We start from the raw sequence: 144,179 nt of genomic DNA, 5'->3' as shown, positions 1-144,179 counted from the left end.
AGGTTATTCCCTCTTAATTTTACTCGCCATAACGACATTAATTTAAAGTCTCGACGTAAATGTTTCCGGCTTTTCCCGAAAAAAAAATTTGGTCGACATTATCTAAGTCGACAAATCAACATAATTTGTGGCGTCGTGCTCTTGTAAAAATGACTCGCCATCATATTTTAAGTCGACACGATGAGTAATGTTTTACGCCATAACCCCTTTTTTTATATCATGTCGTCATCGACTTACTGTGAAATAACATGGCTTGTCGTCATAGTTTTGTTGGTTTTTCCCTCTTAAGTTTACTCGCCATAACGACATTAAGTTAAAATCTGGACGATAATGTTTCCGGCTTTTCCCGAAATAATATTTGGTCGACTTGATCTATGTCGTTAAATCAACATAATTTTTGCGTTATGCTCTTCTGAAAATGACTTGCCATCATAGTTTTAGTCGACACGATGAGTTATTTTGTACGCCATGACACCTTTTTCATATCATGCCGTCATAGAATATTGACATCATCACAGCATCAGGGTGTACCATATACGCTTCCATAGGAAACGTATATGGTACACCCCGTTAATATGGTCATGCCGGATTAGTTAATATCAACTTACGGTGAAATAACAGGGTATGTCGTCATAGTTTTGTAGATTTTCATATTTAATTTTACTCGAAATAACGACATTAAGTTAAAGTCACGACATAAATGTTGGCTTTTCCTGAAAACATATTTGGTCGACACAATCTTGGTAATCTCATCAATATAATGTTGACGATATATATCGTCACATTACGGAAGCGTATATGGTAAACCGCAATAATATGGTCATGTAACGCTCAACTATAGTTCTTTAGGTTTTAATGAAATTAGTTGTTTATTATACAAGAATCCTATTATTTTATCATCTGAAATAATTGTTTCATTAAAATACAGAAGGCCAGTCCACTAATGACCTGATCCTATTTGCGCATTAGTGCCCTGTTTAACAACACCAGTGTTTTATCAACTTCAATATTTTATTACAGGTGTTTATCAAAAGGTTAACAGGGGCAATTTGGTTTTAATGATGTATGTCAATGAAACATGTACCTGTAAAAAAGGCAATAGTTTTTATGGTAATATCACACATTTAAAATGTCTATTGCAAATCTATAAGATTGGCCATGCATGTTTGTAAACTGTGTTATTTATGTATTTTATTGTACATGCCATGGATTAGACAATAAACTTTGAAACTCCATAATGACATCAAGTTCAAGTCTCGACGTAAATGTTTCCAGCTTTTCCGGAAACACTATTTGGTCGACATGATCTAAATCGACAAATCAACGAAATGTTTGGCATCATGCTTTTGTGAAAATGACTTGCCATTATAGTTTTAGTCGACACAAAGAGTTATTTTTTACGCCATGACAGCTTTGTCATATCATGCCGTCATATAATGTTGACATCATCACAGCATCAGGGTGTACCATATACGCATATATAAATTTAAATCAACATATAATCCATATGTTATATCCATGTCATCATGAGTCATGTCGACGCCCAGTGATCCACGCAGATATATGGAAGCGTATATGGTACACCCTGATGCTGTGATGATTTCAACATTCTATGACGGCATGATATGAAAAAGGTGTCATGGCGTAAAAAGTAACTCATCGTGTCGTCTAAAACTACGATGGCAAGTCATTTTCACAAGAGCATGACGCCAAAATTTATGTTGATTTGTCGACTTAGATCATGTCGACCAAATATTTTTTCAGGAAAAGCCGGAAACATTACGTTACTGGTAACTCATCAAGATATATGTCGTCATACAGTAAACTATGGAAGTGTATATGATACACCCTGATGATACCAACATTCTTTGACAGCATGAAAAATGTGTCATGGCGTAAAAAATAATTCATCGTGTCAATTAAAACTATGTTGGCAAGTCATTTTCACAAGGGCATGACGCCAAAAATTATGTTGATTTGTCGACTTAGGTCATGTCGACCAAATATTGTTTCGGGAAAAGCCGGAAACATTTACGTCGAGACTTTAACCCAATGTCGTTATGGCGAGTAAAATTAAGAGTGAAAAACCTAGAAAACTATGACGACATACCATGTTATTTTACAGTAAGTCGATATAAACTAATCCGGCATGACCATATTATTGGGGTGTACCATATACGCTTCCGCAGCAAACAACGCCGAAATAGTTAAATATATAGGACGGCTAAAGGATAAAATATCGTCGGAGATTTAGGCTGTTATGCCAACATGCGGGTTCTTTAAGTCTTGAAATCTTATCCCAGGTCGACAAATCAACATAAATGTTGGCGTCATGCTCTTGTGAAATTAACTGTCCATCGTTGTTTTAGTCGACACATTGAGTTATATTTTACGTCATGACACGTTTTTGATATCATTCCCTCATAGAATTTTGACATCATCAAAACATCAGGGTGTAACATCAGGGTGTAACATCAGGGTGTAACATCAGGGTGTAACATATACGTTTCCATAAAATACAGCTTCAGCTTACAAGTCTGATTTAACCCTTTGCATGCTGGGTAATTTGTCTTCTGCTAAAATGTCGTCTGCTGAATTTCTAAAATAAGCATTTTCTTCATTTTTATTCAAAGAATACTATCAGAATAGCAAACAGTTTGGATCCAGATGAGACGCCACGTTCTGTGGCGTCTCATCTGGATCCAAACTGTTTGCAAAGGCCTTTAAAATTCGGCTCCAGCGCTTTAAGGGTTAAAAACGTTATCTACATGTAGTTTATATGCATAAAATAACTTCTTTACATCTTATACTAGAAGTAATATTCATATTTTATTGTATTGACTTAGTTGAAACATCAAAATATTTAGTGGATATTTTGTATATACAATAACAATTTTAATCTGACGTCATTGACAATTTTAATGAATACATGAATGTAAATATAAATAATACACAAATAAAAACAATGCATAACAACAAACTGTATGCGTACAGCTTTAACGTGTACGAGCGGTAAAATATGTTCAAAGTAATGTAATCTGGTACGTGGGCAGTCTTGTGTTCAACACAACATGTAAACGATTCGCAACACAGGGACAAAATGCAAAACACACCGAAATGTAATAGAAAAAAAGAACACTTAAGTGTAAACTTATACATTCTAAGTAAGTTTTGATTGCATCTGTACATTTTTCGTTTACGAACCACCTTGCACGCTTCAAAATATATCGAAACTATTCACATTATATATACACTGAATAGGAAAGCGAAAACGATACAGATTGGTGTGAATACACTATCAATCTAGATCGCGATATGACCCTTGTGTGGCCAGTTTTTCAACCGAATGGGAATGTATTGAGGTATTTCTCTTCTGGATGAAATCCACGTCTGTGATCAAAGTCGTTCATTCTGAAACATATATCATATCATTATTTAGTACTTATAACAGCTTGTCATAACTTGCGTAATTACACAATAAAATATGAGCAACATTCGTTGACACCCTTTGTGTTAATATGTAGGCTCATCCATTCAAAGCGGGTTTCATACATATAATTGATATAATGTATATTAACTCGTTCATTTTGCTTTCTCTTTTATCAATGATTTGAGAATACAATTCGCTTGTATCTTTAATGACGTGCCATTTTTGCTACTGAAACTAAGAGCTGAATGTTTGCGTTTACAAAACATGTATTCACCATTTATCGCGAAATCGTTGTTAAATAGAACTGTCAGTTGAATGTGAAAAGGAACATCATTAATACGATAATAAAGTTATAATTAACAGTTTCATGACAAAACATATTGTTTACATAGTATTTTTTTACGGAACATATTTTAAACAAGTCACTTAATATAACCATGAACGCTCACATGATGAAGTTTATAGCAGTGGCGTAATACTCAAGACCTCCCAGTTCCTTTTGACGACTCGGGCTTAATGTTAACATATGTTGCTATGCTGATCTATGTAAAACATTTTGCACCACCAAACATGTGTTTCAATTTCGACCCCAGATCGATCATTGTTTAATTTTAGTATAGGATCAGCATAACATGTATCATAACAAATATTACACAGATGGACATTTTCGTGCTAGATAACACATTACTTGAACTACGTTTCTGTATTAAAATAAGGCATTACGGGCGTGGCCAACTTTGACCTCATAAGCATAATTGGAAGAATCTATGTGGAGGATCACTGTCTGATGTTACATACTAAATATTAAATCTCTGTTACATATATTTACAAGTTATTTTGCAGTATTTCCATATCGAAAATGAAGACCGGGGTAGGGAATATTTGGATCCAGGGAGCATAATTTGAAAAAAAATGTAGATGAGTTCTAGATGATATTATATTAAAAAAAAACACATAAAAGCCATGGATTTGTATTTTCATACAATATGATTTAAAGTTGCTCTAATACAATATGAAGAAGTGAAACTCCAGCTGCTGAAGCAGTATTGAATTTTCATTAAAAACAATTAGTTGGTCCTTTATTTAAGGCAAGTGACCGATTGCCCAAACAGTACAAAACAGCAGTCTTAGTTAAACTAATTGCCCATGGTGCAACATTTGACAAGATTTGAACAAACTTCGTACAGATTTTACTCATGATGCTTAATGCCAAATATAAATGCCTTTTACTGAGCGGTTTCAGACAAGATTTGTATAGATTTTTCGTTTAAACGTTTATGTTAGTCTATGCTACACTTCATATCAATACCTAGTTCTTTGTAACGAAAAACAAGTCACAACAGCATTTTAAAAGTTGTTCCTTAATAGGTCTATGTTAAATGTGTAAGCTCCGGGCCAGTGTTCACTACACGCATGATTTGAACAAATATGTAGATGACCATAATACGATTATACATACAAAGTACTAAATCTCTGAGCTATGAGGAGTTGCAGGAGAATATTCTTAGGTGTTAGCCTATTGGGTAATTTATTACCCTCTGACCAAATTAATCAATGACACAGAATTATTTGAACAAATTTCACAGAGGACAACCCAGAAAACATTTCTGTAAAGTTTGGTATATTCTGCCCGGTTCAGGAGGAGTTGTCCTTTGAAGAAACCTTTTACGGACACAATGACCATAGCAATTATAAACATTCGTGTAACACACTCGCTGTTGCTATGTTTAATGGTGGAAAGAAAATGGAACATGCTTATTTATACTCGACATATATAATGACTCGATATGTGATATACGACTAATATATATATATATATATATATATATATATATATATATATATATATATATATATATATATATATATATATATATATATATAACTTACAATTCGAGGATACATATGGTCCCATGAAAAGTTTGAAGGCTGTTCCGAACGATATAACTGATCTGTAAAAACAACAATGATCTTGTTTTAAATATATCAAATACGTTTACATAACGTCTAATTTATTGCGATTGTGTCAGGACCAATAGACAGTGTTTGAAACGTTAGTTTGTGACGTACAGTCAATGTTAAGGCATTTTTATTTCATTTTATAATTAACATCTGTGAATATTGTATTAACACTTAGTTATACTACTCATAAGCAGGCATCCTTTCTCGTTTATATTAAATTAATCTGACATGTTATATGCCTAAACAGTGTGTTGAACATGTGGACCCTGAAATGGTTATATATCTATATATAGGCGCCAGCTGTTCAAACACTTGCTTGTTGATTACTGTGAACATAAGTCTAATTTCTAACGGATAAAGATTGATCACCATCCAAAAATTAATATTTGAAAACAAAAGTCCCGCAGAATAAAGCATGCTTGCATAGCGAGATTTGAGCTAATAATTAGAAAAAACATGTCTCAAAGCGTTTAATCATTGTTGATTCATTAAACAGCTACACATTGGGTTCTCATGTATACACTTTACTCACCCTCGAATCCTATTGAAACTTCTACATCAGACGGAGCGTTATTTCTTCCTATTTCAGACATATTGTCCCACCCATGTTCGTTGCTATATATTGGGCCAGGACGACCCATCGGATTGTACCGGGTCGGAATGATAGCCGGTAGGTATGGTCCCATAACGGGTCTGCAATGAATGTAGACAAATATACTTATTCATCTCCCCTACTTTTGGCACACATAATATTTTGAACTGCGTGCCTATTTTTGATTCACGGGTATGTTTAGTTACCAAGTGTCCATGGTTACAAATAAAGGTAAACAAGTTACGCCACAACACTACCAAAAAGTCAATATGTTAACATATTAAATTTTAAGTTAAAAAAAGAAATAACAAAAACGCGTCTAATATTAATGATAATAAGGTGCACTGGATTTGAATATTTGTTGTAAATAATAATTGTTTCTGATTGTCCATCAATATTCGTTCAACTTTCACGACGTTTTACAATTATTGTACATACGCGGTCAGTTTACATAGTTTTCCAATGTGGAAAAATCAGGGTTTGTCCGATGTATAGTCCTTGCTATGTTCTTTTTGTCAAATATGCATATTATCAAATAGAATTATAGTCAACAAAACATGAATACAGTAACCGTACTTGTAAGTGCTATATGAGCTAACTGTATCGTCATCCTCCACCATCTTTCTTCTATTTCTGCACATCCGGTACGTGAGAAGACCCAATACAAGGGCGGCGATGAGAAACAAAGGGATTCCAACACCGAGGCCAACCAACAGGGCGAAGTCGTCTGCATAATCATTTAACAAATTATAAGAATGGTACATAGTATACAGTACTGGATAGCTTATATAAATCATGTAATACGTGCAAGTATGTTAATGCATTTCTATTTTATTATAACTGCAGAGATGCCAAATGTTATTGAATAAAAAGGTGTTTTTTTAAACCGCTAGTGGTTTTTTTCGTTAACATATCGCTATAACTGGCTATCACTGGACGTAACATTTAAAAATCGATACGCTTAGTTTCATCAATAGGACAGAGTTATCTGCGAAATCATGCGTGATGTTATACAACTCGGGCTTCGTTAGCAGTAGGAAAACCAATGATATATTATCATCATTATATCATTTTTGATATCTTGGATAAAACATACACTACTTTCAGTTTAATGTTGTCAACAAATGACAGCTCACATATCATGTACACTCTACGAAAATCTTATAAGATTTGATAAAACTCATTTCAGCATTAAGGACTAACATACCATATGCATCATGCGTTGCCTTGTATGTCGGGTTACTTTATGTATTTCAAGACGATAAAACAGAAGACAAAAAGCATAAGGTCCTATATTTTCAAACGAAAGCTTTTGAACCCTTCAACTCAATCAACGAGCGGTAAATCGTTGTGTTAGATATGAAACTCTTCATCGAGATGTTTGAAATTCCATTGTAAAATATGCAATTGGTCTAAATTGTTCGTTTTTAATTTCATAACTTATCCCGAGCTCATAAATTGTTAATTGTTAATTATATCTTACCTTGTTTTGTCAAAGGTCTGAAATGGAAAGCAAATTTGCTATTTAATAAATAATTACCAGAATTGTCAACTTTGATAAATCTTTTACAAACGTTATCAAACAGAACACTGAAAGCAATTATGTTTTTAGTACAACCGTTTCTGTAAATAAGTACGCAAGTGGTTATCTTGATAATGATTAGGCATGACTTAAGCATGCCTTGGCATGATACACTTTTTTCGCAATTTTAATAAAAAGCTTAAAGTGAAGAGGGGATATAAGAAAGACATTTGAATAAATGTTCAGAAATGGACGTTGAAGCGCGACCTTAACATTAACGACACTTGTTTATATGTCTGCAAATGGTATCAAAACATAACGCATTGAGTAAAATTTCATTTAAAACTTTATGAAACAATAGGCCACATGCAGCAGTCACGAAATGAAAAGTCCAATTGTCGATCTTCACGAAGACCGATGACTTTGAGTCGAGGCGACTGACGCGTGCATGCAAAACATTCGAACCGAGTTTAATGCAGTGCTGCAAATGGCATATGAATATGGAGCGCACACGAAAATGCAGGTTCAGTTGTTTTGCCTTTGGGTATGACAATTACATTGAGTCGACGTGTTTGACTCATGCCTGCTTTCTGTGAATTGCATCAATTAACCAAACACTTTAGCCACGCTTGATAGTTTGAAGAATATGGGAGAACCACAGTATTAAGCAGTCACGAACATGGTTGCTAAAACATTAGACCTTCAATTGTGACTTTAACCGCCGTGACTTACTCATGCATTTCACACATTAACTCAATGACCATAAAGGGATCTTTTCACGGTTTGGTAAATTGACAAAATTGAAAAAAGATGTTTTAGATTCGCAAATTTTCGGTTTAGTAGTGATATTTGTGAGGAAACAGTATTACTGAACATTTATTTTGCCATGGTCAAATATAGCCATTATATGCATATTTTGACGATTTAAAAACCTAAAATTTTTAAAGCGTTGCAACGCGAAACGATTGAATAATTTGGAGAGTTCTGTTGTTGTCGGTTAAATTTGTGAAACTACGAAGATAGCTTATATAAGGTATAAAATACACATCTTATGTATGCTTGGCAGGATAGCTCATTTGGCTAATGCGTTTTTACTTCAGGATTCCGGGGGTCACTGGTTCGAGCCCTGCTGCGGGCTACTTTTTTCCCTTTTTAAAATTTTATATTTGATTTTTTACTGGAACTTTTAAAATGTTATGTTTACATTTATCAATATAAAGCATTTAATGACAAACTTCAAAATCTGTAAAAAGGCCCTTTTAATGATTGAGTGGAGCTTCATAAAACTCCATTAAAATGTATAGGAAATATCGAGAGGGTTAACAAATGATACCGACCGAAGGACAGAATGAATACAATTTATCTTATGTTAGAATCCTCTATTTTGATTCCAGGCTACTTTGTATTCACAAATAGTGTTTAAACAGTCACGTACGCATTTCTGTTTTTGCAGAACAGTTCGCGTTATCTACTTGTGTTATACAGTCGTCGGCGTAACAGCTTATAGTTTATAATCGCTAGGGCATAGTACTTACTCACAAACCGGTTTCTCATCTACATATTTGCACTTTGTCTGAGTGGGACATAACCCTTGGATTGACTCGTAAATGGCGCAAGACATCTCCGCCTCTGTTTGGTTTAAACTGACTGCAAAACAGAAAAGTAAGTTAATCATAACTTATATACTAATCGTGTCGCGATGCATTAACTATCGCAAACTTAAATCTTTAAACAAATATTTTGAAAATGAAATTCCATGTGGTATGTGATACTTAGTCAGATGAAACTATAACATATTGAGCTCATAACTGTCAAGTTAATTTCATAAGTATTTTATGTTAAGTGACCTTAACCTGTTTATGCTATTTGTTAGGAACATTTTAATCATCATTTTAATAAAGACAAGTCATGAAAAGCCATATTATATAAATGTCACAATATTTAAATATTTTAAGTGTAACATTAAATAATTTAATGCCGTCGTTTCAATAAAATAAGAAGTGATTCATCATGCTGCAATGTCATGGAAATGTATAACATCAGTGCAAAACAGCACATAAAACAAAGCATTATACAATTGAAACTGTACCGCCTGTTTAACTTGATGAAATATAACTGAAACTTTTAACGTTTAACTGTCCACACGTGTCTCTAACGAAGTCATGTGTACTGTATAGTAATTAACGCTGTGTCACTTAACACATGCACTGACCTTGTTGTCCAGACTCCAGTGTGGCTGCTTTAACCCTGGTTTTGTTGTTCAGCACGGTGATTGGTTCGCCCTTGATTAGAGCCGCCATGGAACTCGCAAATGATGCTGTGGCCGCGTCCGTGTTTCCGATGTAAAACGAGATGTTTGCCACTCCGTTGGAGCTACATGCATATTCATATAATTTGAACTTTTGGGTTGATTTTGATTCTGACAACTTTACATTCGTGTATAGTATTTTTTATAATTTAGTATATGCATTCAGTCAAGTGTCTCCAAAGCTCGGCTAAAATGTATTACAAATAACAACAAAATCAATATTGTTGTGGTATTTTTCTTGTAAACATTAATTACATTTGAAAACTTTAAATTCATGTAAATATTTTCATTAACATGTAACCTAATGAAATTAAAGTTTATAACAGAAATCTAATCATGAATACGATAAACGCAATTTGCCGGACGACAGGAAAGAGTCAATGAAAGTAAAACATCAATGTTTTGTTAAACAAAAGGAATTGTTTCCGTGTCAGAAATAATTCAAGAAAAGAAAACAAATACTTACAAAATGCGTTTTAGGGTAGCAGTTTTATGTGACTTTCGTTAACTTACTAAGTAAATTTATTTATACATTATTTTAAAATACGTTACCTGATGGAATGTACTGTAACTGACTCGTAATAAGATCCCATCTCAGTTTTGAAATGGTCATCGAGCTAAAAAGCAACATATAACATTTAAATACTTAAACAATTGTGTGCCCCCTATTTTAAGATAGACTATATGGAGTGTGTATTGCTCATGTAGACGTTAAAAATACTTGCAACTTAAATCTGTCTTAAAGCGAGACTATACGATTTGTATATGTGTTAAATTGTAATACATGTATATTGATAAAAAATAAAATATGTTACAATAACACAAAATAGGCAAGACAAATTATACATTGAAGACGAATTTTATAAAATGCAGCAAAGACAAATTAGCGCCCCGAGCCGATTGTGACGAAGATATTTCGTACATATTTTCCTACAATAACCGAAGCATTCGTCTTTTTATTAGGATCGGAGATAGTGTTTGTGTGTCGTATGAATAGATATCGTGGCAGGAATTAAAAATGAACCGTTAAACTTAATTTAGATGCACATCGTACATGCATGATATACATGCTGGCCAATTCGACTGTACAGACATTGTCGATTTCAGAATTAAATGTCTGGCTTATTTCGCATTTTTCGACACATGTTCTTCTTAACTTTTATTTTTATTTTTATTGAAATATATGTATAATAAGTTGTTTACGCATTTTATATAAATTCACAAATATTTGACAAAATCATATAGTCTCGCTTTATACAACAAACAATAATTACGTATATTTACGGTTATACGAAATAAGAAAGCAAAGCTAGGATCAAATCAAGGGCTATAATTTGGAATAAAATGTAGTTAACTTTATGCAGGAGGAAGTTGAACTAACGGTGCAGTTAACAAATTTAAAGTTCGGAACGATTCTGTAAACTTATATGTAGATCTATCTTTAAAAGTATTGAGTGAGTTATGCTGCAATTATTATGTTAACTTCTTTTGGAGTAACATACTTCATAGTCTAATTTAACTTGGATACATGTACTAGGCCAAATATAATCAGAACGTAACGTATCGGAAAAAAATGAGTCACTTTTGATTGGTCAAGCGCACAATACAATACGAGATAATGAATGTCAAATTACAAAATAAAAATAATCCGTTTCTATGGAACGCCATAGCTGTCTTAGGTTGTTACATTTCTTTCTGTCTTCTCTAAGTGTCTTATTATGTCAAACCGTCGTGATATTTTGTCAATATGTGGTGTTTACTTGTCAAAATACAGTCTTATTATGTCAAACAGTCGTATTATATTGTCAAAATGTGGTGATGATTTGTCAAACCGTCATGTTGTCTTGTCCGAATGTGGCGTTGACTTGTCAAAACACAGTCTTATTATGTCAAACATTTGGACAAGATAACACGGCTGTTTGACATAATATCACTGTGTTTTGACAAGTCAACATCACATTTGGACAAGATAACACGACGGTTTGACATAATAGGACTTATTTTGACAAGTCAGCACCATATCTGGACAAGATAACACGACTGTTGGACATAATAAGACTGTATTTTGACAAGTCAACATCACATTTGGACAAGATAACACGACGGTTCGACATAATAGGACTGTATTTTGACAAGTCAGCACCATATTTCGACAAGATAACACGACGGGTTGACATAGTAGAACTGTGTTTTGACAAGTCAACATCACAATTGGACAATATTACTGTTTGACATAATAAGACTGTGTTTTGACAAGTCAACATCACATTTGGAAAAGATAACACGACGGTTTGGCATAAAAAGACTATGTTTTGGCAAGTCAAAATCACATTTGGACAAGATAACACGACGGTTTTACATAATAAGACTGTATGTAGACAAGTCAGCACCACAAGATAACAAGACGGTTTGAATAATACGACTGTTTTTTGACAAGACAACAACAAATATGGACAAAATATCACGACGGTTGGACATAATAAGACACCTTCTAAAGAAGACAGACAGAAATGTAACAACGTAAGAGAGCTACGGCGTGCCATACGTTTCGAAAGATATATTTTGCTTTTCGACGATGATGAACCGGTCAATATAAATGTTATTTGTGAGTCTGCAGAAATGAATTGCATTAAATACCTCAGCTCCTAGTGCGTCCATGAATCTTTTGAGCCCTTGTTCGTCACTAGGTGGTTTAATGAACAAAGTGATACTGGTCAACGATCCCCTTAACTGGGCTGTAAAAATAACGTATGTGTTCTAATTGTTGTAAGTGCATGTTATTGAAATCGTCAAGAACAATAACTAACATGCGATTATTATAAAACATAAAGTAAAATTAACAAATTGGATATTCAATACATAAACATCGTATACATCATTGATTAATTATCCTTATTTGATCCATAACATACAGTGGGTTAAGCAAATAAAGATATTTCTTTGTATATGTATCCGCAGATAATCGATGATTATAACGCATGTTGAATTTTAACGCAAACAAAATCTTTTTATACAACATGAGCGATGACAACCGCCTCAGCTTTCCGACAAAGTCTTACCCTTTGGTCTGCATTTAGGCCATTCGTGACTCCAACCACCTGGCACGCAAATGATGTTATATTGACCAATGAGATCGTGCGTAGAATTGCACGAAATTTGAACAGTGCATGACTGTAGTAAGCGTAAGCATGAGTGTGCAACCTTTCCGTTGGGAATGACTGCCACCTCTTCACACTCTATATTTAAAAAGAATAAATAAAATCAGAATATTACATCATCTTACACAGTGGCAAAGGCATTTAGGACAATAATGATATTTAGCGAATACGTATATCAAAACAAAGCATTTATTACGACTTATACATGTAGCTACATCTATTTATCGTGTTATATCTTGCTTACTTAATATATGATACATGTTTCGACTCTACAACAAGAATACATTTTCGTAAAGTAAAAAATATCTTACCGTAACAAAGAATTACGTGTCTGTTTTGTAGCGACTATGAACATTAGTTGAACAAAATAAATATATATCAGCTATAGATAAAAATCTACATTAAAACGACCAGATAGACTTTCAATTTTTAAAATGAACGTACGGTAGCTACAGGAGGGCAGGGGGCTCCATGATCCGGTGGCCTGGCAAGTAGACGTCGTGTTACCTTGCAGAACGTAGCTGGTATTGCAAGTGAAGGTTACGTTGGATCCCAGCGTCGTGCTAGATCCTGACCACTCTGCGTTGTCTACAAACGGCACACCACAATCTGAAGCAAACAGAGTTCATAAGATGAAAAACTTTTGTGTGATATTGTTCAGCTCATCGCGAGTTCATATAAATGTACAAAATAAAAGAAAAAAATTACACAAATAACATTGACTACGCTTGTTTCCATGGTTAAAATAAATAAAGTGTATTCCTGATCGTATTATATATTGATCTAGATTTTATTCCATATTGATTGAGCTATAAACAGTTCGCATTTTGTTAATTATGTATTACTTTGGGTATACTTGAATATTGTATTCCCATTATTGATGTATTCTCAACTTTTATGTTAAACAATATTTTTCTTATAAAGATATCCCAATTAGAATACATGTCGGGATTACCGTCCAACTACCAATACTGAAACTAGTACACTTTAAGAAAACGATTTTCTTGCTGTTAAATTAGCCTTTGTAAAGATGCATTGCAAGATTCAGCTTTACTTTATGTCCTTTATGTATAAAACTTTTTTGGAATGTCAGTTTTCCTAGTTTGCCAAATAATAGAACCAGTCCAAAATTACATATCCAAATAATCAATTGAATTGCAAAATTGATTACACGAAAAGACTGACACTGTTCGTTACCTCAATTGATGAATTAAAAAACATAAACATTTAAACATTTAAATACACTGGAAAAATGGTCCTGTATAGAAAAATTCGCAGAATCCGACTTGACTTAAATTTAATCGGTACGCAAATAACAGCACATTTTGTTGAAGATTCTATGGAAAATGAATGAGTTAGGAAAGTTATACAAATATTGGGCAATATTTGGAACAGTGTGATTAGCCTGATGACCGAACCTTTTCTGCATTTTATACCAACAAGGCAAACTAAAAAAAATATGATGAATATTTGATAAAGCGTGTAAGTTTTACTCCGGAACGACAAATTTCGCTTTGTGTGTAAGTAAAGGGAAATAACTCTAAAGAGCCTGATGCGAATTGACTGGTTATCAAACATGGCCTCCATTTCATGTAAAGAAAAGATTCCAGATTTTTTATTTGTATACGTCTTAGAAAGCGGTAAATATTGATTTGCCCATTTTATGTTATACATCATGTATGACTTATCGAGGAAGTGAAATGCTGGTAAAATGATGATATTGCGAGCTGACATTTAATAGGCATTTACGTACATAAATAAGTATATAAACATATTACTTGCCTCTAGTACAATTTGGCAAAGGCGACCATGACCCATTTCCGTGGCATACAGCGCTCGATGGACCGATTAAAGAGTAGTTCTGGTTGCACGAAAATGTAACGTTACTTCCTATAGTTATAGGACCGTTGTGTTGCCCATTCGAAAGTATAGGGGTACTGCAACCAGGCACTATTTAATAGAAAATATCATGCATTTTCAGTTTTGATTCTTTGAATACCTTTCTATGAAAACAGATAAATAATTAGCATAAAATAACAACAAAAAAGCAAATAGAGGCTGATATATTTTGTACAATACATGTATTACCATTTTCTATTATTGAAACTATTATAAGAGATTTTGAGCTTAATGTATACTCGTATATTTATTAATCCGATGCATGAACTGAAACGTGGCTTATAACCAATCTCACACAAGTATCTATAAAATAATTACCAGAAGTGGATGATGATGCAACAGCAGAAGTACTTGTCGGTTGTATCGTTGATGTTGACAAAACGCTTGAAGAGGTAGCAACAATCGTCGACGTAGGTAATGAAGTAAACGTTATTGTACTGGAGGCAGATGCAGTGAATGTCATGGTGAAAGATGTCTGTATTGAAGAAGTGGGAGATGATGTTAATATACTGGTGGCTGTACTCGTGTCTGTAGCTGTTGCTGTACTCATGTCAGGAGACGTGGCTGTGCTAGTGTCAGTGGTTGTGGCTGTACTGGTGGCGGTAAATGTTGCTGTAATGGTGTCAGTAGATATGGTTGTACTGGTGTCAGTAGATGTGGGTGTACTGGTGCCAGTAGCTGTGACTGTACTTGTGTCAGTAGATGTGGCTGTAATGGTGTCAGTAGATGTTGTTGTAATGGTGCCAGTAGCTGTGACTGAGCTGGTACCAGTAGACGTGGCTGTACTTGTGTCAGTAGATGTGGCTGTACTTGTGTCAATAGATGTGGCTGTACTGGTGTCAGTAGATGTGACTGTAATGGTGTCAGAAGATGTGGGTGTAATGCTGTCAGAAGATGTGGCCGTAATCGTGTCAGAAGATATTACTGTAATTGTGTCAGAAGATGTGGCCGTAATTGTGTCAGAAGATGAGACTGTAATTGTATCAGAAGATGTGGGTGTAATGCTGTCAGAAGATGTGGCCGTAATTGTGTCAGAAGATGTGACTGTACTTGTATCAGAAGATGTGGCCGTAATTGTGTCAGAAGATGTGACTGTAATGGTATCAGAAGATGTGGGTGTAATGCTGTCAGAAGATGTGGCCGTAATTGTGTCAGAAGATGTGACTGTATTTGTATCAGAAGATGTGGCCGTAATTGTGTCAGAAAATGTGGCCGTAATTGTGTCAGAAGATTTGACTGTAATGGTATCAGAAGATGTGGGTGTAATGCTGTCAGAAGATGTGACCGTAATTGTGTCAGAAGATGTGGCCGTAATTGTGTCAGAAGATGCGACTATAATGGTATCAGAAGATGTGGCCGTAATTGTGTCAGAAGATGTGACTGTAATGGTATCAGAAGATGTGACTGTAATGCTGTCAGAAGACGTGGCCGTAATTGTGTCAGATGATGGGACTGTAATTGTATCTGAAGATGTGGCCGTAATTGTGTCAGAAGATGTGACTGTTATGGTATCAGAAGATGTGGGTGTAATTGTGTCAGAAGATGTGGCCGTAATTGTGACAGAAGATGTGACTGTAATGGTATCAGAAGAAGCGGGAGTAATGGTATCAGAAGATGTGGCCGTAATTGTGTCAGAAGATGTGACTGTAATGGTATCAGAAGATGTCGGTGTAATGCTGTCAGAAGATGTGGCCGTAATTGTGTCAGAAGATGTGACTGTAATGGTATAAGAAGATGTGGTCGTAATTGTGTCAGAAGATGTGACTGTAATGGTATCAGAAGATGTGGGTGTAATGCTGTCAGAAGATGTTGCCGTAATTGTGTCAGAAGATGTGACTGTATTGGTATCAGAAGATGTGGCCGTAATTGTGTCAGAAGATGTGGCCGTGATTGTGTCAGAAGATGTGACTGTAATGGTATCAGAAGATGTGGGTGTGATGCTGTCAGAAGATGTGACAGTAATTGTGTCAGAAGATGTGGCCGTAATTGTGTCAGAAGATGCGACTGTAATGGTATCAGAAGATGTGGCCGTAATTGTGTCAGAAGATGTGACTGTAATGGTCTCAGAAGATGTGGATGTAATGCTGTCAGAAGATGTGGCCGTAATTGTGTCAGAAGATGTGACTGTAATTGTATCTGAAGATGTGGCCGTAATTGTGTCAGAAGATGTGACTGTTATGGTATCAGAAGATGTGGGTGTAATTGTGTCAGAAGATGTGGCCGTAATTGTGACCGAAGATGTGACTGTAATGGTATCAGAAGAAGCGGGAGTAATGGTATCAGAAGATGTGGCCGTAATTGTGTCAGAAGATGTGACTGTAATGGTATCAGAAGATGTGGGTGTAATGCTGTCAGAAGATGTGGCAGTAATTGTGTCAGAAGATGTTACTGTAATGGTATAAGAAGATATGGCCGTAATTGTGTCAGAAGATGTGACTGTAATGGTATCAGAAGATGTGGGTGTAATGCTGTCAGAAGATGTGGCCGTAATTGTGTCAGAAGATGTGACTGTATTGGTATCAGAAGATGTGGCCGTAATTGTGTCAGAAGATGTGGCCGTGATTGTGTCAGAAGATGTGGGTGTAATGGTATCAGAAGATGTAGGTGTAATGCTGTCAGAAGATATGACCGTAATTGTGTCAGAATATGTGGCCGTAATTGTGTCAGAAGATGCGACCGTAATGGTATCAGAAGATGTGGCCGTAATTGTGTCAGAAGATGCGACCGTAATGGTATCAGAAGATGTGGCCGTAATTGTGTCAGAAAATGCGACTGTAATGGTATCAGAAGATGTCGGTGTAATGCTGTCAGAAGATGTGGCCGTAATTGTGTCAGAAGATGTGAATGTAATTGTATCTGAAGATGTGGCCGTAATTGTGTCAGAAGATGTGACAGTCATGGTATCAGAAGACGTGGGAGTATTGCTGTCAGAAGATGTGGCCGTAATTGTGACAGAAGATGTGACTGTAATGGTATCAGAAGAAGCGGGAGTAATGGTATCAGAAGATGTGGCCGTAATTGTGTCAGAAGATGTGACTGTAATGGTATCAGAAGATGTCGGTGTAATGCTGTCAGAAGATGTGGCCGTAATTGTGTCAGAAGATGTGACTGTAATGGTATAAGAAGATGTGGCCGTAATTGAGTCAGAAGTTATGACTGTAATGGTATCAGAAGATGTGGGTGTAATGCTGTCAGAAGATGTGGCCGTAATTGTGTCAGAAGATGTGACTGTATTGGTATTAGAAGATGTGGCCGTAATTGTGTCAGAAGATGTGGCCGTGATTGTGTCAGAAGATGTGACTGTAATGGTATCAGAAGATGTGGGTGTAATGCTGTCAGAAGATGTGACCGTAATTGTGTCAGAAGATGTGGCCGTAATTGTGTCAGAAGATGCGAACGTAATGGTATCAGAAGATGTGGCCGTAATTGTGTCAGAAGATGCGACTGTAATGGTATCAGAAGATGTGGATGTAATGCTGTCAGAAGATGTGGCCGTAATTGTGTCAGAAGATGTGACTGTAATTGTATCTGAAGATGTGGCCGTAATTGTGTCAGAAGATGTGACTGTTATGGTATCAGAAGATGTGGGTGTAATGCTGTCAGAAGATGTGGCCGTAATTGTGACAGAAGATGTGACTGTATTGGTAACAGAAGATGTGGCCGTAATTGTGTCAGAAGATGTGGCCGAAATTGTGCCAGAAGATGTGACTGTATTGGTAACAGAAGATGTGGCCGTAATTGTGTCAGAAGATGTGACTGTAATGGTATCAGAAGATGTGGGTGTAATGCTGTCAAAAGATGTGGCCGTAATTGTATCAGAAGATGTGGCCGTAATTGTGTCAGAAGATGTGACTGTAATGCTATCAGAAGATGAGGTCGTTATTGTGTCAGAAGGTGTGACTGTAATGGTATCAGAAGAAGTGGCCGTAATTGTGTCAGACGATGTGGCCGTAATTGTGTCAGAAGATGTGACTGTAATGGTATCAGAAGATGTGGGTGTAATTGTATCAGAAGATGTGGCCGTAATTGAGTCAGAAGATGTGACCGTAATGGTATCAGAAGATGTGGCCGTAAATGGGTCAGAAGATGTGACTGTAATGGTATCAGAAGATGTGGCCGTAATTGTGTCAGAAGATGTGGCCGTAATTGTGTCAGAAGATGTGGCCGTAATTATGTCAGAGGATGTGACTGTAATTGTATCAGAAGATGTAGCCGTAATTGTGTCAGAAGATGTTACTATAATGGTATCAGAAGATATGACCGTAATTGTGTCAGAAGATGTGACTGTAATGGTATCAGAAGATGTGGCCGTAATTGTGTCAGACGATGTGACTGTTATGGTATCAGAAGATGTGGGTGTAATGCTGTCAGAAGATGTGGCCGTAATTGAGTCAGAAGATGTGACAGTAATTGTATCAAAAGATGTGTGTGTAATGCTGTCAGAAGATGTGGCCGTAATTGTGTCAGAAGATGTGACTGTATTGATATCAGAAGATGTGGCCGTAATTGTGTCAGAAGATGTGACTGTAATGGTATCAGAAGATGTAGGTGTAATGCTCTCAGAAGATAAGGCCGTTATTGTGTCAGAAGATATGGCTGTAAGGGTGTCAGAAGATGTGGCCGTAATTGTGTCAGAAGATGTGACTGTAATTGTATCAGAAGATGTGGGTGTACTGCTGTCAGAAGATGTGGCCGTAATTGTGTCAGAAGATGTGACTGTAATGGTATCAGAAGATGTGGCCGTAATTGTGTCAGAAGATGCGACTGTAATGGTATCAGAAGATGTGGCCGTAATTGTGTCAGAAGATGTAACTGTAATGGTAACAGAAGATGTGGCCGTAATTGTGTCAGAAGATATGACTGTAATGGTATCAGAAGATGTGGGTGTAATGCTGTCAGAAGATGTGGCCGTAATTGTGTCAGAAGATATGACTGTAATGGTATCAGAAGATGTGGCCGTTGTTGTGTCAGATGATGTGGCCGTAATTGTGTCAGAAGATGTGACTGTAATGGTATCAGAAGATGTGGGTGTAATGCTGTCAGAAGATGTGGCCGTAATTGTTTCAGAAGATGTGGCCGCAATTGTGTCAGAAGATGTGACTGTAATGGTATCAGAAGATGTGGCCGCAATTGTGTCAGAAGATGTGACTGTAATGGTATCAGAAGATGTGGCCGTAATTGTGTCAGAAGATGTGACTGTAATGGTATCAGAAGATGTGGGTGTAATGCTGTCAGAAGATGTGGCCGTAAATGTGTCAGAAGAGGTGATTGTAATGGTATCAGAAGATGCGAGAGGAATGCTGTCAGACGATGTGGCCGTAATTGTGTCAGAAGATGTGACTGTAATGGTATCAGAAGATGCGGGAGAAATGCTGTCAGAAGATGTGGCCGTAATTGTGTCAGAAGATGTGACTGTAATGGTATCAGAAGATGCGGGAGAAATGCTGTCAGAAGATGTGGCCGTAATTGTGTCAGAAGATGTGACTGTTATGGTATCAGAAGATGTGGCCGTAATTGTGTCAGAAGATGTGGCCGTTATGGTGTCAGAAGATGTGTCTGTAATGGTATCAGAAGATGTGGCCGTAATTGTGTCAGAAGATGTGACTGTAATGGTATCAGAAGATGTGGGTGTAATGCTGTCAGAAGATGTGGCCGTAATTGTGCCAGAAGATGTGACTGTAATGGTATCAGAAGATGTGGCCGTAATTGTGTCAGAAGATGTGACTGTAATGGTATCAGAAGATGTGGCCGTAATTGTGTCAGAAGATGTGGCCGTAATTGTGTCAGAAGATGTGACTGTAATGGTATCAGAAGATGTGGCCGTAATTGTGTCAGAAGATGTGACTGTAATGGTATCAGAAGATGTGGCCGTAATTGTGTCAGAAGATGTGACTGTAATGGTATCAGAAGATGTGGCCGTAATTGTGTCAGAAGATGTGGCCGTAATTGTGTCAGAAGATGTGACTGTAATGGTATCAGAAGATGTGGCCGTAATTGTGTCAGAAGATGTGACTGTAATGGTATCAGAAGATGTGGCCGTAATTGTGTCAGAAGATGTGACTGTAATGGTATCAGAAGATGTGGGTGTAATGCTGTCAGAAGATGTGGCCATAATTGTGTCAGAAGATGTGACTGTAATGGTATCAGAAGATGTGGCCGTAATTGTGTCAGAAGAGGTGACTGTAATGGTATCAGAAGATGTGGGTGTAATGCTGTCAGAAGATGTGGCCATAATTGTGTCAGAAGATGTGACTGTAATGGTATCAGAAGATGTAGGTGTAATGCTCTCAGAAGATAAGGCCGTTATTGTGTCAGAAGATATGGCTGTAAGGGTGTCAGAAGATGTGGCCGTAATTGTGTCAGAAGATGTGACAGTAATTGTATAAAAAGATGTGTGTGTAATGCTGTCAGAAGAAGTGGCCGAAATTGTGTCAGAAGATGTGACTGTATTGATATCAGAAGATGTGGCCGTAATTGTGTCAGAAGATGTGACTGTAATGGTATCAGAAGATGTAGGTGTAATGCTCTCAGAAGATAAGGCCGTTATTGTGTCAGAAGATATGGCTGTAAGGGTGTCAGAAGATGTGGCCGTAATTGTGTCAGAAGATGTGACTGTAATTGTATCAGAAGATGTGGGTGTACTGCTGTCAGAAGATGTGGCCGTAATTGTGTCAGAAGATGTGACTGTAATGGTATCAGAAGATGTGGCCGTAATTGTGTCAGAAGATGCGACTGTAATGGTATCAGAAGATGTGGCCGTAATTGTGTCAGAAGATGTAACTGTAATGGTAACAGAAGATGTGGCCGTAATTGTGTCAGAAGATGTGACTGTAATGGTATCAGAAGATGTTGGTGTAATGCTGTGAGAAGATGTGGCCGTAATTGTGTCAGAAGATATGACTGTAATGGTATCAGAAGATGTGGCCGTTGTTGTGTCAGATGATATGGCCGTAATTGTGTCAGAAGATGTGACTGTAATGGTATCAGAAGATGTGGGTGTAATGCTGTCAGAAGATGTGGCCGTAATTGTGTCAGAAGATGTGACTGTATTGGTACTAGAAGATGTGGCCGTAATTGTGTCAGAAGATGCGTCTGTAATGGTATCAGAAGATGTGGCCGTAATTGTGTCAGAAGATGTAACTGTAATGGTATCAGAAGATGTGGCCGTAATTGTGTCAGAAGATGTGACTGTAATGGTATCAGAAGATGTGGGTGTAATGCTGTCAGAAGATGTGGCCGTAATTGTGTCAGAAGATATGACTGTAATGGTATCAGAAGATGTGGCCGTTGTTGTGTCAGATGATGTGGCCGTAATTGTGTCAGAAGATGTGACTGTAATGGTATCAGAAGATGTGGGTGTAATGCTGTTAGAAGATGTTGCCGTAATTGTTTCAGAAGATGTGGCCGCAATTGTGTCAGAAGATGTGACTGTAATGGTATCAGAAGATGTGGCCGCAATTGTGTCAGAAGATGTGACTGTAATGGTATCAGAAGATGTGGCCGTAATTGTGTCAGAAGATGTGACTGTAATGGTATCAGAAGATGTGGGTGTAATGCTGTCAGAAGATGTGGCCGTAAATGTGTCAGAAGATGTGATTGTAATGGTATCAGAAGATGCGAGAGGAATGCTGTCAGACGATGTGGCCGTAATTGTGTCAGAAGATGTGACTGTAATGGTATCAGAAGGTGCGGGAGAAATGCTGTCAGAAGATGTGGCCGTAATTGTGTCAGAAGATGTGACTGTAATGGTATCAGAAGATGCGGGAGAAATGCTGTCAGAAGATGTGGCCGTAATTGTGTCAGAAGATGTGACTGTTATGGTATCAGAAGATGTGGCCGTAATTGTGTCAGAAGATGTGGCCGTTATGGTGTCAGAAGATGTGACTGTAATGGTATCAGAAGATGTGGCCATAATTGTGTCAGAAGATGTGACTGTAATGGTATCAGAAGATGTGGGTGTAATGCTGTCAGAAGATGTGGCCGTAATTGTGTCAGAAGATGTGACTGTAATGGTATCAGAAGATGTGGCCGTAATTGTGTCAGAAGATGTGACTGTAATGGTATCAGAAGATGTGGCCGTAATTGTGTCAGAAGATGTGGCCGTAATTGTGTCAGAAGATGTGACTGTAATGGTATCAGAAGATGTGGCCGTAATTGTGTCAGAAGATGTGACTGTAATGGTATCAGAAGATGTGGCCGTAATTGTGTCAGAAGATGTGACTGTAATGGTATCAGAAGATGTGGCCGTAATTGTGTCAGAAGATGTGGCCGTAATTCTGTCAGAAGATGTGACTGTAATGGTATCAGAAGATGTGGCCGTAATTGTGTCAGAAGATGTGACTGTCATGGTATCAGAAGATGTGGCCGTAATTGTGTCAGAAGATGTGACTGTAATGGTATCAGAAGATGTGGGTGTAATGCTGTCAGAAGATGTGGCCATAATTGTGTCAGAAGATGTGACTGTAATGGTATCAGAAGATGTGGCCGTAATTGTGTCAGAAGAGGTGACTGTAATGGTATCAGAAGATGTGGGTGTAATGCTGTCAGAAGATGTGGCCATAATTGTGTCAGAAGATGTGACTGTAATGGTATCAGAAGATGTGGCCGTAATTGTGTCAGAAGATGTGGCCGTAATTGTGTCAGAAGATGTGACTGTAATGGTATCAGAAGATGTTGCCGTAATTGTGTCAGAAGATGTGACTGTAATGGTATCAGAAGATATGGGTGTAATGCTGTCAGAAGATGTGGCCGTAATTGTGTCAGAAGATGTGACTGTATTGGTATCAGAAGATGTGGCCGTAATTGTGTCAGAAGATGTGACTGTAATGGTATCAGAAGATGTGGGTGTAATGCTGTCAGAAGATGTGGTCGTAATTGTGTCAGATGTTGTGACTGTTGTGGTATCAGAAGATGTGAGTGTAATGCTGTCAGAAGATGTGGCCGTAATTGTTTCAAAAGATGTGACTGTAATGGTATCAGAAGATGTGGCCGTAATTGTGTCAGAAGATGTAACTGTAATGGTATCAGAAGATGTGGGTGTAATGGTATCAGAAAATGTGGGTGTAATGCTGTCAGAAGATGTGGCCGTAAATGTGTCAGACGATGTGATTGTAATGGTATCAGAAGATGTGGCCGTAATTGTGTCAGATGATGTGACTGTAATGGTATCAGACGATGCGAGAGGAATGCTGTCAGACGATGTGGCCGTAATTGTGTCAGAAGATGTGACTGTAATGGTATCAGAAGATGTGGCTGTATTTGTGTCAGAAGATGTGGCCGTAATTGTGTCAGAAGATGTTACTGTAATGGTATCAGAAGATGTGGCCGTAATTGTGTCAGAAGATGTGACTGTTATGGTATCGGAAGATGTGGGTGTAATGCTGTCAGAAGATGTGGCCGTAATTGTGTCAGAAGTTGTGACTGTAATGGTATCAGAAGATGTGGCCGTAATTGTGTCAGAAGATGTCACTGTAATGGTATCAGAAGATATGGGTGTAATGCTGTCAGAAGATGTGACCGTAATTGTGCCAGAAGATGTGGAATCCGACACTGTTGTCGTGCTGATAACCTCCTTTGTTTGTGTATCTACAAGGTATACATACATTGCATTTTGATAATCGACGTCGTTGCCACACTGGAGTATGTTATTAATATTAGAATGTAGTATCAAACCTTCCAAAATTGTTTTATTTGGTGTATGACCAACTCTAATAGTGTTGACATTTAACAAATTAAAAAAAACCAGGAATTCACAATCATTAGGACATAAAATACAAAAGGATGCTGATGCTTTTTTTAATTTAAATGTTTAAACGAGTTTTACTGTATTTCAATAAATAATGAATGAATAACAACAACACGTTTCATGTCGTCAAACATGCATAAAATAACTGAATTGTTAAACCTTTATTTAGCGTATGTCGTAGATTGTCTAAATTTTAACCGAAGTCTTTCAATTATGTTTACCTAATTATACTTAATAAGCTTAAGTTAACTTAAATATTAAACTTAATAAACATTTTTAATGGATTAACGCCGTTTGCAGCTTTGTTATGCACAACAAGGAAAGCTTAAAGAATTCAATGTTAAATGTACGCCTCGGTTGCGTAATTTATTTTAAAAGAATACAAAATATATTTATATGAGCCGCGTTCTCTGCAAAAAAGCAACAACGGTTTAATGCATGTGCATAAAGTGTCGTCCCTGACTAGCCAGTGCAGTCCTCACAGGCTAATCAGGGACGACACTTTCCGCCTTAACTTTATTTGTGCAAAGAAGAGACTCTCTTGAAACGGAAAATATCATAAAAGCGGAAAGTGGGACGACACTTTACGCACATGCATTAACCCCCTTTGTCACAGAGCACGGCCCCTAAGATACAGTCATCTGAATCACCAAAGCGATACATGGGCATATCATTATGTAAAAAGTAAGTAAGGTAGTTAGTTATTCAAGTATTATTTTAATGTTGTTGTTAAGAATTTTTTTAAAGAAATATCTTAAAATGAATGTTGTAATCATTTTAAAATTGACATGTTTCATGCTTTTTGGTATGAAAATTAAAATCATATTAACTTCTTAATTACATAGTGCAGTGATGTAAAATCGACGTGCTTTCGTACGAAATAAAACATTTATGTTTATTAGAAATAATTCCTTTATCAAATTAAGATTGTAGCCTGCATAACGCAATGTTGCAAAGCGCAAACTTATACCCAAATTTCGAAACTTTATACAATTATATTATGTCAAACGAGTTTTTTTTACGTTTCGATGTATGATTGCCATTTTTAAAGCTAATTTGAGTAAAACTTTACAAAGCAGGAAAACGAATATTAATCTCTTTAGAATCTGTACAAAAATTGTAATCGATCTAAAAACAACAAACATGAGCGTTTATGAGGTAATTTAACACTTAATCGTGAATATTTATCTTCGGAATATAATCGTTTTTACAGAATAACATGAAATTGCTATTTGTTAAATGAAGTTGTTTACATATTGTCTTATTTTTTCATATTTAATAAATGTTGTTAAAAAACAACTGTTGTTTGGAATAGTTTTAAATAATTAGACTAACAATGACATACAATAAATGTGCGTGCTCATGAGAAGTAAAAGTCAGTACGCAAGTACAAAACCGTGCAGGCAATACAAAATGTAACCTAATACAAACCATTGTCAGTGATTGAAAAATTTGCTAAATTTTCTATAAACACCTGTATTTTTATTAGCATTTTTTATGATAACAAATAAACGAACACATATTTTAACATTTGCCTTAGTCAGGGGAGATAATTTTGTTTGTTTGATTATAATGCATGTATTATTTCTATATATATATATATATATTATTTTTGGAAATGTGTCACTTTGACAAACTGTGAATAAGCTTGAGTCGATACATGTAATTACTTTAATATTATCTTTGCCAGTTTCGTATGGTTTTTTAGAACGCAAAGAGGTAAATCTTTTGAATTTATATATACGTTAATATTCTTTAGTTTGGTAATCTTTGTGAAATCTTGTGATACCTTTTTTGTCAAAGGGCGAGAGAATTCAATCTCATTTAAATTATCCCCAGTTCGACGCGCTTATACTGTCCACTAAATAACAGCGACAACACGCGGAGCGAGCGTTTAATATTAATAAGATTTCATTGTAATACACTCCGAAAAGACATTCATAATATTAGCTAGTACTAAGAGCGAAACATTTTAAAGTTTTATCATGATTATATGGGATATCGGCATCCCCTTATTTGAGAAAATTGTTAACGCTTTCGAGAAGTAGGTAAATATTTGTATGCAAAGGGACAATACATACAGAGCACCTATAAAACCTATGGGGATTCATTAAACAATAATATCATTGTAAAATATCAAAGTTGTAAACCAAAATAAACATGCTAAACAAAAATTACCTGAAAACAATTTACCAACGTTTGTTAATTTCAACCTCCTCTCAATTTAAATGGACGTACAAGAAATTGCTCGTAAATCAATTATTATTTAAACTAACTGTATTAGAACTACTGTTGAACCGTATTTGTTTTTATATGATCATATAGTTACACTGAACAAGTTATGCTATACTTACATAATAAAATCGTAAGGAAAAGCAGGAGATGTCCTTTCGATCCACGAAAATTCTTGATTTTTGTCGTCATCATAAATATCATTAGCACGTCCTTCGATCAGAAATCTTGAGCGCTGATAACTGTTGACATAATGGATAAGCTATAACCGTTGTAATTAGCAATACTTGTTATTGAGCGGTCGTTTTCTGTTTGCAGGGTTACAATTTCAATATTGCCTTGTAGTACTTGTAGTATATATAGAAGTATGATATAAAAATCAATCAATATTATTTATAATTGTGCAATTGATTTTAATTTTTATTGAGATCATGTTCATACATAGTTTTGATATCAATAAATTGTTATTAATTTATTTTCATATTTCGTATTTAAAATAGTCCAATATTATGAAATACGCAATTGAAGCACCGGAAATATGTAAAGGTAGCACGGCCTTATAATAAGCATGTATGTACCTTTTGAGTTCCGATCGATAATATACAGTTGCTCACATTCACTACAATAAAATATAATGACTCTCAAATGAAAACCGCTGTAAACTTTGTAATTTACATTTATCTTGTGATACGGTAACCAAAGATTAGTTCATGTTTAATTCCAGTATTTTCTTATGAACACATTTCTGTGTCATGTAAAAAGCCATAGCTTCCAGTCCAAGCCTTAGTACCGACGAATAAAAAAACACCACAGTGCCTAATCGTGAACAGAATTAACAGCAGTTTTCATTCTGTGAGTTATAACTTTTGTTGAGTGTAAATTCTTATCATTTAAAATTAATTTCAAATGATCGCAAAGTCTTCTATAAAAAAATTACCTTGGTCACTGAAAACTTCCAATTATTTTATTTTATTTCGAAAACAACGTATGCACAACATACAGTTACATTTAATGTTGATCATTCAATTGTAATTTTCCTTCTGCGTTACATATATTAAATACAAAACGGTTTCAATTCTTGACACTCTACTTATTTCGTTAATAAACGTGTTTATTTAGCGTATGGATGGTTGGGGCCATTAGCGACGCTACAAGCTGTGGTGATTATGGGCGGTGTCCAACAGACACGCCTCAGGTGAGCGTTACCCTCTTAAAGAGGCAGTCAAGTGAAACATTTGCATCTTACTACAACTTGTTTACGTTGAGTGCATGTTTAATAAATATTTTGTTGGATATTGTGATTTTTTTATTTTATGTTTAACATGCGTTTTTGGGGCTTGTATTAATATTTATTTTAAATTTGTTTCATAATAGTTCGTCAACAATCGATCAGCAATTTATCCGAGGACAATTCTCGAAGTATTTGTGTTGGTTCAAATATTTAAAAAAAAATGCAGTTTATTAGCATTACTAGTCGAATCGTCCGTAAATGTTCGTTACGCATGCCTTTAATTGAGTTAAATTTAATTGTGTCGACTATTGATTTATCTATTGAAAATACCGCTCCCAAGCACTGTAATCTTTCACTTTAGTAAAATGCGATTTGTTTTTTTGATTTCCCATAACTGTTCTGTTTTATGTTAAAAGGTATATAAACTGCATATAACGTTATGATAACTTTATTTTCACATGCCTTTATGCTTATTATTTCATTCTATCATTCTATGTACAAGACGTAACAAGCTTCTGTTCTGTTTTAATCTCAGTTATATTTACGCGTGTTTTACGAAGTGTCTGTTTCCTCGAAGCTGTGTAAATTGTTCGGAAATCAGAGACATGACTTCTTGCTTTAATAAGTTGTCCACTTTTCTTAAATATTAAAATATCAGAGCATATTGAAATAGTGAATAAATGCACGTCCAATGTCATTGTTCTGTTAGTAAATATGCATTTTTTCATAACTGTAGCTAGTTTTGCATGCATCACGTTATATTCTTTAGACAATGCCTCATTAACATTCTAACATATAGGTATACAGTCAACAATTTATGTTTTATTTATTTAATGAATAAGTACGTGTAAGTCGCATTTATATCATTAATTATTTACAATGAGATAAGATAATTGTATAAATTATGCCCTTTAACATGTTTGAAACAAACACAAAATATATTACATTCATTTTATTATACGCATTGTGCAACGATCTGAAACAAATATTAACCATTATAACCACCGAAACATTTTCAATATGATACACCCGAGTAACCATAAGTTGAACGTAGATTTTATTTGTGACCGCACCCTAGGTAATCAAAATAAAAAACATGAATACTTTAATGAAATTACCTATTCAAATCATCATATAGAATGTTCGCCATTCATGCACAGTTTATCACCCGGCTACAACGATCTCGCTTCATTAAGTATATCAGGCAACCGAGTTTGTTCTGTTCTGTTCTGTTCAATGCCCGCAACTTAACATCATATCATTTTTCTCTCCGTTTTCATTTATGAAACATTGTTTGCGCTAGTCAAATTTGAATCCATGTCTAGAACAAACACATGGACTCAAAGGTGAAAAGAATGAAATTGGTTAACGATTTGATTTGTAATGACGATTATTTACCTATCATAATGATCGTTATAATAAACTGTCGATAAGCGAAACGTCTTTGTACTATACTACACAAAAGTGTCTGAAACGAATAAGGGTGCGGACCGTTTTCCAGTACACGTAAAATTTAAATAGATGCAATACTTGGAAATCGCGGTATACTTGGAAATCGCTGTTCTATGAATATGAAGTAAAACGGATTCATTTTCTATTTTCCATTCCGATAATAGAATATGCATTAAACTTTTAAACGATACTACGAATATATGTTAAAGATTCAATGGGAGATAATCGTTGTTTTTTTTTCTCACTTAAGTTCGTATTTCAATATCCGATATGCAAAATATACACTGATATACTTTTTCTTTTTATAATCGAAATTTACAGCTTTGATTGTATTTACTTAATTATGCATTCAGCAAACGCTACGACATGGCGAAGTAACACCAAGTGTACTAATGTGACGCGTATTCTCGGACGATGGGATTCTACGAATAGCGCATGCCTAGTGGACTCTCACATACTTCTAAATTGGATCAATTTATTTCCAAAATTAGGGATGTCTAGTATATTTATTTCTATATTTAGAATATTTCTAACAGAAATTCCTCTAAGAAAACAGCGCAGACCCTGATGAGACGCCGCATTATGCGGCGTCTCATATGGGTCTAAGCTGTTTGCCAGGGCCTTTTTTCTAGACGCTAGGCGTAAATGGGTTACGAAATCTCGGTGATCCTCGTTGCCATGTCATGGTTCTTATCGCATTTCGACTGTATATATTTATCTTCGTTTTACATAAGACCTCTCGATTTCATACTTTTTATTATGTATTATTCATTATTATTATTTACGTACGCCATTCAAATGTATACCAAACATTACACAAAGAAGATGTGTTGGATCTTGTGTTTCACATTTATTATTTATGTCACATTTAAAACTAGTATTTCTTCTTTTTCGCCCATTCTCCACATTTGGAAGTAATAGGATTGTTATATGCTGCGGAATAATATTGTTCACGTATGCAAGAATCAGAAACACTTATCGGGGGAACGTGCTTTTTTGCGCACCGGCGAACGACCACTATCCCAAATCCAGGTGCAGTTTTTGTTCAATTTCTTCTTCTAATTTATTCGGAAACAACTGTATTCGTTCACCTATTGCATGATTCGGCGCGAAAAATGTTAGCTAGAGCGAAAACAGCGCGTAACTCTTGTTTTAATTCACATTTGTACACATAGTCTATCAGCCAGATGGGTTGGGGTGTACCACTCAGGAGGGCAAAACAACACCTATCTTACTTGATTGTATACTCAATATAAAGAAACAAAATGTGTGATAACAATCTCAGTTGGGCAGCTATAAGTTATTATTGAGCTGTTTCTATGGCAACCGTCAGGCTTTGACTAAATAGCTAGTTTAGCTAGTATAATTCTCAAATATTTCTTCAAAATTGGTTCTAGATAAAAAGTTTGGTGCTAAAATGAAGATTATGATTATTACCTAGTATGATCTGCAGCTAAATATGCAAATTAGTACATTTGCATATCTATGAATATTAATGAGATTACAAGAACAGTTCCTAAAAACTAGCGAGTCTCCAAAATAGTAGGGTCAATATATGAAAAAAGATACCTTCAACCACCAAAAAAATTGCTACAAAAGGTATTTTAACTGAACCTGGTAGGGTATAAGCTTCTTTAAAACATATCAAAAGTTTACCACAATCGGACCTCCAGAAAGTTTTTTTTCAAGATGGCCGCCAAGATGGCCGCCAATACCTATTAATGATAACAATTATGTAACTATACAATCAAATTTGATGAATTTGGTGTCTATTCCTAAGTTTCAAGGGGCAATAAACACATAAAGATTATCAGACATCGTTTAAGTGTACAATAATACTCACAAATCCAACATGGCGTTCAAAATGGCCGCCAAAATGGCCGCCCAAACCTATAAATGATCATAACTATGTAAATATCCACTCAAATTTGAATATTTGTATGGCTATATATGGGTTTAAAGGGGCAAAGAACACATTTAGATCATCATACATTTTATAAGTTTATTATAATACACCCAAATCCAAAATGGCGTCCAAAATGGCCGCCAAGATATCCACCAAAACCTTTTAATGATCATAACTATGTAACTATCCACTCAACTTAAATGAATTGGGTGTCTATACATAGGTTTCAGGGGGCAAAGAACACATAAAGAGCATCAGACATTGTTTAAGTTAACAATAGTACACACAAATCCAACATGGCGTCTTAAATGGCCGCCAAGGTGGCCGCCAAAACCTATTAATGATCATAACTAAATAAATATCCACTCAAATTTGGTTATTTTGGTGGATATACATAGGTCTCAAGAGGCAAAGAACACGTTGAGATTATCAGACATTGCTTAAGTTTAATATATTACACACAAATCCAACATGGCGTCCAAAATGGCCACCAAGATGGCCACAGAAACATATTAATGATCATAACTATGTAACTATCCACTCAGATTAGATGATTTTGTTGTTTATACCGCGGTTTCGAGGGGTAAAGAACACATTTCGATTGTCAGACATAGTTTTAGTTTATTATGTTACACAGAAATCCCACATGGCGTCCAATGACACAATACGAAGGACCGCAAGTACATTACTTTTGACGTGATGCTTGTTATGTGAAACGCAATAGTTTGGACCTGCCGCAATTTCTGGATTTTGATAAGAGGATCGATATTTCAGCTTCAGGCAACACTTAATTGGCAGGGAATGATTCGTATCTTGCATCAGCAAAGCCAGTACCCTCGGCTGTTGTCAGTCAAATTTTTGCCTATGATTAATATGTACAATGGGGACAAAGCTTGCATTCTGTCAACATAAGTCTTAGTTTGCAACCTTGCCACAACATTCACACCATTGTAACGTTTGACCAACCCTTGTATTTGAAAGTGCCGAAATCATCATTGATGCGCCACAAAGTAGTTGTGTTGTTCAGAATTTGGGATGTTTCATAAACGTATTAACTTGCGGGGGGGGGGAGGAGGATCCCTCATGAGAGAAACCGCTCTCAAAATCATACTTTAGGCTGTCTATTGAGACATTGTGAAACGAAAAGCTGTCCAGAGGGCTTCACGGGACCATCTTCTTGTTGAAAAGTGCATACACAGCCAGCTTTCAGCTGAAATGACCCAGGAAGATCCTGACATTCAGATGCTGCTGGATCATGCCAAGGATTTGTACTCTTCGCTATTGAGGAGCAAAACGACGCTAGCAGATGATTTGTTATGCGATTTCGATCAAACACGAGAGGGCTACAGAAAAGTAGAAACATGAAATTGCCCAGACCTCAAAGACAATCATAGTATTGCAGAATTATTAGCTTATGATTAACAATTCAAGGGTGTTGATTAAAGCATATCGTACTGGGTGTTGGTTGATGCATTAGGCAGTGCCCAATTTGCTATCCATCTTTGGTGCTGCTGGATACAATACCTGCAATCTGCGTATTACTACATATATCTGCAGCAAATAAGCAACCTAGAAGAAACGCACCCGGACGTTTATCGAAAGTTCGGTATTGGTTTTCACGTTGTTTGTAGGAGCCATCAGTGCTGGGCTGGGCTAGGACTTGATCTTGTTATTGAGCAAACATTGATGATGTTTATATAGAGCACATGTGGTCTAACTCGCGGGAGTGGAATGACTGAGGAAATGCAAACCCCTTGGACCCTATCTGCAACATCCGAGCACAACAGTGCGATGCAGGATTTCACAGACCTGACCTATACTACAAGTACACAACACAAAGACTCAATTGAAGCGTGCATCAAAGGGGATTCTTGTGATCTAGAGAAAATGCAACACAGATTACAACCTGATCACCATACACAACTGACTCTACTTTCAGAAACATGGTCAATGGGATAGTGGCTGGGTCACATGTGAATGTTCATGCAATTGAGGCGGTTGGGAAAACGATCATAAGAGATATCATAGCAAAGTCGGTCTTAGCTCATAATTTCACGAGAAAATACAGAGCCAAATCTCTTTGGAATAGCTTGGCTGTTAAGATCGCTTCCAGCGTTTTCTGGTGGTGTCAAAATATGGAGATCCTTCCCTTGTAGTCGTATTGTCTTATGAACTGAGCTCCCATCCTGCTGCCTTCTTTGAAGCCAAGAACATACTTTGTACAGCAGATAAGCCTCAAATCGCTCAGGCAATTTTATAGTATGCTGTAGACACATCATGTGAGGCTGTGACGAACTGTATTCATGAAACAGATGCATGATGGTGGCACTTTGCTGCATCGTTAACCATTGAGAAGGGCGACTCATATAACGCAATAGCCGAGTCTTATGTAGATTCAGTGAAAGGCATTACGGACAAGCGACAGTGGGGTTCGATGGCTACGAAGACGGTGATTATAACAAAACGCACCGGAAACGTGAATCATATTGTGAGTTTCAGCAAAGAAACAGAATGCTCATGTAAAAAAGAAAGACTTTTTGTCTCGTGACAGAAACAAGGCCGGCATGATTGCTCTGATCAGCACAACTCTGACTAAAATGGGATGCTATGTTGTTCTGTATTTAGGGGATGCAGACGTTCAAATTGATCAATACAGTATAACGATTCCGTCGTAGCACCACAACGTTGGTGGGCGAGGATACAGATTTGCTCATCTTGATCCTGCATTACTCCGAAAGGGACAATAAGACCATCTACTTCCGCTTGTATGTAAATAAATAGTCAAAGGAACGCAAAGTGTATAATAATAACCTTTTGAAAGAACTCGTGCTTATTCAGGCTGTAATTAATCTTCAATGATTTTCAGCAACGGTAAAAAGTCAAGTCTACAGAAGTTAGTAAAACCTGATCCTGTCATGAAGTCATGTGCTGGTTCATTCTCTCTTCCAAATGTTGTTAATTGGATTTTATGATTATTCAACTCCTCAATTCGATTTAAGTGTTTCTTGTTTCCTAAACTATGGCATTTTACATAACAACCATAACGTTTGTGTAACAAGTTATGGACGGACTTGTGGTCCTTCGTATTGTGTTGATGGCCATTTTGGACGCCGTGTTGGATTTTTGTGTAATATAATTAGCTTACATTTTGTCTGATGATATAAACGTGATATTAATGTGTTGTTTGCTCTCTGAAACCTGTTTATATACACCAAATTCATCAAATTTGAGTGGATAGTTACATAGTTATATTTTATAATCATCTTGGCGGCCATTTTGGACACTGTGTTGGATTTGTGTGAAATAAAATAAACTTAAACAATGTCTGATGATCTTAATGTGTTCTTTGCCACCTGAAGCCTATGTATAGACACCAAAATCGTCAAATTTGAGTGGATAGTAACATAGTTATGATCATAAATAGGTTTTGGCGGCCATCTTGGCGGCCATTTTCGACGGCATGTTAAATTTGTGTGTACTTAATTAAACTTAAACAATTTCTGATGATCATTATTTGTTCTTTGCTCCTTGAAATCTAGGTATAGACACCAACTTAATCAAATTTGATTGGATAGTTACATAGTTATGATCATTAATAGGTCTTGGCGGCCATCTTGAAAAAAAAACTTACCGGAGGTCCTATTTTGGTAAACTTTTAAGATGTTTTTTAGGACCTTCTTCCCTACCAGGATCAGTCAAAATACGTTTTGTAGCAATTTGTTGGGGGTCAAAGTGTATATTGACCCTACTTCGGTTCAATTTCTCCCAAACAATTTATGAAAATTAAGCTGATTGAGGCCCAATCTTCAAGGGAGAAAAAACTACCAAAAGCTGCCAGTACCAGACTGTAATCAGCCATTTTCATATGCTACTGGCATGCATCTTCCAAGATATATAGGTGTAGTTTTGCCCCCCTTACTGGTACACCCCACCTCAATGTTGGGTACTTGGCTGAAGGACTAACAGGGTCTGTTACGTGCATCGATAACATTGTTGCGCATTAATTAAAAAGTTCACCACAGTAGCGCAGATGTTGTAGTTGACCAAATTTTTCGAGTGCTCGATGGTCATTGCACACACTTTTTACTTCGTTATAATTTTGCCTGTCTTCATCTCAACGTGAGCTAACTTGTTAAATTACTTTGTGGTGATCTTTTCTAATAACCTGATTTCTATTTAAAACATATTGACAAAACACCGTACTGTGTGATAGTTGAAGTGAAAAGTACCTGTCATAAAACACTGCTGTGTGATAGTTGAAGTGAAAAGTACCTGTCATAAAACACTGCTGTGTGATAGTTGAAGTCTAAAGTACATGTCATAAAACACTATTGTACGATAGTTGAAGTGAAAAGTACCTGTCATAAAAAACTACTGCACGATTGTTGAAGTGAAAAGTACGTGTCATAAAACACTACTGTACGATAGTTGAAGTGATAAGTACCTGTCATAAAACGCTATTGTATGATAGTTGAAGTGAAAAATACCTGTCATCAAACACTTCTGTATGAAAGTTGAAGTGAAAAGTACCTGTCATCAAACACTACTGTGAGATAGTTGAAGTGAAAAGTACCTGTCATCAAACACCACTGCATGATAGTTGAAGTGAAAAGTGCCTGTCATAAAACACTACTGTATGATAGTTGAAGTGAAAAGTACCTGTCATAAAACACTACTGTATGATAGTTGAAGTGAAAAGTACCTGTCATAAAACACTACTGTGTGATAGTTGAAGTGAAAAGTGCCTGTCATAAAAAAACTACTGTATGTTAGTTGAAGTGAAAAGTACCTGTCATAAAACCCTACTGTGTGATAGTTGAAGTAAAAAGTACCTGTCATAAAACACTACTGTGTGATTGTTGAAGTAAAAAGTACCTGCCATAAAACACTACTGTACGATAGTTGAAGTGAAAAGTACCTGTCATGAAACACTTCTGTACGATAGTTGAAGTGAAAAGTACCTGTCATAAAACACTACTGTGTGATAGTTGAAGTGAAAAGTACTTGTCCTGTGCATTGCATTGAAGTTCGATTGTACAGTTCCACATGTCAGTTTGATGTTTTACAAATCTGTTATGTTTTTTTAGAAATCAACGAAAGGCACACTTTTAAATAGGATATTGTGGAAAAAGTATAAATTTGAGTGCATGGTAATTTTGGACACTTTAAACTATGTATCTAAGACCAATATACCATTCCGTTATGCTCCTTTCAAACAGTATTGCTCATAAATCTTAACCAGGAATTTAAATGACAGTGTGCATGCCACTTCAGTCCACGAGATATTCAATTATATTTACCATTTAAACAGTAACATAAAGTGAAGGCGTTGGATACAGAGGTACATTATTTGAAGCGTGAAAAAATAAAAAGTAAACGATTTCTTTATGTAAAGAATTTTATTAATTGCATGTTTCTGTCCTACTATTTACGAGCGTGAACATCATGTAATAAACAACTAGGGAAAATTCTCAATGAATGACAATTAAAATTGCGACAAATTTGTGTCACATGCAAATCTGTGTCCAAAATTGTCAAGATAACAATTAGAAGTAAACAAGTGTAAACTGCCCGACATGTAGAATTATCAATGATAACCGGATTTTATAAAACGTTCCACTAATTATGCAGACAAATAGTAGCCTGCAGCGTATTAACCACAAACTGGAAAGTCAATGTAACATTTGCCAGGTTATTAAAACATGGCAAGTGTGTAGATTGTAGCTATCAAGTGTTCACTATTTATCTTGCTAGTTTGATTTAAGATGACACACTTGATTACTAATGAGTGGTTCGTTACCTACATGTCCTATGATTTAACATAAAGATAAAACCGACAGCTGGCAAAAGGTGTGCATGATACAGTATATTCTGAGTTTAACGTCTCGCGCCGGTAAAAAAATAATTATGGGCTGTTCATTTTACGCGCTCTATCCGTTATGTAATCGCTTTAAAATAACTCAAAATGGTATGAAAAAAAGTTGTTTTTAATTTCCGTCATACAAATATATTAATAAATGAATAATATCGCTGTGGTTTTATGTTTTATGAGTACACTGTTTGAAAAGCATTGCCCACTAATGGAATGGGCCATACTTGATATTACGAATATATTCTTCACACTTAGTCATGTGACACATAAACTCGTATTTTTCACACTTAGTCATGTGACACAAACGATCATATTCTTCAAACCTAGTCATTTGACACATGGGATCATATTCTTCACACTTAGTCATGTGACGCATACGATCATACTCTTCACACCTAGTCATGTAACCCATACGATCATATTCTTCACACTTAGTAATGTGACACATGGGATCATATTCTCACACTTAGTCATGTGACGCATACGATCATATTCTTCACACTTAGTCATGTGACGCATACGATCATATTCTCAACACTTAGTCATGTAACACATACGATCATATTTTTCACACTGAGTTATGTGACGCATACGATCATATTCTTCAAACCTAGTCATGTGACGCATACGATCATATTCTTCACACTTAGTCATGTGTCGCATACGATCATATTCTTCGCACCTAGTCATGTGTCGCATACGATCATATTCTTCGCACTTAGTCATGTGACGCATACGATCATATTCTTCACACTTAGTCATGTGACGCATACGATCATATTCTTCGCACCTAGTCATGTGACACATGGGATCATATTATCACACTTAGTCGTGTGACGCATACGATCATATTCTTCACACTTAGTCATGTGACGCATACGATCATATTCTTCACACTTAGTCATGTGACGCATACGATCATATTCTTCGCACCTAGTCATGTGTCGCATACGATCATCTTCTTCACACTTAGTCATGTGACACATGGGATCATATTATCACACTTAGTCATGTGATGCATACGATCGTATTCTTCACACTTAGTCATGTGTCGCATAAGATCATATTCTCCACACTTAGTCGTGTGACGCATGGGATCATATTCTCACACTTAGTCGTGTGACGCATACGATCATATTCTTCACACTTAGTCAGGTGACGCATACGATCATATTCTTCACACTTAGTCATGTGACGCATACGATCATATTCTTCACACTTAGTCATGTGACACATGGGATCATATTATCACACTTAGTCATGTAACACATACGATCACATTCTTCACACTTAGTCATGTGACGCATACGATCATATTCTCCACACTTAGTCGTGTGACGCATGGGATCATATTATAACACTTAGTCATGAGACGCATACGATCTTATTCTTCACACTTAGTCATGTGACGCATACGATCATAATCTCCACACCTAGTCATGTGACACATACGATCATATTCTTCACACTAGTCATATGAAACATGGGATAATATTCTTCACACTTAGTCATGTGACGCATACGATCATAATCTCCACACTTAGTCGTGTGACAAATACGATCATATTCTTCGCACTTAGTCGTGTGACGCATACGATCATATTCTTCACACTTAGTCATGTGACGCATACGATCATATTCTTCAAACCTAGTCATGTGACACATACGATCATATTCTTCACACTAAGTCATATGTAACAGGGGATCATATTCTTCACACTGAGTCATGTGACACATACGATCATATTCTTCACACTAAGTCATGTGACGCATACGATCATATTCTTCACACCGAGTCATGTGACACATACGATCATATTCTTCACACTTAGCCATGTGATATATTAGATGATATGTTTCACTCTTATTCACATGACACATAAGATCATATTCTTCACTTTGGTCAGTTGATAAATATTATCATTATCTTAACACTTAGTTATCTGGCAGATAGTGTCATATTGTTGATAGTTGTGTTTAGTATGAAAAATGCAAGATGGTACATGTAGACATCATTAAAACGTTAAATATATCGCATACATATTTGTGGGGAAACAGTTTTTACATGCATTCAAAATTTCAAATCATTCAAAAGGTTAACTACAAAAGATGTAATTTAAGATAGGAGTTATCTTAACAAGCGATGTGGAAATTCTCTAGCACGCCTTATGAACACGCCAAAATTAAATATTAAACTACTGGCTAAGGTGAAGTTGCCGCTATGCATTGTGGGATTGAACTTTATTTTGGGTAGCCTATATAAACCCATTATCAAAATACGGTGCAACGTATTTGTAAAATACAAAACGACAGGTAGAATATTGGTGTAAATTGTCAAAGCCCATGTATATGAACAATACTGTGTGGGTTGACAAAGGCGTTATAATAATAAACCAGGTATAAAAACTGTTTTTGTAAAAAGACAGCTTTTAAAAAAAATCGACTAAACATTATGCCATCATGTGTATAATAAATGAATTAAAACTCATAACGGTAGACTTCTGTGTATATCTTAATTTTACACTTTCACACAATAACGATTTTACCATTACAAAAAAATATTAATTTAAATGTCCGACTTGCGTAAACAAACAACTTAGCTGTGTACATGTACAGCTTTTGTCAGATGTATACATATCTAAATAAAGTATACAACTACTACATCCAAAATACCATTATAAATACAGAACATGCAGAGATTTTCGTTTCACATTAACTTCATATTAAGCAACAATGTGAGAATTGAAATATGTGCACTTATACAATATCCTTCCTATATCGAAACACATTTACAGCTGCAGGTGTATTTACATAAAAGCGTTACATCAAACGCAAATGTATATATTAATCTTCCTTTTAACACAAGATCTTTTATTTGCTATGTATTATGTTTTAATGATGTTGATGATATATGTGTCATAGTGTAACATTTACAGTTACAGTGTTTTTATAGTCGGTCGATCAAGGCTTAAGATCAATTTAACAAATCATCATTCCCCAGTACTAATCCCATTGTGATCAGCCTGTAACGCATGAGTGAACATACCATGACCACTATCCTTCATAACAGTTTATGAAGTTGATGAATAAAGTGATCTCCATGTGTTACAGGTTAGTTTTACTTTTTATAATTAGTTATCATATCTTTCAGAAATGTTTATTAGATATGTTGTTATATTACCATATTACAACAAGCTTTAATTTGTTTATTACCAGTAATCATGTATAAATGTATGAATAGTTGCTATGGATTATAAATAACAATATGAAACGTATAGATTTTATATATAAATAAATATATATATATATATATATATATAACACTTTATGAAGTTGATGAATAAAGTTATCTCCATGTGTTACAGTTATCCTTGATTGCCCACATACAGAACCTATACAACAAGAAGAAAAAAACCCATGACATTTGGCGCCCAACGTGGGGCGCTAAAAACACTGTAACTGTAAATGTTACACTATGACAAATATATAGTAAACATATACATAAGTATCGGGTAGAACCGCACAATGCATTCAAACCATTCAAGTCCTAGCAAGCGATGCGCGAATTCTCTTTCACGCCCCGTTCACGCGCTGACAACAACATTTTACATTGAATTCCTGACTAATGAAATTTACAGCGACTTGATCACTGATATTCGTATTATTGATATTTTTAAATACATAAGTCTACTTAAAAGTACAATGTTTTAAGTAGTCGTAATAAATAACACTTGGAAGAAAAACAGTCATACTAAAACAGCCTTTCCAGTTTTGAAAGCGAGACCCGTGGGAGAAAATGCCCACAATAAATGCGCTACCAATGCGCATGCTTTAAGTAGAGTGAACATAGTATAACCGCTTTAATCCAAATGCACGTTATTTTCCGTATTATCGAGGAAAAAAGTTTGACAAACGCTTTATTAATTTACCAATTTAAAATGATGATTGTTCATTACTGTACCAATAATTTTAACATTTTTATTAATCAGTGCGTTACTTCGCTGGTTTAGAAATAATGTATACATTAATTCATTTTCGACCCAAAGACATTTAAAAAATAATAATTTTCCCAAACTGGAACAAGTTTCTTTAATACGTTACGATATGCGTTGTGCGTGTGAACTTTATTTTGGGTATCCTATATATACCCGTTACAGATTCGCGTATTTGTAAAATACCAAACGACGGGGTAGAATATCGGTGTATATTGTTAGACGTCTGTTGCACATGAGATAAACCAGGATGTGTCGTGACTCAGACGTAATAATATTTAACAAGGTATAACAAGTGTTCTTGTTAGAAGACATAATGTGACATAATAAATAAACATTTTGAATAAAATAAATTATAAATAAAAGGTAATTTATGCATTACATAACTTACTTACAGGCCACACGAGGGCTGTTAAAACAAATTATTAAATATGCGCATATACATTCGTATAGACACACACAATTTTAAATACAATAATAATACATTATTGTAATGTGTTAATGTTAACAATAATCGTTAAAAGGTTCTAGGTTCCTATTTTTCTTAATAATTTTATTAAGATCAGTAAAATCGTTCGAGTCCAGGAATGTCCATAGGTTGGACCCGCTAATTGTTTTGTGTTAATGTATGAATTTGTAACACCTCGATTGTCTCACGTAACCACAAAAATGGTAGATTGGTTCGGGCGTAAGCCTTTTAACCACTTTTTCGAAACTGTTCGATTCTCCATTTTCTTAAATGTGTATATCGCGGTAATGTTTCCTTCCGATGCTGACAGTCTTCAAAACATAAACGGGTGAATATATAATTGTAATAATAATAATCATAAAAAAGTAAACGATCACGATTTCACAACAACGTCATGCAGTTTTTCTGGGATGATCGACCTCTTCTTTCTTAAAGGACCATTCACTTCTTTACCTACAAATAAAATAATTTGCAACTTGTTAAGCATGTTTTATTCTTCACAACGCCTTATTATTCTCCGTCATAAGCGGAGGGAAATATTTTGGGCGTTGGCCGTCACTCCGTCCTTCAATCCTTCATTTGCGGATTAATTTTGTGTTCAAAGCCATATCTCGGAACTGATTGTGCCGATTTTATTGAAACTTGGTTTAACTATTTATAATTATATATACGATGTTGATGCACGTCAAATTGCAACGCTGTCGCAAATTTTCCATTGGCAAATAATAGAGACATGGCCATTTTTTACTTGAAAACACGCACATTTAAGAAAACAGGCGGTGTAAGGATTGAAAACAGATATGCGTAAAGCTTGAAAACAGGCACGTATAAGGCTTAAAACAGACATGTGTAAGGCTTGAAAACAGACAAGTGTTAGGCTTGACAACAGACAAGTGTAAGGCATGAACACAGACAAGAGTAAGGCTTAAAAACAGACAAGTATAAGGCTTGAAAAAGAACAAGTGTAAGGCTTGAAAACAGAAAAGTGTAAGGCTTGAAAACAGACAAGTGTAAGGCTTGAAACAGATAAGTGTAAGGCTTAGAAACAGACAAGTGTGGGCTTGAAAACAAACAAGTGTAAAGTTTGTAAACAGTGAAGTGTAAGGCTAAGAACAGACAAGTGTAAGGCTTTAACACAAACAAGTGTAGGCTTGACAACAGATAAGTGTAGGCCTGAAAACCGACAAGAGTAGGCTTGAAAACAGACAAATGTAAGACTTCGAAAAGACAGGTGTAAGGCTTGAAAACAGTCAAGGGTTAGGCTTCGAAACAGGCAAGTGTAAGGCTTGAAAACATGCAAGTGTAAGGCTTGGAAGCAGACAAATGTTGGCTTGAAAACAACCAAGTGTAAGGCTTGAAAAACAGGTAAGTGTAAGGCTGGAACACAGACAAGTGTAAGGCTTTAAAACAGACAAGTGAACGGCTTGAAAACAGACAAGTGTAAGGCTTGAAAACAGACAAGTGTAAGGCTTGAAGATAGACAAGTGTAAGGCTTGAAACATAGAAATGTAAGGCTAAGAAACAGACATGTGAAAGGCTTGAAAACAGGCAAGTTTATAGTTTAAATACAGACAAGTGTAAGGCTTTTAAACAAACATGTGTAAGACTTGAAAACAGACGAGTGGAGCCTTGAAAACAGACAAGTGTAGGCTTGGAAGCAGACCAGTGTAGGCGTGAAAACAGAAAAGTCTAAGGGTTAGAACAGACAAGTGTAAGGCTTGAAACAGACAAGAGTTAGGCTTAGAAACAGGCAAGTGTAAGGTTTGAAAACAGGCAATTGTAAGGCTTAAGAAGAGATAAGTATATGCTTGAACACTGACAATTGTAAGGCTAAGAACATAAAATTGTAAGGCTTAAAAACAGACAAGAGTAAGGTACGAAAACAGACAAGTCTAAGGCTCGAAAACAGACAAGTGTACGGCTTGAAAAAGACAGGTGTAAGGCTTGAAAACAGACAAGTGTAAGGCTTGAAAACAGACAAGTGTAAGACTTGAAAACAGACAAGTGTAGGCTTGAAAACAGACAAGTCCAAAGCTAAGGCAAGTGTAAGACTTAAAACAGACACGTAAATGCTTGAACACAGACAAGTGTAAGGCTAAGATCATAAAATTGTAAGGCTTGAAAATAGGCCAGTGTAAGGCTCGAAAACAGACAAGTCTAAGGCTTAGAACAGACAAGTGTAAGGCTTGACAAAGACAAGTGTAAGGCTTGAAAACAGACTAGTGTAAGGCTTGAAAACAGATTCGTGTAAGGCTTGAAAACAGCTTAGAAAATAGACAATTAAACGGCTTAGAAACATGCAAGTCTAAGGCTTAGAACAGTCACGGTAATGCTGGAAACGGACAAGTGTAAGACACGGTAAAGCTTGAAACAGACAAGTATAAGACTTGAAAACAGACAAGTGCAGGCTTGAAAACTGACAAGTCTAAAGCTAAGAACAAAAAAGTGTAAGGCTTAGAAACAGACAAGTGTAAGGCACGTTGAATCTGGTTTTACCTTGTTATATTATGATAGCTAAGCTGCATGTTAACGTTTCGTGCGACCTTTCATATGATTTCACTTTTAAAATTAATTGCAACTTTTATACATATCCATTTGCCCATAATATCAAAGCAGGGCGATGTCAAGGCAGCGTCTGATATATAATCATACGTTTTAATGTCTAGACTGGTGTTGAACATTATGCTTTGACGGTTGTCCCGATGAATTCGAAATGAATAACTTTAGACAATTATGCAACGAATATGAATTACAACCCTTAATAATAATTTTAGATGAAGATTTCTGATAGAAAATATTAACAGGTCTACCGATACAAATATGCACGTTCACAGATTTTGTTTGCTGATAAATGATCACTTAAATATGATTCGTATACCATCAAATCGTCCATGCAGATAGATTTAACCCATTATGCCTAGTGGACTCTCCCATCCTTCTTAATTGGATCAATTTATTTTCTAAATTAAGGATGTCTAGTAAATGTAAATGTATTTCTATATTTAGAATATTTCTTACAGAAATTCCTTTAGGCAAACAGCGCAGACCAAGATGAGACGCCGCATCATGCGGCGTCTCATCTGGGTCTAAGCTGTTTGCCAAGGCTTTTTTTCTAGACGCTAGGCATAGATGGGTTAACAGAAATGCAGTGAACGTAAATAGAGAATAATAGGTTAGTGTTGATTACAGATCAGGTTTATCATGCGAGGCTTAGAAAACAAAAAGCACGAGCCTTGGCGAGTGCTTTTTCGTTTTCGTGCCGAGCATGATAAATCTGATCTATAATCAACACTAATCTATTATTCTATTTATCCCACTTGTTATTTTGTAAACCTTTTTGTTTAAACAAAATGAGTTTGACTGGATAATTTCGCTGGATTTATCACGGCATTTGGTCGAAATATTGACGTCATTTTCTGCCGTTGATTATAGATGATATTTAATCAATCGAATTCGCTGTAAAAGTGGGATAAAAGCGGTGTTCGCAGTGAAACTAGTTGAGTTATACATTCAAACATGTCAGACTTTTTCTATGATTATGCTATTTTACTACATGTATATCACGATTATTTGTTGTAACGGTATCATTTGTGATCTTAAATCAGATCTTATATTTTTGTCAGATCCTTGTTCAAATCGGGGCATTCGTTTTTCATTGCTGATTAAACCAGCATGATATAAACATAAAATCTTACGATCGTTGTGTGTTTTTCATTGAATGTCACCAAGTACAGTAAATGCACATCCATATGTTACACACTATATCAGCTGCAAAATATACCAAAAATTGCAGTCTATTTGATACGCGTTTTGAGAAAACTGGGCTTAATGCATGTGCGTAAAGTGTCGTCCCAGATTAGCCTGTGCAGTACGCACAGGCTAATCAGGGACGACACTTTCCGCCTTAACTGGATTTTCGTGTAGAAGAGACTTCATTTAAACGAAAAATGTCATAAAAGCGGAAAGTGTCGTCCCTGATTAGTCTGTGCGGACTGCACAGGCTTATCTGGGATGATACTTTACGACCATGCATTAAGCCCCATTTTCTCAGAACGCGTCTTATTTGTTAACTTATATAAATTGTATATGAAAAACACGTTCATAAATTAAACACAGAGCAGTTTAGTGTTTAATTAATTAACTTTTATTGATACAGCAGGCGCTTGAGTTGGATCTAAATTATGGTGACTGAAGGGTTCTTCTTTTACAATCGTAAACAAGTCCCTGAGTTTGTATAAAAAAATATGCAAATGTCTTTTAAAAAATATGTCAAGCAAATGTTGATCAAACGACTCGAAAAGCGAAACCCGTGGTTCTCGCACATGCATGCGAAATAAATCATATAGTCGCCAACGAAGGGCCAAGTGAAATAATTTGGATAAACAAAAAGTTAATAATTTCAGTCAAAAATGGGCGTAAACAGCGGCGTTGGGGGAAGGGGGAGGGGGCAACTGTGAGGTAGGGAAGTTTTGTTGCAGCGGTTATTTGGTTATCTCCCGTAGCGGTAAACATGTATGCTGGTTGTTGTGCTATGCTCGACAGTGCTCCAGCTAGGATTTGAAAGGGAAAGGGGGCGGGGCTATTGTGTCAATAGGTTACTTTCAACGCGCAGAATTTTGTCAAAAAGGCTCTTTCAAGCGCGGTCGTATCTGGAATGCTCATTGTTGTATATGAATGTTTATGTTTTTAATAATTTTTAGAATAAACTATTTCCATAGTTATAAATTATTATAAAACCATGCAAACAAAATGTGTACAATGAGGAAATAAGTAATAACAATTTAACATGAGATTTATAAATTATAGTATGTCTTTATAAAAAAAACACACCAAACATTTATTTTGTGCTTAGTAACATGCTATTTGTGACAGTTAAGACTTAAGCCAAAGTCTCACTATTGCCGGTAGAGCCCCGGTCCACCCCGGAACCGGGATGATTCGTCGAATTTTTTTTTAACGCGGTCAAACTATTTCCCGGTGCCGCCCCGGTTGAAACCGGTCAACAACCCGGCAGAGCCCCGGTCAACCCCGGACTAGCTACGGTTTATCCCGGTGAAGCCATGGCAGAGCCCTGGTTATCGCCGGTAATGCCCAGGTGGAGCCCCGGTGAATGCCGTTGGCGTCCCGGCAGAGCGCCAGTTTACCGATGTACCGTAGCTGTACCGGGCTCCACCCGGGCATTACCTGCGACAACCGTGGCTCTGCCGGGGCTTCACCGGGATAAACCGTAGCTAGTCCGGGCTTGGCCGGGACTTTGCCGGCTTGTTGACCGGCTTTAACCGTGGCGGCACCGGGAAAAAGTGTGACCGCGTTAAAAACAAATTACGCATCATCCCGGTTCTGGCCGGTCGACCGGCGTTAGCAAACCGGGATGGACCGGGGCTCTACCGGCAATAGTGAGACTTGGACTTAAGTCCTTGCTTATTGAACTTTCTTTCAATTGTCATATAAACACATGAGCGATATTTTCGCGCAATACCAACAAATGTCGTCAACTCATTAAATCATTCACAAATGACTTACTTAAATGAAAATAACACACACACACAAAGAAATTTCCAACTTATACCTACTGACCTTGACCTCGATAGATGATGCCGATAATTGCCCCTGTCACCGAGGCGGTCGCTATTGGATACAACGATTCATTCGTTACATTCACGTTCGTAAATGCTGTTCCGAAGTAGAGATGATCTGAACCAAACTGTACTGTACCATTATCCATATCCACAAACATGAAAAACCAATCTGGCATGACCTGTGGAAATAATTTTAATGAATTAATGCGCATCTCCAGGGTCATTCAATGTAATATTGTAGCCCAACATCACAAATAAACAATGTAATTCCCAAGCTGCATCAGGGAGTCAATATTGGCATACATATAAGATCCTTCATTTAAGGAAAGTGATCATTTACCATATGATTGACACAGGACAAGCCCCCGTGACTACCAATTACAGGGTGCAGGATCACGTGGCTTTGTTGGAGTTTTCCAATTCAACGTTATTGGATATAACAAACCGTAAGAGTTTATAACTTTTTTAAACCATTTTTTTCTTAAAGAAAGATTTTTATGCTGCTTATGGAAATGTGAAAAACATCAGAATTACTTTATTTAATGAGCGGGTTCTTGTTAAAAAATCCATGTATACTGCACGTATATGCATAACGCAAGGTGACATTTTGTGCCCGATTTCAGACGTATTCAATGATTTATTCTTATACCTTAAGATATCGGCACAAATTGTAAGAAAAACTGTATTTTATTCACTAAAGGTTTTCGCAAATGTATTTCAATAACTTGATATATTTGCAATAATAAAGTTTGTAACGGTGCGTTAACATTCTTTCTAGCCCGTGTGTAACCCCCGGATTCTTCACTCTGGAATTAGTATAAGCGGAAAAACGCCTTGAGACGGTCATAACATTCGGGGGTTAAAAACTGGTCTAAACTCGCCAAAAACTAAGCATTTGTTGCAGATAACGAGAGCGGAATGCATAACCAGAAGGGTAATCACGTGATTATCAAGATGGCGACGTCCGTGCCGAGGCAGGTTTTTTCGCCGTTTAATACCCTTTATTAATTGTATTATTTTTTTAATTCCGCTCACTTTCCAGCCATATTAGCAAGAAACATACTGGCGTTTATTTCATCGAAATATTCGCTCTATATCTCGACTTTACTCGCTGCGAAATTTCTTAGCGGGATGACCTAATTAGGGCTCCACTTAAAAAAAAATGCGGGGAGAAAAGTCGAGATATAAAACGAATTTAAAATACGAAATTAACGCTTATCACCTTTTTTACTGATATGGCTGAAAGAGAGCGCCATTAAACAAATAAACAAAAGTAATAAAAGGTTTAAAACGGCGAAAAATAACTGTCTCGGCAGGACGTCGCCATCTTGACTATCACGTGATAACCCCTCTGATAAGTTTTCGTTCCATTCTCTCACATACAATCTCTGCCATCACAAGAAAATCCTACCAGAATTGGTAAAATGTTTTGTTTTTATAGTATATTATGGCAAGTAATATCATTTTCTTTTACATTTGGAAAATAGTGTATATGCTTAGGTGCCTAATTAAAAATAAGTAAGTTTATACAAAAAGAGTCAAAATAACAACGGTAAAGTTATTCTACGACGTCGCTAGGTTATCATCACGTGGTTGGTTATGAAGGCAGGGATTTGATCCAGCTATGCTAGTTCCAGTCAAATCTCTGCATGGAGTTTGTTGACGTAAGTGATTTCGTCATTTTAACTTATAAAAACGGACGTGTTCATCGGGGAGATATTTCGTAAATGCAGGCTTGTTGATAGGAAAATTAGACAGCCCTGTATGCTTGTGTTAAAATGATATCATTTTAAGAACAACAAGGGACAAACTTGTCACAAAACCAGGTTTTCAATTTGAAAAAAAAAGTATGATAAAGGGAGACAATTCAAAATGTACATTGTTACCGATTGTTCCTAGTTACCCACTTGTGTCAAATTCCATCTATTCTTAGTCGTGGCGACCTTGATTTCGACCGAATCATAATATCCCGACATTATGTGCCAGGGCACTTGGTGACAATCAATTTGTGAAAGTTTCATTGAAATCCGCTGAGAAATGAAGGAGGAGTTGCGTTCGGAAGAATTGCTCCGCCCGCCCGCCGACATTCATCAATCTAATATCCAGTTTTTTCCTTCGGGTAACCTGGTTTAAAAAAGAGTATTGATCCGTGTGTACCAAGTGTTAGTCTTTTTAAAATCTAACAATCAATGACATATTTATGGCCCGGACAAGATCATTTATAGCGATTTTTTACCTTTGAACTCAAACTGTGACCTTGGCCTTGGGTATATCGACGTAATTCTTTCGCATGACACACCGTTCAATGATTGTAAAGAAATGTACAGAGTAATTTTAAAATCTAACAATGAATGACATAGTTATGGCCCGAACAAGATCATTTATGGCCATGTTTGACCTTTAAACTCGAAGTGTAACCTTGACCTTGGAGATATCGACGTAATTCTTTCGCATGACACACTGTCCAATGATTGTGAACAAATGTACCGAGTAATTTTAAAATCTCATAATGAATGACATAGTTATGGCTCGGAAAAGATCATGTTTGGCCATTTTTTACCGTTGAACTCAAAGTGTGACCTTGACGTTGCAGATATCGACGTAATTGTTCGCATTAAACACCGTCCAATGATGGTGAACAAATGTGCCAAATGATTTTAAAATCTCACAATGAACGAAATCGTTATGGTCCGGACAAGCTCATCTAAAATTGTTCCGCCCGACCGCCCGCCCGCCGGCCCGCCCACCGACATTCACCAATCTAATAACCAGTATTTTTCTTCGGAAAGCCTGGTTAAAAATGGAACAATATTTTTTATTTCACTTAACACACTTAGAGGTTCATGTAATTATGGTATTAACTTAATACTATTAAGTTTTAAATTAGTATGGCTAGTTCATTTTATTATGCGCAAATAAATTGACAGAACAAGCAGTTTCAGTAAACGCGAAAGTTATTAAACTAGCTGTTCTTTACCTTTTTTCTATTAATCCAGAGATTAAGCAATTACAAAAAAAAAATGTTTATAAAATATTTTTGAAACAGTAAATTTTTATCGAAATAGTATTTGAAGTTTGCTTATTTGTAAAATATACACATACCAAAATGCAACAGGTGAGTTTCACCATAAAGTCCATTTTATAAATATACATGCATACGGTGAGTTTCACAATTAACTCCACTTTATAAACATGCATGCTTTAGGTGAGTTTCACCATGAATTCCATTTTAAAAGCATACATGTACATGCATTAGGTGAGTTTCACCATGAGCTCCATTTTATATTGAATTTCACTATGAACTCCATTTTATAAACAAACATCCATTAGGCGAGTTTCACCATAAACTCCATTTTAAAAACATACATGCATTAAGCGAGCTTCACCATGAACTCCATTCTATAAAACATACATGCATTAGGTGAGTTTCACCATGAACTCCATTTTATAAACATACATGCAGTATGTGAGTTTCACCATGAACTCCAATTCATAAACATACATGCATTAAGTGAGTTTCAGCTTTAACTCCATATGTTCTTAAAAACAAGGTCCGATTTACACCGCAATTCAAGGAATTAGCTACATACGCTTGTTCCAGGTAATCTTCCTACAACAGTTTGGTCCTGGTACGCTTTTCCGGTCGTGAGATCAATCGTGTACGTTCCTTTGGTTCCTTGCCACTTCCGGTCATTCGAAGCACCTTGGATGAAACATTGTGACTGCCATAATAATATATAAATTCCTTTGCAAAATATTTCTTTAACGAGCGTATTGACTCACAAAGATCTGATTATTGTCTTAATTGGTAAAAAAGTAATAGTGTTTCTGCTAAATAAAGTTTGTTAGTATGTGTGTGCATATTGCTTATATTCAGACCTGGAGTGAGTCAGTGAAGGTCAATATGATTGTTATTAAACAAGAGCAAAAAAATGGCCATAAATCGCTCAGCTTTGTTAAAGAACATACGAACTCACGGTCATGTTTTAGGAATCTTTGTAGTGAACAACACTCTGATGCCACATTCTAAATATCAAATCTGTATTGCTTGTGGTTTCAGAGTAGTTTTTAGTTCACCTGAGCTTAATGTTCTTTTCTTGGTGAGTTTTTGTTATCGCCTTATGTCCGTCAGGTTTTGTGCGTCGTGATGCGTTAACATTCTAGAGGCACATGTATAATGATTCCGGTTGGTAGAAAAACATGACCGCCAGGGGCGGAGCATCTTTCCTTATATGGCTATATTTGGCTATAGTTAAACCTTGTTAACCCTCTATAGAGGCCACATTTATTGTCCGATCGTCATTAAACTTGGTCAGAAGAATTGACCCAATGATATCTTGGACGAGTTCGAAAAATGGATTCCGGTTTGTTGAAAAACACGGCCGCCAGTGGGGCGGGGAATTTTTCCTAATATGATGATGATGATGATGATGATGATGATGATGATGATGATGATGATGATGATGATGATGATGATGATGATAATGACTGTTTACCGCCCATATAAAAATAACCGCGACAATAATTCATAATCAACTGTAACTGTACCTTGTATCACAGAATCCGGTCCAAGTCCAACACGGGCGTGTCGGCCGCGTAGTCGAACGGGGAATATGAACTCGATCACGTGCTTTCCGGTGTTGAATCCGCGGCTCCATCGGACACATTCCACTGTGCCCTTCGTGCTTAGTGTAAGCTCCACTGAGTTGTTATTAATTTGACGAAAGCCCCTGGTAGTGTCTAGAATCTTGTCGTTATAAAAATTGGCGTTAAACTGAACGACTTTCGTCCATGCTGGTCTCTCTGAAAAATCTAATAAGTTGTTGTGTTTATGTAGTTGCCAGTTATTCTGTTCAGGTTGATTTAATGAAAATATTGCAATTTATAATAACGTAAAACTTGTTCATATCGCAATGACACATACATCAATCATCAGTTGAGTCGTGCTCTGAGAAAACTGGGCAAAATGCTTGTGCGTAAATTGTCATGCAGTCCGCACGGGCTAATCAGGGACGACAATTTCCGCTTTTATGACATTTTTCGTTTAAATGAAGTCTTCTTAGCAAACATCCAATTTAGGCGGAAAGTGTCGTCCCTGATTAGCCTGTGCGGACTGCACAGGCTAATCTGGGACGACACTTTACGCACATGCATTATGTCCAGTTTTCTCAGAACGCGACTCAGTTGATGATCATCATACTTGTTCTGCTGAATATTAATGCAGAGCGTTTCAATATGCACGACACAGTCCTCATACTAATATTCCTGAATTATTATATATTCAATTCAATCAGATATTTGTTTATTTGATATGTTTACGTTCTAAGTTCTAAAACAATATTTTACTAAACGATCTTATGCAGTTCTATTTGTACTCTGCAAACCCGGGTAAATTAAATTGTCTTGGCATAGCAAATGTTTTTTATTAAATATGTTCTTAAATACAGTTTAACCAGATATGCGAAGATTTTACGTTCTATGCTTTAAAACAGTACTTGACCCTTCATCATTCTGAGTTGTATGTGTACTCTGCAGACACGAATACATTGCATTTTTGGAATAGTGTTGTTCCGTGAACAATTAAGTCCGAAAGCGCGTTCAATCAAATTGGAGAATATAAACAACCAAACTGGATGCGCAATTGTCTTTACAGCCTCGAAAGTGGTGAAATGTCAGTTGAAAATAACACACAACCACATCTCTTTTACCAGTTAACAACCCTGGGGATTTAATAATTTCTAATATAATTAGACCACTAGAAAGAAAATGCATGCGTATTTCGAAAACAAATGACCGTAAAAATACTTGTATCTTGTTTTTGTACTCTGACATCCTTCCAAACATTTTGTATTAGTAAGCATAAGTATGTTGATCGACATGAAAGGGTTTAGGGTGTCGTGTCAGTTCAGTGTTCCATTCCGCATTTTTAACCCATTCATGCCTAGTGGACTCTCCCATCCTTCTAAATTGGATCAATTTATTTCCAAAATTAGGGATGTCTAATATATTTATTTCTATATTTAAAATATTTCTTTCAGAAATTCCTTTAAGCAAACAGCGCAGACCCTAATGAGACGCCGCATCATGCGGCGTCTCATCTGGGTCTACGCTGTTTGCCAAGGCCTTTTTTCTAGACGCTAGACATAAATGGGTTAAGGTACGCATACGTATTTCTGTTCACTTGAATTATGTGGGAACACAGCAAAAATATAGACGCTTCTACAACGGTCAGTTAATATATGTAAATGAGTATGCAATATTATCCAATCGTCACACTTGTATGTCACGGGAATTAGCGGTTGAACTAATTCGAACAGAAGATCACATGCATAAATTTTGTAATATTAACCCATTTATACCCAGCATCTAGAAAAAAAAGCCTTGGCAAACAGCGTAAACCCAGATGAGACGCCGCTTGAGGCGGCGTTTCATCTGGGTCTGCGCTGTTTGGCTAAAGGGATTTCTGTAAGAAATATTCTAAATATTAAAATAAATTTACTAGACATCCCTAATTTAGGAAATATATTGATCCAATTTAGAAGGATGGGAGAGCCCACTAGGCACAAAATGGGTTAAGAGTCCGGAACTGTCTTACGTCACTCATTATAAATATTATAGAGACTGTATTCTCATTTTCATCTGTGTGAAACAAACATAATTCAAAAACTTTGTTTGCTAGAACAGAGATATAAGAATTAATCTCACTATCACACTGTATTCGTGTCTATTTAAACACATTTATACATTTAAAATAATCACTGAAACATTTTTATACAAAGAAGTCTTCATTTAATGCCTGCGACTTAAGACCTGCCGCAAGGAGGGACAATATAAAGATTACAAAAATGCCCGATTAAAGGCAGTGCTGCAATCCACAATATTTTGATTTCGGTTTTTTATATCGATCGATCATAGTTTCAACCCCTGCAGGACTAATTTAGTCCCTGTTCATAAATTGTTGAAATTTTAGGACATTAAAAGGTATATACAATACTTTTCTGTTTTATCTTACACGCGTACATTTCTTTGGCAACGTTGCCAGACTTTTGTCTCGATAAAGATCAACATGGCAAGCACAGAATACATAAAGCAAATTATTTTACGAGTATATAAGATAGTAGACGTTCCCCACGGACAACCGGACATAATACTTGTGCGTAAAGTATCTGCCCATGTTAGCCTGTGCAGTTCGCACAGGCTAATCTGGGACGACACTGTTCACCTAGACTGAATTGTTGTTACGAAGAAACTACCGTTTAACAAACAAATATATGAATGCAGAGAGTGTCGTCAATAATTAGCCTGTACGGACTGCACCGGCACAAAAAAATGACGATTACTTATGCAGTCCATGTTTAACAGAAAAACTGCTGCATCAGTCTTCCCTAAAATGTGAAACAGTCAATTTAAAACAATACCTTCAATGACGGAAGCCGAGGTCCCCATGAACAATTCCCATACTTTATTTACAATCCATTGCTAGACTCGGTTCTAAATCCGCGTCCATGAATACGCGAACATGGCTCCTTCTTGTTCAAATAGAAGTATGATATGAAACACTCTGTTCAGTTTCAAACAAGGTATAATTTTACGAAGTTAGATTATCAAAATATTTACATTACCTTTCCGGTTTAAGAAATCGATACTGCTCTACCGATCGCGACCTAAAATGTATAGGTCGGTGTTCAATAGATAATAATAGCTTGAATGTTATTGCCCTTCGTTGGAACCAGTGTGTTTTATCTATAAATTCTTTCAACAGGCGGTGTTAATTGTGCAATATTTGGCTTGCTCAATTTACAATTGACATCTTAGATGACAGTTTCGTCGCCTTGCGATAGTAGTTATAGTTGTGTTGGTAATATTAGTTGTAGTGGTGGTAGAAGTAATGGTGGTGGTAGTAGTAATAGTGATGCTGGTGATGGTAGTAGTAGTAGGAATAGTAGAAGTAGAGGTAGTTAACGAAGTAGTAGTAGTAGTAGAAGTAGTAGTAGCAGTAGTAGTAGTAGTAGTAGTAGTAGTAGTAGTAGTAGTAGTAGTAGTAGTAGTAGTAGTAGTAGTAGTAGTAGTAGCAGTAGTAGTAGTAGTAGTAGTAGTAGTAGAAGTAGTAGTAGTAGTAATAGTAGTAGTAATAGTAGTAGTCGTAGTAGTAGTAGTAGTAGTAGTAGTAGTAGTAGTAGTAGTAGTAGTAGTAGTAGTAGTAGTAGTAGTAGTAGTAGTAGTAGTAGACAGACGGACGGACGGACGGACGGACGGACGGACGGACGGACGGACGGACGGACGGACGGACGGACAGACAGACAGACAGACAGACAGACAGACAGACAGACAGACAGACAGACAGACAGACAGACAGACAGACAGACAGACAGACAGACAGACAGACAGAAAGACAGACAGACAGACAGACAGACAGACAGACAGACAGACAGACAGACAGACAGACAGACAGACAGACAGACAGACAGACAGACAGACAGACAGACAGACAGACAGACAGACAGACAGACAGACAGACAGACAGACAGACAGACAGACAGACAGACAGACAGACAGACCGACCGACCGACCGACCGACCCAAAACCCACCCACCCACCCACCCACCCACCCACCGACCGACCGACCGACCGACCGACCGACCCAAAACCCACCCACCCACCCACCCACCCACCCACCCACCGACCCACCGATCAACCGACCGACCGCCCGACCGCCCGACCGCCCGCCCGCCCGCCCGCCCGACCGACCGACCGACGGATAGATAGATAAATGTTTATGCTAGTTATGCTCGATTGGCCATTGTTGGCTCGGGTACTACTTAAATGTACCCCGGGTACATTTAAGTATACTTAAATGTTCCCCGGGTACGGAAAATCGTTGTCGGCTTTTTTCAAATTATTTGAGTTTATATTTTTGTCAATATTCAGTATAATGCCTTCTATATTATCGAAACCCCTATTTAAAAAAGCATTTAGGCGGGAATAAAACTCGGTATACAGTCTTGATTGGCCGGGTACGTGTTCGTATTTTTTTCCGTAGCCGATGTACATTTTAGTATACTTTAGAGTACCCGGGGTACATGTCAGTAGTACCCGAGCCGACAAAGACCAATCCAGCGCTTGTTATTAATATACTTTTTTTCAGCGCATATTGTTTAAATATGGATCGCTAAATTTATCACACAAAAAAATGTACGAAATAATAACGATACCTAATTTATCTTTTTTTTATGGTAATTCGTATAAAATACAAGATAAAAAATCGTGGAATGGAAACAATACGCATTTAAACAAAAGAACTTAATTGATAAACCACGTCCATAAAAAGATGACATTATACTTCGTTTTAAATAATTAAATAAATGAGCAGATTTTCTGTATGTAAGTATGTTTGTTGAATCAATCTACTTTTTATTTTAAATATAGTTTGCATTTCTTTTATTTATCATTATATATTTAGAAAAGTGGTTTTTCATTTCAAAGATCTATAAATACAAATTAATTGCGTTTATTCTAAGATATTCAATCGCAATGAAAAGTTGAATTTTATAGAGGGGAGGTAACAGTCAAGAGTTACTCATCAATGTTCGGCGTCAAATATGCGGTGCAAGAATTCGGGTGCGCACGCAGTAACACCTGCGCAATTTTGAGCTTCCGGCATATTGACCTACATTCAAACGTCGGTGTTGTTCTAAGTTCAAAATTTTAGTAATTTCGATATTGCGGAAACAAAATTAACGCAAATATGCCTCCCAAATTGTGTGGAAAATGTGATAAGACAGTTTATCCGACGGAAGAACTTAAATGTTTGGATAAGGTGAGCCATATTAAATCTGAAACGATAAGAAGTTTTGAAGTTCATATATCCGAAACGTATGCAAGTTTCGAAATAAGACTTGCCATATATGGAAATGGCTATAAATACAATGAAGCATCGATAACAACAGATAATCAAATAAATTGATTTGTCATTGATTCAGTTGCAATAATTTTTCATTTAACAATACTGTTACGATCGTCAAAATAGTTGTTTTGGATTTGGAAATGGGCGGGGTTCTAGCTGCTTCAAGTTCATCGTTCCGTTTCACACATCAATATTTAGTTCTGGCTACCATAACTTTAAATGTCGCTTTTTATGATTTTTGACTGGCGCGCCTTTATAGTTATGGACCAACCCCATTAGGAAAGTTAACCAGAAATTCCCAAAAAGTTGACAGTTAATAAGGGTGCTGGAGGTTTCGGTAAATGACAAGTTCGGTAAATTGATTTATATAGTAAAAGCCGTGGAGGTTTCGGTAAATTGATTTTATAGAGGAGGTATACCTGCAACGAGGTGTTAATGACACCTATTATCGGCTTACAATAACATTAGCGGCATTTATTTGCAAACTGTGGATTAATTTTGAGTTGAGTAATTAATGCTATGCCTAAGGTAAAGAATTAAGGGAAATGAATGAGCTACCTCTGAAAAACGAATTCTGTTAGGAAATTTTTGGTTAATTTTACGATTTAAATAACGCAATACTGTTGTTTGTTTTTTAAATTGGTGCTTTTATTTAAATAACATAATAGTAACATAATAGTAATAAGAAATAATGATTTATGGCGGAATCAATGTAAGCTCTTCAATTAAGTTTAATGCTATTTTAAAAAGTTTCTTGTAAAATATGATTTAATAAAAATGAGTTCATGTTGAATTTTATATTTATTTATATGTTTTACTTTTTCTTTCTGGTTGAGAAAAACACAAGAAAAAACAATATATAAAATTTAATACGTGTACGTAATTAATAAAAAGTAATATAATGATACGCGGTATGTTTTATAATTATGTTAAGTGCGCGTGCCATTGAACGTTGAGTTAAGCGAAGAGATACACATAATTGAAAACTTATAAAAATGACATCTAACACAACGCCAGCCGAGTGAATACACTGTGTAAAAGCAAGCTGCTGTGATGATCATTATCTTATCAAATTAATACACAGGCACCCGGCTACTGTATTGGAACAATGGATTTTACGGTCAAAATAACTGATATCATTTTTTGCCTAAACAAATCGGTTCAATAAGAAAATAATAACTGATTTACTTTGTAATCCGTTTTGTTTACCATATATTATAAATAAGCAACAACTAAACCTTGGATACAATATATATATTTTAATATTTCATGTCATTTAAAAAAAAATGAGGGAGTAATCACATATTAATTAGATACATTTTGCCACGTGGAGGCCACCTCTTGTAAGAGCCACATTATTATATTTTTTTTAACTGATACGCTTTAATTAAGGTTTTTATCAACTAATTGTTTAAAAACATATATAAAATACAAAACGAATCGTCGATCATGACCTTAATATATAATTTACCTCTATCGATTAGAATATTAATAGGTTGCAAGCCTGGATAATTAATAATAACACTTTGCAAACATCTCTAATTTGATAAAATCAAGTCCGTACATTTAAACAGATAATTTAATTAGTGCCAAACAACTCAATTAATGTACATCAAAATTAATTCACAGTTTGCAAATAAATGCCCCTAATGTTATTGTAAGCCGATAATAGGTGTCATTAACACCTCGTTGTAGGTATACCTCCTCTATAAAATCAATTTACCGAAACCTCCACGGCTTTAACTATATAAATCAATTTACCGAACTTGTCATTTACCGAAACCTCCATAACCCGTTAATAATACCGGTCCAAAACAGCTTTTAAATGCAGTTATTGTTCCAAATCAACCACTTGATCGGAAAGATTGACATTTTTTACATTTAACTGATATAATCTTTCACAAAATACTATCTTAAACATTTAAAATTTATCTATTCTGCTTTTACATATCGAGAAAAACAGCGATGTGTCAGACTTACTTGAAATGCGAATCTCCCAAGATTTCACGGTCATATGACGTTATTTCTATTTTAAGTAACATACCATGTGCTCAAGTGTTTTCAAATTCAGAATGACATTTCCCGGTATTTAAGATTATTCTCGCTTGTTTGTAAACAAATTGTAGTGTAAATACAAACTCAAAGTAAATATTATTTAAAACTACCGGATTCACACTGAAATCAGTCTTATAATCCACCAGACGTAAGTTGTTTATCACAAATAATAGATTTCAGAAAACGAAAGTAATGTTTACAATTTCAGCAAATAATGTCAAGGTCGATCTGAAAGTATCGAAATGAAAACTTGTCACGTGACAAAGCGACAATGGCGTCAAAATTGTGAATTTCAGACTGATGAGAGTTATTTTCGTATATTGTAAGATGCATTTGAAACATTTGAACCTTAAAATAATCCCCGATGCAGTATTTTATATTCATTCACCAATATATGTAGAAATGTATCCAAGAAAATGAGCTTTCTTTGATTTATAGCGTGACATAAATATGTTATGACTCTGGTTGACTTTCGATACGGGGTTAGCTTCAGCGTACAGGTCTGTCAATACTATGTAAACTGTACGCTGAAGCTTCTTTAGCTAATCAATATTATGACAAATGAAATTTCAAATCAACAGCTGTGTGAAAGGACACAACATTTATAGCTAATTGTGGATTGATTAACAACCAAGAGCATATCCAGTTTTTTTTCACCATTTTGGGAATGGGGCAAGGTCCCTTTTAATTGGGAACGATTGCAACTTTTTGACTAACTTTAAGAAATGTTGTTCTTGTTTTGCTAATGTTTTTTTTTTTCAAATTGAGGATAAAAGTGTTTTCACTGTTATATATCCTAAGGTTCAAATTATAGAGCTGATGTGGGCTGAAATAAACGTTAAGATCTACAAAAATATATTCGAATATAAACTTCGATTTAAAATTTCTAGGTTCCATAAGGTGGAAAAAATATTTTTTTGAGCTTAGTATTAAGAATAAGGCAGTTTACTGCCTTGAATACCAAAAAAAATGATATCCTGAACTCCTACCTAATTAACTGACACATTTTCATTCAAAATGTTGTTTCCGTGATTATTAAAACCAAGGACATATAGTCCAAGAGGACCAAGGACCCAGTATAATTAAATGAAAACTCAATCTTGCCAAGTGAAAATACAGTTCATTGCAAAAGCACATTCCCATAATTTCTGTTAATGTTCAATCGTGCCTGGGGAATTGCTAAATATTCCACTATCTTAAACAGTTTACTTATTTCTTGAAAACATGTATTTCCTTTGATTAGTAATGCTAATATTGCTATTTTCTTATTTTAGGTATGGCACAAGGGCTGCTTCAAATGTGAGATCTGCAATATGACATTGAATATGAAAAACTACAAAGGCTACGACAAACTTCCTTATTGCACTGCGTAGGTTTCAGTAATGTTCGCTTTTCTGTTAGGGTGCGCTATGATCAGAAAAGATTCTTTTTATGCCCCCCTTCGAAGAAGAGGGGGTATATTGCTTTGCTCATGTCGGTCTGTCTGTCGGTCTATCTGTCGGTCCGTCCACCAGGTGGTTGTCAGACGATAACTCAAGAACGCTTGGGCCTAGGATCATGAAACTTCATAGGTACATTGATCATGACTCGCAGATGACCCCTAACGATTTTGAGGTCACTAGGTCAAAGGTCAAGGTCACGGTGACCCGAAATAGTAAAATGGTTTTTGGATGATAACTCAAGAACGCTTATGCCTAGAATCATGAAACTTGAAAGGTAGATTGATCATGACTAGCAGATGACCTCTATTGATTTTCAGGTCACTAGGTCAAAGGTCAAGGTCACGGTGACCCCAAATAGTAAAATGGTTTCCGGATGATAATTCAAGAACGCTTATGGCTAGGATCATGAAACTTGATAGGTAGATTGATCATGACTAGCAGATGACCCCTATTGATTTTCAGGTCACTAGGTCAAAGGTCAAGGTCACGGTGACCCGAAATAGTAAAATGGTTTCCGGATGATAACTCAAGAACGCTTATGCCTAGGATCATGAAACTTGATAGGTACATTGATCATGACTGGCAGATGACCCCTATTGATTTTCAGGTCACTAGGTCAAAGGTCAAGGTCACAGTGACCCGAAATAGTAAAATGGTTTCCTGATGATAACTCAAGAAAGCTTATGGCTAGGATCATGAAACTTCATAGGTACATTGATCATGACTCGCAGATGACCCCTATTGATTTTCAGGTCACTAAGTCAAAGGTCAAGGTCACAGTGACAAAAAACATATTTACAAAATGGCTGTCACTATAACTGAGAGCACATATGGGGGGCATGCATGTTTTACAAACAGCCCTTGTTTTATCTTAGTTGATGTCTGGTGATTAGATGAATTTTCAACACATGTATACTTTTTTTAAATTAAAATTATTTAGTTAGTAATAGTGTTACATTCTACAGGGGGTTTTCTAGCCATTTTGGGAAAAGGAGTCTGGTCAAATTGGGATTTTTTTAATCGATTAAAGAGGTAAATTCGGGACTTGTTTATCAACAAAAAGGAATTAATTAATGTTATATATTTTGTAGAAGGTTTTTTAAAATATAGTTGAGATACAGAGTCTAATAATCATAAGTCATAAGAGACTTCTTTCTTAAATTAAAAAAAAAAGGATTTTATAAATATAATTTTGGTATGGGATTGGGTCCGTTTTACAGCTTTTTTACATAGCAGAAAAAACCCTATACTACGGTTCCAGTATAGACTTGTGCCATAAATAATAAGCATGAACATCATATAGACGTATAATGGACACAACTTTACGCTGTAACCTATAGGTCATTTACCAGAGATAAAAATCTGCCGTTGATAACATGAAACAGATAAAATCAAATATGTATATTTATGAATGAATGGCATATGTACGTGTGCCCAATGTACTTGTTGCACAAATGTACAGTAAGTTACTAAGTATTGTACTTTTTGCATTGTTTTGCCTTTTTGCTTTTTTAGGACTGATTTGCTCATACAGAAATGTTTCTTGTGGAATGCCAGATTGGATTTATGATATTGTGTGAAATATGTGATTTTCAGGCACTACCCGACGACAAAGCATACAGCAGTGGCAGATACACCAGAAATTAGAAGAATACAAGAAAATACAAAAATACAGAGTAATGTGAGTACAAGCAAATGTGACTGCTAGAAAAGCAAATAATGTAAAATTAATATATGGGTCTTCAATGTTTTTTCTATTAGTTATGAAAATGCCAATCCATTCATGTTTTCATTTTATCAGTGCTTTCCACAGGATTTTTTCCAGACATTAGAAGTAGGTTTGAGAGAGCAGCCCCCTCAATAGGTTTATGTTTTTATGCCCCCAGATAGATAGATCGGGGGTATATTTTTTTTGTCCTGTTTGTCAGTCTGTCTGTCATTCTGTCCAAAACTTTAACCTTGGTTAAAGTTTGATAACTTTTGCAATATTGAACATACCAACTTGATATGCACCATGCATGTGTATCTCATGGAGCTGCTAATTTTGAGTGGTGAAAAGTCAAGGTCAAGGTCATCCTTCAAAGTCAAAGATCAAATATCATTGTATTTTTATTTCCTAAAACTTAAACCTTAGTTAAAGTTTTATCATATCTTGTTTAATATTGAACACAGCAACTTCATATTTGGCATGCATGTGTACATGTATCTTGTGGAGCTGCACATTTGGAGTGGTGAACATTCAAGGTCAAGGTCATCCTTCAAGGTCAAAGGTTAAAAAAAAATAAATTCATTTCTCCATTCAATCTCTTACTCACTTCTAGTGGAACTGCACATTTTGAGTGGTGAAAGGTCAAGGTTGACCTTCAAGGTCAAAGGTCAAAATATAAAAAACATAAATTTTCATAACCTTTTTAACATTGAACACAGCAGCTTCATATTTGGCGTGCATGTGTATCTCGTGGAGCTGCACATTTTGAGTGGTGACAGGTCAAGGTCATCCTTCAAGGTCAAAAGTCAAAAATAAAAAAAATCTTTTCATTTCTCCATTCAATCTCTTACTTCTTGTGGAGCTGCACATTTTGAGTGGTGAAAGGTCAAGGTCAACCTTCAAGGTCAAAGGTAAAAAAAATCATAACTTTTTATGTCCCCGGATCAAATGATCAGGGGCATATTGTTTTTGGCCTGTCTGTCTGTCATTCCGTCATTCTGTCCCAAAACTTTAACCTCACAGTAAAGTTTTGCAATAACTTTGAAATATTGAACATAGCAACTTGATATTTGGCATCCATGTGTATCTCATGGACCTGCACATTTTTAGTGGTGAAAGGCAGGGTTCCACACTAAGGCACGTCCGACAGACATTGTCTAGTAAGATCGGTGGTCGGGCTAGTAAAACTAAGGGCTAGCTTGTCCGACTTGTCGTACACAAAAAAATCTATACTGATTCATATAACTATAAATAACTGCTGTGAAAACTTTTTTTCTTAATGTGTAAAACTCCCATATTCGTTTCTTACATCAAAACAAAACTAGCGTATATAAATAAACGCGAAGCATTCACATGATTCATCCCTATTTTTAGACGCGAAGGAGAGCTTCCCGCGAAAATTGCTTGTTTCCATTGGTCATGTTGCCATGAATATTAATGATTTTTTGCAGTGTCGTAAAGCTTTACAGCATGTTTTTATGACTTCTATAGAAAATCGATATCGTCAGTGTAAACATTTTTGTGTAGCAGACAAGAGAATGTAATTCAAAGAATGGCTTTGTTCAAGTTCGGATTTTCGTCCGACAAATCAGTCAATAAAGAAGAATCCGACAGAAAAACTGACAGGAAACATAAATATGAAGAAAAACGAAAACATCAATTTTATCCTAAATGGAAAATCGAGTCAGTTCCCATGGCTTAAATTTGATGCTGAAAAGCAAAAAAATAGTTTTATTCTATTGTTTTACTCTATCAAAATAACTTTCTCAGGGGGTTTTCAGCACTGTCTCGCCTGCGGAAAACGGAGGCACTCCCAAAGCAAACAGACCTGATCCCAAACCGAAATTATAAAAAAATCCCAATTCCCCCCCCCCCCCCAAAAAAAAAAAAATTTTTTTTTTTTTTTTTTAAGAATGAAGTGTCTTATAACTTGTGTGACTAACCAGTGTTTGTTTTGGTCAAAAATATCTGCTATAAGGTTTTGACTGTTCAGTTCTTATCTCAGAGTGTAACTGTAACTGAAAAACAAAACTGCAGTACTTGAATAAACGTTGAACATGCCCAATATTGCATCTGTTTATATAAAGAAGACAAAATAACAAATAAAAACTAATTTATTTGTTAAACCACTGAATTATTTAAGCATGATAAATTCACAATTTTTTCCCAAATGAGCCGTTTTTATCGAAGCAAAAATTCCCAAAATGGCCTATTTTGTTGATGAAAAATTCCCAATTTGGTCAGACTCCTTTTCCCAAAATAGTCAGAAAAACCCCTGTTTCTGGTGTTCACTGATTATTTACTGATAAATCCTGACTAAACAGTTACATGACACAATTGTGTTTATTTGCTATGTCATTAATGGTCTAGTAGACCTCAGATTCGGGCTAGTACATTTTAAGAGGAGCTGGTCCGATGGTCTTGCTGTAAAAAAGTTAATGTCGAACCCTGAAAGGTCAGGGTCAAAGGTAAAAAAAGCGGCGCATAATGGGGCATTGTGTTTCTGACAAACGCATCCCTTGTTTTACCATATTTTTTGCATTATTTGGTGCATTTGGACTTTTAAATTCAAGAAAAAATAACAGCAATAAAGTCATTCATACTGACTTTTTATGCCCCCGGATCAAAAGATCGGAGGTATATTGTTTTTGGCCTGTCTGTCATTGTATGTGTCTGTGTGTGTGTGTGTCCCAAAACTTAAACCTTCTTCTTCTTCTTTTGCAATATTGAACATAGAAACTTGATAAGGTAAAAAGGTAAAAAAGAAATTCATTTCTCCATTCAATCTCTTACTCACTTCTCGTGGAACTGCACATTTTGAGTGGTGAAAGGTCAAGGTCGACCTTCAAGGTCAAAGGTCAAAATATAAAAAACATAAATTTTCATAACCTTTTTAACATTGAACACAGCAGCTTCATATTTGGCATGCATGTGTATCTCATGGAGCTGCACATTTTGAGTGGTGAAAGGTCAAGGTCATCCTTAAAGGTCATTTTTTTCTCAAAAACTTTAACCAAAACTTTTAACCTTCTTCATAACTTTTGAAATATTGAACGTAGCAACTTGATATTTGGCATGAATGTGTAATGGAGCAGCACATTTTGAGTGGTGAAAGGTAAAGGTCATCCTTCAAGGTCAAAGGTAAAAAAAAATCATCAAAGCGGCGCATTAGGGGCATTGTGTTTCTGACCAACACATCTCTTGTTGTTTTATAATTATTCAGGGGTGTCAACTTTCCTGATTATTATGAAAATCTGGATTTCAGCCAGGTCCCTATGGCCTTGCTACACTTTGGGGGATTGGGGCCGGGGCCCTTAGAGGGGTGAATTTCGCATCGTTTTGGGAGAAAAGGGGAATATTAGAAGATTTTTCACCAACCATTCAACACTTTCTATATTTAATGAAATTTAAATAAATATACATTTAATGATAAAAATCAAAGGTTTATAGCATGATACCAGCTGGCAACATTGGTATAAATAAAGAAAAAAACATTTTTTTATAGCTGAAATAGTGAAAAAAGTATACTGTTTTCATGGGGGAAGCTGCCAATATTCGACGGTAAAAAGTGCAAATCGAGGGCCCTGTCAGCCGACATGGGTTGATTTTGAGATCAATGAAAATCCGATTAGATATTTTTGTTGACGAGGGGGAAGGTAGGGGAAATTCGTTTGAATGCGCGATGCATTGAAATTTAAGTCCCCCAGCTTTGTCAATTTTCGATAAATCTTTGATTTTTGTTTTTAACTAAAGTTTTAACAAACTTGTGGGAACAGCTGAATTAGATGCTGTTTATGTTTTGTGGAAAAGAGAGTTGTTATTTGTTGTACAAAGATTGTTTGTTAAGCCGATATAAGCATCCTTCTGTCTGATGACAAGGTTTCATTTTTTGGCGCATTTACTTTTGCTCTTTACATCAAAAACAATGATCAGGTTATAAATGAAGAACTAAAACCCATGGAAAAATCACAGAAAACAGATCCCAATTAATCAAGTGCAAGGTTACATACAACTGATATATTAATTTGAACATGACAAGCAAACTTTCCTATGTTTTCTGAAATTATTTAGGAAAGTACTGTTCACCTGTTATTAATAAAGAATTTAAAAAGAATTTAAAAACAATGCTGCATTTGTTCTCAATTTATATGTAATTGTAAGCAAACAATTTACACAAATTTCACAATTTTTTGTTAAAACAACACGTCTTTTTCCGAATCCAAAGGAATCCAACCATATTCCCAAAATGGAGAAAAAACACACACTTCAAGTGTAAAAACTTAACAAATGTACATGCCGAACATTCATTTTTCCCTTCATGGGCATTTTTTCTCTTAATAAAATGACTATAAAAAATTTTTGGTGTTTTTTTCCACACAGATTCAATATCATGCTGAGTTCGAGAAACAGAAGGGCAAGAAGACGGATATTGCGGAAGATCCTGAGATGATGCGTGTCAAAAAGAACATGGAGGTGATCAGCAATGTTAGTTACCATGGGGATAAGGAGCGTAGGGAACAGATGGAGCAGGCTAGACCAGCTGAACAATTGGAAGGTATGTGAACTGTAATGAAACTTGAGACACCCTCCTTTTTTGTTCAATGATTTGTTAATTAAATTGGGAAGCACTGCTTTCTGTGAATTCAGTGAAAGGATTGGACTGGTACCCATACAGTTTGGGATTTTGCTTTGATTAATATTGCTGAACAGTGTAAAGGTTTGAGTGAAAGAGCCTTGTGTTACTGCATTATATATAATTATATATATATTTTTTTTGTCTGATTGGAAAAACACAGAAGAGAAAGAGCTTATAACCCTGGATTTTAGATAATTCACTCAGTGAAATCTCCAAATTTGCAATTGTTTGCCTTGTAAATGACTTGGTCCTTAATTGCATAAAGCCATTTAAATTTTATTTCACACACGCCTTTTTTGTGAACGGTTCAGTATCATGGCTCTTAACTTTATAAGGAACTTACTCTTTCAATTCAAGATATGTAAATTTTCGATAAACTGAGAGGATTAATGATACATTTCTGAGGCCTTGTTTCACACAGGTCGTCAAAAAGTATATATTTTTTTAAATTAACTGCCTAAAATTACCAATAAAAGGCTTCCATAGTTATTTTGTGTTTAAATAAAATACAACATTTAGTTATGAACTATTTGTTTGAAAGAAGTACAATGCCTCAATTTTCCGATTTAAGTCAACGCATCAGTATTTTTGTATGCCCCCAGTAGGGTGGCATATAGCAGTTGAACTGTCAGTCAGTCAGTCTGTTCGTCTGAAAACTTTAACATTGCCCATACCTTTTGCAATTTATTGAAGATAGCAACTTGATATTTGGCATGCATGTGTGTCTCATCGAGCTGCACATTTTGAGTGGTGAAAGGTCAAAGTCATCCTTCAAGGTCATCGGTCAAATGTATGGCTTCAAAGCGGCGCAGTAGGGGGCATTGTGTTTCTGACAAACACGTCTCTTGTTTCAGGGCTGACTTTGCCATTCGCCAAATTAGCCAAATGGCTACAAATTGATCTATTTGGCTAAAGAAAATTCTATTTGGCTACAACTTTTTCTTCATTAAAACTTGAAAATAGCAAAAAATAGAAGAATTTTGCCAAAACAAGGTGAATTCGACTAAATACATTTTTGAGCTAGGGGAAGCCCTGTTGTTACGTTCAAATTTGGGTTCGGCAGGGGGACCCATTCCCAATGAAAGAGAGTATATTGTTCCCTAAGGGGACTTGGAAATTCCCAATTGAAAGTTTCTCCCATTATTATTTTTTTTTAACGTGTCAATTATCTTCAAATCCAGCTCTATATGTTGATCTTAGAAAATATAATATTGAAATTGCTTAAATATTATCAAGTGAAGTATTTGTAAGCAGAAAATCAACAACATTAATTTCTCGATTTTAGTCAAAAGGGCACGATATTTCCCGATCCATAATGGACCCAGGCCCATTCCCAAAATAGGAAATTTTAGGTCCCATTTGGGAAAAATATATACTTTTTATACGCCCGTTTTAAAAAAACAGGACGTATTATAGTTTCACCTTGTCGGCAGGTGGGCCTGGCGGGCGGCGTCCGCAGCAGTTTCCGCTGTCTAATTCAAATAGTTTTCATCCGATCTTCACCAAACTTGGTCAGAAGTTTTATCTAGACAATATCTAAGTCAAGTTCGAATATGGGTTATGCTGGGTCAAAAACTAGGTCACAGGGTCACTTAGTGCATTTCAAGCATTTAGCATGGTTTCCGCTCACTAATTGAAGTAGTTTTAATCAGATCTTCACCAAACTTGGTCAGAAATTGTATCTGGACAATATCTAGGTCAAGTTCGAATATGGGTCATGCCGGGTCAAAAACTAGGTCACGGGGACGGGTCACTTAATGCATTTCAAGCATTTAGCATGGTGTCCGCTCTGTAATAGAAGTAGTTTTCATCCGATAATCACCATACTTGGTCAGAAGTTGTATCTAGACAATATCTAGGTCAAGTTCGAATATGGGTCATGCAGGGTCAAAAATTAGGTCACAGGGTCACTTAGTGCATTTCAAGCATTTAGCATGGTGTCTGCTCTCTAATTGAAGTAGTTTTCATTTGATCTTCACCAAATTTGGTCAGAAGTTGTGTCAAGATAATATCTAGGTCAAGTTTAAATATGGGTCATGCCGGGTCAAAAACTAGATCACAAGGTCATTTAGTGCATTTCAAGCATTTAGCATGGTGTCCGCTCTCTAATTGAAGTAGTTTTCATTTGATCTTCACCAAATTTGGTTAGAAGTTGTGTCTAGATGATATGTAGGTCAAGTTCAAATATGGGTCTTGGTAAAGTTATCAAGCTGTCCAAAACCTTCAAACGGGCGTATCTTGTGACAGTTTGGCACTCTTGTTTCCATTGGAATTGGGTCCCCCTAGCAAACCCAAACTTAATTGATTATTATTATATTATCTTTGACTCATTAATTTACTGAAACCCATTGTTTTCAAGTATTTTTTTAAACTTCTTGGACTAAATCAATGGACAATTAAAGTGGATATGTTGTCCGTTAAAACTTGTCTTCATTAGTTTATGTACTAGTATTTCATTTTACTTTACCACTAAAAGATGAAATCAGTATTGTAAGCTCTAACAAAAATTCGTGAAAGGCTTACAATGCTTAATATATAGTTAATCTTGCATAATGTGATGAATTCTGGATGAATGCATGTTCCAACTCAAGTATAATCAGGATTTCTATTTTCAAAACCAAAATATGGCCAATATTGACAATAAATGTGTATGGCCAATATTGACGATAAATGTGTTAAATAATTTCATAAACACAATATTTATTTCTGCTTTTTTTAATAAGTGCATATACATATATATTGTGGGATAAGGGAATTCCAGCATCAATCAAATATCATATTTTGTAACAACAACCAATCAACCAGTGATTTAAACGTTACATTGAATTCAAGATATACCAAATTTCAGACAATTGGGTGAATAATGTGCACTCGTGGTCGTAGTCGTATTAACACCTGATTGGATCATAAGGTGCTGATATCTGGGTGGTAGAGGTAGACAGAGTTAAAAAAAATCAACATTGGCACTGCTGAGGAATGTACTGTGCACATACAGTAGCTTGTGGGCAGAGTTAATGGAACGTGAATAAACATATATATTCTGTTGAGATTTATATGGCCAGCGCATCAGAAAAGTGTAACCGCGGGTTATCAAATGTTGAAGGGGCTTCCACTAATTGTAAAACGCATTAACAAATTGAGTTTTCTGCGTTAATAACGCATGGACTTCCATTAACTGTAGTGCTGGCTATTTTTGTTTACAGTCGGCTCAGAAAGGGAGCATATAGTAATTTGGTGGTCCGTTCATTATAATACATGTATGCCCTTCAGTACAGAAAAGTCAATACATTTAAAAATATCAGAAATGCTTCTTCAGTAGTAGATAGTTATTGTTCTTTGTTAATTTTCAGTTTTCCAGAAAATAATAAAACTTGTCTGTTTTCCTGTACTTTTATAATCAGTAGGAGTTGTACACTTATTGGTCAAAACCTATACTCCAAAGGCTTTAAGCACTTAAGGTGACAGAACTTGTTATCTAATATTCTTTTTGATTCATCCACTTAAAAAAATCATCATAATTGAGTTTTAATAAGCTAGCACACATCCATTCATTTAATACATTCTTTGTGAGATCTGAATGTAACAATCTTTGCATTGTAACCTTGGGTTATTTGACATTAGGGAATTCGATGATGAATATTATATCATCATGTATGCTTACCTGGAAAAGTATGAGTAGGTTCACTGACAGCTGTGATATGACTCTGGTAAAAGGCAAACCAGGTGTTATTGCTTGCCATTTTGGGAAAAGGAGTCTGGTCAAATTGGGATTTTTTAAATCAAATACAATGGCAAATTTGGGCATTTTTTATCGACAAAGTGGACCAAATTGGGATTTATTTATCAACAAATATTGACACATCTGGCCTTTCACTGGCCATTTAAAAAAAAATCATATAAATAATAGTTATATACTTTTGAGATGAATTGAGATATAATAATCAGTAGACACTTCTTTCTAAAAAAGGAAATTAATTTCTTTAGGGGGGGAAGGGGGATTTTTTTTACAATTTCAGTTTGGGATCGGGTCCATTTTATGGTCTTTTTCAAATAACCCCCAACAAACAAACTTATAAACAAAGTATTGAATATCTATGCTGGGCTGCATGCGTTTAATTTGTGTTCACAGCGCAGCATCTTGTCCGTAATATTAAGGAGGGTAAGTATTGGGGCGTGATGATGCAGCACTGTAGATACCCTGATGTCTGTTGTCGGATATGGCAGTAGTGATTTTTCTGTTGTTGTTTTACATTAATTGGTTCTCATTTGATTTACTGCAAAGGATAGTGTTATCTTTTGGCAACTCAATGTCATTAGCTGTTAAATATTTGTGGGCTAAGAAATAAATGTTGCAAAAAACTAGTAGCTAACTTGAGCAATTTGTCTAAAAGTCACTGCCATGATGCAATGATTTCCTCTGAGGATATTAATTATCTCATTATTTAAAAAAAAGTTTGACAGCCATTTAATGCTGTAATTAAGGCCAGAGGCATTGTGCCAACAGAGGTTATTTTGTTGTATTGCAAAGTTAAAGCTTATGTTCTGTCATTAAAATTTTGAAAGAAAATTTAGACTTAAAACTGCAGAGAGCAGGGTAAAGGTATATCCTGAACCCAATTTATATGCTGCTAAAAATGAGAACCCTTGCATTAAAACAACGCTTCAATTAATTGAAATGTAAATGTTGCAACGAATGACTGCATTTTTAGAACTATTGATGTGCTTTTACAGTTCACATGTTCCGTGGTCAGGCGGCTGGTTCGTATATTTTTAGAAGTCTACTAGTTATTTTGCGGAGTCCATTTTGAGTTGCATGTGAATCTCAAGTAAATCTCAAGTAATCAGTTAACAAATACTGTAGCTTTTATAGGAATGTTTAACAGATACAGCAGTTATATACTTAACCCTTGCTATGCTGTTTTAGAGTGTATGCATTTTACAACAACTTCTTTGTCGAGGCAGGTGTGGCAATATATAAAAATGACTTACCTGTCTCAGTGTGTTTTTGATGCCCCCTTTAGAAGGAAAGGGGGTATATAGTTTTCGCACTGTCTGTCAGTCTGTCCCACTTTTCGTGTCCGCTCTCTAATTCAAATAGTTTTCATCGGATCTTTACCAATACTGATACTTTGATCAGAAGTTGTATTTAGACAATATCTAGGTCAAGTTTGAATATGGGTCATGCTGGGTCAAAAACTAGGTCACGGGGTCACTTAGTGCATTTCAAGGATTTAGTATTTAGGTTTCGAAAAATGCTCATAACTTCTATCAAAGCTTTTATAGGGGGCATATGTCATCCTATGGTGACAGCTTTTGTTTTGTTAAAAATCGGGTTCGGTATTTGGCCCATTCCCATATGGAAAAAAGTATATATTTTTCCCATAGGGATCTTATCATTCACAATTAAAAATTTCCACACGAAAAATATATTTTTTTTATATATAGAGCAACATTTTGTTCATCTCTCATTTAGATATATAAGGTCAAATAGTAAATATAATACTGACAACACTTGAATTCTCAATTTTGAAATTTCCAAATTTTTGCTATAATTCTGGGAATTTTCCCAATGCAAAGGAACCCGGCCCCAATCCCAAAATGGTTAAAAAACAACTGCTGTCTGTTTGTGTTAAACAAAACACACAGTTAATATTGATAATTGATTTGGTAACATTCTTTATTGCTGTTCTGGTCTATTATTTTCCCAATTTTTTGTGTTTGTTTCCTCACTTTCATGTATATGCTTGCAGGACACTTTGGTTATGCCCCCATTCGAAGAAGAGGGGGTATATTGTTTTGCACATGTCTGTCTGTCCGTCGGTCCATCCACCAGATGGTTTCCGGATGATAACTCAAGAACGCTTAGGCCTTGGATCATGAAACTTCATAGGTACATTGATCATGACTGGCAGATGACCCCTAGTGATTTTCAGGTCACTAGGTCAAAGGTCAAGGTAACAGTGACTCAAAATAGTAAAATGGTTTCCGGATGATAACTCAAGAATGCTTAACGCCTAGGATCATGAAACTTCATAGGTACATTGATCATGACTGGTAGATGACCCCTATTGATTTTCAGGTCACTATGTCAGAGGTCAAGGTCACAGTGACTCGAAACAGTAAAATGGTTTCCGGATGATAACTCAAGAATGCTTATGCCTAGGATCATGAAACTTCTTAGGTACATTGATCATGACTGGCATAGACCCCTATTAATTTTCAGGCCACTAGGTCAAAGGTCAAGGTCACAGTGACAAAAAAATATATTCACACAATGGCTGCTACTACAACTGACAGCCCATTATGGGGAGCATGCATGTTTTACAGGCATATGACTAAACAGATCGTATGCATCTCTGGTTTAAGCTCATTAGGTCCGGTATCGATGGCAAACTCCTGTCCGTTTTTCGCTCTTTGTATAACCAGATTAAATTAGGTGTCAAACATATGAATAGTATTTCCGATTTATTTGAATCCGACATCGGGTTATTACAGGGAGAAATATGTTCGCCAATAATGTTTTCATTATTCTTAAATGACATTGAGTTGCACTTACAAGCTGATATAAATGCGGGCATTACAATTGATCAATTATCCATTTATCTTCTATTATTCGCCGACGACGCAGTACTAATCTCAGAATCATCTGAGGGTTTACAATCATCCTTGAACAATTTGTTTGAGTATTGCACAAAGTGGAAATATAACGGTGAATGTCGAAAAAACAAAAATTGTTATTTTTCATAAAGGCAGATTAAAAAAAGGCTATAGATGGGTGTACAATAATAATCCAATTGAAATCGTGAACAATTTTAATTATCTAGGAATAGTAGTTTCAAGCAGCGGCTCGTTTATACAAGCCACAAATACTTTATCAGCCAAAGCGCTTAGAGCGGCATTATTTACTGTTACAAAATCATTGAATGTATCTGTTAAAATAATGTTAAATCTGTTTGATGCATATGTTGCCTCGATTCTAAATTATGGAAGGGAGGTATGGGGGTTTACTAAAGCCGAAAATATTGAGCGCGTCCAACGCAAATTCTGTAAATGGCTTTTAAGTGTAAAAGCTTCTACTAATTCAAATGCTTTGTATGCCGAAGTAGGGAGATACCCGATGTATATATGTCGATATTTGCGAGTAGTAGAAATATTTCTTAAAATTGTTCAACGAAAAATCTTCTAACTGTATTTTAAGTAATATTATTCGTAAACAATTTAAAGAATCATGTGATAATCCTCACTCTAAGTCATGGACATCAAACGTTTGGAAACTCTTGCAAGAGTCAGGTTTTAATGACGTATGGTTATATCCAGAATCGGTTAATGTTAACAGCTTTATTATAATCTTTCGCAATAGATTAAAAGATTTGTTTATTTCAAAATGGCGAATTGATGTAAATGACTCTCCAGCACTTTATTTGTACAAAGAATTTAAACCCATATTTGAAAGATCCATTTATCTAGACAAAATTGAAAATTCGGAATTTAGAAACATAATCGCAATATTGAGATTATCTTCCCATGTTCTATTTATAGAAACTGGTAGGCACCAAAATATTCAAAGAAATGAAAGAACATGTACATTTTGTTCAATGAATGAAATTGAAGATGAGTACCATTTTGTTCTTATATGTCCTTTATATGATAATATTAGAAATACATGTATACCTGTTTTTTACAAAAGAAGACCAAGTATGTTTAAATTTGTACAATTGTTGAATGAGACTAGAAAATCTGTATTGATACGTCTAGCTAATTTTTGTATAAAAGCATTTAAACTTAGAGCCAAAAATTTATAGTCTTATGAGAGAATAGTTTTTTCCCAAAATTGTGATTTTGTAAATAATTTATAACTGCATAATGTCTATATTTTATTTTTATATTACTATCATGGAAAGACTGACGACAATCTTACTTTTATTGGCGCCAATTGGAGAATTTTCTCTTAACAAAGTCAACTCTATTGAGACAGCTTTACTGCCTTAGCATTTTACAGAAATGTCAAGTGTTAGTTAAGTACCGGTACTCAGGATAATGAAGTCCCCTTTGTGTAACATCTGGACGTATTTAGATTGTGAAACAGATGCAGGATGCATGTGTGAATTACCTTAAATATTAAAGTCTTTAATTCCTACTGTAATAAACGCGGGCCAAAGGTGAAGGGATATAGAAAATGGCATTGTCTGTCTGTCACAAACTTTTCAGGGCTGTTTTGTAGAAACTATATAAGATATAAATATGAAACATCATGGGTCTATAGATATCAATGAGGAGAAGTGCCATGTAGAAGAACCATAATTCTACACTGAATTACCTGAAATTAAAGTTATGGCCCTTTTTTTGTATGATGTAACTTTTTAAGGCTATATCTCCGAGATACCATTGATGATTTCAACATTAAACGTCATGAGTCTGTAGAAATCAATGAGAAGAAGTGCTATGCACAAGAACCACAACCATACACTTACTTAGATAAGAGTTACTGCCCTGTGTTGTTTTCATAAGATTCTTTTTTCAAGGCCATATCTCAGGTTAGATACAAAATTTCCACAGTAAACTTCATGAGTGTACATTTATGTATATATTTTAATGAGGAAAATTGCCTAACTCTAGAATCATTACTCTAAACTATCTTAAATAAGAGTTATTGCCCTATGTTTTTTGTAGGATGTAAATTGTCAGGGCTATATCTCAGACTGTTCTCGATTTCATCATAAAATAATATGGATGTACATTTGTATAGTTATAATTTATGCAATGCATGCAAACAATTACCCTACACTTAATTCTCCTTTAGAAATTTGCTATATATCAAAAAATCAATTCAAGGAATATGTTTGTTCAATCTTACTTATTTAATCATTGGATATAATTATATGTTTCAAACTTAAATTCTTCAATTGATCTAATGAGGATATATTAGAAAATAAATGTATGGCAAATAACAATGGTTTCACAAGATTGAATGAATTCAATTATTCAGATGATGCCTGATTGTGCTGAATTGTAATTTGTATCACATTTACACTGAATTGTTCAGCACTCAGCATCCGTTATGCTATAAAAGGGAAGAAATTTGTAAGCAATCTTTTTAAATGCGGATTTGCACGTCTCAAAAACAAATACCAATTATAACAGTAGCAACATAATTTGAAGTAATTGCCTCATTCCGGAAATGTGCACTTGACTTTCCATACTGTTGAAAGGGGAATGTTGTAACTTGCATTCAAGATAATGGATTATATGCCAGTGTAAAAAGTGCATGCGCTGAATGCAAGATGTGAGCAAATGTAAATGTGTACATTTAGTTAAGAGTACAGATTTATCTATACAGGCATGGGCATCAAGATAGAGTTTACTATATATAATTATGTTGTAGTTAATTTAAGCAAGTTAGCATTTATTATATATTTTAATTGTATTCTTTCATTTAATCCAATGGAGAAGTATATATGTTTAGCCTGTCAAAAATGGATTGACATTAGTATGAAAAATGTTTTATAACCTGATGCCTTAAAATAATACTTTGAGAAAAGTGAGTTTTTACTAAATGTAAATTATAATAACTCGAACTGTGAGAAAATGTATTGTCAGATGTTTCATAAATACCCAGGAAAAATGGTATAATTTCCCTTCTGTATTTTACCAAATATTTTATAAACTTATAAACGTATTTTGACGTGTTTGTTGTCCCCTTGGAAAGTTACATTTTATTAAAGACCTTTCTGACTAGATTCAAGTTTTAAAGGCTTCATTTCCAACCCTTAGATTCTGATGAGCAGCAAACAGCATAAAACCTGAACATACTGTGAGTTACTCGCAGGCTGTTCTCAGGTTATAGGCTTATTGCACATAGCCATTTTCACTTTGCCACTGAGTGGGAAAGGGTTTAAGCTGTGGTCAATTCAACATTGAACTCCCTTTCTGCTTTTTGAAATCAGAGAATAACATTAAAAACTTTATGAATTTAATACACCAAAACTTTCCATTTCATTATTATTACTTTAAACAAACATTGATAATATCATTCTTTGATAACTTTTAAATCATGCTCAACTCCCTCTACCCCAGGTCACATAGAATTTCCACTAGGATGGGCAGTATGCTTTCATTCCTCAACAGCCTTTGAAAAGAACACAAGTTGCAACTGGCTCTGTGGAAGGCTGAATTGTTCATGGCAATCCCACATTCTTTGTTTCTGATTTATTTTCCTGAAGAAAATTACTTTCATTCCTGAAGAATTATTGCATGAGTGTTCATGTGATTCAGTGTGATAAAAGCTTTAATATAATGAGTTAACAATATAAAATCACAGGTGTGCTTACATTGTATGTTTAACTCATAATTTATACCTAGTTTTTTTTTAAAGCTTTTTAAGTGTTTACAATACATGAAGCGTTATGCATGCATTACAGTTAAGAAGTCTCAGGTGTTGCCATTATTATTGGTATGAATTTATTAATGTGTCCTTTTGGTTACAATATGCCTTTCGTCTCTTGTGTTATATGGATTTTTCCCTGTTATTTCTTTATTTAAATAACTGTGCAGATTATTCATAAAATTGTAATTATTGTAGTAATGCAATATTTAATCGTTCATTATATCAAATGTGAGGTTAAAATGATCAATGGTGCTAAATATATTTTTCAACAAGTGCTCTTAATTAATTTGGCCTAAAGCTTGAGGACATTATAAATGAAAGAACTTATACACTTCAACTAACAATTTAATTGATTTTCCAAATTCTATTTTTACAATAATTGCTCTTGCTACATTTGTACACCAAAAGGGGTGTGCTCAAATATTAGTGAGTTAACAAATTATCACGGTGATTATCAGAGTATTTGCACAGTCAGGACAATTACTGTTTTGTTTAAAGCGTAGTGTGACCTTGTTCATATCAGCCTTAAGCTATGTGTGCATACCTACTTGGCTTGTTAACAATCATTGGAATGTAGTTTATCTGCCTCAGGTCAATGTCTTGGTATATAAATACTATCTCTGTTTGTGGTCTTGTTTTATACCTGTTACAGAGCCCTGTAACCTACTACATTGATTTTGTGTCAATGACTGTGACTCAGCCATTACCGTAAAACGCTGTGTATAACGCGCATTTATGTATAACGCGCATCTACTTTTTTAAGCTAAAAAATTGGGAAAAAATGTTTGTGAAGCAAAAAATTGGGGGAAAAATTCCGTATTGCAGGCTTACTGAAAATCGTTATATATACATTGCCCATCTTACGTGTTTTATTGCTTCAATTTTTAATTATTTTATAGATGATAACGATACAACTTAAGTTTGTGTGTTTTTTTTAAATCATATTATGCGTAAAAATAAATGTTTGGATTTAAATGAATAATGCATGAAATGCACACTTTCCACAAGGATACCATCAAGGTTTTCAGCATATGTCTCCGAAGTAACTGTCCACGATTTTATCGTGGAGGAGAACACATGACAGATGGATTAGTTATAGCTAAGAAACTGACATTATTGATTGGTATTATCACGTGGTTATTCATGCATGACTAATTCACAACCGCGCGTTTTATTTACATTGCCGATATCATGCGTTCTTTTGGAGTGTCTATACTTGACAGGAGACTTTAACGACTCAAACTTCTCAACACCATTACGACATTACCAGCTATAAACAAACAATGGAGGTGTGAAGCCGTTTGCCGGTTCGCATGTTTTGATAATAGCCAAGCTACACAAAACTTGACAGGTGACGCAAATTGCTCGATAATCACATCCTAAATCTGACAAGAGTATGAAAACGTGTAAACAAACACAACATCAATTTTATTAACACATTTGAAAAGCAAGAAAAATAATAATAAATATATCGGGAAAGACCTTGCCGACATACTATTGCAAATCGACAAGTGCCCCCAAATAAATTTTGTAACCCTAGTACAGTAGGGTATAATACAACAGTGCTCCAGCTAGAATTTGAAAAGGGCAGGGTGGCTTTTTTGTCAAAAGGGCACTTTCGACGCGCAGTATTTTGGGAAAAGGGCACGTTCGAGCGCGCGGCTGTTTCTGGAATGCTTTCTATTGCATGTTCATTTATATGTTATAAATAATTGTATTATTCCCAATATTATTAAACCATTCACATATAATGTCTACAATGAGAATTAAACTAATTACAATGTAATAAGAGATTTATGAATTATCATATGTTAAAAAAAAAAAAAAAAAAAAAAAAAATTTTAAATTTTTTTTTTAAGGGGGGGGGGGCAGGGCGGAGGTTCGGGAGGGCAGGGCGGGGCGCCCTTCGATTTAGGCCTAGCTGGAGCACTGTACAAACATTATTGTGGGAAAACAATAACATTTAAATAAAAATGGCTTCCTTGTTTTTCATTCTCTTCTTCAAATTTATTTGAATTAATGCTCTGTACGTACCTGAAAAAGATAGAAAATATTAATGTTAACTTTATAATGTTTGTCCATCTTATTCAGATCGTAAATAAAACAATATTATTAACATAGTTACAGTTAAAACACCGGGGAACAGAATGATGCAAATTTCCGCAACTGGGTAACTGACAGGGAAAAAATGTCTTGGCATGGCTGTACATGTAGTTGTGCATAACGCGCATCATGTTTTAAAATGAAATTTTGTGGTAAAAAAGTGTGGCCTTATACACAACTTTTTACGGTAATGCCCCCTCAACACATGTTTGGAAACCTACACATTTGCTATGTAACCCTTTACCACTTAGATGCCTATTTTCATGTATTTGTAGTCCTTTAGAAACTTAATGACCTTTCTTACTAAAGTCAAGTTTTAAAGGCTTCATTTCCAACCCTTAGATAATGATGAGCAGCAAACAGCATAGAACCTGAACAGATTGTGAGTTACACGCAGGCTGTTCTGGTTTAATGCTGTTTGCACATAGCCATTTTCACTTTGCTTCTGAGTGGGAAAGGATTAATTATATGCATTGTCTCTTCTTGATTAGGGTTACTTAAAGTATATTTTATCATTTTGGACAAAGGAAGTTTAGATTCACACATCTTCTTATTACAAAACAATATCATTGTTTGTGTGTTTGTCAGGGGTGTGAATTTTCCTCCTTTTAGCTGATTTCCTCCCTTTCAATGTCAAACTTATTTTACACATATTTATTAAATTTGCTGGAAATCTATATGAAAATGAAGAGTTTTACTAAATCCTATAAGCGGTTGGTCATTTTCCTTTCCTTAATTCACACCCCTGTTTGTCTTCATGAATAATAATTTTCTGTCAGCCTTTTTTTGAACCTAATTTATATCCAGTTGTTTGGTGAAGTTCTAAACAGATGCCAGGACCTGCAGATATAAAAATAATTTGTTTGGACTACATTGTTTGCAGACATATCCTTTCTGTACCTTTCTGTATCTCATAGAAATAAACATGCTCTATATCAATGTATGCATCTGCAGCATTCTGAATAAAATACTAGGAGACATTCCACAAGTTTATTGATTTTTGTTAAAGATTCTAAACGGAAAATGCCAGATTACCCCTTAAAAGTTAATTTCCCTTGTCACATTAAGGTTTTCGGGGTTATAATTATTTTTCTATGAGAAAAATGTTTATTGTAGGAAGGACCTTGAACAATAGTTGAAAACAAGTGTATTGAAAATATATTTATTGTCCTTTACCGGTTTCACCGAAGGGGACTTATGGTTTGCGCTCTGTCTGTCAGTCAGTCAGTCACATATTTCTGGATCCTGCGATAACATTTAAAGTTCTTAATATTTTTTCATGAAACTTAAAACATGGATAGATGGCGATATGGACATTATGCATGTCATTTCACTTTGTTCCTACGTCAAAAATTCTGGTTGCTATGGCAACAAATAAACTTTAATTACTGCTAAAAATGGTGGTTTTCTGGATCCTGGGATAACTTTAAAAGTTCTTAATATTTTTCATGAAACTTGAAACATGGATAGATTGCAATATGGACATTATGCACGTCATTTCATTGTGTTCCTACGTCAAAAATTCTGGTTGCTGTGGCACCAGGGCTCAGCTGTGAGGGAGACGTGGGAGATAACTTCTCCCTGGACAGATTAATTTCTCCCACTAATTACATGAAGTAGAAGTGCATGACTTCTCCTACTTTTGAGATTTACTTTGAGTCAGATTTTGACCGATAATATATTAATTAAATTCTGTTATATACAATAATAACACAACATTAACACTTAAGTGTGTTTGTATTTGTTAATGTTTTCCCCCAAACTGCCAAATGTCAGTTGTTTCTGATTAATGGTTATGGGCATGGTGTAATAAGGGGAACAAAATAAGTGAAGAGTTGATTTACCTGTAAAGCTATACAGAAACCACTTCTCCTTTAATTTGCCTCACTTCTCCTTATTTCAGCTGAGGGAGAAGTCACTTCTTCCTCAAATTTGAATGTAGGCTGAGCCCTGTATGGCAACAACAAAAATTCTGACAATGGTGAAATTTTTCTGACAATGGTGGAGCCGGTAGGGGACTATATTTCTTGGCAATAGTCTTGTTTTGAATATTTTGTGCTAAAACAATTTTCCATTGACAGTTTTGCAAATCCATAAGGTAGCAAAATAAAAAAGGGATTTTTCATGAGCCCAAGTCTGTTTATCATTCTGAAGCTTTATAAGCAGTTTGTGATTAAAAATGTAGCTGCATGTTCACATCACTGTAACATCATGTTCACTCTTTAAATCGACAGTTTCTGTTTCAGGGGGCCGCAATGTTCGTTCCAACCCTGGCCGGATCGCGGATATGGAACCTGCCATGGAACCCGCGGGTGGCACGCCTTACAGCAATCGGAACTCTGCAAGCGCCCGACAGGTGTACGACTCTAACGTGGGGAAAGGTAGGTTACACTGCAGTCATTATATGGCTTAAGTACGTTACTCTGCAGTAAATTTTGTAGGCTGAAGGGGTACTGGGTGTGAGTGTGAAATATAGTATTTATCTGCTGCAGTCCATTTGATATGAAATTAACACAATGAAGAAATAAAAGAAAATAATGATGTATAAGTTATTATTAAAAGAGTGTTATTTCAAGTTACAAATAATGTTTTTGCCTACAGTATTTTAAACCAAGCAGTTTTTAATGTTTCGGTTGATGTTGCTATGCCCCGGGTAGGGTGGCATATAGCAGTTGAACTGTCCGTCAGTCAGTCTGTCCGTCCGTCCAAAAACTTTAATGGCCATAACTTTTTTTGCCCCAAGAACATAGGTTCTGGGGGCATATTAAAATCGCACCGTCCGTTAGTTAGTCAGTCAGTCCGTCCAGATTAGTTTATGCTCAATAAATCAAGCAATTGTGATCAGATTTTCATTAAACTTCATGAAAATGTGTAAAGCAATAACATCTAGGTCAAGTTCGATAATCGGCCAAATTGACCTAGACACTTGAGTTACGGCCCTTGAATCATTGTAAAATTGTTTTTTTTTCTTGTTTCCGCTCAATAACTCGAGCAATTGTCATCAGATCTTCACCAAACTTCATGAAAATGTGTAAGGCAATAACAGCTAGGTCAAGTTTGATGATCGGCCGAATTCACCCTGACACTGCTGAGTAACAGCCCTTGAATCATCGTCAAATTGGGTTTTATCTGGTTTTCGCGCAATAACTCTAGCAAATGTCATAGGATCTTTGCCAGACTTCATCAAAATGTGTAAGGCAATAACATCTAGGTCAAGTTCGATAATCGGCCATATCGACCCAGACACTTCTGAGTAACGGCCCTTGAATCATCGAAAAATTGCGTTTTTTCTCGTTTCCGCTCAATAACTCGAGCAATTGTCATAGGATCTTCGCCACACTTCATAAAAATGTGTAAGGCAATAACATCTAGGTCAAGTTCGATAATCGGCCAAATTGACCTAGACACTCCTGAGTTACGGCCCTTGAATCATCGAAAAATTGCGGGTTTTCTCGTTTCCGCTCAATAACTCGAGCAAATTTCATAGGATCTCCGCCACACTTCCTGAAAATGTGTAAGGTCATAAGATCTAGGTCAAGTTCGATAATCAGCCAAATTGACTAGGACACTCCTGAGTTACGGCCCTTTGGTTTTTTTTCCTTATGTTATGAAGTTGTGCATGTTGGATTGTTATTGTCCTATATCAAAACTGAATTTTTTATGCTCCCGCTAGGGTGGCATATAGCAATCGCACTGTCCGTTTGTCTGTCTGCCTGTCCGTCGCACTTTTGCGTTTAGGTTTCGAAAAATGCTCACAACTTCTATGTCGCTTCAGATGTAACCTTCATATTTGGTATGCATGTGTATATGGACAAGGCCTTTCCATACGCACACAAATTTTGACCCCTTTGACCTTGAACTTGAACTTAGGGTCCACGTATAGGTTTTGAAATCTGTGTGTAGGTTTCGAAAAAGCTTTTTTTGGGGGGCATATGTCTTCAGATGGCGACAGCTCTTGTTCAATATTGAACGGAGCAACTTGATATTTGGCATGCATGTGCATCTCATGGAGCTGCACATTTTGAGTGGTGAAAGGTGAAGGTCATCCTTTAAGATCGAAGGTCAAATATGTGGCTTCAAAGTGGGGCAGTAGGGGGCATTGTGTTTCAGGAACACAGCTCTTGTTGTAACAATTTAATAATCTGTCATCTTTCTTTTAATTAACATTTGTTTCTGTATCTCCATTCTTTCTGATAAACTTAATATTACAATTTAAGATTATGCTTCTTTTTAGCTCGACTATTATATATGAAATATATATAGTGGAGTTATCCTACTCACCCAGGCGTCGGCGTTAGCGTGCAAATGTTAAAGTTTTCGTACTACCCCAAATATTTTCTTTGTCCCTTGACATATTGCTTTCATATTTTGCATACTTGTTTACCAACATGACCCCAACCTATAAACAAGAGCAGACAACTCTATCAAGCATTTTGTCATAATTATGGCCCCTTTTCCACTTAGAATATGCAGCAAATGTTAAAGTTTTCGAACTACCCCATTTATTTTCATTTTCCCTTGACATATTGCTTTCATATTTTGCATACTTGTTAACCAACATCACTCCAACCTATAAACAAGAGCAGACAACTCTATCAAGCATTTTGTCATAATTATTGCATCTTTTATACTTAGAATATGCATATTATTGATAAATCTATGTTAAAGTTTGTGTACTAGCTCAAATATTTCCTATATCCTTTGACATATTGCTTTTATATTTTGCATACTTGTTTACCAACATGACCCCAACCTTTAAACAAGAGCAGACCACTGTATCAAGCATTTTTACATAATTATGGCCCCTTTTACTATTAGATAATTTAACATTTTGCTTAAATTGCCATAACTTCTTAATTATGCCCCCCTTCGAAGAAGAGGGGGTATATTGCTTTGCTCATGTCGGTCGGTCGGTAGGTCGGTACGTCCGTCCACCAGATGGTTGTCAGACAATAACTCAAGAACGCTTGGGCCCAGGTTCATGAAACTTCATAGGTACATTGATCATGACTCGCAGATGACCCCTATTGATTTTGAGGTCACTAGGTCAAAGGTCAAGGTCACGGTGACCTAAAATAGTTAAATGGTTTTTGAATGATAACTCAAGAACACATATGCCTAGGATCATGAAACTTCATGGGTAGATTGATCATGACTCGCAGATGACCCCTATTGATTTTGAGGTCAAAGGTCAAGGTCACGGTGACTGGAAATATTAAAATGGTTTCCGGATGATAACTCAAGAATGCATACGCCTAGGATCATGAGACTTCATGGGTAGATTGATCATGACTCGCAGATGACCCCTATTGATTTTCAGGTCACTAGGTCAAAGGTCAAGGTCAAGGTGACCCGAAATAGTAAAATGGTTTCCTGATGATAACTCAAGAACGCATATGCCTAGGATCATGAAACTTCACAGGTAGATTGATCATGACTCGCAGATGACCCCTATTGATTTTGAGGTCACATGGTCAAAGGTCAAGGTCACGGTGACCCGAAATAGTAAAATGATTTTCGGATGATTACTCAAGAACGCTTTTGCCTAGGATCATGACACTTCATAGGTACATTGATCGTGACTCGCAGATGACCCCTATTGATTTTCAGGTCACTAGGTCAAAGGTCAAGGTCACAGTGACAAAAAACGTATTCACTCAATGGCTGCCACTACAACGGACAGCCCATATGGGGGGCATGCATGTTTTACAAACAGCCCTTGTTTATGATCACATTTTTTTATTACTTTGACAAAACAACACTTACCTGAATACCACAATGGATTCCACCCAAACAATACCCCACGCCCCTACCTAGAATCCCTCCCCCCCCCAACCCTCCCCCCCCCCGAATTTTTTTTAAACATCATTAATAAATTTCCCCACCCCACTTTATACCCCCCTCTCAACCCCCACCCCCCCCCCCCCCTACCACCCCCACTACCCTCCCCTCCCCCCCAATTTTTATTTTTTTTATTTTTTTTAACGTCATCTAATAAATAACCCCACCCCACATTATACCCCCCTCTCATCCCCCCCTACGCCTCCAATTTTTTTTTTGAAACATCATCTGATAATTTTATTAACCCCCCCCCCCAGATTATACCCCCCTTTCACCCCCCCTATCCCCCCCAATTTTTTTTTCCTTATTTTATTTTTGAAAGATTGTCTAATAAATGACCACACCCCACATTATACCCCCTCTCAACCCCCCCCCCCCTGAATTTTTTTATATTTATTTTCCTTTTTTTATTTTTTAAAGACCGTCTAATAAATTATTGAATATGAACAATTTCCCCATGATGGCTTACGTTATAATGTCAAGCACTCGAATAGTCGAGCGCGCTGTCCTCTGACAGCTCGTGTTTCCTTTTTAACTGGTATAACAGGCATGTCTCTGAAATTGTTCATTTGAAATAAAGAAGTGTCTTGCATTTATATGTTTATGAAGTATTAATTATCTTAGACAATGTCAATGTGCTGCAATTAAAAGCTTGGGATGTTATTGCTTTTTAAGCTTTCATGTCAATGTCTGGTAACAACTTATTTATTTTCGAATTGTCCTTATAATCTTACCTCCATGTTCCTTGTCCAGCAATACACTTTTCATTTCAATATTTAATTATTATATTATATTATTATATTTCCTATTGTCTTTAGTGGTCTAAATTTAATTTTCCAATAATGACCTTCATTTAGATGCATTTTTATCCCCTGCCATAGGCGGAGGGATATTGTTTTGACGTTGTCTGTCTGTCCATCTTTCTGTCCATCTTTTAGTCCGTCCGTAGCCATATCTTGGAAGTGCTTTGGCAGATTTCATTGAAACTTGGTATGAGTATATATATGGATAAGAGGATGATGCACACCAAATGGCATTGTACGCCATCTGTTAATAACGGAGTTATGGCCCTTTGTATCTTGAAAAAAATGTTTTTTCGAGTGTCAAATACTAGTACATATAACACTTTGGTGTCCAGAAGCATATTGGCAGGGGATATCAATTCAACGAATTTGCTAGTTTAATTCTCTTTTTTGTATGTGTATGTAATTCACTGCACTCTTTCTGTAAAAGCTAAGTTGATTGACTGCCTGTTGGCATATCACCCAGCCCTGAGCTCAATTGGGAGTAGTATACTTCTGATGTGAATACAGTGTACAGTATAACTGAATAGTTGTTTGTGTATGTTCTTAGCATTCCAGTGGCCAACCTTACTTATCATGACTCTCTGTTATAGCTTTTCTAAGTAATTGTTTTCCTCTGAAATTATTTTGTTGCTAGTAGTTTTGTGTGGGGTATGTTTGATAGAAAAAATGATGCCAAAGATAAGAAGCATCTCTGAATAAGAAATAATTTTTGTTTATCAATAATAAAAAATGCATCCCATTTGCATGTTTGACACCAAGAAACATATTGAAGCTCCTCTCCTTACAAATGTCATAAAAATGATTTTTTCTAATGCACATTATGCTAAGCAAAGTGCAAATAATAATTCGCCCAATTGGTGCAAAAAGGTACCATGTGCCTTCTAATTTAAATGTCACATGGTACCTTTTTGCACCAATGGGGCGAAATATATTGAGATCAGTTGAATGAAAATGTTTTGGTAACTTCATGATTAAGAATCAGCATGTTATACATTATAGTCTGCATTATAGATGCAGAAAAGTTTGAGTTAATGAGCATGTTCACTCATGTATTTCAGGTATGCTCACAACCTTCGTAAACATGCACATTATAAAATGCGTTTTTATGCCACGGATCGAATGATCGGGGGTATATTGTTTTTGGCCTGTCTGTCTGTTATTGTATGTGTCTGTCTGTCTGTCTGTGTGGCACAATCTTAAACCTTGGTTAACCTTTTGCAATAACTTTTGTAATGTTGAAGATATCAACTTGCTACATGTATTTGGCATGCATGTGTATCTCATGGAGCTGCACATTTTGAGTGGTTAAAGGTCAAGGTCATCCTTCAAGGTCAAAGGTAAAAAAAATTCAAAGCGGCGCAGTAGGGGGCATTGTGTTCCTGACAAACACAATTGTTTTACATAAGGAATGGATTTCTACATTAAGGCTTAGATTTTCTTATAGTTTGAATGAATGCTTAGTGAAAATGCCTTAAATTATACCAGTTTTCTAATGGCGAAAGTTTAAAGTAAGAATGGCCACTTGGGATGCTAAAAGAGATTGCAAGAATTGGTTGTCATGTTGCCATGTTTGTTGCAAGTGTACATGTAGCATGGTGTACTTTGTAGAAGGCAGCCGCTTTTCGTACACAGGTGGCAATCAAAGCAGTAAGTACGGCAGCAGTTATGGCGTTAACTCTTTAACACAAGTCAGTGGTTTTTCTCAACCCTCAGCTGTGAAAGGGGTTGGGGCCATGTCAATGGATGCATTATCTTATTTTGTGAAAATATCATTTTAACCTTTATTGTATTGAATTATTCTTAAATGAAATATGTTGTTAATTCACTGAAATGAATGGTGGTATTATATGACATTTGATATAAGCACTTAAATCAAGGGAGAAACCTTTTGGACACGTTTTTATGTACTGGCAGTATATAGTCAGTTTGTATGAGTATTTTTGAAAAACTGTTTCATTTGTTGCATTGTGAACTTGGCCCTACGTTCAACCCAAATGGCTTGAAAAAAATCACTTTGGCACTGACTTTAACGCTTCAACTGCTATACTATACTATGTGGTGTGTTTGGTTTTCCCCTTACAGGCAAATTGAATGATGGGAAAAGGAACTTGTGTAGCTTATTCATTAAAACGTCATGTATGCAGATGGGTTTTGTTCTTATCTTATGTATAAATATAACAAATCTTTAATGTTATAATTGACACCTCACAATTAAAATAAATTATGTTTATTCATTTTCACGAATGATACATTTCTTTTGCTAACCACAAATTAATGCATATTAATTCTTGTAATTGGCAAACTTTTTCTGTCTTATAGCCATCATGTTGTAAATTGTAATCATTCATTATAATCATCATTGCATGTAACTTTACATTAAAGAATTTTCACCTTTACATTCAAATAAACTTTGCACATTTCATATGACAGCAAACATTCACTAAATATATAATGCCTTTGTTAATGGTACAATTAACCACACATACTAAACTGCATTTCATTTTGACACTATGCATTCTTCAAATGTGTTTTGCTTCTAGCTTCTTTAGATTATAGATGAAAGATAATCTTATTTCTGCAAACAGATAAAGCTTAGGTCACTGTGTATCAAGGTTTTGTAACCAGACTCCTGTTAAATATTTATGTAACCTTGGTTATTTCTAAATGCAATTTATTCTTGCATATTTCATTACATAGTTTCTACCAGATGGTTGTTGTACATGTCAAATACAATGTGATTTAGTTTTGATGTATACTTGTCTATTTATGATGTGTGTTGTAAACAAATGCATGGTGTCTCCTGTGACTTTGAACAGAGTAATGTCATTTTTCTCCATTAAGCATGACATTGTGTGGTATTTGCATGGAAAGTTTTTTTAAACGTAAAAGATTGTTATTCTATTGGTGTACATGGTGTACATATTTGGCAGGCATGAAGTGTTATTATTTTATTACAACTGTTCAGGAAAAATACATGACAATAACTGTAAATTTAATTTTTACCACAAGATCACATTTACCAGTTAGCTCAGACAAGCCATGTCATCATCCTCATAAGTTGTTTATTTGAAGAAAATTAACACTATCTCTAAAAAAATTGTTAATTTGTTTCTTTACATTTTAAACCCTTTTGGAAGTTTTTTTTAGCTCATCTTGTTTTTGAAAAAAAAAATGAGCTATTGTCATCGCCTTGCCGTCAGTGTGGGTGTCGGCGTCGGCGTCTGGTTAAGTTTTGCGTTTAGGTCCACTTTTCTCATAAAATATCAATGCTATTGCATTGAAACTTGGTACACTTACTTACTATCATGAGGGGACTGGGCAGGCAAAGTTAGATAACTCTGGCTTGCATTTTGACAGAATTATGTGCCCTTTTTATACTTAGAAAATTGAAAATTTTGGTTAAGTTTTGTGTTTAGGTCCATTTTATTCCTTAAGTATCAAAGCTATTGCTTTCATACTTGCAACACTTACTAACTATCATAAGGGGACTGTGCAGGCAAAGTTATGTAACTCTGACTGACATTTTGACAGAATTATGTGCCCTTTTTATACTTCGAACATGGCAAATTTGGTTAAGTTTTGTGTTTGGGTCCACTTTTTTCCTTAAGTATCAAAGCTATTGCTTTCATACTTGCAACACTTACTAACTATTGTAAGGGGACTGTGCAGGCAAAGTTATGTATCTCTGACTGGCATTTTGACGGAATAATGGGCCCTTTATACTTGAAAATTTGGTTAAGTTTTGTGTTTTGGTCCACTTTACCCCTAAAGTATCATATATATTGCTTTCATACTTGGAACACTCACAAACTATCATAAGGGGAAAGTAAAGGACAAGTTGCATAACTCTGGTTGTCATTTTTACAGAATTATGGCCCTTTTTTGACTTAGTAACTTTGAATATATGGTTACATTTTGCGTTTAGATACACTTTACTTCTAAAGTATCAAGGCTAATGCTTTCAAACTTCAAATACTTTCATGCTATCATGAGGGTACTGTACCTGGCAAGTTGAATTTTACCTTGACCTTTGAATGACCTTGACCCTCATGGTCAAATTATTAAATTTTGCTCAAATTGCCATATCTTCTTTATTTATGATTAGATTTGATTGATACTTTGACAAAACAACTCTTACCTGATATGCCACAATAGACTCCCCCCAAACCATCCCCCACGTCCCACCCGAATCCCCCCCTTTATCCCCCCCATTTTTTTTTAAAGATCATCTAATAAATGACCACCACACCCTCACACTATAGCCCCGCCCCACCCCCAAACAATTTTTTTTAATGGTGGCATATAGCAGTTGAACTGTCCGTCAGTATGTCAGTGTGTCAGTATGTAAGTCAGTCTGTCCGTCCGTCCGAAAAAAACTTTAACATTGGCCATAACTTTTTCACTATTGAAGATAAGCAACTTGATATTTGGCATGCATTTGTATCTTATGGAGCTGCACATTTTGAGTGGTGAAAGGTCAAGGTTAAGGTCGTTCTTTAAGGTCAAATGTCAAATTTATGGCGTCTATCCGTCGGAAAACTTTAACATTGGCCATAACTTTTTCAATATTGAAGATAGCAACTTGATATTTGGCATGCATGTGTATCTCATTGAGCTGAACATTTTAAGTGGTGAAAGGTGAAGGTCAAGGTCATCCTTCAAGGTCAAATGCCAAATATATGGTGTCTATCCGTACGAAAACTTTAACAATGGCCATAACTTTTTATGATCGATAGATCGGGGGTATATTGTTTTTGGCCTGTCTGTCTGTAATTCTGTCCCAAAACTTTAAGGTTACAGTAAAGTTTTGCAATTACTTTTGAAATATTGAACATAGGAATTTGATATTTGGCATGCATGTGTATCTGATGAAGCTGCTCATTTTGAGTGGGGATAGGTCAAGGTCATCCTTCAAGGTCAAAGGTCAACAATTTAAAACTTTAATATGCTAACGTTTTGCAATAACTTTTGAAATAGTGAATATAGCAACTTGATATTTGGCATGCATGTTTATCTCATAAAGCTGCACATTTTGAGTGGTGAAAGGTCAAGGTCATCCTTCAAGGTCAAAGGTCGAAAATTTAAAACTTTAACATAGTAAAGTTTTGCAATAACTCTTGAAATATTGAACATAGCAACTTGATATTTGGCATGCATGTGCATCTCATGGAGCTGCACATTTTGACTGGTGAAAGGTCAAGGTCATCCTTCAAGGTCAAAGGTAAAAAAAGCAGTGCATTAGGGGGCATTGTGTTTCTGACAAACACATCTCTTGTTTAATATTGAATATAGCAACTTGATATTTGGCATGCATGTGTATCTCATGAAGCTGCACATTTTGAGTGGTGGAAGTTCAATGTCAAGGTCATCCTTCAAGGTAAAAAAAATAATAATTCAAAGCGACGTTCTCATGAAGCTGCACATTTTGAGTGGTGGAAGTTCAAGGTCAAGGTAATCCTTCAAGGTCAAGGTCATCCTTCAAGGTCAAAGGTAAAAAAAATATCAAAGCAGCGTTATCATGAAGCTGCACATTTTGAGTGGTGGAAGTTCAAGATCAAGGTCATCCTTCAAGGTAAAAAAAAATAAAATATTTTTTTTTCAAAGTGGCGTTTTCATGAAGCTGCACATTTTGAGTGGTGGAAGTTCAAGGTCATCCTTCAAGGTCAAAGGTCAATTATTTTTTTTATTTCAAAGCAGCGTTCTCATGAAGCTGCACATTTTGAGTGGTGAAAGTTCAAGGTCATCCTTCAAGGTCAAAGGTAAAAAAAAAAAAAAAAAAATTCAAAGTGGCGCCATTGGGGGCATTCTGTTTCTGACGAACACATGTCTTATTTTTTTCAAACATGGTTAAAAAAACACAAATATTTATTTTTATTATTTGTTTTTGAAATACCATCCAACCATCCCACCCAAGAATCCCCCCCTTTCCCCCTGAATTTTTATTTTTTATTTTTGCATTTTTATTTGCATTTTTTGAAGATAATGTAATAAATGACCACACCCCCACACTATGCACCCCTCTCCACTCCACCCCTCCCTCCTTTGTGATTGTAATTGAGATAGGTCCCTACACCTTTAAAAAGAAAAAATAGATGAGCGGTCTGCACCCGCAAGGGGGTACTCTTGTAATTAATAAGTATCGCATTTGTGTAGAAGTGACATTTTCAATGAACAAGTATGCAATTGTTGAGGAAAGGGAGACAACTTTAGAAACACAATCAATACCAGCAGTTGTTTCCCTTACTATAAGTTCACATCTTCCTCTTACATTGTGTATAAGCTGATATCATCTGGTTGGTTCAATGCACATTTAAAACTGATAATTGTTACCATAGTTAGATTTATGATTAAGTAGTGTTTCAGAAAAAAAAAATGTTTCAAACCTAAATTATTTTGCTCTTACATTCACCTGCATTAGTTGCAACACCTGACATACTAAAAAGTGATACTGAACTTTTACAGTCAAGTAAAAAAAGGAATAAAAGCCTCGTTCCAATATGTAAGGTTGATGTACATCATTTGATCCCTGGGACGTTAGGTTGATGTAAATTATTTGACCCCTGTGATGTTAGGTTGATGTACATTATTTGACCCCTGGGACGTTAGGTTTATGCACATTATTTGAACCCTGGGTCGTTAGGTTGATGTACATTATTTGACCCCTGGGACGTTAGGTTGATGTACATTATTTGAACCCTGGGTTGTTAGGTTGATGTACATTATTTGAACCCTGGGTTGTTAGGTTGATGTACATTATTTGAAACCTGGGATGTTAGGTTGATGTACATTATTTGACCCCTGGATTGTAAGAAGTAATGCAAATCAAGAAATTGATGGATTTTTTAAACAAACTAGAATTACAAAACAAGACCAATAGAATAATTAGTTTGTTCAAGAATAATCATTCACTTTGATTGAACAACCATCACTTATTTTGATCTATTACATATTCAAAATGTAAATACATTAAACATGATTTAAAAATAGTTTGCCTGTTCAGTTTGCAAGTACATTCATTGATGAAAAATGGGTTATTAGTTTCATAATATATGTAGAATTTAACATTTAGGATTATATTTTTATATGCAGTTTGTTCAATATTAAAAAAGTATTAGGCTGGTGAAGATGTCTATATGAAGCTGGATCTGCAAAACAAAAAAATAACATTTTGCAAAAGAGGTCATATATGAATGCTTTACAAACAAGTCATACATTTTTTAATGTTCTATACATGCATGGATATCATTGGTTAAATACCTTTTAATACCTTTAATTAGCCTCAGACTGAAATGGGTGTAAGGTGTTGTCTGGTTTTGTCTTAACATTAACTTTTGCATGATTCTTTCTTTTATTCTCTGTGGATATATTTTGATTTTGTTCCTTGAATGCTGTATATTTTATAAACATGTTATTTAGGAATCTTTTAGTTATTATATAGTTTAACTGGCTTTTATTTCTATGACCTGCAGATGCGACTTATGTATATAATTTTATGCATGCATTTGATTTGTTGTAATTGAAGTGTTTAAAAAAAGTCTGTAAGAATAAATGACAAATAAATTACTAAGCACATTTTTAATAGGTAATAAAATAGATTTCCAACCTCTGGTTACGATTGGGAGAGTTATAAACTGAATTTGATAAAATAATTAACTAAACGCATTTAACTTATAACATAAAAGATGTGAGCTAAAAAATAACATGGGATAATTTAGCACAAACAGTATATATTCAAATGAAGCATTCACATTATATCACATAAGAAAACAATATTTATATTAACCAGAATGGCATAAACATGAATATTGTGCTATAACACATACTACTTTTAATGGCATGACATTTTTTAATTAGCGAGGCTGTTTTCGGAGAAAACGTAAGGTATTGTCATAGCCTGCTCGTCGTCCACCGTCCGATGTTCGCCGTCCACTGGCGTCGTGATAAAACCTTTACATTGGCTCTAAAATCAAAGTGCTTCCACCTACAACTTTAAAACTTCATATTTAGATGCACCTTGATGAGTTCTACACGCCACACCCATTTTGGGTCACTAGGTCAAAGGTCAAGGTCACTGTGACCTCTTAAAAAAAATTAAAAAATTCTAACACGCTTTCGCAGCCGAGCGTGGCACCCGTTATGTGATGCTCTTGTTTGTTTAAATATCAGAACCCTATGAATCCCAATAATGAATATGGAAACAGTTATTACATCATTTTGCATTAATAGGGAGATTTTTAGTTTAAATTTAATAATATTTTGGGCTGCGCATACAACCTGGCATGACCAATGTACTTACCGGTTATGGCTGTTAGGCATCTAAATGTTATTTTATTATCAATGGTTTACAGCCTGTGTTTCTATAAGTATAACAGCTAAATTAATTTTGTGCCTCCTATTTATTATAGCTTCTGTCAGAGTTGTATTGCTTTCTGCAGATTATGGTCACATCAGTGGCCTGAATTGGCAGTCTTTTATTGCCAATCACTGTTCTTCTTCAGTGATTATCATTACCATTGATTTGATTCCATGAATGTATGAATTCCTCAATGTGATAAAAATGTATTCTGTCAAATTGTTTGCAGTTTAATAGATTGCATGCACTGGAACAGGTTTAGAATGCCCTAATTCTGAAGGATGGTAATCATACTAGTTTTTTGAAATAGCAACTCTGCTATAGGCTCTACTAGTTTTCGTCTCCAATCAATATTTGTGTGAAAAAAGTAAGAATATTCTTAAAATATTCATGGATCCTTGTTTTATTCTAGAGATCACTTTTTGTAATAATTGGATGGCTGAAATCTAAGGCAATATTAGGATGCCATTAGCCATTTCTGTTTTTCTACAATTTGAAAGCAGCGGGTGCCTGTTTTGACTGACATTTCGTTAAGAATTTCAAGCCCTATAGCGAACATGTTTGATGGAAACTCAAAGACACTAATGGCCTTTGTGTTATGTTAGCTTCCCTTAATTCCTGTTTGCATTTTATGCGTTTTGGCATTTTCTGAGATATTAATTCAAGCAAAAATGTTGTTGTCTGAGCCAATTAGTGCCGAAATGTAAATGTGGGTTGTCTGGATAAAAGTGAAGTTGTACATATGCAAATTATAAGTCACAGAGGTCATAAGTTATAACCTAACCTCCATAATAACTTGAGAGAAAAAGCTCCGCTAAAGTATGTTTGTAAGAAAATTATGCCCTATTGGTGCAACAAGGTACCATGTGCCCTCTAATTTCAATGTCACATGATACCTTTTTGCACCAATGGGTCGAATTAAAAAATTAAATTCGCTAAAATCTTCATATTATCAAATGAGAATAATACAATGAACCTAAAAAAGTAACTAGTAAAATAAAATGAAAAATATCTGCTGAATAGTTAATATGCATATAAATCATAATACCAATGTCTTGTCCATCATTGACCATATTTCAACAAATGCTAGTCTAGCCATAATGTCCTTCCTAACTTATTTGATTCTTTTTCATAGTTCTCTTAGAGTCTTGCATCTTAACCGTGCTTTTCTTTCAGTTGAGCAGCCAGCGAGACGCAATGTGGGCTCCATAAGCGATTATGATCCTCTCAATGAAAAATATGGTTCAATTGCTGGACAGAATAATCCTAGAGGTAGCCTATTCCACCAGTCTGTTTAGATGTGGAATGTTATTCATGGTCACAAAGTAATATCCTTAATGTAAGACTGTTAATTGCGATGATTGGACAGCATACTCTGCAAGATTTTATATTCTTTGAGCTTGTTTGGATGATAGTCTGTTAGAATGAATCAGCGTTTTCATGCCCCGGATCGAATGATTGGGGGTATATTGTTTTTGGCCTGTCTGTCTGTCATTGTATGTGTCTGTCTGTCTGTCTGTCTGTCATTGTATGTGTGTCTGTCCCAAAACTTTAACCTTGGTCATAACTTTTGCAATATTGATGATAGCAACTTGATATTTGGCATGCATGTGTATCTCATGGAGCTGCACATTTTGAGTGGTAAAAGGTCAAGGTCAAGGTAATCCTTCAAGGTCAAAGGTCAAATATATGGCTTCAAAGCGGTGCAATAGGGGGCATTGTGTTTCTGACAAACACATCTCTTGTTTATATAGTATATTTATAAATTTAAACCCCGTTAACACTCTTGAGTTCAAATTTAATAATAAATTTATATGAAACATGCTCTGAACATTTGTCCCAAATAAATCTTGGTCAAGTTAGAAAATGGTTCATGTCAGTTGGAAAACATCAGGTGGATAGGAGGGGCAGTTTTTCTTATATGGCTAATGTGGAACCTTGTGAACACTCTAAAAGTTACCCCTTGTACCCAATCTTCATGAAACTTGCTCAGAATGTTTGTTATTACAATATATTTGCTTAGTTCGAAAATCTATTTGGTCTGTTGAAAAACATGACCCAAGTGATTGGGGCAGTTTCCTTTAAATGGATATTGTAAAACAAAGTGAAGTCTAAAGTAAACTTAGAATATTTGTCCCAAATGATATCTGTCCTGAGTTTCAAACTCACAAATATTGCTCAACAGAAATTAAAGATGGACTGTCAAATGGTTATACTTAAAGTCATAATTAATACAGATATGCACACAATTAGCTCATTCATCAATGCTTTGCTGTTCTCAGAGAGTAAGGGGAAACTTAGGATTGCTTATCTGTAATGAACACATACAGAATACTAGGTTAGCGTTGAATACAGAGAAGTTTATGTTGCGAGGCTTAGAACGCAGGGAGCGTGAGCCTTGGCGAGCGCTTTCGGTGTTCGAGCCAAGCAACATAAACGTCTCTGTATACATTTAACATAACTAGATCTAATAACCTTAGCCTAACAATTATTTTAATTAATTTTTAAAAATCGCGTAGTGATATAAATGTATTTGTTTTGGTACGCAAAATAGTCTTAAAAAAATTCACACACAAACTGTAAAACTAGTAAAAATATCACCATATGCCTCGATTCAATTTTACGCAGCATGCGAATTGTAACACATTACGACCGCGAAAAGAAGATTTTACTTGAATATAATTCATTTTATTTTCGAAAGAAAATGATCAAAATCCTAAATGGCGGCGATTGCTCCTGACAAAATGATGTCGATGTCAACATAGATTCTACATGAACACTATCGACGAGTAAACAGACAATTGCAGCGACTGACACTTAATTTGACTTAATATGCAGGGCAATATGTTTTCTGACTTCGGACGACAAATTTAAGGACGCGCAGAACGTGTTTGTTTTTTTATTTAATGTTATAGGTATGCCGTGTGTGATCCAATGCATCAATGGGCTCCATGTTAAAATCATTTCTCCGAGAACAGGGAACGACATAAGTTCAAACAAAAACCAAAACACGTTCAAACTAGTATCTTACCTTTAATTATCCTTTAAAATCCATCTAATAATCCATTTAACTCAATAATTGGCGATTTTGCATCTACCTGGGTCTTTAATAATTATTTTAGCATAGTTAAATAAAGACCCTTATGCCATCCTATCACTATTTTCAAATGAATTTATGAACTCGTTAAACTTTCTTATTCGTCACATGCTACGTCATGTACTCTATAAACATTACTGCTGTTAAAATGAACCGGAGCAGTTTATCAAATAATAGCCGTTGGTAAACTCAGATGCATTTGCAGATTTTTGCATACAAATAATTATGTTTAAACTTGCACAATGTTATTTGTCTATGATAAATGCCCTTATTGTGTACAAGAAAATATTTAAATATATAACTACACAAAGAATGGAAAACATTCCATTACACAACAGATAAATGAGTGGATAATACCCGTGTACAAAATGGGACGTTCCGAATTCCAGTGTGGTGCTATTTTTACCGTCTTATACTTTACACAGCTGAGACTATGCTTAACGTGAATTAAATCGGATAGCAAATATTGCAGATTATTTATGAATTGTGCGATATTTGTATGGCTTGTTGTACATTCTTAAATGTCAAAAGTATATGCATGGATTATAAACAATGCACATTATACGAAATAAGGAAAATGTGATTAATTGACAATTCAAATACCGTATGTCGATATACAGTACATGTACATGTGAAATAAGTCGCGTTTATAATAAATCGTCAATTTTTATTTTTGAAAATGACGCAATAAGTGTTATTTTATGACACCATCAATCAGCTGATTCATTATAAGGATGGCGAAAAATTATATATCATATGACTAGATTTAAAGGTTGAAGGTCGTATAATTTTGAAGCTAAAGTTTTCTAGACTTTATTAATAATGAAAAATCATTCAGTGGTAAAGTAAAAAGTAGTCCGTGCACGTGACAGGTATATCCCACAGTGTTGAATACAGTATAAAGAAGTGAAACTCCAGCTGCTGGAGCAGTATTGAATTTTCATTAAAAACAATTAGTTGGTCCTTTATTTAAGGCAAGTGACCGATTGCCCAAACAGTACAAAACAGCACAATACAGCACAATACAAACCAGCTAGTATAGTCCATAAGGTGTTATACCGTCAATGTCGCTTTGAAAATGGGATAAAATTTTGCTTAAAATATATTAACATATTGGCATTTAACAGGAATGCATGGGAACAGCATCTTGACGACTGATTGATACAATTATATTTTGTGTATGTTGCCAAATTTATGTCGCCTGCTTTAATCTACACTTTTATAGCCCTTTGCTTTTATCTGCAGTGGGTTGTTGTTTTTTATGTCGCATCGCAAAAAAACCCTGTCTAACTTTGAAATTTTTAGTTTGATTGCCTTGTACATGATTTGCCAAAAATGAGTTAATGAAGAAGAATTAGTCTTCTATCAAGACATTTTGTAATTGTAAATTATATACACATGAATCCATATTTACAAAAATTAACAATATAACTTTGTTAACTGTTCCTGTTTACACCCTAAATAATGCTAGAAAAACACATGTTACACTACATGTATATCTGTGATCTTAATTATAAAAAATGGATCAGTTAGAAATAGTTAAAGTAAACTTTAAAATAAATACCTTATTTTCCAGAGTATTTTTTTTTTGACAAAAATTGCCTGTGTCACTCCAGTATGTTGTGCTAATCAACAACATCAAATTTGTTTAAGTCAGTTTAAAAAAAAATCAGTCTGAATTGTGATAACATGTGTCACTGAACACTTTGGATTATTTCATATGTTATGTGTGTCTGGGTCTTAACCCTTTGCATGCTGGGAAATTTGTTGTCTGCTAAAATGTCGTCTGCTAAATTTCTAAAATTAGCATTTTCTTTGATTTTTTTTCAAAGAATACTATCAGAATAGCAAACAGTTTGGATCCAGATGAGACGCCACGTTCTGTGGCGTCTCATCTGGATCCAAACTGTTTGCAAAGGCCTTCACAACTCACAACTTCACAACCGCACTGTAAGGGTTAAATATGGACATAATTTGACAAATGTTAGAAATAATGGAATGCGTTATATTCTGACATGACACTTATACCCATGGAAATACGGTATTTATTTCACAAAACCATGAGATCTTTAAAAGCCAAAGCCCTTTTTATTTGTTCTGCATTCTTTCCAAATCCCAATAGAAGTTCTTGCCAAAAATATTTGTTCTGTACATTCTACAGGACAGCCTGCCCAGCAGGCGTACCAGCCCCCGGCGCAGTCCTACCAGCCTCCGCCACAGGCATACCAGCCCCCACCCCCTGCCAACCCTGCACCTGCTGCTGGAAAAGGGGTAAGTTTTCCAGGAAAGGTAGAAACAGTTAGCATAGTAATATATTTAAACCAATACCCTGAATTATTTTGCTTGATTTGAAACAGATGAAATAATCAAATAGCCCGACTTTTAAGATTATTAATTTCACCAGCCACGGGCTGTTGGACTTATAATTAGCATGAAGACTGGGTGGAAACCAATTAATTTGCCTGGTTTGTAGCATTTGTAACTTTTTAAATATCAACCCAGGGCTTTTTGTATTGATTTGGAGAAAGTTCCTGGCCTTCAATTTTGGGGGGAAAAAATCAGCAAAACTGAAAAAGGGGAACAAATTCCCTAAAGTAAGCTTGTAATTTGGGGAATATTGCATGGTTTTAAAGAAATTCTCTTAGGGAAAGGAGCCTTTATAAGGCCCTTGCTACAGAAGGAAAAAAAGCCCTACAACCATAACTGAATTTTCTTGCTCTGTCTCTGAATTGGTTAAGCATATGTATTTTACGTTTTCTGTTTTGGTTTATAGATTTTGTTAAGAGATAAATATTAAGCTCACCTGAGCATATTGTGCTTATTGGAGCTTTAAGGATCCTTATTGTGCTTATTGGAGCTTTAATGGAGCTTTAAGGATACCTATTTAGCTCACCTGAGCATATTGTGCTTATTGGAGCTTTAAGGATACTTATTTTCGAAAAGATTTTGTAGAAATTTTGACTCAGAATTATTAAAGACATATTGAATACTGCCTGTACATTGAACTAGATTGATCAACACAAAAATATAAAATTTAAAAAAACCCAAAAAAACGTCACTACAAAAGTCAAATTCTCACAATCGTATAATGAAAATAATAGCAAAATGAAAGCTATAATGAGCATAATACTATCAAACCAGAAGAAAAGCTTTCATGGGACAGCTCTTGTTAACCCCTTCCCCTTCAGAAGCAAAGTGAAAATGGCTGTCCCAACCAGCATAAAACCAAAACAGCCTAGTCTGTTCAGGTTTTATGCTGTTTGCTGCTCGTCAGTATTTAAGGGATGGAAATGAAGCCTTTACAACTTGAGTATAGTAAGAAAAGTCTTTAATTAAATTTAACTTTGTAAGTGACAACGAATGCATCAAAATGCATATCTAAAGGGTAAAGGGTTACATTTGAATGGAAGCATTACAAAACCTTCTCTAAAAAGTTAAAAAGTTTCGTGGTCTTAAGTGAGCGCCACCTTGTTGAGTTTAGCAAATGACATAGACATATTTATTTGTCTTGTTGAGTATTATGTTTACATATGCATACCTGTATACGGGTATAAATAAATATGTGAACGGTTTTAGGTCTGGGATAAGGTTTGGAGATTGAGTATTGAAACTGGTGCTGGAAAGCTAAGAGGGTGCAACCCAAGCGCTCGTGTGGGGCGATAGCTGGAGTGTGGCTCTTGAGTTTGGGTGATCAGGCACAGAGGTGTTATGCCTGAGGCGCATGAATAAACAACTTAAACCAGCGCGCATGTTGTTGTTGTTGTCTTAACAACGCGGCGTGGTAGAGATGGTAGTGACAATTTTTATAATGTTCAACATCACCATGTTAAGGTAGTACCTGAGGTGAAATATTTTTAAAGTTATACAGGCTGTTTAAAAGAACTCATCAATATGGTAGTGTACGAAGGTGTTCAAAGTGATTGATCTATACAGTGTCTTGCTGTTACAGTTTCTGGGAAGCCCATTACATGATTCAGGCGAGATGTGAATTTGATTGTTGGTTAATTTTCAAAATTGATGGAAATGCTCTTAACAAATATGTGGCTATTTTCAGATGGTTTGCCAAGCCATGTAGGGCCATTGTTAACTATCAAAATTGATTGAATTTTGCTCTTAACAAAAGTGCGGCTATTTTCAGATGGTTTGCCAAGCCATGTATGATTACGATGCAGCAGACGCAGATGAGGTCAGTTTCCGAGAGGGAGACAAGATAGTTTTCTGTCAGCCAATAGATGCTGGTTGGATGGAGGGAACTGTGGAACGCACGGGCAAACGGGGCATGTTGCCTTCTAATTATGTTGAGAAAATGAACTAGCAAGTTGATGTTAAATACTTTTATGTTAGATAAGATATTTAATTACTTAACTTCATATAGCTTGTAAATTATATGTTATAGACTTTTTATAATAGAATTAAGTGTACAGTTAGAATACTTTTTATTGGAAAAATATAAGTGTAGCTTAGTAAAATCGACTATTTACTCTTGAAATTATCAAACTGTACACAGAAAGCGTTCTATCCTAGCTGTGTTGTTTTAATATCAATTGTTTTAATTGCTACAAAGTATTATCCAATCAGATGAATGAAAGTTAATGAAGGAAGTTGTATTCATAACAGAATAGTTGTATTCATAACTGGACAGTTACCTATATTCAAGTGTATGCTTCTTATACATACATAATTGGGATATTCATCTTTTCTGGACACAATACTGTTAATTAGTTCTGTCAGTATTACTAATGCAATGTCAGTTTGTTAATGGGCTGTTAAAAGCTTTTTTTTTATCAGACTCACAGCCAGTGTTATGTTGGGTGTGTACTTTTATAAAATGGAAGAGGTTTTATCAAAGCAGAAGCGAGATGGTATATGTAACACAAATAAGTGTTTTGTTTGGTAGAAATTTGTGGATTCTATTTGTTCATTTTCACCACTTTCATGCTGGAATAAAGGTACATCAATATTCTGGTTTGTAGATTTAAAATCCTGGATTGTTTCCGCTATTTTCACGTGAATCTGATGTGCTGGTGCTCCGTGTTATTTATTAATCAACACATCATGATGCAGGAGTTTAGGGCTTAATCTATTGGTTATTTCATATTTCTTATAATGTTCATTTGCTTCTTTTATAAAGATAAGTGTTATTTCATGTATTCTATTTATCACAGTATCTGATAGTACATCAATACCTTGAAAGCATGTACAACCGAACTGATTTTTTGTTGTCCATTACTGAATATAAATTTTATATATTTTATAATGAGAGTGTACAGTGACACAATTATTTAACATGCATAACATACTTAATGATATTATGATTTAGGAAGAATTGTTTGAATCTAGTTAGTTTTGTTGTTCATGTAAATACTGCCAACATTTGTATTTAAGTTATATCTCATAAACATCTGTTTTGAAGTGGACAACTTCTTTTTGATGGGCTGAGAACAAAGTTAAATATACGCAAGCTATGTTTTTTGAAATATTCGTTGAGTTTATTTGAATAATTTGATTCTTCCTATATTTGTTAATATTTGTTATTTCAATACCCTAAACTTTATTACATATAAGTATTTACCAGATTTTGGAGATGGGTATTGTTCTTTCTAGTAGGAGATTTTAGCATTTATTGTCCATAATGTGCAATTGTCATTGCCTTTGTTTCTTGCTTTTCTTCTATTAACTAAGACTCTGTCTTTGCTTTCCCAACACATACCTCTATTTTCAGCACTTGTAATATACTTGTATATTTTGATTAAATAATAATCATAGAGACCTTCATGTATTTATAAAGTGGTAGGTATTGGATATTTTTGTATTGCGCAATATATTATTATGTAATCAGACAGGTAATTTGTGAATTTCCTTTGTAATGATTTAATGATCATATATGTTCCAAACATATTGTAGTGTATGTTTCAAGTATAACAAGAACTAACAAGTTTCAAATATAAACAAGTAATACAAATTATTTATGTTTCATCAAATATTATTACTAAAACATTATTTGAAATGCATTTTTAGGATTAATTAAATTCTGATTGATTACATTAAGTAACTTTAACGGAAATAAACTTTAAAATATACATTGAATTATTTTTATTTTGTTTGTACCTTTTAAATATAATGTTGGTGAAATTCAAGTAGACACTAGTAAACGGTTACTTTTAACTATTTTTGAAAACTTCTTAATTGTTCATCATGATAAAGGTGATCTTATTCAGGTTTGAATAACATTTTGTACTATATAGAATTACAACAATCTTTTATTCCAGCACCTGCATTTTATTAACTGATTTATTAACTGATGTTTGTTAATTAGAACATTTTTTATCTATTGGAACTGCTGAATTTGTGTGCGATGATTTTATTTCTAAATGTTTGTTTTATATGTGTGTGCATGAGTGTTTGTATATGGGTATTCAAAATCTAACAACAAAAAACTGTTCATTTTAAAAAAGTTTGGTTATGTCTGAAATGCTCATTATTTACCCTATACAATAAAAGAATGGTTTTGTTTGCCTCTTAATATTATATACTTGATCTAAAACACAAAAATACATGTTAACATGTCTTCAAAATAATAAGTTAAGAGTGAAAGATGCGTTGGGTTTTGTAATTCATGTTTCTTTTATCTTTCTTCATTATTAAGGAAAGTAACGATGCATTTCTAGGCTTCTATGAGAAGTTTCCCCAATATTTCCAAGTATTACATAATGTTTATTTAAAGGCTTTTTAATTATCATTTGTTTGTTTCTGACATCTCTTTGAGCGTGTTCTTAGTTATAACTGTTGCGTTTCAATTGCGGAAGCATGTTTTAAATTACGCTTGTATTGTCATTTAGAACAAAATAAATTTGAAAATAATATGTGTTCTTATATAATTTCAAAGATATCCTTTTCATTGAGTGTACAGATAATTTAATACTGTATTGTTCCTATTCATAAAAATTTACAATATTAAAAGTCATTTTAAATTTCTCTGCGCTTCTATATTTTATAGTTTAATGTTGGTTACTTTCAACAGTATTGTGCTGATCTTAATCGTCGGGTTCTGAGCACATGGCAAAATGTAAGTATTTGATGTACAGGGTGCAGAATCAACGGGGTTTTCAGGGTTTTACACACGGGCTGGTCAAAATGTAACACACCATTAGGAACTTTATTTTTCAAATATCTCAAGTTATTGAAATACCTTTGCAAAAATCTATAGTGCATAAAAGACAGTTTTTCGTGCAGTTTGTGCCGATATGTTAAGGTATAACAATCAATAAATACGTCTGACATCAGTGACAAAATGTAACGTTGCGGAAAGCATAACCGTGTCGTACACAAAAGGATTGTTTAAACAAGAACACATGCATATTAAATAAAGCAAATCTGATGAAATTCACATTATGTACTAGTTAAAATTCTTAAGGAAAAATGACTTTAAAAGTTATTTAAAAAAGCACCACGTACCGGTGTGTTTACATCTATTAACGTTAAATTGGGAACCCCACAAAGTTACGTGATCCTGCACCATATATTGAGTGTGGACTTGAGAATAATGCCAATAGCTAAATTTCTAACACATTTCTATAATTCCTACATATTCTGAAAAACACCCGCTAGTCTAAATGACCCTACACGATACACGGCAATAGATAAAAGACGACATAAATCATTTCGCCCCGTTGGTGCAAAAAGGTACCATAGCGCCCGAGCCGATTGTGACGTACATATTTTCCTACAATAACCGAAGCATTCGTCTTTGTATTAGGATTGAAGTTAGTGTTCGTGTGTCGTATGAATAGATATCGTTGCTGGAACTCAAATAAACCGGTAAACTAAGTTAAGATTCACATCGTACGTATGGTATACATGCTGGCGAATTCGGCTGTACAACCGTTTTCAATTTCAGAATTAAATATCTGGCTTATTTCGCATTTTTCGACACATGTTCTTCTTAATTTTTATTTATATTGAAATATATATATATATATATATATATATATATATATATATATATATATATATATATATATATATATATATATATATATATATATATAATCAGCTTTTTACACATTTTATATAAATTCATAAATATTTGACAAAATCGTATATACCCGCTTTAATTTAACACAATGAACGTCAATTATCGCCAGTCCATAAAGACGTAATAGGATATGCCATGATTCCAAAACAGCATTGTGTCGACATATTAACGCATATGTTCGTAATTCCAAGTTATTTAAGTTGCTGCAGATACAGATACTTTATATCTGCATTGCCCATGACATATATTCCGCGGAAAGCAACGCAAGAAAATCATATTTAACACGATTAGATCAAACGGAAGAAAATAATGTTGTTCTCCGATTGTAAAGGAACAGTTATGTGTTTATTATTACACTACATATGCAGAAACTTCATATGACGACACTTCATTACAAATTCTAACAAAACCTTGTTCGCGCATTGTTGATCCTTGTGAATATGCAGGAAGGGCATACGTAGTGAAGGATTTCTTAAAATAAGAAGTTGTGTTGCTTATGTCTACATGTTTTTTATTACAGAAAGATCTCCTGCATATACAAATGGAGATTCACATGGAATATACATTTAAATTGCTTATATTTAGCGGCTACTTAACATTTTTGTGTTCAGGTCTATTGGCGTGATGTCATCAAACACGTACAATATAGAGCTTGCAGTTACCCAATGAACACGTCTAGTGTTAATACACATACAATTGTTGTAATAAATATGTATTTCTAATAATTATTTATAAGCGCGCAGTATGAACACAAGCAGTCAACAACTGTTTAATCGCATTATGCATACATGATTACATGATTTTTTTCGCAATCGAACTCGCACTTGTTGGTAAGGAATTAATCATGGAGATGAGATATGATTGGTCATAAATGACTGCCATTACAAGTGCCTGGAGTGTCCATTAAATGCAGAAAGCAATATAATCGGACAGAGTCCATACAAGGCTAACACTAGTTTCATAATTATAGGGACAGGACCATAAACCGCTGTTAATGAAATAACTTCCAAACGTCTGACAGAAATTAAATGCACGCGAAATTGAATGCGTTGGAGAAATAATCATTGTGTTTTTTAGTAAAGTATTGATTTTATCACTTATCATTTTCTTTGTCTATGCACAATATTGTAATGGAATATTCTGTTTTTTATGAAAACTGTTTTCACAATTTCCATTTAAAGCATTCCGAGAAAAGCAAATGACGAATGCAACCAAACGGGTGTTTGATTGCTTTTTTATCACCGAATGTATATGGCCAGTTAAATGATTTTATTTCATGTGTACAGTGCCTAACGGTCATATTAACTCATTAAAGTAAGTTTCAAAACATTTACCAAACACGGATAATCCTGTTAAATATTTACTGTCTACAAAAAAGTACATCGATTTGCATACAAAAACGTATAACATCACTCAACGTTATAATGGATGATTTTGCATTATTAAAGTTCAGTTTCAAAAGTTTCTCAAATATTTACCTAATTAAACTTGGGAAACGATCGAATGACGCAAAAGGCACTCTTGGTGAAGGTTATGGTATGCACAAGTTGAGTTTAGAACTAACGATGCAAAAAATAGTTGACTGTCAAGATGGTTATTACAGCAACTAATTGTTTGGCAGTTTTGACAGACGTTGTGCTTATGCGACTCCATCGAGGCCGTTGCCTTGAAAGAACATGTCCCCGTTGATAAATGGCCAATGACCAGTTATCATTTTTTGAATATTTACCAATGCATACAGTCACCTTTCGAATTGTAAAGAGTCGTGTTTAAGTCAGCATAGTTATTATGACCAATAACACATGAGCAAGATAACAAGGATATGTCATTATGAAGAATTATAAAATACATATTGCTTAAGGTCAAAAAAGGTAGATAACGCCGTCATGTCATCATCATTTCATTAAAAGCAAACACTGGAATAAAAGATTGTCAAATTAGTGTAACGCACAAACATTTATTAAATTGTAAGTTTTTTTTTTCTGATTTGTGCGAAAAGTCATTTTAATCAAAGAAGGGAGTGCACAACTAAAGGAAAACAAAAAAACAAACGCGGCTTTGAAATCGGCTTATTTTAATGCTGATGTTGACAGAAGAAATATACAGAGATAAGACGAACCAATCTTCCCAAACAAACACTTGTGTGTAACCCCGTTCATTTGCTTTAATTAGCAAACCTGCACTGTTTATTTGCAAACACAGAAAATACAATAGCAAGAAAAGTTTGCGTTCGAATGAAAATCAAATAACGTCTCCATCTATCGGTGTCAAATTATAACACATGAATCACATGTATTAAACCCAATTACAAAATATAAAAACTTAAAAAATTAAACACGAAAACCGGTAATGGGATTGAAGTTAATCGATATTCACATTCTCCGTTAGTATCATAAGTTGTATATGTTTCGTTGTTAAAAGATTTGAACTATTTCTCATTGACTGGGGCTGGGATTCAGTCGCTTAAAGATCCCCAAAAGCATTTGACTAGCTGCTCCACTGAAACTAAAATGCGATGAAAGTAGAAGGATATGACAAAACAACTAAAAAAAGACTTATGTATTTAAAAACATGTTTTCTCTCCAATTATATTGTAAACGTACACAATTTAAAAATGCAAACGTATTAAAATGCCAAAACGCAAACGATGAAGATAAGAAACAAAAACTGTAACAAAAATTGTCCTTTATTATCGCCTTGTAATAACATTATACATTTATTTTAGAGATATCAAATAAACATATGCAATACAGGGTAGAAAATCCTTTACTATACGTAAGTGGAAACATCATCCAAGCTACCGTAAGATTTTAAAACAAAGAAAAGACATTGCCTTATATCAACAGTAAATGATTTCAAGATAATGAACAAATTAAGCTGATCTCTTTACTCAAAATCCATTATAACAATCAAAAAGCTAACTGTTTAACTGGGTGTATATAATCCATTTATACGCGGGACTGAAAGCTAAATAATAATCGCGGATATTATAAATAATTGGACATTTATGTGCCCATAATTAGTATAAAAATTATATTTAACTCTGTTAATGTTTTGCGTCATCCGATAGTTCGCAATTCACAAAAGATTTTGGTTTGTACCAATACGTATGTTGCGTAATGATCCTAAATATTATAATACTGCGAATATTTGTCTTAAGAACTATTCAAAGTAGCCTTCCGTATTTCCAAGATAGCATGTAAGTTGCTCTTTTGTTGGGATACTCTATATCCTTGTCAACGACAACACGTCCAAAGAAAGCGAAGCAAGACTATCAGCCTTATAAAATGGAATAAAACCAGAACAATTTAAGGTTATCACGGACCGTTAACCCTTTGCATGCTGGGAAATTTGTCGTCTGCTAAAATGTCGTCTGCTCAATTTCTAAAATTAGCATTTTCTTTGATTATTTTCAAAGAATACTATCAGAATAGCAAACAGTTTAGATCCTGATGAGACGCCACGTTCTGTGGCGTCTCATCTGGACCCAAACTGTTTGCAAAGGCCTTCAAAATTCGGTTCCCGCACTGAAAGAGTTAATGCACCTAAATTGGTTTTATACTCAAGGTGGGATGCAACTTGTGATCACTTGATTCATTAGAGCTAATATTAAACACACACTTGAAGTCCTGATAAAAATTAATTGTCCGCCAGATAAACGTTATCTTTCTATGTCTTCCGAAAATGGCATTGGAACGTAAGGGTTCAATGATATTATGAAGCGTTATACTTCCACAAAAACATCAAAGATTATCGTGACACGAACTGGTATATCATTAAACAGCTAGTCGATTAAACCGCTAGTCGTTTCCTGACGCAAGTTGGTCGTTCAGGTGGAAGGAATTTGACTTAATAAATAAAACAATTACTCTTTAGGTACAGTCTTAAATACGTTATTAAAGGGGCCTTTTCACAGATTTTGGCATGTTTTGAAGTTTGTCATTAAATGCTTTATATTGATTAATGTAAACATTAAATTTTAAAAGCTCCAGTAAAAAAATAAAAAATAAAATTTAAAAAGGAAAAATAAAGTAGACTGCAGCAGGGCTCGAACCAGTGACCCCCGGGAAGTAAAAACGCATAAGCCATCTGAGCTATCATGCCAAGTATACATAAGATGCGTAATTTATACGTTATGTAAGCAATCTTCGAAGTTTCACAAATTTAATCGACAACAACAGAACTCTCCAAATTATTCAATCGATTAGCGTTGCAACGCTTTATAATTTTTAGGTTTTTAAATCGTCAAAAGATGCATTTAATGGCTATATTAGACCATGGTAAATGTTCAGTAATACTGTTTCCTCACAAAAATCATAACTAAACCGAAAATTTGCGAATCTGAAACACCTTTTTTTCAATTTTGTCAACTTACCAAACCGTGAAAAGATCCCTTTAAATTTTGGTTAGACAATTTTCATGGCTGAAACTGTACAGCAAAGTGACGGTTTGACTAGATACTTTTTGAATCACAAAAAAGAGTTAAGAACGAAGATTTCAGTTGACTTATATTACGTTTACTTACAGCAAACAATCTTTATCTAGTTGACAGCGTTTATGGAGCACTGTCGAGAAAGTTTCATAGAGTAAAATGCACCTAGTAGTTTACATAAGCACGATGTTACGACTTCACATGATATTTTAACAGTACACCCATTGGAAAGGTCAATTAATGCCCAATCGCTGCGTTGATATCGTAGTTATTTGGAAAATAAAAAGATTTTTTTTAACAATTATCATCCAGTTACCAGTCTAAAAAGGATGCACGGAGTATAATGTAAATTCAGGACAATGTTTAACCGTAGTATGTGCCATATGGCGCTGTATAATTTTTCTTGTCTATTATGTGTTATTGTAACAAATTTTATCAATATATTACAACTAAACACATATAACAAATCGTATATACCCGCTTTAAACTGCATATGAAGGCATTGTGCATTATATACACTCCGTGTCTCCATCGTACCTGTACATGGTGTACACATCATATGTATCTATTTGCTACATCATTTCATGTTACTTTTAAAAAGGACTACTATGGTGTTGTTTTGTACAACATTTCGTGGCACTTAATGTTTAATTTGTTTAATGTCGAACGAGTACAATTTTTTTTAAGTTGTCATAATTATGAATATACATGTATGGCATCTAAATTCAACCATCATTATGTTTTGCATAAACTACTAAGTGTTTAATACGCACCGAACTTCTCTGCCAGCAAGCGCTGGCATTTACGAGGTCTAATGCTTGGCTTAAAGTTTACGTTGTAACATGTATTTATGTTCGTCATGTCCCAATCGGAGTTTACTTAAACCCCAATGAATCCACATGATTTGCCATTGTAAGAGTTTAAGTCCGACATAAAAGGTCGCTAGTGTGTCTGCACTACGTTTACTGATGCCATATAAAAGAAAATCCTAAAAGTTAGGCGATAAAATGAACATGTAAACATACATATTATGTCATTCACATAGCAATTGTTTGTGCATCATAGAGATAATACGAGAACACAAGGGCTGTACATGTGCATGTAATCCGAGCATGACGTATTAGGCTGAATCATAAGATGAAATCATCTCTGACGCTGCGATACCATTTTCGGAAGACTTAGAAATATGAGGTTCTTCTTGCGGGAAATTTATTATCATAAGGGCTGCAAGTGTATGGTTAATATTGACTCTTATGTATTATGCTTTCACAAGTTGCCTCACACATAGAGTTTAAACAAATTAATGCACACTAACAGCCGGGAATCATCATGAATTCTTGCGTTTAATTGAATTGTAATGACATTGGTAGTATTGTTTCGCTAAGATATAGAATATTCATACAATTGCAACTGAGATGTTGTCTAGCAAGTATGGAGACTCCCTTGAATAATTCTTAAGAGAATGATTTGTAGTAAAATAATAACGAGTATAAGTAATGTTACATACTTCGGTAAAAAACAAATACTATCTTTTTTAAAGACAAATAAAAAATAAAGCAATATAACGCACACTGTTCTTACCGGATACTTGTTCGTTCATAAATACTGTACCTGTCAGGTTAAATATGTGAAAACCCGGCTGTACATAACTAAATGTGGCCTATAAAGTATATTGTATGTGTAATTTTAAATGTTATATCAATTGCTTTTCAACTTACGATGCTTTTGAATTGAATATAAGAATAATTTTTTGCTTTAAATACATGCAATTTCCTGAGTCATAATCAGTCGTAACACCGCCAGATAGAGGTTAAATTTAATATCTAATCTTCACTTGAACGCATTTTGTTTGTTCCTACACTTTCTGTTGTTGCAAATAAAACCATTTCAAGTTTGCTGATAAAACGAGATTAATTGGTAAGCACACAATACATTTAAGTGTTTGTTTGGGATGATTGGTTTAAGTTCTTCTTATCGGTCTCACGTTCTTCTGTCACGTCTTTTTAATTGAAAATATGTCGAAGCCAGTATTGACAAGTGCTGATTTTAAATAAAGTATATTCCTAGTACTTGTTGTTAATGTCATTTGCTACTTCAGCGGCTTTCTCTCTTTCATAAATAGTTCGTAAATTCAAAGCTGACATTTTGGTTATTGCTTAGATCGTCAGAAGATGAGTAGACAGACTGGCTTCCGTGAGGCTTTCCCCCAATCTGCGTCATAGGTCCCTTTGTAGAAGCACCTCATTGAAACAAACGCTTGTTTTCATTTAATGTTGTTACGGTTTCTGTAGGGGAAGCTTTTTACAGGGTTGCTATCCCCTTCCCACGCCCAATCCTCCTTTCACAAACGGGCTTGGGACCGTCTATGGCGAATTGTTTTGCCTTACATAAAATATATAAAACTTTAAAACGCATTGCATTGCTTCGTAATATATTTAATAATGGTTTTTTTAAGAAATGGTTTAGTGTTGGGCTTTAATTAATAAACGTCATAATTCTGCTTAAATGTGTGTTCTTTAAACTTAAATCGCTATGTATTTTGTAATGATTCATTATGACATTTCATTGTTATCATGATTCTGTGTTATAAGTTGTTACTCTTGCATTTCAATGATGAAAATCATGTATGAAGTTATTTTAACATCTACCATGAACACTCGAAAAAACAGTGTTTTTGAATTGCAGTTGTCATATTGTTTTTGTATGGAGAACGAAGATACAGTCAATTATGTTAACATTTCAAAACAATGAAATGATATATGGTCCATAAAAGTTATCACCTTGGACTAGTCCTTTTAATGAAACGGTCTCGATGGAATCCAATTAAGTCAACGTCTGTCATTTGTGCTAAAATAAGTTGCTGACAAAATCTTCATGAAATGTAACTAATGGTATACTGAAATTTTTATAGCGTGCCATAACATTCATAAAGCGTGCTTTTTCTGTTTTTTTTTGTTTTCGCGGGTACATTTAGCTACAATTTTGAGTACTTTTCAACAATCAATATTGATCAGGGTTACTCTTGGGTGGCAAATGTTTTGAAACTGACGTTAATGATGTTAAATGGCCGTAAGAGAACGTACACACAGACTCACAGCCAGTGCTATTTTGGGTGTGTATTTTTATCAAATGGAATAGATATTATCAATGCATAAGCAGGATGGTATATGTAACACAAATTTGTGTTTTTTGTTTGGAAGAAGTTTGTGGATTCTCTTTATTCATTTTCACCACTTACATTCTGCAATATAGGTACATCAATATTCTGGTTTGTAGATTTTAAATCCTGGATTGTTTCCGCTATTTAATGTGAATCTGATGTGCTGGTGCTCCCTGTTATCTATTTATCGACTTATCATGATGCAGGAGTTAAGGGCTTAATCTTTTGGTTATTTCTTATTTCTTATTATGTTCATTTGCATCAAGAAATCATATTTAATGTTCTCACTTTTGTAAATAAAAGCAAATTATCTTTTAAATAAAATTTCATACAGTAAACAACACCTGCTGGATAAAAACAACACTGTAAAATTGAAGTGAACATTGTTGTCTCTTAAAAAAAAGTGTTATTTCATGTATTGTATTTATCTGATAGTACATAGTTAAGTAGAAAACATGTACAACTGAACTGATGTTTTGTTGTCCATTACTGAAAATAAATTGTATATATCTTATAATCAGAGTGTACAGTGACACAATTATTTAACATGCATAACATACTTAGTGATATTATGATTGAGTAGGAATGTCTGACTCTAGTAGGTTTGTTGTTCATGTAAATACTGCCAACATTTGTATTTAAGTTATATTTCATAAACATCTGTTTTGAAGTGGACAACTTCTTTTTGATGCGTTGAAAACAATTTTGTTTCTTAGTGAAGTATCATCTAGCTCGGTTTTTGAAATATTTGTTGTGAGTTTAGTTGAATATCTTTTTCTTCCAATATTTGAATGTTATTTCAATGCATCTTATGAGAAATAAGTATTTATCACATTTGACGATGGGAACTGTTCTTTTGAGAAGAAATTTTGAGCATTTATTTTCCATATGTGTAATTGTCATTGCCTTTGTTTCTTGCTTTTCTTCTATTATCTAAGACTCCGTCTTTGCTTTCCCAACACATACCTCTATTTTCAGCACTTGTAATATACTTGTATATTTTGATTAAAAAAATATCATAGGGACCTTCATTTATTTATAAAGTTGTATATATTGAATATTTTTGTATTGCGCAATACATCTAATCAGACAGGTAATTTGTGAACTTCCTTTGTAAAGATTTAATGATTTGTTATTACATTTGTTCCGAATATATTGCAGTTTCAAGTATAAACAAGAAATAACAAATTTCAAGTATAAACAAGAATTACAAATTATATATGTGTCATCACATGTTATTACTCAAACATTATTTGAAATGTATTTGTAAGATTAATTAAATTCTGATTGATTATATTAAGTCATCGTTGAATTCTTTTTATTTTGTTTAAACATTGTAAATGTATTGTTGGTGAAATTCAAGTAGATACTAGTATATGGTTACTTTTAACTATTTTAGAAAACCTCTTAATTGTTCATCATGATAAAGGTAATCTTATTCATGTTTGAATAACCTTAAGTACAACATAAAACATCAACAATCTTTTATTCCAGCACCTGCATTTTATTAACTGATGTTAGTAAATTAGAACAATTTTATTATCTTGTGGAACTGTTCAATTTGTGTGCGATGATTTTATTTGTAAATATTTGTTTTATATGTATGTGTGTATGTGTGTGTCTGTATGGGTATTAAAAAATCAACAACTAAAACAATTCATTTGAAAAAAGTTTGGTTATGTCTGAAAAGCTCCCTATACGTTAAAAGAATAGTTTGTTTTGCCTCTTAATATTATATACTTCAACTTTGTTGATCACAAAAATGCATGTTAACATAGCTTCAGAACAATAAGTTAAGAGGGAAGGATGTGTTGGGTTTTGTATTTCATCTTTTTAATGTTTCTTCATTATTAAGGAAACTAACGATGAATTTATATGCTTCTTTGAGAAGTTTCTCTAATATTTTCTTTTATTACATAATGTTTATTTAAAGGCTTTTAATAATCATTTGTTTGTTTCTGACTTCTCTTTGAGCGTGTTCTTAGTTATAACTGTTGCGTTTCAATTGCGAAAGCATGTTTTAAATTACGCTTGTATTGTCATTTACAACAAAATAAATTTGAAAATAAATAGTGTTCTTATATAATTTCCTTTCCATTGAGATACTTTAATACTGTATTGTTCCTATTCATATGACATTTGCAATATAAACAAAGTCATTTTCATAAACTCGGCGCTTTTATATTTCATAGTTTAAATTTGGTTACTTTCAACAGTATTTTGCTAATACAAAGAAGATCGGGTACAAAGCACACGGCAAAATGTAAGTATGTGATGTACAGGGTGCCGAATAAACGGGGTTTTCAGGGGTTTACACACGGGCTGGATAGAATGTAACACATCGTTAGGCACTTTATTTTTTCAAATATCTTAAAAAGTTATTGAAATGCATTTGCAAAAATCTTTAGTGCACAAAAAGACATTTGTTCTTGCAGTTTGTGCCGATATCTTTAGGTATACGAATTAATCCTTGAATACGTCTGAAATCGTTGACAAAATTTCACGTTACGTGAAGCATAACCGTGCAGTACAAACTGATTTTTTTAAAACAAGGGCTTATTAAATAAAGTAATTATGATGTATTTCATATTGCCATAAGCAGCATAAAAATCAGTCTTTTATGAAATTTTTAAAATTCTTTAGAAAAAAAACTGTTTTAAAAAGTTATTTGAAAAAAGCCCCAATTACCCCTGTATTTACATCCATTAATGGTAAATTGGGAAACCCAAAAAGTCATGTGATCCTGCACATGTATACGGAGAGTGGACATGAAAATAATGCCAATAGCTAAAATTGATATTGTCCATATTTTTATCAACACCCGTTAGTCTATATGACCAGTTGCCTACACGATACACGGGAATATATTCAACACGACAAATCATTAATACAAATAATTGAAGCTGGAATCAGCTGTAACTCGAGACGAACGCATGTTTAGAATAGCGCTGATGCGCCGCATGGCACATACTACTGTTAAAGATTGCAGTGAATTTACGTTATACTCCATGCATCCCTTTTAGTCAGGTAAATAAATAACTGGGTGATAATTTGCTAAAAAAATCCTTTTCTGCAAATAATTTTACGATAGCAACGCAGCGACTGGGTATTAATTGAACGTTCCAATGGCAGGGTGCAGGAACACGTCACTTTTTGGGGTTCCATCTTTGAACTGTATTGGATTTACACGCCGGTAAGTGGTGTTTTGTTTCAAATATTTTTTTAATAACATTTCTTAAGAATTTCAACTAGTGCATTAAAGAAAGATTGTTATGCTGCTAATGTGAAATACATTAGAATTAATTTATTTAATAAGCATTTCTCATTGTTCAAAAATGCCATTTTTACTGCATTTATTGTACACGGTTGTTTTAAGCAACTTAAAAGTGTGTTACCGATTTCAGACGTATTCAATGATTTATTCTTATACCTTGATTAAGATATCGGCACAAACTGCAAGAAAAACTGTATTTTATTCACTATAGATTATAATAAAAATAAAGTTCTTAACGGTGTGATTACACTTTCTCCAGCCCGTGTGTAACCCCCTGAAAACCCCGTTGATTCTGCACCATGATGGGTGTACTGTTCAAATATCACGTGGAATCGTAACATCGCGCTCATGCAAACTACTAGGTACATTTCTTTTCTAAGACACTGTCTCAAAAGAGCTCCATAAACCCTATCGACAAAATAAAGAGAGTTTGCTGTAAATAAACGTTATATAAATCAACTTAACTCATTGTTCTTAATCCATTTGGGTTATTCACAAAGTATCTAAAAGAACCGTCATTTTGCTGTACATATTCAGCCATGAATATTTATCTAACCGAAATTGAATAACGTATTAAGGACTTTACCTAAAGAGTAATTGTTTTAGTAATTAATTCAAATTCCTTCCACCAGAACGACCAACTTGCGCAGGAAAAGACTAGAGCTTTAATGATGTAACAGTTCGTGTTACGATGATCTTTGCTGTTTTTGTTGAAGTATTAAGCTTAATTACATAATTGAATCCTAACGTTCCAATGCCATTTTCGGAAGACATAGAAAGATAACGTGTAACGTTCATCGTGCAGAAAATTCATTTTTATCAGGGCTTAAAGTGTGTGTTTAATATTAGCTCTAATGCATTAAGTGGTCATAAGTTGCCTCCCATGTAGAGTATAAAACCTATTTAGGAACATTGCTACTGTTTTATTCCATTTTATTAGGCTGATAGTCTTGCTTCGCTTTCCTTGAAATGGTTGTCGCTGACAAGGATATAGAGTATCCCAACAAATAGAAACTTACATGCTGTCTAGGAAATACGGAAGGCTTCTTCAAATAGTTCTTAAGAGAAAAATTCGCAGTATTATAGTATTTATGATTATTATGCAACAAACTTATTGAAACAAACCAAATACTTTTTTTAAAGGCGAACTATCGGATGACGCAAAACAATAACCGAGTCAAATATAACTTCCTTCAACTTATGGGCACATATCATTTGTCATTTATTTTCAATCATTTCTAATATCCACAATATTTTTTTAAGCTTTCAGTTCCGCGCATAAATGGATTACATACCATTTCGTCACACTTACTCATATTATTAACCCAGTTAAACAGTTAGCTCTTTGATTGCCCGGATTTTGCGACAATAAAGATAAACGAAAAAGACAGAAATTGTGTTCCAGTTTAGACATAACCATTCATTAGTAGAGAGTATGCTGACATAGTCTGTAAATGCTTTTTAATAGAATATCTTTTTAAGACATATTGTTCCTTAAATGTTGATGTAATATTTTACAATGTGCAATTCAGCATTCTTCTGTCTGTTATAACTGGATTTAAAATAAAGAGAACAGCTTGGTAATTATCTGGAAATCATTTACTGTCGCTATAAGGCAATGTCTTTTCTTTGTTATAAAATCTTACGGTCGCTGTAATGATGTTTCTACGTACGTTTAGTAAAGGATTTTCGGCCCTGTATTGCACATGTTTATTTGATATTTCTTGCATAAACGTATAATGTTATTACATGGCGATAATAAAGGACATTTTTACAGTTTCTTATCTACATCAAATGCGTTTTTTAAACTTTTTGTTTGCATTTTAATACGTTTGTATTTTTAAATTGTGTACGTTTACAATATAATATAAGAGAAAATATTTTCTTAATACATATGTCTTTTTCTCAGTTGTTTTGTCATATCCTTCTACTTTCATAAAATTTTAGTTTCAGTTGAGCAGCTAGTCAAACGCTTTTGGGGATCTTCAAGTAACTTAATCCCAGCCCCAGCCAATAAGAAATAGTTCAAATCATTTAACAATGAAACAAATACAACCACTGATACAAACGGAGAATGTGAATGTCGATTAACTTCAATACTATTACCGATTTTCGTGTTCAAGTTTTTAAGTTTTAATATAATTATTTTGTTATTGATTTTAATACATGTTATTCATGTGTCATAATTTGACACCGATAGATAGAGATGTTATTTGATGTTCATTCGAACACATTTTTTTCTATTATTGTATTTTCTGTGTTTGAAAATAAACAGAGCACGTTTGCTAATTAAAGCAAAGGAACGGGGTAACACACAAGTGTCTGTTTGATAAGATTGGTTCGTCTGAACTCTTTAACTTTCTTCTGTCAAGATCAGCATTACAATAAGCCGATTTCAAAGACGCGATTGTTTCTTTGTTTTCTATTAATTGTGTGCTCTCTTTTTTGACTATTTTTTCACAAAAAAATCAGAAAGAAAACTTTCTCTTGAATAAATGTTTGTGTCTTTCACTAATTGGACAATCTTTTATTCCAGTGTTTGCATTTTACGACATATTTTTTGTTGATAAAACACATTAAATTGCTTGATAATGAAAGAGACATGTATTTCCTAATGGTATTTAATGAAAAGATTTGTTTTTTTTTAAATAGTTTGACTTAATGTTATCTTCCTTTTTTGACCTTAATCTCTCTGTTTTTTATTTATATAATTCTTCATAATTATATATCCTTTTTTATCTTGCTCATGTGTTATTAGTCAAAATAACTATGCTGACTTAAACAAGACGCGTTAGTTACAATTTATAAGGGGACTTCAATGTATGAAAAAGTTCATAAAAGTAAAATAATAACTGGTCTGTGGCCGTTCATAAATGGAACAAGTTCTTTAAAGGCAACGAGCTCGATAGAGTCGCATTTACACAACGTCTGTCAGTATTGCCATAAAATAAGTTGCTGAATTAATCTTCATGACAGTCAACTACTTTTATTCACCGTTTGTTCTAAACTCAAATTGTGCACACCATAACATTCACCAAGAATGCCTTTTCGAACCGTCGTCATTGGCTTCCCCCAGTTTAAATAGCTAAATATTTGAGAAACTTTTGAAACTGAGCTTGAGTAGCCTAATGCCATATCATCCGTTATAACGTTGACTGAGGTGATACTTTTTGTCTGCAAATCGTTGTATTTTTCTGACGATACTATATTTTTATCTGGATAATTTGCGTTTGGTAACTGTTTTGGAACTTAATTTAATGACTTTAATGACGTGTAGACACGTAGTAAAAACATTTATCTGGTCATTTACATTCGGTGATAAAACCCCCGTCTGGTTGAATTCGTCATTTGCTTTTCTCGGAAAGCTTTGAATAGAAATTGTGAAAAAGAGTTTTCCTAAAAAGGAAATAATAAATGATGAAATCAATACTTTCCTAAAAAAACAATGATTATTTCTCCAATGCATTCAATTTCGCGTGTAGTTAATTTCTGTCAGACGTTTGGAAGAAATTTTATTAGCAATGGTTTGTGGTCCTGTCCCTTCATACAATTATTGTTAACCCTGTATGGATTCTGTCCTATTTCTGCATTTTATGGACACTTCAGGCACTTGTAATGGCAGTAATTTATGGCCAATCATATCTCCGTGATTAATTCTTTACGAACAAGTGCGAGTTCGAATGTGTTATCAAAGGACATTGTACGCATCATGCAATTGAATAGTTTTTGACTGCTTTTATTCATAAGCGCGCTTATAAATAATTATTAGCAGTACATATTTATTACAACACTCGTATGTGTATTAACAAAAGACGTGTTCATCGGGTTACTGCAAGCTTTATATCGTAAGTATTTGATGACTTGACGCCAATAGACTTTAACACAAAAATGTTAAATAGCCGCTAAATATAGGCGATTTAAATTTATATTTCAGGTAAAACTCTATTTGTATCTGCAGGAGATCTTTCTTTAATGCTCCCCCCCACAAAAAAAAACAACCTGTACATTAGCAACATTAGCAGAACAACTTCTTTGTTGTAAGTAATTCTTCGATGACTTCGTATGCCATTCAGACCATGTTTATTCACCAGGATTGCCAATGCGCGAACAAGGTTTTGTAATAATTTGTACTGAAGTGGCTGCATATATTGTGTAAGTATAAACACAAAACGGTTCATTTACAGTCGGAGAACAACATTATTCACTTCCGTTTGATCTGGTAGTGTTAAATTTTATTTTCTTGCTTTGCTTTCCGCGGAAAAATGTCATGAGCAATGCAGATATAAAGTATATGTACAAACAGAAACTGAGATAACTTAGAATTACGAAAATATGCGTAAATATATCAACACAATGTTGTCTTGGAATCGTGGCATATCCAATTACGATGTCTTTATTGACTGTCGATAATTAACTTACCTTTTGTTAAATTGACCTGGATATGAAGACATTAAGCAGACTATACTCCCAGTGTCTCCTCCGTACCTGTACATGGTGTACAAATCATAAGTATATATTTTAATACAGCATTTCAGGTTACTTTAAAAAGACTACTATGTGGTAGGAGTTTTACAACAGTTCGTGGCACAGAATGTTTAATTTGTTAAATCGCGAACGAGAACCTTTTTCTGCTTAAGTTGTCATCATTATGAATTTGCATGGCATCAAAACTTCACATTCATTATGTTTTGCATAAACTGCCAAGTCGTTAACACCCACGAAACTTCTCTGCCAGCAAGCGCTGGCATTTACGAGGTCTAATACTTGGGTTAAAGTTTACGTTGTAACATGTATTTATGTTCGTCATGGCCTTACCGGAGTTTCCTTAAATCCCACATGAACCACAATGATGCAATCCTCTCTGACGCTCCGATGCAATTTTCGGAAGACTAAGATTCGTCTTGCGGACAATTTATAGTCATTAGGGCTGCAAGTGTTTAGTCAATATTGACTCTTATGTATAAAGCGGTCACAGTTTGCATCAGGCCAAGAGTATAACACACATTAATGCACATTAACAAAAAGGACTCATCATGAATTCTTCCGTTTGATTGCATTTTGATAAAATTAGTAGAATTGGTTCGCTCCTCTCGGAAAGATTGTCGTGGACAAAGATATAGAATGGCAATTAGCAAGTCTGTTGTCAAGCAAGTGCGGAGACTCCCTTTAAGGATGGAATGATCTGGAGTAAAATAGTAGCGAGTATGAGTTATGTTACATACTTCGGGAATAAAAATATATTATCTCTTTTGTAAAGACAAAAATATACGATAAAGCAATATTATAAAAATGTTCTTATCACCTACGTATTCGTTCATAAATACTGTATCTGTCACGTAAAATATATGTGTGCGTCTGTCTGTCTGTCTCTCGCTCTGTCTGGCGTTCTGTGTGTCGGTCCGTCCGTCCGTCCGTCCGTCTGTACGTCGGCCCGTATGTATGACCGTCTGCCAAAACGAGAGTTAGCACATACTTCAACTTAATAACATCACGGTTGTGATGCTATTGTTTTCGAGATTATTTAACCATTGAGCTTTTTTTAAAACTAAATATAACTATCATATTATATTGCTTTTCAATTTGCGATGCTGTTAGTGTAATGCTTATTTACGCTTTACTGTTTTGTGATTACTAACACTTCCATGCTCTTAAGTCGGTGTTAATACCTAATGCTCTTCACATATATTCTTGCATTATGTATTTTCTGCTGTTTATATACATTCAGTATTTTTGAACTTCTCACGTGATGTGGTGATTATTTCTATTTTTGTGGACTGCAAATTTTCTGTTTCACCACATTAGACAAACTTATTTATTTTCAAATATAAGAACAACTTATTTTAATAGTTTAGTTTTTTAAATATTCCGTTAACAAATTAACATGATGTAAATTTTACTTCACTGTTCTTCACTGGTTCTTAACTGGTCAATCCGTACTCAGTAAGTCCTTTATATAGTAAATAGTCACGTGGTTAGTGTTCCTTCAAATTAAGTAACTCCGACGGCTCCGACGGCTTTGGTGGCTCTTGCGGCTCCGACGGCTCATATTGTCCGTTGAACAGCACCGCCTTATCGACGGGTATATTGTACACACACACACATATATATAACGGAGTTTACTCGCGTACTTCGCGACACTCCCGACCAAGGAAACACAAAACATTTTATAAATCAAAATAAGACTACCATCTAATTCCCAATTATTAATATATATCATAATCAACTGAATAACATAGGGCCACAATAAATGGTGATATTAATCTCATATCAAATGATCAAATAACAAGAAATGCCAGTTCATGAAATAATTAAATATTTACTTAATATTTAATTATTAAGTTATGTTTTTATCTCACATGTTGTAACCGTTTACTTTTAACCAGATTTCTTTCATTTAAATGTATAATATCACAACAAATATATATTTATTGTTTTAAATGAATTAATTCACGCTCAAATATTTTATTGCTATCATAGCCTTTTCTGCCGCTTGTCGTTTTGGTCTAGAGAGCTGACTTGTCGATTTTACGTCAAGTGTCGGCTTTTCGTTGTCGACATTTTGTGACGTTTCGATTGGAAAAAGTACATTCAGGGGCCGACTTTAACACGCTCACTAGACAAACGCACCTTTGCTGACCGAATATGCCTATCACAACGTGTGTTAAGATCAATAATTTGACCAAGTCTCCAACATCCACGCGGCATTTCGTCTTCAACCAAAACAATATCTCCTACCAAAACGGTATGTGGAGATTGTATTCGGTTCTGTTTTAGATGTGTCTGCTTGCGTTCCCTTAAGCTTAATAAATATTCATCGCGCCAAAGTAACCAAAACTTGTTATACAATTTTTGGCCTTTCTTCCAGATGTCAAGCAATTTTTGCGAACTACCCATTATTGGTAAATATTCTTCATCGTCACCGTCCGAATAGGTATCAGGTATACCCACGTTCGGATTGAGTGACAGAAAATGTGCTGGGGTTAGTGATATTGAAGAGTTTATGTCGTCTCCTACATCGACCAATGGACACGAGTTCACTACTGACTCCACTTCTTTAACGAGGGTTTGCATTTGAATTTCTGTAAAAAGATTTCGGCCGACTGACTTTGTCAGACACCGTTTAACAAGACCCACTAACCGTTCATACAACCCACACATCCACGGGGCAAGATCTACGATGAATTTCCACTTGATTCTTTTTCCAAAAGCATAGTTTTGTATGTCCTCATGTTTGTGTATTTTACGCCAGTTTATATCAAACATGTCATTTGCCAGTTTAAACTGAGGTGCATTGTCACTAAGGATAACATCGGGTTTCCCTCTTGTTGATATAAAACGTCGAACGCCATAAGAAAGTCTTTGGTAGACATTGTGTGAACCATTTCGAGATGTATCGCTCTGGTAACCATTTATGTAAACAAACAGATCCAAATTTTGTTTGTTCCATCGGTCGACTTTACATACAATGGGCCCAAGTAATCAAGCTCAACGTGTGAAAACGGAGTAACTCCGTTACACGCAATTTCGGCAGCGGAGCTATTTCAGGCATTTCATATGCACCGCATTCACACCTGCGACATACAAGGCAATTGCGTAGTTATTGTTTCACAATTGCTCGCCCACTTGGAATCCAAAATCTATGTCGAAGATAAATGGACGTCTGTGATAATCCACTGTGAAGAATCTCTCTGTGCACTTTATCAATCATTAACCGCGTAAAATGACTTTGCTTTGGCAACAAAATAGGCTGTCGCATAGCCTCATTTAATTCAGCCTTGCACATTCTTCCATTGCCTCGCAAAAGTCCATCATTGTCTATAATTAGACCAAGTTGTTTTTGTATACTGTTGCTTTTATTTTTTTTATTGAGTCGATTGTGTCACCATAATGTTCACGTTGAATGTATCCACATGATTTCCGCAACAGTTAATTCTTCGCTGTTCAGTGGACCACTAGAGAAGCTGTGTATTCTTAAATGCTTTAGAAATCTTAGTGCAAAAGCAGTAACTCGTATAAGTCTAGAGACGCAAGAGTACTTCTTGATGTCGATTTCAAATGTGTTTTTTTTCCTGCATTCACCTTGTTTACATCAATTTCACCTAAATTTATAACCGTCATCAAGCTTTTGCTGATTGAGGTGTGCTCGTTTTCATTGTTTGTTGTCCACTCTTTACTTGGATTTTCCAACCATTTTGGTCCATGCCACCATATAGACTCTTTGAGTTGTTGAACACTTTCTCCACTGGTAGCTAAATCAGCAAGGTTTTCACTACTCGACACATATCTAAATTCAACATTTTCAGCTTTCATGATCTCCTTGTCTCTGTTTGCAACAAAAACAGGAGATGTACATTTAGATTTTATCCAATTTAAAACGCATTGAGAGTCGCCCCAAACTAAAATGTGTTGAATATGTAACTGTGTTTTCACAAATGTAGCACACTTAACAGCAATAACTACAGCCATTCATTCCGGTCTTTGCATTATTGTCCATTTCTTGGTGCAGATAAATTGCTCTTGCATACGTTTTTGCCGATGGATCACAAAAACATGCTAGTTTGTATGTAACATTATGTTCTGTTTTCATTGCAATACATCTTCGTAATGAAACATCCGTAATATTCGCCAGTGATACATCAATGTGCAGTCACCGTTCAATATCGTTTGCATCCCGATCATCGTCCCAATTTTGTCCTTTGCTCCATAATTCTTGTAGGAGCACCTTCCCCCACAAAATCACGGAGAGACAAAGCCTAGCGGCTCAAATACTGAGGTTAAGTCTTTAAGGATTGCTCGTTCGCTTACCAAACTGTTCATAAGAGACGGTTCTTTCAATGACAAAGTGTCTTGATTCGTGTTCCAGTAATGACCCAGTACTTTGATTGTAGACATCGACGATTTGTCCTCACTCTGAATTATGTTATTCACAAAGACTGAATTTGTTGACCACTCCCTAAGATTCATGCCTGCTTCTTTAAACATGACCTTTAAACAAGGACTAGATATTACTCCAAACGGTACGCGACAAAATCTGTACTCTTGTATGTTGTCATGGTTTGTGTTATTGTTTTCATAATCCTTCAGCCATATAAATCGAGTAACATCTCGTTGATCCCTTTGCAATCCAGCTTTTCAATGTCAGCAACAACTCCTACGTTATAAGTACGAAATCGCAGTAAAATACCACGAAGGTCGTGTAACAGCACAGGTCCTCTTAGTAGACATTCATTCAAACTATTCCATTTTTTGTTTGTTTTAGAGGAAGCATCGTACACGAGGCGGATCTTTGTTGTTGTTTTTTGAGGCGTGACCACAGCGTGGTGTGGCAGAAAGTGTTACACCGTCTGTAACACTCTTATCTACTTTCTCAATGACCCCCTTCTGTAATTGTTCTTTGATGACGGAGTCGTATTGTCTAAGTAATTCAGGCTTATCACGCAACCTTCCGACTGTTGACCTTAACCTGTCTAGTGCGAGGCCACGGTTTAATGTCAATTCGGGTGTATCATTTTTCCAGGGCCAAGCTGCTTGATAACGATCATTTTCAAACTTCAATGTTTCTTTGAATTTTCGCATTGCTACTTCGTCATCATTTTTTGCCGGATCATCTTTTATTTCAATAGATTCCATTGTCCAAAAATCTTCAATATCTGGCGGTTTTCTTAATGAGCTATCACGTGTCGTAAATGTAACCGACTTTTTGATGCTTGACCCGTGCGTTCGTATAAGCATACTGGCGGATTCCATCGTCAAGTCACTATCACATTTTCTTCCAGCTAGAAGCCATCCAAGTTTCGAATTCAATAAGTATAACCCAGGTTGTAATTCTATTCTTTGCGACAATACAATGCCAAGATATAAGTCATTTCCAACTAGAATATGCAAAGTCACGTTCTCATTCTGAGTCGGTATTTTGTCCGCTAGATCAACGTTGTTCAAGGTTTGTTGTAATTCTGGGCACTCACTTAAATTGAATCGTTTGCGTTCAACACAACCTGTTTTTTCGGTACAATATTCGCACTTATAGTCATATATTCTCCGTTTTCCAGCTTCAAGTTTTGAAAGTGTTTTAATAACTTTTGATGTTTTACTGCCAAAGGTTACAAGTTTTATTTGTTGCTGTTTACCTTTAGGTAATTCTAATTTCTCCGCCAAGCGCGCCGTTACGTAAGTTTCTTGTGATCCTGAGTCTAACAGCAGGCGTACAAACTCCTTTTATTGGCAGGCGAACTAACCTCCGCTGTTGCCGTCTGCATATAAACTATTTCTCCTGTCGATACCAGAACATTTGAGAAATACTTTCTTCGCTAGGTAAACTGAATTCTGTTTCATTCATGACATTTGCGCATTCATTTCCAGCATAGCTTTTTGTAGCAAACCTTTTCGGGCATTAACTACGGTGATGGGCGTCCTTTTTGCCACAATACACACATAGTTTGCTCCGTCTGCATTCCTCATATTTGTGTCCTTGCCTTAACCCTTTCCCCAATAAGGAGGAAAGTGAAAATGGCTATGTGCAAACACCATTAAACTAGAGCAGCCTGCGAGTAACTCGCAGTCTGTTCAGGTTTTATGCTGTTCGCTGCTCATCAGTATTTTAAGATTGGAAATGAAGCCTTTAAAACTTGAATTTAGTAAGAAAGGTATTTTATTAAATGCAACTTTCTAAGAGACAACAAATGCACTAAAATACGTATCTATGTGGTAAAGGGTTAAACATTTATGACAAGACCCTCTCAATATCTTTTTTCTCTCGTCAATGGTCTTGAACTCTTTGCACTCGTCACTCCAGTGCCTTTTTTTTACAGTATCGGCATTTTTTCAATAATGCTAATTTTCCGGCGGATCCAGTCAATAATGTCTCCGCCGATGTGCTCCGTTGAAATGGAGTCTCTTTATTAGCTCTTTTTGAGACGGGTTTTGACGCTTGATTTTCATAGCCGACCCGTTTAACGATTCCTTGCTTTGTTTCGTCTTTGGTTGAAAAACCGTTTTGTTCCGAACGCTCACGTGCGACAATATATGTCCGTAAGCTGCAAAGGAGCTCCTTTAAGGTCCACTCTTTGTCAACTATTTTCTGAACCTCAAAGTGTAACAGGACTTCTCTCGGAAATTTCGTCTTGATCATTGACACAAATAAATTCTGATCGGTATTCTCTCCCATTACATCAAGGCTTCGAAGATGCCGATCATACCGATCGGCGATCCAAAAACTGTCGCAAACTATGTACGTTATTTTGGGGTTGTGCAATTTTCATCATTTACGATTAATTAATGTCGATAATGTCCTGTTTCTTTCCGAAGCGCTCCTTCACTATGTCGACAGCTATTCGATAGTTGCCATTACACAACAAAAATCCTGATATTGCCCTTTTTGCTTCTCCGCCGAGCTTGCTCAGGAGATAACTAAATGTTTCTATATCGGACAGACTTGCATTGTTGTTGATAGTGTACTCAAAACTACCCCAGAACTCCGGCCAGTTTGCTTTGTCTCCGAAGAATGATTTCAGTTCAAGTTAGTTTGGGTAATTTAACTGACGTCGAACATGATTCTATGGGAACGTCAGCTACCTTTTGATGTCATTTCATCATATACTCCATAAATTCATGTTGCTGTGCACTTTGACGTTCGGTGAATTCTCGTTGACAGAGACTCTGCTCCAAAATGAAGGTCTTCAGCTCCTCTTGTGCAGGAAGTACCTTTTCTTCTGTATCTTTGTACTTGCTAATTGAGAACCAATTTTCGTACTTAACTGTTCCAGCAAACTAACGTATCTAGTAACTCTGTCACATAAAGACATATCCTCGTCCATGATGATGTCAATTTCTTTTTCATCGTCCTCACTGTCACCTAATGCAGAAATATACTTTTCACAATGTATTTTAACCGTATCACTATATTTTTTTTTAAACATCTGAACACACGCGTTTACTTCATTTTTGGTTTTTATTATATCCACACTTTCTAAGTCTTGATTAAGAATATCATTGGCAGAATCTATTCCTTTTTTCCAAGGCTGTTTTTGTACCTTGTCCTTACTGCTTTAACGTACCTCAAAGTCAACATGTTGAAGTTTAAATGTCAGTTCTATTCGTTTATATATCTGAATTTAATTAATTTGGATGAAGTTGGTCATTGATATGTGTCCAACAAATCCATATTAGTTCCTTTTAACACTTTATTTTTAATCCAAATTCACAATTTTTTAACACGACAACGTGTATTCCAAATGTTTAGATTTCCGGTTCGCGGGACCAATCAATGTGGTGATTATTTCTATTTTTTGTGGACTGTAAATTTTCTGTTTCCCCACATTGGACAAACTTATTTATTTTTAATATAAAAACAACTCATTTTAATAGTTTAGTTATTTTAATATTTTTTAATATTCCGTTAACAAATTAACATGATGTAAATTTTAACTTAATGCAATAACTTCACTGTTCTTCACAGGTTCTTAACTGGTCAATCCGTACTCAGTAAGTCCTTTTTATATTAAATAGTCACGTGGTTAGTGTTCCTTCAAATTAAGTAACTCCGACGGCTCCGACGGCTCTGGGGGCTCCGACGGCTGTGGCGGCTCTGGCGGCTTCGACGGCTCATATCGCCCGTTGAACAGCACCGCCTTATCGACGGGTATATTGTACACACACACATATATATAACGGAGTTTACTCGCGTACTTCGCGACATGTGATAATGTCTTCATCGTAAAATGTTTTCTACGTCATAATTTGAGTATAAAGTTCATTTAACACAACATTTAGCTTAGCAAGTTTTTTTTAAATATTCATTTTAAGTAAGTCAATCACTGCCGCAAAAGCATCTGCGCATTCTCTTCGGCACCACATTATATATAACGTTTTCATTACATTTCGACACAAGTTCATCATGAATTGTTAATAAGCTGTTGTTTCAAGAAGAAATAACTGTATATCATATATGAAATCTGTAACAATTTAACATTGTTTGGATACATCAGCCACGTACAATGACATTCGGCGATGGAAAATCATGCCTAATATCCGCGATCAATTTTTTAGCATAACTTTTTGTATGTAGGTGTGCAAACTGATTTTTGTTCAGTTCCGCGCATGAATGGCATGCATTCCATTGTGTAACATTGTATGTCGTCCGAGACAGTAAAGAGAAAGAGAAACACGTTGCTTATTTATAGACCGATACTTTCACACAGTTTGGATAATATATTTCGTTTTAGGAGGGAATGTTGACACAGTACGTACTAATTAGGTTAAAAATAAAATTTCTGTCAAAATACATATTGTGCCTAAATGTAACATTCTTCAATTCACTACTAGATTGGCGTTTATAATTGGATGGCTAAAAATAAAGAGAAGATCTTGGGCAATATCTGGAAGTCATTAACTGTTGCTATAAGGCAATTTCTTGTCTTTGTATGAAGACCTATAGACGCGGTGTTAATGATTTCAATAACGTCTAGTAAAATAATTGCTATATGTTATTTTCCATATTTGATATCCCTTACATAACATTTCGTTATAAAACCTAAAAGTTTTTAACATGACGCCAATAGACGGCATTTGTCTTTTTATTTTTTTCTATATACATCTTATGCGTTATGGAATTTTAATACGTTTGTATTTTTAAATCGCGTACGTTTACAATATAACCAAATGGAGCGAATTGTTCTAAACACAGTATTTTTCTTATACGGTTTGTTGTTTAAAGTAACTATAACGCTCAAAATCAACGAAAATTTCGTTAAATATTTCGTAAAATAAAGTTAAAACCTTAACAATCAGTGTTCCTTATAGCAATAGCCAAAATTTCAAAGCTAGATGTGTTATGATTACTTAGATTTTTGTAGATACAAAATGCTCGTTTTTATTTATTTGTGGCCACAATTAATTCCGGGTGTGTAGAAATACTGAAATCCCTGTAATCACCGAAATCTCCCGAAATCCCCAGAATTCCCCGAAATTCCCAATAATATTTATTATTTATCAAAATACTGCGGATATTAAGATAGAATATTGCAAAATACAATCAATTCACTGATGAAAAATTGTTTTTATCCATGTTTGGTAGTGAAAAACTAAAATATATACATAATTATTGGGATTCCGAGTATGAATCCATAGTGCATGTTTTCACAAGCACGATCAGGTACAGAAATCCCCGCCGTAAAGCTCGTCAAGTGGCAAAAATCATCTGGGTGGCTGTTTGATATTATAAAGAAGAGGTACAGACAAAAACTTAACAACAATATTTACAGCGGGGATTTCTGTACCTGATCGTGCTTGTGAAAACATGCACTATGGATTCATACTCAGAATCAAAATAATTATGTATATATTTTAGTTTTTCATTACCAAACATGGATAAAAATCAATTTTTCATCAGTGAATTGATTGTATTTTGCAATATTCTATCTTAATATCCGCAGTATTTTGATAAATAATAAATATTATTGGGGATTTCTGGGAATTTCGGGAGATTTCGGTGATTACGGGGATTTCGGTATTTCTACACACCCGGAATTAATTGTGGCCACAAATAAATAAAAACGAGCATTTTGCATCTACAAAAATCTAAGTTATCATACCACATCTAGCGTTGAAATTTTGGCTATTGTTATAAGGAACACTGATTGTTAAGGTTTAAACTTTATTTTACGAAATACTTAACGAAATTTTCGTTGATTTTGAGCGTTATAGTGACTTTAAGCCTTTTACTTGATCCACATTCTAGTTTCAGTGGAGCAGCTAGTTACACGCAAACATATTCGGAACCTTATTTTAAATGGACAATATACATTCTTTTGTCTCTCTCTTTCTTCTGTCACGTCCTTTTATTTGAAAATATGTATAAAAAACCTGCATTAAAGCCGCGATTGTTTCTGTCGTTTCTATAAATCTGTTCTTTCTTAACGGATGAACACGACTACATTTTACACAACCATCAGATATTCTTACTAATTGATTTGCTTTTTATGCAATGCACGAACTGATCGATCGCTTATTCCATTGTTTGCCTTACGTACTTACCTTCCTACTTACTTATTTCTTGCTTTCCGTCTTTGCTTTTCCAACACGTACCTCTATTTTCAGCACATGTAATATGCTTGTATATTTTGATTTAATAATTATCATAGAGACCTTCATGTATTTATAAAGTCGAAGGTATTGGATATTTTTGTATTGCGCAATTTATCATTATGTAATCACACAGGTTATTTGTGAACTTCCATTGTAAAGATGTTATGATCACATTTGTTCCAAACATATTGTAGTGTCAGTTTCAAGTATAAACAAGAAATATACGGTATGTGTCATCAAATGTTATTACTTAAACATTATTTGAAATGCATTTTTATGATTAATTAAATTCTGGTTGGTTATATTAAGTGACCTTAACTGAAAAAATATATACACTTGGAGTCTTTTCTAACGCAACACGTATTCAAATCAAGATATATTTACATATATTTCATAGTTTAAAGCCGGTTACTTTCATTTCAACAGTATTTTGCTAATCTTAATAATCGGGTACTGAGCACACGGCAAAATTTAAGTATGAACGGGGTTTTCAGGGGTTTACAAACGGGCTGGTCAGAATGTAACACACCATTTGGAACTTATTTTTTTAGCTCACCTGACAACGTGCTCATGGCGAGCTTTTGGGATCACCTGTTGTCTGTCCGGCGTCGTCCGTCGTTCGTCTACCTATTTTGCCTTGTGAACACTCTAGTGGTCAAATTTATTTTCTGATCTGCATGAAACTTAGTCAGACGATTTGTCCCAATGATATCTTGGTTGAGTTCAAAACTGGGTCATGGTGGGTCAAAAACTAGGTCACTAGTTATAAAAAGAAGAACCTTGTGAACACTGTATAGTCACATTTGATGACCAATATTCATGTAACCTTTTCAACATGTTTTTCTTAATGATGTGTTGGTTGAGTTAAAAAATGGTTCCAGTCCGTTGAAAAACATGGCCGCCAGGGGGCGGGACAGTATTCCTTAAAAGGCTTGAGAACTCTTGTATTCACAATAGACGGCACAATGTTTGCCCAATCATCGTGAACTTTGGTCAAAACATTGGTTTTATCGATATCTTAAATGAGTTCGAAAATGGTCCAGATCTGTGAAAAAACATGGCCGCAAGGCTTTACATGGCTTTATAGTGTAACCTTGTTTACAAACCTTTTTTTGTTTCTTTCTGAAGAGGATTATTATGATGATGATTGGTTGGGGATGAAGTGCAACAAAAAAGTGAAATGCAAGACATCTGAAAACTTTATTAAATATTCTCAAAATTTTAGGTAGAAATATTGATTTTACAGAAAAATACTTAGGAGAGAAACAACTGTATATAACTTGAATTTTGTTTGACCTCCAATCATGAATGCATTGCTTGTCAGGAATGCACTTATTAATTCTCTATTGACTGTGTCTGAATTGTTCTGGAACAGTAGTATTCATGAATGCCTTTTGAAATGGTAATGTGATGTAACATGCTTGCAGCTTAAATGCCCTTAGTCCCTAGAAATAGGCCCCAGCTGGGAACTCACACCAAAGACCTTCAGACTTAGTGGAACACAAATTGTTATGCCACACAGTTTATGGATGAGGTCGGTTGTTTTGGTGTGATCATCAAAGATTTGTGTTTTAAAAAGGGCTGATTTTTGTTTAATTGGAAATATCATTGCAAGGTAAGTCTGAAAATAGTTACAGTTTGTTTAAAAGCAAGGCCCTGAGGTGGCTGGCAGATTTATTTTTATTGCCATAGTGAAACATTGTGAACTCTCTATACGTCACATTTTAGTTCAATCTTAATGAAACAAGCGGAGAACACATGTTCCTATAATATATTGATTTACTTTGAAAATGGCTCCGGTGCTCTGAAGAGCATGGTTTCCAGGGGCGAGCGAATTTCTTCTTGTGAACCTTATGATAATATTTATGTTTCATGAAGTACTTTTATTATTTTGAACGCCAACTTCTCAGAATGGCTTAGTTCCTTCAGGTCTTAGGTGAGCGCCTTAGGACCCATGGCCCTCTTGTTTCAACTATCTCAAGTTATTAAAATACATTTGCAAAAATCTATAGTGCATAAAAGACAGTTTTTCGTGCAGTTTGTGCAGATATATAAGGATATAAGAATTAATCCTTGAATTCGTCTGACATCAGTGACAAAATTTCACGTTGCGTTTAGCATAGCCGTGCAGTACACAAAGGATTGTTTAAACAAGAACACAGGTTTATTAAATAATGTAATTTTGATGAATTTCACATTGCCCAAAGCAACGTAAAAATCTGTCTTTTATGCACTAGTTGAAATTTTTAAGAAAACATGTTTTAAAAAGTTATTTGAAAAAAAGCACAACTTACCGGTGTGTTCACATTCATTAACATTTAATTGGGAACCCCCAAAAGTCACGTGATCCTGCACTCTGAGTACGGAGAGTAGACATGAAAATAAAGCCAATAGCTCAAAGTTCTACCAAATTTGTATTTCCCAAATTCTTACATATTATTATTAACACCCGTTAGTCTAAATGACCAATTGCGTACACGATACATGAATCCACACAGCACGAAATAAATCATTTATACAAAAAATAACCCTGGAGTCACCTGGGACTTCAGACGAACGTATGTGTAGGGGATTGCTGATGCCGCCATATGGCACATACTACTGTTAATTATTGTAGTGAAATTTCATTATACTCAATGCATCCTTTATAGTCTTGTAACTGAATAACTGGATGATAATTGTTTAACAATTCCATTTTTTTCCAAATAGCTCTTCGTTCTTAACGCTTTTTGTGTGTGATTCACAAATTATCTAGACGAACCGTCACTTTGATTAACATATTCAGCCATAAACATTGTGTAACCGAAATTTAATAACGTATTTAAGACATAAAGAGTAATTGTTTTATCAATTAAGTCAAATTCCTTCCGCCTTAACGACCAACTTGCACAGGAAACGATTAGCGATTTAATGATGTACCAGTTCGTGTCACTATAATCTTTGATGTTTTTGTTGAAGTATAAAGCTTCATTATAATTGAACCGTAACGTCCCAATGCTATTTTCGAAAGACATAGAATGATAACGTTTATCTGGCGGACAATTCATTTTTATCAGGACTTCAAGTGTGTGTTTAATATTAGCTCTAATGCATCAAGTGATCACAAGTTGCCTCCCACCTTGAGTATAAAACCTATTAAGTTGCTTTAACAGTCCGTGATAACTTTTAAATGCTGTGGTTTTATTCCATTTTTTATGAAGCTGATAGTTTTGCTTAGCTTTCTTTGGAATTGTTGTCGTTGACAAGGATATAGAGTATCCCAACAAAGAGCAACTTAATGCTGTCTTTGAAACACGGAAGACTACTTTGAATAGTTCGTAAGAGAAATATTCGCAGTAGTATAATATTTAGGATTATAATGCAATATACGTATTGGTACAAACCCAAATCTTTTTTTAAATTGCGAACTATCGGATGACGCAAAACAATGAACGAGTTAAATATAACTTTTATACTAATTATGGGCACATATAATGACAATCATATTATATTATTTCTAAAATTCGCGATTATTTTTAGCTTTCAGTTCCGCGCATCGATGGATTACATACCCACTGACTCATATTATTAACCCAGTTAAACAGTTAGCTTTTTGATTGCCCGGATTTCGCAACAATAAATATAAACGAAAAGACAGAAACTTGTTCCTGTTTGGATATGAAAATTCATAAGAAGAAGGTATGCTGCCACAGTATGTAAATACTTTTTAATCGAATTTCGTTTAGAAGACATATTGTTCCTTAAATGATTATGTCACATTTTACAATGTGCAATTCAGCTTCATTCTGTTAAACATGGATTTTGAGTGTAGAGAACAGCTTGTTCATTATATAGAAATCATTTACTGTCGCTATAAGGCAATGCATTTTCTTTGTCTTTAAATCGCAAGGTACCTTGGATGGTGTGTTTTTCACATGTTTATTTGATATCTCTAAAATAAACGTATAATGTTATAACATGGCGATAATAATGGACAATTTTTGTTACAGTTTCTGTTTTTATCTGCATCATATGCGTTTTTGAATTTTAATACATTTGTATTTTTAAATTGTGTGCGTTGACAATATAATTAAAGAGAGAACATGTTTTTAAATTCATTAGTTTGTTTAGTTGTTTTGTCATATCCTTCTACTTTCATCGCATTTAGGTTTCAGGGGAGCAGCTAGTCATACGCTTTTGGGGATCTTCAAGTGACTAAATCCCAGCCCCAATCAATAAGAAATAATTCAAATCATTTTACAATTTAACATATACAACCAATGATACTAACGGAGAATGTACATCATGTCGATTCACTTCAATACCATAACCGGCTTTCTTGTTTAAGTTCTATTTTTATAGTGATTTTAATACATATAATTGGTGTGTAATAATTTTGCGCCGATCGATAGAGACTTGGTATTTGATTTTCATCCTAACATCTACTTTTTTGTTATTGTATTTTCTGTGTTAGCAATTAATCAGTTCACGTTTGCTGATTAAAGCAGAGTTACACACAACGCCAAAGTGTTTGTTTGGGAAGATTTTTTTTTCTTATCTCTAACTTTCTTCTGTCATCAGCAATAAAATAAGCCGATTTCAAAGCCGCGATTGTTTTTTTGTTTTCCTTCAGTTGTGCGCTCCCTTCTTTGATTAAAATGAATTTTCTTCGCACAATCAGAAAAAAAACTTACTCTTGAATGAATGTTTGTGCGTTACACTAATTGGACCATCTTTTATTCCAGTGTTTGTTTTTAAATGACATGATTTTTGTTGATAAAACACACTAAATTACTAGATAATGTGAATAATTTCATAATTGTATTTAATGAAAGGAATTTTTTGTTTTAATATGTTGACTTAATGTTATCTACCTTTTTTAAACCTTAATCACTATGTATTTTATATTCTTCATAATGGCATATCCTTGTTATCCTTGTTATCTTGCTCATGTGTTATTAGTCACAATAACTGTGCTGACCTAAGCACGACGCTTTACAATTAGAAAGGGGACCTCAAAGTATGAAATATTTAATAAAAGAGAAATGATAACTGGTTATTGGCGATTTATCAACGGGGACATGTTCTGCCAAGGCAACGGCCACGATAGAGTCGCATTAGCACAACGTCTGTCAAAACTGCCAAAAAAAAATAAGTTGCTTTAATAACCTTCATGACAGTCAACTATTTTTTGCACCGTTCTAAACTCAACGTGTGCATTCCATGAAATTCGCCAAGATTGCCTTTTGCGCCATTCGTTTCCATAACTTAATTAGCTAAATATTTGAGTAACGTTTGAAACTGGCTTTGAATAATGCAAAATCATCCATTATAACGTTGAGTGATATGATCCTTTTTTGTCTGCAAATCGTGGTATTTTTCTGTAGACAGTAAGTATTTATCAGGATTATTCGTGTTTGGTAAAGGTTTTGAAACTTACTTTAACGACTTAACATGTCCGTTAGGCACTTTACATATGCAGTAAAATCATTTAACTATATACTTACTCGGTGATAAAAAGCAATTAAACACCCGTTTGGTTGCATTCGTCATTCGCTTTTCTCGGAAAGCTTTGAATGGAAATTGTGAAAAAAGTTTTCACAAAAAAAACACTGAAGATTTCCAATACAATTTTGTGCATAGACAAATACAATAATAAGTATTGAAATCTATACGTTACTAAAACAAAAACAATCATTATTTCCCCAACGCATTCAATTGCGCTTGTATTAAATTTCTGTCAGACGTGTGAAGAAATGTCATTACCAATGTTTAATGGTCCTGTTCCTTTATGAAATTATTGTAAGCATTGTATGGACTCTGTCCGATTGTATTTCTTCCTGAATTTTATGGACATTTCTGGCACTTGGAATGACCAATCATATTTCATCTCCGTGATTAAATATTAATAAACAATGCGAAAAAAAATCATGTTTTAAAGATTTTTTCATGCATCATGAAATTGAACAGTTTTGACTGCTTTTATTCATAATGCACGCTTATAAATAATTATTAGCAACATATATTTATGACATTACTTGTATGTGTGTTAACACAAGACGTGTTCATTGGGTAACCGCAAGCTCTATATTGTACGTATTTGATGACATGATGCCAATAGACTTAAACACAAAAATGTTTACTAGCCGCTTAATATAGGCGATTTTAATTAATATTCCACGTGAAACTCCATTTGTATCTGCAAGAGTACTTTCTTTTGTAAAAAACAACAACATGTAGCAATACAACTTCTTACTATTGAGTAATCCTTCAATGACTACGTATGCCCTTCCTGCATATTCACCAGGATTGACAATGCGCGAAACAAAGTTTTGTTGGAATTTGTAATGAAATGTCTTTATCAAAAGTTGCTGCACAAGTGGTGTAATTATTAACACATTACGGTTCATTTACAGTCGGAGAACAACATTATTTAGCATAAATAATGAGCAATTCAGATATAAAGTATCTGTATATGCAGAAACTGATATAACTTTGAATCAAGGAATATACGTAAACATATCAACAAGATGCTGTCTTTCGAATTATTGCAACTCCTCTTACGATGTCTTTATTGACTGGCGATAATTAACGTACATTTCGTTAAATTAATCTGGATATGAAGACAATGTACAGTCTATACACCCCGAGTCTCCATCGTACCTGTCCATGGTGTACAACTCATAGGTGTATATTTCAATACATCATTCATGTGACTTTAAAAAATACTAATATGGAGTAGTTTTTGACAACATTTTCGTGGCACTAAATGCTTAATTTTTTAAATCTCAAACGAGTATTTTTTTTTTAAAGTTGTCATAATTATGAATATGTATGGCATGCAAATTAAACATGCATCATGTTTTGCATAAACTTCATAATCGTTAACACCCACAGAACTTCTCTGCTTCCACCAAGCGCTGGCATTCATGATGTCTTATACTTTGCCTAAAGTTTACGTTGTAAAATGTATTTATCTTCGCCATGGCCCTACCGGAGTTTACTTAAATCCCAAATGAATCTCACTGATTTACCATTGTAAGAATTTAAGTCCGACATTAAAGGTCGCATGGGTGTCTGCACTACGTCTCATGAAGCCATATACAAGAACAGTCCAATTTTAGGCGATGAAATGAAAATGCAAAAATACATATAATGTCATGCACATTGCAATTTGTGTGTGCATCATAGAGATAATACGCGTACGAGAAAACAAGGGCTGTGCATGTGCATGTAATCCGAGCATGAAGTATTAGGCTGAATCATATGATGAAATCCTCCCTGACGCTCCGACGCCATTTTCGGAAGACTTAGAAATATAAGATTCGTCTTGCGGGCAGTTCATAGTTATAGTCATCAGGGCTGCAACTGTATGGTTAAAATTGACTCTTATGTATTAAGTGGTCACAAGTTGCCTCACACCTAGAGTATAAAACAAATAAATGCTTATTAACAGTAAAGAATCGTCATGAATTCTTCTGTTAGATTGCAATTTAATGAGATAAGTCGTATTGTTTTGCCTTTCTGGGAAACATTGCCGTGGGTAAAGATATAAAATATCCCTACAATTGAAACTTAGATGTTATCTAGCAAGTACGGAGACTAGCTTGAATAATTTCTTAGAGAATGATTCGCAGTAAAATAGAAGCGAGTATGAGTCATGTAACATACTTCGGGGAAAACAAATACTATCGTTTTTAATTTAATGAAAAGATGTTCTTATCGGATACTTGTTCGTTCTTAAATACTGTACCTGTCACGTAACATATGTGACAACCCGGTGGAACATAACTACATTGGGCCTTTAATGTATGTGTCTGTCTGTCTGTCTGTTTGTTTGTGTCCCTGTCTGTCTGGTCTTTGTGGTCTGTCTGTCTGAATGTCTGTCTGTCTGTATGTTTGTCTGTCCGTCCGTCTGTCTGTCTGTCTGTCCGTCTGGTTGTCCGTCCGCCCGTCAATCTGTATCTCTGCCTACCAAAACGAGATTTAGCACATACTTCAACTTCATAACATCATTGTCGTGTCCGGTTGTAATTCTGTTGTTTTCGAGAATATTAAACAATTGATCATTTTTTTAATTATTTGAATATATATCATATTGTATTGCTATTCAATTTGCGATGCTGTTAGTGTAATGCTTATTTACACTTAACTGTTTTGTGATTATTTAGGTTTCCCATGCTCTTAAGCCGTTGTTAATAAATAATGCTTTTTCGTGTAAATAATTTCTGCTGCTAATTTATGTTGTTTTTTTTTATAATTTTCTTGTGAAGATGTCTTCATCAAAATATGTTTTCTAAGATATAATTTGAATATAAAGATTATTTAAACAAGATTTAGCTTAATAAGTTTCTGCGAATGTTTATCCAAAAGAAAAGGAATTATAATATTTCTTTAAAAAAATCACTTGAAGTTAATCATTACCGTAAAAGTATCTGCGCATTCTAATTGGCAACAAGTTATATTAAACATTTTAATGACATTTGGACACAAGTTCGTCTTGAATTGTTTATAAATATTCAAGAAGAAATTTAAGTTTATCATTTATGAAATATGTCACAATTTTACGATGTAAGCATACATCAGACACGTTCAATGACATTCGTCGATGGCCAATCATGTCTAATACTCGCAATTATATTTGTTTAGGATACCTTTTTGTATGTAAGTGTAAACAATGCTTGCTTTTCAGTTCTTCGCATGAATGACATGCATTCCATTTTGTCAAACTGACTGATATTATTCACCCAGTTGAACATGTAGCTCTTGGTTGTATGTTGTCCACGATAGTAAAGGGAATTGCAAACACGTTGACTTTCTCACAGTGTGGATAATATATTTCGTTATCGGAGGGAATGTTTACACAGCACGTACTAAATACGTTTAAAATAAAATGTCGTTCAAAAGAAATATTGTTGGCGTCGCACTTAAGTGCGGCGACTAGTATGTAATACGTTTTTTTTCGCTTATGGGGGAAGTTATTTTACGGATCAATGTATATATTTTTGTTGTCAGAATATCTTGCATAGTGGTGATTTTTTGTGTAAATTAGTGTAAATAAGTACTGCATTTGTGCCTATTACATTTACTACAACATTTATTGCCAATAATGCAAAGCTAATTGTTTTAATTAATAACTGATCACAGGGACTGGGCAATAATAAAAGATCACAGGGACTGGGCAAATACGCGAACCAGTGAAACATTCTGGTTTTGTATAAAAACAAAACTTCTTTGTTCCACTATCCTAGCAACCACTAAGTTACTAATGAAGGCGCTATAGAGCGCGAAGCGCGACACGTATTATTTATTGTAATAATGAGTCTTGATAAAGGAAGCAGCCGCTTATCAATGAGGAGCACCATCACAGCACCCCAGTCTCATTACTATTAAGTCTTCCTACAGGTTTTTTTAAGAACCACATATAGAAGGCCGCAGGCCTGATCCGTATCGTGCCAGTGGTATGGACCCTTTGGTATGGACCTTTAACCCTGCTCACTATCCATTGTTTAAACTTCCGAGTTTACATTTAAACCGACAATTAATAGCTTATTAATATCTTAGTTAGAAGGTGATTTTTCAAGCGGTTCCGTAGTGTAGTGGTTACACGCTCGCTTCACATGTGAGAGGCCCAAGGTTCGAGCCCCAGTAGAATCAAATTATTTTATTTGTGTTCTATGTTAACTTTTTGTTTTGATGTAGACATTTTAGTTTAAATAAAAATGCTTTATGCCCATGAAATATATGTGTGAGACGGTGGGGGGGGGGGGTTCGTAACACATTACAATTTTTACAGTGTTTTCATATCAATGAGTACTCAACCACAATCGTAAATGAGCAACGTAAGAATAAGTTCAGAATCATTTCCCCTTGAAGTTGAGAAAAATATGAAATTACGCTTACAAGATGAAGCAGATTTTTTAAAACCTACACAGTTCTGTTCCATTAATGAAAACTGCACACGGATACCAGTAAAAAAGGAAACCAATGTAAATAAAATGAACTATGAAATATTTGGGGGTTACAACACAAAATCATAGATAATGGTTATTTGGGGGTTATAACACAACATCATAGATGATGGTTATTTGGGAGTTATAACACAAAATAATAGATAATGGTTATACCAGTATTTTTTTCTTTTTTGTTTAAAATAATCGGCCAACATATTAATATTTACAGTAGAAAAAAATCGTTCCATGTAACTTCAGTGAGTGCCTTTTACACCGAAATTCCCGACGCCCTTTGATGCTTTGCATCAATACTTATCTTGTACCTAAATGTAACATTCTTCAATTCACTTCTAGGTTGTCTATTATAATTGGATGGCTAGAAATAAAGAGAAGAGTTTGGTCAATATCTGGAATTCATTAACTGTCGCTAGAAGGCATTTTCTTGTGTTTGTATGAAGACCTATGGACGCTGTGATAATGATTTCATTAACGTCTAGTAAAAGAATTTCGGTATGCTATTTCCCATATATGATATCCCTAACATAACATTACGTAATATAACCTATAATTTTTGACATGACTCTAATAAACGTCACTTTCTTCTAATTTTTGTATATACATCTTATGCGTTATGGAATTTTAATACGTTTGGATTTTTAAATCGCTTACGCTTACAATGAAACAAAAGGGAACTAATTGTTCTAAACACAGTCTTTTTCTTATGAGGTTTATTGTTTAAGCCTTTCACTTGATCCACATTGTAGTTTCAGTGGAGCAGCTAGTTTCACGCAAACATATTCGAAACCTGATTTTAAATGTATAATGTGCATATTGATTTGCTTCAGTACGAGTTAGGCTTTCGCGTTAAAGTTTCTGAATTGAATATTGTTTTTGTTGCATGCTTTTAATACATGCAATTTATGAGTCATAATCAATCGTGACACCACAAGATAGAGACTTAATATCTGATTTTAAATCATTTCAAGTTTGCTGATTAGAAAAAAATGAAATGGGTAGAACACAACACATTGAAGTGTTTGTTACGGAACATTGGTTTTTAGTCTTCTTATCTCCCTCACTTTCTTTTGGACATCACGTCCTTTTAATTCAAAATATGTCAAAGCGAGCATTGACATGTGCTGATTTTAAAGCCGCGATTGTTTCTGTCGGTTTCTTTAAATCTGTTATTTCTAAACTTATGAAAACGACTACATTTTGCACGACAATCATATAATCTTACTCTTTACTTTATTTTGTATGCAATGCAAGAACTGATCAATCGCTTATTCCATTGGATGCCTTATGGAGTTAGTTACTTAATAACTAAATAACTTATTTCCTTGCGCTCCCTGCGGAGCATTAGGCATCGGCAAAAGACACCCAGCGTACTTTGGTTTGGGTTGATTTCTTTAGGGTTCCCCATGATATGTTACCTGTTTTCTTTTTGGCCTCAACGGATCGACTCCAGGTGGTCTTAAAGCGTCTATTTCGTCTCCTACTCAGGATACTCCACTGCAAGGCATCTGATGAGATGTCTTCTGGCCGTGTTTTCAAAGGAATGCCGTTTTTTAGACTGGTCCAAGAGTGTTGAATGCATATCTGGTTTTCCGAGCATGGGTTTTATGTCTTCATCAGAAACGTCTGTTGCTGACAAAACATGGCGCAGGTAGGTGACGAAAACTACCTCCTTTACTTCTGTGTCTCCCAGGGTAATATGCTTGTACTGTTCGTTGTTCAAGACCATAGCCTCTGTCTTTTCCAGGTTTACATTTAGTCAGTGGTGTTCGCTATGATTCCCTGGCAAAGTTGTTTGTTTTCAGTTGCATTTGTTGGAAGCATTGGGCCATCAGGCATAAGTCATCCGTAAAGACAAGGTCATCTAGGGTTTACTTTTTTTTTTGTCACCCTTATGGCCCAATCCATCACGAGCAGGAAGATTATCGGTAACAGCATGCATCATAGACGGACTCCTGAAGTCAACTCAAAATCATCTTTCAGTATTCCGTTTTGGACCACCTGGAATGTTCCACACTCGTACTGTAACTGGATTAAGTTGACGAATGTTATAGGAATTTCATTGTGAAACAGGAATACTCAAATGCTCTCTCTGTCTACAATGTCGAACGAAGTCTTGGTACATCGATGACTTCCACTTAAAGTTCTGTTAGACGATGACTCTGAGCAAGGCAATCTGGCCTCGCAGGACTTTTTTCTGATACCAGCTTGCTCTGGCCGTCGTCGTTTATCGACTGCATCTTTAAATCGTCACAGAATGATGCGGATAAGTAATTTGCTTGGACATGACATTAACAGTCTGTCTTTTGTGGTTCTGGTGGAATACCGTCCGGTTCGTCTGCTTTGGTTTTTTTACAGCGCCTTCAGAGCCTTCTGGATCTCAGCTTTTGTTGAAAGATTGGTGTTGACGCTGAGTGGAGTGTCTGGAGGAGGGATGTCAGGGCTTTCTGATGGTTTGGGTCGGTTTAAAAGGTCCTCGAAATTTTCAACTCATTGTTGCCTCTGGTTGTCCCCCTTGAGTATAAAATGCCACTGGCTGTCTTTTACTGGTATGTTTTGGTTGGACTTCTTG

General features: G+C 35.1%; 4 protein-coding genes across 7 annotated transcripts; 1 reads left to right on the top strand and 3 right to left on the bottom strand.

The window, feature by feature from the left end:
- Positions 1 to 3,319: 3,319 nt before the first annotated feature.
- Positions 3,320 to 15,334, bottom strand: LOC127859591 (uncharacterized). The gene is made up of 11 exons (XM_052397090.1): positions 15,310 to 15,334; positions 13,417 to 13,581; positions 12,874 to 13,050; positions 12,452 to 12,549; positions 10,367 to 10,431; positions 9,719 to 9,879; positions 9,046 to 9,153; positions 6,561 to 6,711; positions 5,925 to 6,085; positions 5,321 to 5,382; positions 3,320 to 3,411 (listed from the first exon to the last, which is right to left on the bottom strand). The coding sequence occupies exons 1-11, from the start codon at positions 15,332 to 15,334 to the stop codon at positions 3,397 to 3,399; spliced, it is 1,188 nt and encodes a 395-aa protein (XP_052253050.1). The 3' UTR covers positions 3,320 to 3,396.
- Positions 15,335 to 18,021: 2,687 nt separating this feature from the next.
- On the bottom strand, positions 18,022 to 24,082 carry LOC127859590 (uncharacterized; the record flags this gene model as incomplete). The annotated part of the gene is made up of 4 exons (XM_052397089.1): positions 18,022 to 18,027; positions 19,061 to 19,120; positions 22,472 to 22,531; positions 24,014 to 24,082. Coding segments are annotated over 4 exons (195 nt in total), but the record flags the coding sequence as incomplete, so codon positions are not given.
- Positions 24,083 to 38,058: 13,976 nt separating this feature from the next.
- LOC127860487 (protein gustavus-like) lies at positions 38,059 to 54,994 on the bottom strand. The gene is made up of 5 exons (XM_052398587.1): positions 54,768 to 54,994; positions 51,898 to 52,161; positions 50,940 to 51,052; positions 47,348 to 47,528; positions 38,059 to 42,223 (listed from the first exon to the last, which is right to left on the bottom strand). Exons 1-5 carry the CDS (start codon positions 54,793 to 54,795, stop codon positions 42,144 to 42,146), a joined length of 666 nt encoding a protein of 221 aa, XP_052254547.1. The 5' UTR covers positions 54,796 to 54,994; the 3' UTR covers positions 38,059 to 42,143.
- Positions 54,995 to 56,977: 1,983 nt separating this feature from the next.
- LOC127860483 (LIM and SH3 domain protein F42H10.3-like) lies at positions 56,978 to 104,539 on the top strand. Of its 4 annotated transcripts, XM_052398574.1 has the most exons (9): positions 56,978 to 57,166; positions 60,583 to 60,677; positions 62,347 to 62,431; positions 66,839 to 67,013; positions 81,828 to 81,962; positions 87,837 to 87,875; positions 95,758 to 95,853; positions 99,840 to 99,949; positions 101,817 to 104,539. In XM_052398574.1, the coding sequence occupies exons 1-9, from the start codon at positions 57,095 to 57,097 to the stop codon at positions 101,991 to 101,993; spliced, it is 984 nt and encodes a 327-aa protein (XP_052254534.1). In that variant the 5' UTR covers positions 56,978 to 57,094; the 3' UTR covers positions 101,994 to 104,539. The 4 variants fall into 4 exon arrangements, with proteins under 4 accessions (XP_052254534.1, XP_052254536.1, XP_052254537.1 ...); XM_052398576.1 differs by lacking the exon at positions 95,758 to 95,853; XM_052398575.1 differs by lacking the exon at positions 87,837 to 87,875 and having other exon boundaries at positions 56,979 to 57,166.
- Positions 104,540 to 144,179: the final 39,640 nt, after the last annotated feature.

Source organism: Dreissena polymorpha, chromosome 15 (genome assembly GCF_020536995.1).
Source record: "Dreissena polymorpha isolate Duluth1 chromosome 15, UMN_Dpol_1.0, whole genome shotgun sequence".
NCBI classification, from domain to species: Eukaryota; Metazoa; Mollusca; class Bivalvia; order Myida; family Dreissenidae; genus Dreissena; species Dreissena polymorpha.
Note: the sequence above shows the minus strand (reverse complement) of the source record. Positions and strands in the feature narration are given on the sequence as shown.

Bases quoted from the DNA above. Each gene is read 5' to 3' on its own strand.
- LOC127859591 (XM_052397090.1), bottom strand. From the start codon at position 15,334: ATGACATTCACTGCATCTGCCTCCA. The intron at 9,154-9,718 runs GTCAGTGCATGT...TCTGTTTTGCAG, and splicing joins ACTGGAGTCTGGACAACAAG to TCAGTTTAAACCAAACAGAG. The intron at 6,712-9,045 runs GTGAGTAAGTAC...ATGATTATGCAG, and splicing joins TGTAGATGAGAAACCGGTTT to ACGACTTCGCCCTGTTGGTT.
- LOC127860487 (XM_052398587.1), bottom strand. From the start codon at position 54,795: ATGGGGACCTCGGCTTCCGTCATTGAAG. The intron at 51,053-51,897 runs GTACAGTTACAG...GTTTCATCCAAG, and splicing joins ACCGGATTCTGTGATACAAG to GTGCTTCGAATGACCGGAAG. The intron at 42,224-47,347 runs GTCAGTAGGTAT...TTTTATTTGTAG, and splicing joins CATCATCTATCGAGGTCAAG to GTAAAGAAGTGAATGGTCCT.
- LOC127860483 (XM_052398574.1), top strand. From the start codon at position 57,095: ATGCCTCCCAAATTGTGTGGAAAATGTGATAAGACAGTTTATCCGACG. The intron at 67,014-81,827 runs GTATGTGAACTG...TTTCTGTTTCAG, and splicing joins ACCAGCTGAACAATTGGAAG to GGGGCCGCAATGTTCGTTCC. The intron at 81,963-87,836 runs GTAGGTTACACT...TGTACTTTGTAG, and splicing joins CGACTCTAACGTGGGGAAAG to AAGGCAGCCGCTTTTCGTAC.